The 101,276-nt window shown below is 40.2% G+C and overlaps 6 protein-coding genes and 1 long non-coding RNA gene across 8 annotated transcripts; 4 read left to right on the forward strand and 3 right to left on the reverse strand.

Moving 5' to 3' along the window:
- Nucleotides 1-16,957: 16,957 nt before the first annotated feature.
- On the reverse strand, nucleotides 16,958-31,121 carry LOC124255521 (titin homolog). The gene is made up of 13 exons (XM_046689458.1): nucleotides 31,117-31,121; nucleotides 30,772-30,875; nucleotides 29,316-29,372; nucleotides 28,592-28,696; nucleotides 27,514-27,726; nucleotides 26,501-26,577; nucleotides 25,518-25,574; nucleotides 23,540-24,419; nucleotides 21,339-21,464; nucleotides 19,624-19,692; nucleotides 18,264-18,316; nucleotides 18,092-18,223; nucleotides 16,958-17,127 (listed from the first exon to the last, which is right to left on the reverse strand). The coding sequence occupies exons 3-12, from the start codon at nucleotides 29,340-29,342 to the stop codon at nucleotides 18,121-18,123; spliced, it is 1,710 nt and encodes a 569-aa protein (XP_046545414.1). The 5' UTR covers nucleotides 29,343-29,372; nucleotides 30,772-30,875; nucleotides 31,117-31,121; the 3' UTR covers nucleotides 16,958-17,127; nucleotides 18,092-18,120.
- Nucleotides 31,122-39,422: 8,301 nt separating this feature from the next.
- LOC124255525 lies at nucleotides 39,423-43,334 on the forward strand. Its single transcript, XR_006892700.1, has 3 exons — nucleotides 39,423-39,522; nucleotides 42,165-42,263; nucleotides 43,024-43,334. It is a non-coding gene; the product is annotated as an uncharacterized LOC124255525 (long non-coding RNA).
- Nucleotides 43,335-46,981: 3,647 nt separating this feature from the next.
- On the forward strand, nucleotides 46,982-47,722 carry LOC124255518. The gene is made up of 2 exons (XM_046689454.1): nucleotides 46,982-47,379; nucleotides 47,473-47,722. Exons 1-2 carry the CDS (start codon nucleotides 47,048-47,050, stop codon nucleotides 47,720-47,722), a joined length of 582 nt encoding a protein of 193 aa, XP_046545410.1. The 5' UTR covers nucleotides 46,982-47,047.
- A 3,339-nt stretch (nucleotides 47,723-51,061) lies between these two features.
- On the reverse strand, nucleotides 51,062-54,829 carry LOC124255511. The gene is made up of 3 exons (XM_046689446.1): nucleotides 53,504-54,829; nucleotides 52,628-52,782; nucleotides 51,062-51,379 (listed from the first exon to the last, which is right to left on the reverse strand). The coding sequence occupies exons 1-3, from the start codon at nucleotides 54,699-54,701 to the stop codon at nucleotides 51,197-51,199; spliced, it is 1,536 nt and encodes a 511-aa protein (XP_046545402.1). The 5' UTR covers nucleotides 54,702-54,829; the 3' UTR covers nucleotides 51,062-51,196.
- Nucleotides 54,830-61,327: 6,498 nt separating this feature from the next.
- Nucleotides 61,328-75,243, forward strand: LOC124255512 (carbohydrate sulfotransferase 15-like). Its single transcript, XM_046689448.1, has 9 exons — nucleotides 61,328-61,660; nucleotides 66,215-66,391; nucleotides 69,426-69,645; nucleotides 70,817-70,855; nucleotides 71,390-71,497; nucleotides 72,121-72,277; nucleotides 72,630-72,783; nucleotides 73,646-73,793; nucleotides 74,862-75,243. Exons 1-9 carry the CDS (start codon nucleotides 61,655-61,657, stop codon nucleotides 75,038-75,040), a joined length of 1,188 nt encoding a protein of 395 aa, XP_046545404.1. The 5' UTR covers nucleotides 61,328-61,654; the 3' UTR covers nucleotides 75,041-75,243.
- Nucleotides 75,244-84,259: 9,016 nt separating this feature from the next.
- LOC124255519 (arylsulfatase B-like) lies at nucleotides 84,260-85,729 on the reverse strand. Its single transcript, XM_046689455.1, has one exon. It carries the CDS (start codon nucleotides 85,727-85,729, stop codon nucleotides 84,260-84,262), a length of 1,470 nt encoding a protein of 489 aa, XP_046545411.1.
- A 710-nt stretch (nucleotides 85,730-86,439) lies between these two features.
- On the forward strand, nucleotides 86,440-97,745 carry LOC124255513 (2'-5'-oligoadenylate synthase 3-like). 2 transcript variants are annotated; one of them, XM_046689449.1, is made up of 6 exons: nucleotides 86,440-86,538; nucleotides 91,744-92,143; nucleotides 92,869-93,145; nucleotides 93,819-93,970; nucleotides 94,742-94,932; nucleotides 95,366-97,745. In XM_046689449.1, exons 2-6 carry the CDS (start codon nucleotides 91,745-91,747, stop codon nucleotides 95,484-95,486), a joined length of 1,140 nt encoding a protein of 379 aa, XP_046545405.1. In that variant the 5' UTR covers nucleotides 86,440-86,538; nucleotide 91,744; the 3' UTR covers nucleotides 95,487-97,745. The 2 variants fall into 2 exon arrangements, with proteins under 2 accessions (XP_046545405.1, XP_046545406.1); XM_046689450.1 differs by lacking the exon at nucleotides 86,440-86,538 and adding an exon at nucleotides 88,925-89,021.
- The last annotated feature ends 3,531 nt before the right edge of the window (nucleotides 97,746-101,276 follow it).

The raw sequence follows: 101,276 nt of genomic DNA on the forward strand, positions 1-101,276 counted from the left end.
TCTCAACTTCTATTCTCGAACATGTTTCTTGAGGTTTATGGTTGGCAATTGCAAATTATTGCGTTCTTGGACACACTATGTTGCCTGGGTTAAGTTCATTGGAACCGATAACAGTCAAACTGCCCTGTGTGCAGCGGAATCCAGCCAGTCCAAACTGGGCGAGTGAGTGAGTGAGTGAGTGTGTGAGTGAGTGAGTGAGTGAGTACAAATAATGAATAATCACTCAGTTTACAGAGTTAGTACAGCAAATGTGAGCTGTGGTCGTTTAACGTCCCTGCAATTCAGCATACACCAGTCACACGACCTGCAGTAAGACATACACTGTCACGCATGATAATCAAAGGAGCACATATATCCCATTGTCTGCCGCGAGGTTTGATGTGGAGATATCAGTAATTCCAGCGTTACGTTTTAAGACTGACAAAGGTAAACTATTCACAAATGGTCTGCCTTTGCACTGCTTCATTCGACTTCTGAGAAAATGTTGCATCCCAGTCAGGAAGGCATTTGCAGACAGTGATTCATCGTAACTTGGATGCCTTGCTAACATACGCTTTGCTTGTCCAAATTGATAATGATATGACTGACTGACTGAGTTTAGTTTTACGCCGCTTTTAGCAATATTCCAGCAATATCACGGCGGGGGACACAAGAAATAGGCTTCACACATTGTGCCCATGTGGGGAATCGAACCCGGGTCTTCGGCGTGACGAGCCAACGCTTTAACCACTAGGCTTCCCCTGCGCCCGATAATGCTATGAGATGGGGTAACAGAGCATTATAGATTATAATAGATAATGTAGAAAGACAAGGAACAGAGAACAGTCAAGCTGCACTATGTACAGTCTAAGCTGAGTCCGTTGGTATGGAGTAATGTAGTTTGAATGAATGAATGTCTCTATTCCCTCCAGATAAGTCCTAAGATTCTCAACACAACACAGTTAAAAAATCATATTAAGTAATGTTGTATCTCTTTGTTGTTGACATCAGCAGTTCACTGTAACTAGGCTGTCGTTATGATAATAACAGAGTGACGTAGATGCACGGTAAACAGTTTTACAGATTGAGACACATGAGTTGTTACAGATCAGCAATGGTCGCATAAGTGGGAATGTTATCAGGAATCAGGTTTTATCAAACCTTGTACAATCCTGGCAAAGTAGCGCTGGATGCTTACAGGTAGTTCTAGATCTTTACCATACAGATCATTCTTTTCCCAACAAATATTCCCAACACAATCTTCTCAGCATTTTGCAGTGCTTATACTGAAGAACGTTTGTCCGATGCAATACATTATATTACACGTACAATATGCTATAGTAATGTATCAGTTGAAGAAGTAGCTTGACCTTGTACCATCACTATTTGACAGCGCGTCGTGAATTCATGCGTAAAATGTATAAAATGGTATCTTTTGACTTTTGTTTGGCCATTCCCAGTCCCCCCAACCAAACACGCACACGAACGCCCGCCCGCACGCCCGCACGCACGCACGCACGCACGCACGCACGCACACAAATCACAATCTTGCTTAAAGTGCACAATAACTGTGGCTGAAAACAAATTACTCAAAACAGGTTTTAGAGACTCACTTCAAATCATTAAGGGGCGATGGGGTAACCTAGTGGTTAAGGCGTTCGCTCGTCACGCTGAAGACCTGGGTTCGATTTCCCATATGGGTACAATATATGAAGCCCATTTCTGGTGTCCCCAGCCGTGATATTGCTGGAATATTGCTAAAAGCGGCATAAAACCAACTCACTCACTCACTTAACTGGGTTAAAAGGCATACATATAAAAAAGCTATGTGCTGACAAACTAAATGTCTGTCAACTGACCTGAGGTAATAAATAAAACTGACAATTGAAAACAAACTTTTCTTCAAGAAACTCCAAAGTCCATTTATTCCTTTTGCTTTAACTTTAAAACCCCAAGATCAATCAATAAATAAGACCGAAATAATGTCTCACTCACAGAACAGGTTAAAAGCTGTAATACATCACAGCTTAGAATCAAATTCATTCATCAGATAGCGAATGTTGTGAGCTTACATTCCAATCCCTTCATTTCAGTCTACACAGACTTAAAACTTGGTTAAACAAACCGATTCATCTCTGAGCTTAGCTGGTCTTTCAAAAGTGAGAGACGTACGGCTTTGTACAGTCATCGCGTTCAGAATCTAAATGAAAATTCTCCTCGAAAAGCCATGTTGAAAGCTGCCAAAGACGCGAAAAGGCTCAAATCTAAACCGATCTGCTGTGAAACACAATGACCATTTTAAAACTACTATGCGCTACCACAGGGTATATCAAGATCATTTTCAGGCTGAATGTTCTCTCCACAACAACTTGTATCCATTTCAAAATAAATGTCAGGGAACGTTGGAGATTTCAAGTCAAACAACCCTGACAACAGACGAACAATATTTAATTCGGAGGAATAACAGGGGGGATTTTGAAATATGCAGAATGGTAAAAGGCTGTCACAAATCACCTTAACATGACAGATAAAGAGTTTATTAAAGAAATACAAACATCGAACTAAAGTCTGTGAGTGAGTGAGTGTAGTTTTACGCCGCAATATTCCAGCTATATGGCGGCGGTCTGTAAATAATCGAGTCTGGACCAAACAATCCAGTGAGCAACAGTATGAGCATCGATGTGCGCAATTGGGAACCGATGACATGTGTCAACCAAGCCAGCGAGCCTGACCACCCGATCACAGGCCCTTATGTCTTTGCGAGGATTAAAGATTTTATAAAATATATACAAAAATTTGAGATGACTCCCGACTCGAAATGCTTCTCAGTACAATACATTATGACCTTGTCATGATGTATTGTTCTGTGAAGCATTTCGAGTCGGGGGTCATCTCAAAAACAATATTTTTTTAATCAATAATCCTCGCAAAGACACGAGGGCCTGTGATTGTAACCCGGGCCTACACGGGTTTTTGTGAGACATTATTATGCTAGGGAGTCAGGCAATCAGAAGTGAAACCCAATCCAACATGGAAAATCCATGATTACATCAGTGCTGCCATAAACCTTTACTTGTGAGCTTCTGTGGGTCATATCACCACACACAATATAAGCACTAAGTGCACCAAAAAGTTCTGCGGAAAAGTTCATCGGCATATGCAAGTCGAAAGAGACAAGCTTTAAACGAGAAGAGAAACACAGAAAAGCTGAAGAGATTCAGATTTGTGGTCGCGAGCACGAGCGCAGACCTCGATCAAGACCCTCAGATAGGGCAGTGTTCATGGAGTGACATGATCATATTTCTTGGAGAGAGACGATCCTGGCAGTGGAATTCTTGACTCGTTGCAACCTATTAACGATGTTGGGAAAAGCACCAGTAAGAAGACTATTGCAATAGATGTGGAAGGGTACCATTTCGAATACTTCCTCTATTACAATGCTTACAGATATTTCTCAGTGTGCATTTCCATATGTCAGCCTCCTTTATGAATAAGCAGGATAATACATCGTTTCTATTTGAGAATCCAGTCTCAATGACTGATGTACATGCAGCAGAGATGATACATCAAAGTTTGGTCCACACATTTCAGGTGTTCGTGTTCCTGTTTATCCACACCATAAGCCTAATAGAGTCGCTCGACTACCTACATGGTTATACAAGAATTTAAAACTTACGCAACATCAGAACGTAGCCTAATCACATTGATCTCTTTCTCAACTTCAAACCTCTTTGCTTCACCAAACTAAGCCAGACTGGTTGCACGGACCATACTATCAAAAATGTGTTTCCTTGACATCATTGGTGTGTGGCTCCATCTACTTCTGGGGCGGTGAAGCAGTCTAGTGGTTAAAGCGTTCGCTCGTCACGCCGAAGAATCGGGTTAGACTCCCCACATAGTTACAATGCGTGCAGCCCATTTCTGATGTCCCCCGTCGAGACATTGCTGGATTATTGCTAGGATAGGCGTAAAACTACACTCACTCCATCTGCTTCTAACGAAGTAATATTCCTCTGAAAGCATTGATTTCGTTTGCCAGACCAGAAGGCTCTTTGAACCAGTTCAGTAGTTTGTTCAAATCTACAAACCACTTATCCTCTAAACTATTTGCAGCGTGCCTCATTTACCTCCTGAAGAAATCTTTACTGGACTAATATTCCCTCAATGATTGGTAATCCATGCACGTACGTTTGTCCATACATATCCAACTCTGTCGTGACTCAAGAATGCCTGGATGGGAGGCCAAGACACACAGAAACCAGTACGGTACCATGTTAGTCTTTAATGTATATATCTTTCATCAAAAAGCTACGAAAAATGGGACAGCCGAAAAAATCGTGTCTGTGTGTGTGTGTGTGTGTGTGTGTGTGTGTGTGTGTGTGTGTGTGTGTGTGTGTGTGTGTGTGTGTGTGTGTGTGTGTGTGTGTGTGTGTGTGTGACAGGCAGATCTAGACACCTATGATCGTGAGAGTTCGAATCCCTCTGCTGACCACCCATGTAGCAACTGGAAGACATTTCAAAACGGTTGGTTGTTGTTTAACACCTCGCTCAGCAGTATTCAAGCTATATGGCGGCGATCTGTATATACTCGAGTCTGGACCAGACAATCCAGTTATCAGCATCATGAGCATTGATCTAAGAAATTGTGATACGGTGACATGTGTCAACCATGTCAGAGAGCCTGACCACCCGATCCCGTTAGTCGCCTCTTACTATAAGCATGGGTTAATGAAGATCGGGTCTTCAAAACAGCGTTGAACCCAATTCACTCAATCTCGCATAAACACAACTACAAGCATCTCATGTCAGGAAGTCCGTGTTTCCTTTGCATCTTTATCACCATCCTTGATTTCTCGTGGAAAGTAAATGGTGGCAGTGATATGAACACCATGAACAACCCGGAAGTGAGGGCCATTTCTGTTTATCCATCGAAAATGAAATCACGTTCAGCTCTGGGTGGATAAAAATGATATATGAATTTGGAATCTCAGTTGCATAGTGTCACCTATTTTGACACATGAAATGTTGGTCACATTGCTTATGTCAAATTATTTTACTATCAACTAAAACAACGGACATAGGTCCGTGACACATCGACAAACATCTACATCAGGCGGCTGTTAAAACGGGGCATATATCATAAATCAGTTAAACCTGAAATCACCAACCAAAATCAAGAAAATATTGTTGTTCGACAAAGGAGTTTGACATTTTCCAGATCAGATCAAGGACAATAACATATTTCTCTTCAAAGTTGATCAAACATATTAGTTTTATTTATGGCAAACATTATCTTAGACCCAGTTCGTTGACCGTAAATTCACATGTACAGAACATACATCATTTGCTGCAGTTTCTTCCTTACAAGTGTACACCGTGAATTGTGTAAGGCAGGATCTATTGATTTATGATGTGTACTGATTGGCCGGGTGGAAGCTCTGACTGTGGTACACTACAGTCAGAAAACAGAAAACGTGTGCTAGGAATGACGTCCAGTCACGCAATCTCAGTATTAAACTCCGTGGTGTAATCGAAATCAAGCAAATGATGGCAGTGGCAAATGACTCATTATGATGTCTTTTCTCATCTTACTGACTGACTGAGTTTGGTTTTACGCCGCTTTTAGCAATATTCCAGCAACATCACAGCGGGGGACACCAGAAATGGGCTTCACACATTGTACCCATGTGGGGATTCGAACCCGGGTCTTCGGCGTGACGAGCCAACGCTTTAACCACTAGGCTACCCCACCGCTCCTTTCCTCATCTTAAGTCACTTAAGCATCATAACGAATACTCGTCATAACGATGAAAGAAATAAATAATCGTGTCTGGACCAGACAATGAATGATCAACAGCATGAGCATTGATCTGTGCAATTGGGACACGATGGCATGTGTCAGCCAAATGACCTGATCACGTTAGTCGCCTCTTACGACAAGCATGGGTTACTGAAAATCAATTCTAACCCGGGTTAACATCGAGATGAGGTGGTGGTAGTTCAAGCCGCCATGGTTCTACACACATGGACAGTGAAATCGTTCACACATAAGAATGCATAGGCATACTAACGGAAAAAAGTAACTGTGCATAACATAAAATTGCATAAAATAAAGGTTATTTGAAAAGTTACCCTAAATAAACATGTAGCAAAGCACTTTGTACGGAATTTGATGTCACGTATCGCGCGTGGCACGTGCACTTTGTGCACAATGAACTTACTCACTTTTTGCATGCTTTTTGACGCCTGAAGATCACACACCTGAAATTGAAAATTGAAGAACGATTGATTATTCTCTTACCTTCGAATTTTGTGGAAAACACATTTATTTCAACCTAAACTGCCTGTACGTCATGCCACGGCTTACAGAAAATCAGCGTCTCCGCGCCGTGGGTATGCTGGAGACTGGAATGACCCAAAATGAAGTGGTCAGAGATTTTGGTGTCCATTGAAACGCGATCTCATCTCTATGGAGACGTTTTCAACAGTATGGCAACAAGAGAGAGCAAGACAACCAAATTCGGCTGACCCATCTAAGGAATCGATTCCAGACTGCCAGTTTGACTGCTCAGTTCCAGGACTGTACGGAAGCGATTGAGGGAGCACAACATCCGGCCCCGACGGCCTGCAATACGTCCAATTTTGTTCCAACGTCACCGACAGGCACGTCTTGCCTGGTGCAGACAGCATCTATGGCACATGAGACAGGATTGGGATGGTGTTTTGTTCACTGACGAGTCGAGATTTCTTCTGGACAGCTCTGATGGCAGGGCAAAGGTGTATCGACGGCGATGCTGAATGGTATTCTGACGCGTGTGTTGTTCAACGTCGACAGTTTGGTAGCGAGGGCGTTATGGTATGGGGCGTCATCACAACTCATGGTCCGACACAACTTGTCATTGTTAGTGGCAATCTGACTGTGATACAGAGATGAGATTATTGGACCTCATGTGCAGCCGTTCATTGAAAGACAGAGATGTAACTTCACGCTTCAGCAAGATAATGCCCGTCCACATGTCGTTTGTGTTGTGACAGATTTCCGGAGGCAGAAGAACATTCCTGTACTCCCCTTGCCAGCTGTTTCTCCGGACCCGTTCCCTATTGAGCATGTTTGGGATGAACTGGAGCGCCGTTTACGTAAAGTCAAACCCAGAATCAGCCACTGACTAAGCTGAATTGGAAGAAGCGTTTGTTCCGACATGGAACATCATTCCCAAAGCTTTCTTCAATCGCTTAGTGGAGTCTATGCGTAGTGCAGGGCTCCAGATAAGGGCCGTATCGGCGTATGTACGGATAAAAAATTGGCACGATACGGTAGGAAATAATTTATAAAACGTAGCAGATACGCACCACGGCAATGGTCTTAGAATCATTTACAGACGTATTTATCTGAAAAGTATTGTTTTATTGTTCATTGGCCTGTTTACACAAGAGTAGCAATGTTGTGGTGCATATATGAAACGAAACACAAGATTACTGATACTCCATTAAATTCCATTCAGTACTCTAAATGTAGGCTTAAGGTTTTCGAGTACTCCTATATTGAAAAAATAAGGAGTACGTTCTCTTGGTGTTCAAAAATTATCTGGCGCCCTGGTAGTGGTTGTCAAACCTGCATCAACACCAATGGTGGACACACACGATGCTGAATTTGTGAACTGACCTTTAACACCACATCTCTTCAAGGGCGTGTCACGATACATAGTGTCAAATCATACAGATTTCGATCTTATCCTGTCAACAGTTAAACAGTGATTAAGGAAAACACCACAAATCATGTTATTATCTTTTTGCATTAAAATATGGCATAACATCAAATAATGCAGTTACTTTATTCCGCTAGTATATATGGAGAAATTGGGTTAAATCTTTTAACGAGGTTAACCACATACATACATATGATAAGTCAGAATTGTACAATCGAGTCTGCTTTTAGCAAAGATTACGTATGGATGTGGAATGGGATATGTAAAAACAATTGCATACACATGTTGACATACAAAAATTTAAACCTATTATATAAATAGTTAACTGTTCCAAAACCTATTGGACTACCTATAAGGAAAACTGATAATCCATACGAATTGAGATTTACGTTCCTTTGAATGATATTTCTTATTGCTGCCTGTCCTGCACCACAAATATAATGAAAACCACTGTCAAAGGGGCTATATGGTATGAGAGGCCAGAAAACTCCAATTTCTGAAATGAAAACGCCAGCAGCTCCAGACATCTATAGATGTCTTCATTTCACATCTTCTGGTATATTATCTGGCATAATAGAGGTTACCAAGTGGTTAAGATGTTCGCTCGTCACGCCGAAGACCAGGGTTCGATTCCCCATATGGGTACAAAGTGTGAAGCCATTTTCTGGTGTCCCCGCCGTGATGCTGGAATATGGCTAAAAGCGGCGTAAAACTAAACTCACTCACTAACTTGGTGAAAAATGTTATGCTTACAATTCCAAAGGTCACAATTTGACGCAGCGTTTGTTTCATATTTAGATCTTTGCATAAAGAGGCCTAAAGTTCTTAAGTCATTCACATTGTGGCGAACTGATACCTGGGATGAAGGAAAAAAGGTGTTTTTGACTCATGCATCCCATGCTGATTATCCTTTGTTTCTGTAACGCGACATCTGTGTTAATCATGTAAAGACAAAGTAGAAAAACGGTTACTTCCTCTTTGAGTCAACTTACGTAGGCTGTTAACCTACTTTTGTATCACGTCAAACTGGGAGCACGGCCTTGTCTCTTAAGGGCAAGAACACCTTCCTTGATGTATGAAATACATTCATTTCTGTCTAGCTGAAAAGCACAGTAGAAAGAAACATTATCACTCTTATATCGATACGTGTTCCAAAAGAAACTCAATCACCATGTTATTATGTAGGAACATGTGTGGTTGTGTGTGCGTGCGTGCATGTGCACACAGTTCAGACTATACACATGGTCATTAAATAAGCACCACCTGGATTCAAGAGCAAGCACATTAGGGTATGACCTTCATTATAACAGTACGTGCACTACAGTTTGCTTAACTGTTAAAAGACGAATTAACTGTTCTTGACATGGCAAGACGTAGACGCTGAGAAAATACAATATGGCATGTTTTAGGCATGCATGGCGCAGATATGTCCTGTTGCAACTCGAACCATAACAACAAGGTTACTATTTATTACCCGACTTGTGGAAGTACGTGGCCACGGGGAAAGAAGGAAAGTCCGAGTGAGTGAGTGAGTTTAGTTTTACGCCGCACTCAGGAAAGTCCAAGACCAGGAAGACCACTATCCGTGATGAGCGAGTCCTAATTCATCTGGCAAGACACAGTCCTATGACCAGTGCGGATGGAGAGTTCCAGCGGGAGGCGGTTGTGCTCTTCTGGTCTGAGGGCACCATCACACGTCCCTTCCTAACAGACAGGCATAGACAGGAACATTCGGCTTGTTGCACATGACAACAACCGCATTGGCGGATCCAGAGGAGGGCTTCAAGGGGGGTTGGAACGAGTTGACAGGCAATGACATAACTGCTAGGCTGTTGTGTAACACCGCCCTGTTTCAGCTGTGTGGTATAAGCTTGTAGATAACCGTGTCTGAATCAGACAATCCAGTGATTCGTAGGTACGGCGACCATTCGTAACTACTCGTTTTCATTCCGGCAAGCCGGATGACGACTCTTCTTGTTGGTTACGGAAAGAGTCATGAATGGTACGATAACCTGACAGCCAAAGCCACTCTAATATGTCAGCGGTGGAGTGAGGCGCACCAAAAATGGACTTCATACCACTGAATCCAAAAGCAAGTCTTGATTGCCAGACAGTAAGCATTATTCTGACATTCAATTGGGTTTTACCGTTCATCTTATCTTCAATATTTCAATGAAAAGATAGCAATTTTCCCGGCATTAAAGGTCAGTATATTGATACTCCTGGTCAGGTGTAATTCGCCTCATTAATGTTCAGGGTTTAGATCTGTTGATACCAATTATTTCTGGTCCAATTAAAATTGCTCTCCCTCTTTGCGAGTCTTACCCAAGCCCTTCAATGTGCAATGCTTCATTTCAACGTTTCAAAGTCTTCAGAAATCAATTATTCTTGAATTCCTTGCTTCGTCTATTACCTACGCAATATTTCTATAAAAAACCCAACTCCAAATGAAGATTTACTCCGCTCAACTTCGATTAACCAGATGAACAGTTTTGCTCCCCAGACAAACCGACGACAATGATAATGAACCATCTCACCATTCAACAAGCCACACTGGTTGAAACGTCCAATGTGGTTGCTGTCAAATATTAGATTTTTGCTTGGCAACCTGTTTGAAGTTTCTCTAATACATTTAATACCAACGATAACATGCATCCATTTCAATCATTTAATTCATCAGTGGGTTGATCTGGAATTAAAAGTTGAAACGTGCAATGCGGTTGCTGTCAAATATCAGATTTTTCTTTGAGACCTGCTTGAAGTTTCTATAATACATTCAATACAAACGATAAGATGTAATTCATCATTCAATCCATCACACGTCTGTAGTATGACCTTGGTCAGAAATGTAATGCTGAAAAACATTTTGTGGAATTGAAAAATGTCCACCGATAACATTCGACCCAGGACTATATTTCTCAATGATATGGAGCTTAATTTATCAACAGGACGAACAGTTCTGACACATAAAATGAAGAAATATATATCATAATGGAATGCCCCCAGCTCCGTCTTTTCTTTTAATTCACCGGACGTCAGTATCATAGATACAAGGCTGATATTGGTGTCTGATGATTGCTTTTCCGGAAGTGAAACTTTGTTTTCTGCTCGCTGAGCATATGATAATGTTCAGCCCCAGGTAATTAAAGAGACAAAACCATTTCCATCAACATAAGAAATAGCTATTATTTCACCACATCAAATCTCAAGCAAATTACCACCAATAGGATTGCAGGTTTGAATGTCCTTACAGAAAATTACATTGATCTCTAAAAATGATCAAGTCTCAATAACCAACTGGGAAGTTGCCAAATGTATTAGACAATAACAATAAGCATCCATCTAATGAGAAACAAAATGACACAGAACGACAATAAATCATCATGACTTTACATGTTTATTTCCATGGAAACATATTTGAAGCAGCTCTGAGCAATATCTCAGCTTTTGATGTTTTTGTGTGGGTGGATCACCCGATCCTGGATATGGTGCCGGCAAACCAACATAAGACAAGATGGGATTTGAACCCATGATACAGGTTTCTGGCACACCTAAGGGTCACTGCAGGCCACAATCGGGTCTCTGAAGAGGATTGGGCCACCTCAACCAACTAGTGGTGGTCTGATTAATTGAAATAATTGAAGATTGGTCGCAATGACAAAACGACCAAGCAATCGATCATGTTTTCTCATAATCGAACATAACAATTTGGAACACTTGTTTGCAATAACAATATTTTTCACAAGGTTCGTTTTGTCTGTTACAATCATTAACACTACAAGCTCTTCCAATTCATGATTGAATTTATTTTAAAGACTCCATGAAATTCACGTTCCTAACATACTAGTCATCCTTTAAAGATGTGAAATTTGCAAATGCATTTTGTGCAATTTGCAAAAAACGAAAGAACTACGTTTTTTCTTTATTTTTTGTGTGCATTAACAAACATAACCAGGAAATTTAAATAAATGACGCTAACCACTTATTTTCGATGATTGATCTGTTGTAATGAACCAATCATCAATTATGAGATTTAAACCAATTCTCAACACTACAACCAACTTGGCAGTAACTTTGTCCACTGTACATCAGTCAACATCTGTCAGGCTAAATGATGGTCTTTGCTGGCATTCAGCAGTCACCATCACTTCAAATTTCACAGGACTCCATGATCAATCCATGAGAAAGTCAGTTACACCTTTACAATTATGTACATTGCAGTGTAGATTTCATGTTTATTTACATGATAAAACCATGTGGACACACACAATTCATGCTATTTCAGCTTGACATCAGGAAAGCCCTGAGACTCGACATACTCCAACGCCTTCTGTTTCACTTTCTCCACAGACTTGGTATCACCATTTTTCTTCTCAAAGTCCATATATTTCTTGAAGAAAAACTGCATCTTCTTTGATGACATTTTCATGTGGATCACCCGCTCAAAGAGATTCCTGCAAACAGTATGTTTAATACAAAATGTACTTTACCCAGATCTAGCCAGACATGAATGGCTATAATATTGCTGACATGGCGTATTTATTCTTCTACCCAATAGAACTACATTTCTTCCACACACGTCTCTTAAGGTATTTGTGCATCAAAAAATTATTCACTAAATGCTAGATGTTCCATTGCATTATATTTGTTGATAAATGTCTCCGCATTTTTCAAGCTATATGAAAGGACCTGCAATTAATCAAGTCTGGACTAGACGATTCAGTGATTGACAACTAATGCACAGACCAACACAATTAGATATGATGATATGTATCAGACTGAAGCCGCTAGAGTACTTTACCATAAAGCATGGTTTGCTAAAGACCACTTCCAACCCTGACTTTCAAGGGGAGCATTGTCATCATCTATGAGTAGGCTAAGAGCAAGTAGTAAATGATCACTGCACAATAAAAGTAGCTTAAGTTGTGTGGCCAAATCAGGCTTATTTAAGATGGCATGGTAGTTGTGGTTGTGTCTTAGAAGAAGATTCTTCAACATTTTTCATAACATGTTTTTGTGTTAAATTCTCAAAAATATATAAATTTTATTTCTATGAATAAATCCAAGGCTTATTGCCAGTACTAGTATTGTATTGTTATACTACATGTTTCATGCAAATCCTCAAATGACAATGTTTCCAAATAAACAGCTCCATCACTTAGGTCCACTCAGCATATTCCTGGCTACATGTGCATAGCAGCAGTGGGAAAGTGATATTGCCTGAGCATCTCTATATCCAGATGCATAATGTACTTTTAACACAAACGTCATTTTAGAAGACTGGTCATTCAATGAGGACAAAAGCCAAGGAAAACAACTACATCAGCCATATATACGGTCCATGAGAAGCCACATGTTTTTGCGTCATATGACAGTCATACGCATGAAACCAGTTCCTATATGGATTCACGCCTGTGTTAGCCAAAGTAGAGGGCATTTCGAAGCCTTACCTGACATCCTCCAGGTTGCCTGTCCTGATGACCATGTCCAGATAAACTGACCAGAGGTCAGTACGCTTGGGGTAGTTGGTGAGAACGTTTTCAAACATGGTGCAGCCACGCTGGGGTTCGCCCTGCTTGTACTCCATCTGGGCAAACTTAGAGATCATCTCCACATCTGGGGAAACATTAATATATCAAGCTCATTGTATGGTTGGTTGGTAGGTTAGTTGTTTAATGCCACATTCAACAATATTCCAGCTATATGGCAGCGGTCTGTAAATAATCAAGTCTGGACCAGACTATCCAGTGATAAACAGCATGAGCATCGATCTACACAATTGGGATGCGATGAGGTGCCAACCAAGTCAGTGAACCTGACCACCTGATCCTATAAGTCGCCTCTTACGACCAATTCTAACCTGGATCTTCACAGGTTGCTGAAGACCCAATTCTAACCCAATTCTAACCCGGATCTTCACAGGTTGCTGAAGACCAATTCTAACCCAGATCTTCATGGGTCTCATTGTATGGACAAGACTATTGCATAGTTTAATTCTTGTCACCCAGCCAACTCATATGCGAGAATAGAATGAGACATCATTTACAGTATTTTATTCAAAATTAACTGTCTGGGAAATAGTGTTCACGTCAAAACCGTCTTCAAGTATATTTATGTATGGCACAGTACAATACACATCATGTTAGTCTGGCTCGCAGGATTGACTGAAAATCATGTGTTTCTTTTGCACATTTCTTGTAGGAAACTGCTGCCACAGAAGACTTTGGAACATCTCTAGCATCGATGAGTGAGTGATTTTACGCGACTTTTAGCAATAATCCAGCAATATCATTGTGCTGGATACAGGAAATGGGTTTCCTACTTTGTAGTGAGTGAGCGTAGCAATTGGGTAACGATGACATGTGTCAACCCAGTCAGCGAGCCTAACCACCCGATCCCGTTAGTCACCTCTTACGACAAGCATGGGTTACTGAAGTTCAATTCTAACCCGGATCTTCACAGGTCTTCCCACATTGTACCCATGTGGGGAATTGAACCCAGGTCTTTGACGAGATGAGCAAACACTTTAACCAGTAGGCTACCCCACCACCCCTGGCATCACTGAAGCAGCATATTGTTGATAAAATTCACTATGGTGGACAGATAATACATCATGAAATATTGATGTATCTGAGTGACTTACGGTCCTTCTTGTCCAAACTTTTCAGACATCTTTGCAGAAGTTTTCTTGCAGCTTCAGGACGATCATTTTTGAAGAGGAACAAGCCAAACCCTGTCCAAACTGTTTTGTCCTGGGTGAACTTCTTTGTCATTGTGTTGTACATTTTCTCTGCTTCCTGAAAACAGATGTCAAGCTTCAATGCTATGGGTCAATACTCAAAGAGATAATATTTTGAAGTGCAGTGGTGCTGAAGGATATGAGACTCATGAATGATTGGACAGTGGTTGAATTGTTTAAGCTTGGAAGGTGGTGGTGGAATTTGGTTTAACGTCGTGCTTGAGAATATTTCGCTCATATGACGACGTGCATGCATGTGTGTGTATGTGTATGTGCGGCTGCTTGTACTAGCCCAGACTGAAGCTGGTTTTATAGTGCTAGCCCACTGAGATACCATGCCGCAGTGAAGCATGAATACCCCACTCAGACACATTATACTGACTCCGAGCCGACCAGTCCTTGTTGTACCCATTAATGCCGAGCGCCAGGCAGGGACCAACAAGTACCATATTTTAACGTCTTTTGGTATGACGCGGTCGGGGATCGAACCCGCGACCTTCCGCACTCCGGGCAGACGTTCTAACCACTAACCCGGAGGCGGTCCTAATAAGTGCATTTGGAAGGTAGGTTGAGTGGTGTTTTAAATAATGTTGAATGGTTGGTTGTTGGGTGTCTGATATGATGTTTTGTGGAAGGATAGTTAGTGGAAGGATGGGTGGACACATGGATGTTTGGAGGGTTGGTGGGGCTTGACTGGATGGTGGACGTTTGGTTGGTGGATGCTTGGATGATAGTCTATCGTGCTTGATTTCATTGTGTGCGAGTGGATTGAGTGTTGGTGGATAGGTGAGTGGAGGGTATTTGACTGAATGGTGGGCAGGTGGATTGTGGAAGGGCAATAGTGATTGGGTGGGCATGGGAAAGCGGTAAACAATGAAATGGATGTGTGGGTGGTTCATGATGGGTAGGAGGTTGGTCTGGGAATGGTGCATTATGGGTGGATCATGCATGATGGGCAGGAAGTTGGTCTGGGAATGGTGCATTATGGGTGGGTCATGCATGATGGGCAGCAGGTTGGTCTGGGAATGGTGCATTATGGGTGGGTCATGCATGATGGGTAGGAGGTTGGTCTGGGAATGGTGCATTATGGGTGGGTCATGCATGATGGGTAGGAGGTTGGTCTGGGAATGGTGCATTATGGGTGGGTCATGCATGATGGGCAGGAGGTTGGTCTGGGAATGGTGCATTATGGGTGGGTCATGCATGATGGGTAGGAGGTTGGTCTGGGAATGGTGCATTATGGGTGGGTCATGCATGATGGGCAGGAGGTTGGTCTGGGAATGGTGCATTATGGGTGGGTCATGCATGATGGGTAGGAGGTTGGTCTGGGAATGGTGCATTATGGGTGGGTCATGCATGATGGGTAGGAAGTTGGTCTGGGAATAGTGTATTATGGGTGGGTCATGCATGATGGGCAGGAAGTTGGTCTGGGAATGGTGCATTATGGGTGGGTCATGCATGATGGGTAGGAGGTTGGTCTGGGAATGGTGCATTATGGGTGGGTCATGCATGATGGGTAGGAGGTTGGTCTGGGAATGGTGCATTATGGGTGGGTCATGCATGATGGGCAGGAGGTTGGTCTGGGAATGGTGTATTATGGGTGGGTCATGCATGATGGGTAGGAAGTTGGTCTGGGAATGGTGCATTATGGGTGGGTCATGCATGATGGGTAGGGAGGTTGGTCTGGGAATGGTGTATTATGGGTGGGTCATGCATGATGGGCAGGAGGTTGGTCTGGGAATGGTCTGGGTATGGTCATGCATGATGGTAGGAGGTTGGTCTGGGAATGTTGCATTATGGGTGGGTCATGCATGATGGTAGGAGGTTGGTCTGGGAATGGTGCATTATGGGTGGGTCATGCATGATGGGTAGGAGGTTGGTCTGGGAATGGTGCATTATGGGTGGGTCATGCATGATGGGCAGGAGGTTGGTCTGGGAATGGTGCATTTGGGGGTGGGTCATGCATGATGGGTAGGAGGTTGGTCTGGGAATGGTGCATTATGGGTGGGTCATGCATGATGGTAGGAGGTTGGTCTGGGAATGGTGCATTATGGGTGGGCCATGCATGATGGGTAGGAGGTTGGTCTGGGAATGGTGCATTATGGGTGGGTCATGCATGATGGGCAGGAGGTTGGTCTGGGAATGGTGTATTATGGGTGGGTCATGCATGATGGTAGGAGGTTGGTCTGGGAATGGTGCATTATGGGTGGGTCATGCATGATGGGTACTATGTGCATGATGCATGATTAGAGTGCGTGCATGCGTGAGTGACACATTTGGTGGCTGTTTGGTGAGTGTATAGGTGGCAAATGATTGGATGATAAGTGATGGATGACTGAATGATGAGTTATTGAAGTTTGTATGATGAGTGGGTATGTAATACCTTTACCCTGATGATTAAATGATGGATGATTTTATGAAGATTATGAATAAGGGGAAGTTAAAAAAATGAGTTTGTTTGGGCCAAATAAGTGTTGAGAAAGTGAATGGTGACAACTGTTCTGATAACAGATGTGTCTTGTACACCCTCTCACCTCCATCTTGCCACTACCGGAGTACACCTGTACCATCTGCTTGTACACCTTGATGGGGTCATTCTGCTGCAGGGCCCGGTCGAACACGGCAGTGAGCTGGGCCTCTCCCCCGTACATGTTCTCAAGGTTCATGAAGGCCAGCCACACATTCAGCTTCTCCTGCTCTTCCCTGACACAAACATACACTCATCACACGACAACAACAGCAACAGCAACAACAGAAGCAACAGCAACAGACTAAATGAGTTGGTGAGTATACAAAAAAGTACATCCCACACACTCACAAGGAAAACACCCTGATCACAATTTACTGGCACTTAATAATTCAATTTTAATCTGCTGATCAACTCATTTATTCTATTGTATCAACACGTTACCTTGTACCTATTCTTCACAACTGTCATGTTCATCAATCCTTTCTAATTGCCTAACACTACTCTGTCATAACTCAGACACCACTCAATCCCCACCACGCCAAACCAAAAGACGTAAAATATGGTACTTGTTGGTCCCTGCCTGGCATTAATGGGTACAACAAGGAGTCGCAGTCAGTATAATGTGTGAGTGGGGTATTCATGCTTCACTGCGGCATGGTATCTCAGTGGGCTAGCACTATAAAACCAGCTTATTACAAGCAGCAATACACATCAACGTCGCATATGAGGACTCACCTTGGTGAGTGATGGTTTTCACGGCAATATTCCAGCAATATCAAGGCTTAGGACTCAAGGAATGGGCTCCACACATGTTGGGAATTGGACCTGGATCTTCAGCATGACAAGCGAACAACGCCTTAACCACTAAGCTACCCCATCGCCCCTCCACAGCTGGAGTCATGTATCTAATTATAACTGGCTTCATTAGTATGTTTGTATATCATGGCAGGTCGGATTAACTTATTGAGAATATCAGGTGGTCCTTAACTTCTGTTCAGCAATATATGTCATGTCAGCATGAAAACTATCATGTGTAGACCAAGCAAACCAGTGATTGATATCATAAGCATGACCCATGCCTAGAAAATAGCCTATTTTAACTAGGATGTTGACCACTTGACCCTTTAAGCAAGGAAGCTTTGGACCTATTCTGACTTAGGATACCTTTGTGATGACAGCGATAAGAGATAGAAGTACCTGAAAGATATTGTCTTGAGCTCTCTCGCCTACAGTCCTTGCCTTCTCGATCTCGGCTGTCTCCAGATGGAAGGCCATGTACCTCGTCCACAGCAGGGAGCTGTTGGGGGACTGCAAGACCAGGCGTCATCACTGCTCACTGGGACCTGCGGTCGTAACATTATAATAAAACAAGTCATCGCTGCTCACTGGGACCTGATCCCCTTCTAGCTGCTGACGTTCATACTGTAACATTACAATAATAAAACATTTGGACTGTAATAATATGGAATGGTTTGTATTGTGACAATAAAGTGCCAAAATGACCATAATATCATAATAACATGGAGCCACTTGTATTATAATAACATGGAACTATTAGTACTGTAATAATTTAGATATCTTTGTATTGTAATAAAAAAAGAGCCACTGGAACAGAAATAATATGGAACCATTTGTGTTGTGTCTTGTAACTTAGGACCACTTGGTCTCTAATACTGGAGATTGATAATAACATACAGCCATTTGTACTTTGGCGAAACGCCAGTATGTGCGCATTTCGAGGCCTTAATAAAAAGGAGTCATTTCTACTGTAGGATAGCAGAGGCCCAGATAAGCTCCTCCATGATGTTCATAATCTGCGCATCATGTCTTCTGGGTATCCGGGTAAAATCGTAATAGAAAATTTCAAATAACACGATTGAAAAATAATTGTTGATTTTTGATACCAATTAGGCGGCTCTCACATCCTGCTCACTGGGCGAAGAAGGAGAGTGGAGCACGATTGAAAAATACTTGTTTGCATGAGTCAGGATAAGGAAAAATTTTCAAATACATTGAAAAATAATTGTTGTTAATTGCATTGAAAAATACTTGTTGCGTATCAATTACACATTTAAAATGTTGGATACGCAAAAAGTTTAAAACAAATGCGTACAGATTATATTTATAAAAAATTGCTTGCGTAATGAAAAAGACATCGATTGCTATCAAGTTATACTGTTAGTATAGGACAAGTGTTGTACTGTCAGTATAGGATGAGTGATTTTTTTATAAAATCATTTCCATTATATTTAAGTTGGTTTTGATTAGGTATGACATAAGGCAGAACATACCTGCTTAGTAAACTTACTCAATGACATAATACTTAGGTGAGTAAAATGACTGAAACACGGACATATTTGAAAGCAGTGGGTAACGGAAAATGAAATACCCACTCAACATTCAAAATACCCACTCCAAAAAAATACAGTAGGTACAGTACCCACATGAGCTAAAACTTATCTGGAGCTCTGGGATAGGTAACTATTGGTATAGTGCTTGTAAAGAGCAGTTTGTACTGTAAAAACATGGATACACCTGAACTGTGAATGGAGGCACTTAGACCTTAATTACATGGAGCCATCTCCGCGGTAACAAGGAATCTTTTAGAGTTTAGAGTTGAGGTACTGTGACATGGAGAAAAACATGAGCCAAGGTTAATTGATTACATCACTTCTTCTCTATCTGATTGGTTATAATCATTTTGAGATGTAATCAAACATTCTTCTCACAGCATATATTTTCTTTTCTTCTTCGATCCTTTCTTGCTGGCGTTCATGAGCGGTCTTCTTCACAGGTTTCTGAGAAAAAAAAGCTTTAATCAAGCATACATCTTAGATTTGCAATTACACTTATGTATTGTATTAAGAAATATGCATGTGTTTCATGTTTGGCATTTTACTTTTATCTACAGATAGGTAAACTGGTGGTTGATAGCATGAACATCGATCCCCCCCTTTGGTCCTGAAGGTTTATTAAATGACCCGTGAAAACGGGTGAAAATGAAGTGTGCACCCCCCTTTCCCAAGAGTGTGCACAGCCCCCACCCCACCCCTTTTCGCAAAACCTGTATCGCCCTCGTTACAATGTTATACAGACCCGTGAAGATCTGGAGTAGAATAGGTCTTCAGCAACCCATGTGCTTGCCATAAAAGGCGACTATGCTTGTCATAAGAGGCGACTAACGGGATCGGGTGGTCAGTTTCGCTGACTTGGTTGACACATGTCATCGGTTCCCAATTGCGCAGATCGATGCTCATGCTGTTGATCACTGGATTGTCTGGTCCAGACTCGATTATTTACAGACCACCGCCATATAGCTGGGATATTGCTGAGTGCGGCGTGAAACTAAACTCACTCACTCACTCAATGTTATACATGTTTGGTGCCACGTGGCCCTGTCCATAGGTGAGGTGAGGTGAAATTGGGTTTAACGTCGTACTTGAGAATATTTCGCTCATATGACGACTTGCATGCATGTGTATGTGTATGTGCAGCTGCTTGTACTAGCCCAGACTGAAGCTGGTTTTATAGTGCTAGCCCACTGAGATACCATGCTGCAGTGAAGCATGAATACCTCACTCAGACACATTATACTGACTCCGAGCCGACCAGTCCTTGTTGTGCCCATTAATGCCGAGAGCCAGGAAGGAACCAACAAGTACCATATTTTAGCGTCTTTTGGTATGACGCGGTTGGGGATCGAACCCGCGACCTTCCGCTCTCCGGGCGGACGCTCTAACCACTACACCACGGAGGCAGTCCCCTGTACATAGAGCTCAGGTCACAAATCAGTTGAATTAAGCAACAGTGGACACGAGGAGTCCTCGGATCAGTGACCAAGTTTGGCAGCTGGGTTCCTAAGAGTTTCTAGGACTTTAGTCCTGCCCCACAACGAAGCACATGTGATACATGTGGTCTCATGTCATGTGACTATAACCTTCTAGCGCCTACCAGGCAGCTTGGGTTATCCGGGGTAATAATAATCAGATTGTGTGGGTGCGCCGAGCATGCATTGTGCATGGAGAAATGCGCATGATAAATGGACTATTATCATTTTTATTATTACCAAAAGGCTGTGACGTCACACAATGGCAAAATCATCACATCTGGTCACCTAGTTCATATAGTTGCTCTATCGACTAGATCTATACTAGACTTGGTTGCTGGTGACCTATATCAACCTGGAATCCCCACAGAGTTCCACAAGAGGTGCTGGGGTCCAGTATGGTGTCACAAACCCAATAGACAGCGGTAGGGTAGCCTAGAGTTGCTGTTGGTATGTCACACCAAAAACCTGGGTTCAATTCCAAAATGGTGTAATATGTGAAGCCTACTGCTGGTGTCATCTGTTGTGATATTGCTGGAATATTTCTAAAAGCAGTGTAAAACAATACACTCTCCCTCACTCACTCACTCACTCACTTTAAATAGACAATCAACTTACTGTTTCTTCAACCTCTTCATCACTGCTGTCATCATTGACACCAGTTGGAGCTACAGAAAAGTCTTCACTGAAGGAAAACCCTGCAGACAGCGATAGTCTTGGAGGATTGGAGCCAACTTTTGGTACCTGTGAGACAGAAGATATTACATGATGTTTGAATTATCTGTAATGTTGAAGTCATTTGGAGAGGTATCAACACCATAATATTATTCTGTTCCTTTCAGGCTTGAAAATATAAACATTACAAAACTAACAATGGCAGTTACCCTAATATTGAAACCATTCCCAGAGAGTGATGTACAGAATTAATCAGTATAGATTCAAAGATTCAATGCTGGATTTAATTGATAGCATCAGTTGCTGAGTACCAATCTTATCCGGAATTTACACCGGTCAGACAGTCACTTTTTACCTCGATATTTAATCATGTCATGTAAAAAATCTGTTTGTATTCTCAAAACAGTGTCGGCCCATAAGTTTTCACATGCAATACAGCAATTAATACTCCCTTGTTGTAACCTCGTGTTAGGTTGTATAAACCTACACATGTTATTTGTCATCATTCACTTGATGGTCAGTTAATGAATTTATAACAGGTATAATTAGTGGTAACACACTTAGATTACCCGACAAAGGTTCCCATTTGGCATTTCTTGTGTCTGGAGTAAATATTCAACATTATAGACATCGATCAAAGGATTAACCGATAACACGCTGATTGATTAATTACTTTTATCTTACACAGCGGAATTGTCAAAAAGGTAGTGTTTATGTATGTAGATTTACTAATCTATACTGAATACACTCTGTCGTGTCGGTAGGTGTCTCGCGTGAAAACAACGTCCTTCTTTCAAAGGATTAACCAGCTGACATTGATTGATTGCCCATTATTGGCTAACTAAATTACTGTTTTAAAGAAAGTGGACATTATGCAATTAGTTGCCAGGTGTGCTATCTTGGGTGACCAATGGAGACTATACACCAATACCTGAAAAAGATTTATCACTTTTTTCGTATATTAAACTGTTAAAAGACACATCATTTGGAACAGTTTTGTGGACATTGATGGATACATTCCTCGAACAAGGTAATGGCCTGATATTGTTCCTATAACTTTAATCTGTTTTAATTTTAATATTTGCATTTTGTTTTTATTCATTTGTCGTAGCATTCAACAGAATCATTGTTTTCGCCGTGAAGTGTAATGAGACAGACAACATGCACTAGGGTGTGTGCGAATTATGATTCACATTGGCAAACTATAAAATGTCTAGATATTACAGTTCTGTTATAAATTCACTATATGTATCAGCAGATCGCCTGCTTTTTATTTAGTTTCAAAATGCACACAAGTATGATAATAAACTAATTAGGATTATAAGACCAAATATACAGACGCATTACTGACTAGTATCTACATACTGGTGATGGACATTAACCATGGGAATGTAGAAGGAATTTGTCAGCGCAGTATTGTGACTTGACCCCCACCTCGCTTCCGTGGAAGAAATCGTTATGTTATAAGTTGTGTCATGCAAAATCCGTTTGGTTATGATTCCAATACATATTTAACCATTCTGAGTAGAAAGTAGTCTTGATTTTCTAACTTGATGAAAACAAACTATAATCTCATTAATTCTAACAGATTTTTTATTTTTAAAATGGCGAGAGCCCTGTCGTGAACATCCGCCAGCCTGAGGGATAAATGGTATTTAGGTTTGTTTTCACCGAAGTTACAAAAATCAAAACTTTCTACTGGTAATAAAATATGTATTTTATTGATGGCCAATAGGATTTTGCATGACATAGCGCATATAACATAACAATTTTCTCGTGGCAGCGAGGTGGGTGTAAACATAATATTACTTACAATATTATTGTTACTTCGATTACAAACTCACTTCGAGGAAGATTAACAAAAGTTCTTGCAAACACTGAGAGTCCTTAACGCCACACTCAGCAGTTTAACACCACACTGGACCAGACAATCCAGTGATCAACAGCATGAGCATTGATCTATACAATTGGGATACGATGACATGTGTCAACCAAGCCAGCAAGCCTGACCACCCGATCCCGTTAGTCGCCTCTTACGACAATCACAGGTTCCTGAAGACCAATTCTAACCCGGATCTTCAGCGGTTTGACAAGACCACTGCTGGTCATGCTGCTACAAACTATTTCAACATCACCAACATTACCTTCATGTCTTCATCATCATCATCAGAATCTGAAGCCTTGTTTACTTCAATCCCACTGTCACTTTCCTCTGTTGACTTTATCTTCCCTTTTTTTGATGGCGTTTCTTTCACCGACTTCTCTTTAATTCCTTTGTCTTTCTTTCCTGGTGTTTCTTTAGGCAATTTCTCTTTCAAAGACTTTTCTGTCTTTGGTGTTTCTTTCACCACCTTTCCTTTATCCGCTTTTGTTTTCTTAGCTGGTGTCTCTGGTTCCCCTTTAACAGCCTTTACTTTCTTCGAAGGTGTCTCTTTTACTAATTCCCCTTTAACAGCCTTTACTTTCTTCGAAGGTGTCTCTTTTACTAATTCCCCTTTAACAGCCTTTACTTTCTTCGAAGGTGTCTCTTTTACTAATTCCTCTTTAACACCCTTTACTTTCTTCGAAGGTGTTTCTTTTACTGATTCCTCTGCAATTGACCTGTCTCTCTTCTTTAGCTTAGTCTTCCTTTCTTGTATCTCTGAATGGTCAGTATTCACCTTTCTTTTGTTTGTACCTGTTACCTCATAATCATCACCATCATCACTTTCACTCTCAGAAATGTCCATTGCACTTTTCTTTTTCTCTTTTAATTTCTTTTTCTTTGCACTTTTCACACTCTCTGAATTGTCAGTTTCACATGTGATGTCACTTTCTGATTTAGATTTCTTCTTTTTCTTGTTTTCTCTCACATTATCAATATTTGAAGCGTCACTTACACTTTTCAAATTTCGCTCGTCTTTTAAAGATTTGTCACCTTTTTCTGATTTCTTCTTCTTTGATTTTGGTTCTGATTCGGCATCAGTTTTCCCACTTTCCAACATTTGCTTGTGCGACTCTTCGGTTTTGCTTGGTTCAGTCTTCCTGTGAGACATAGCCATGGAATTCATTTCAGATATAAATGCCAAAATAATTTCATACTAATTATGACAACATTCAACTGATTGATGTTTTCATGCTCATGATGATAACTTTGATGTTAATCAAACATGTTACGACCATGATAACAATAACAAGCAGAGTGGGTGAGTATGTTTTTATGCCACTTTTAGCAATATTCCAGCAACATCACGACAGATGAAATGGGCTTCACACATTGTACCCATGTGGGGAATCAAACCCTTTAGCATGACGAGTGACCGCTTTAACCCCCAGGCTACCCTGCTGCCCCAATAATTAGCAGAGGATTCTGGGCAGGTCACAAAGATATGGCAGTCTCCATGGGAGGGTCAATAACAATTTTACACATGCATTCAGGGAGGACTGCTTCATATAAAAAGTGGTTTTGCGTTTTGACTTTTCAGATTTGGTCATAAAAAAATGTTCAAGGATAAGAGGAGGGTCATACTAGAGATGACAAGCAATAGGGGAGAGTTCAGTATTTTCAGTACATCAGTGTAATAAAACCTACTGACTTGCTACCATTGTAATAAATGACTGGTCCCTAAACTAGTGAGTGAGTGTGTTTAGTTTTACGCCGCACTCAGCAATACGGTCCCTAAACCAATCTTGAGAAGTGGTGTTGGAGGCAATAATAATGACAATGATAATATTCATAAATTAACATGAAATGACCCTGATTAGGAATTTAATAATGACATTTACAAGTAGCTGGAAAGGTTTCAGTGTATCTTATATTCTTCAACTTTACTCACAGACCCTCTTCAGTGTTAAGGATCTGGGTCCCGTTTCACAAAGCTCTCGTAGCGCCACGACTATCGTAAGTCAATGTTACAGTATAGGAAGTACTAATCCTACGAGAAAAGTTACGAGATCTTAGGCTTACGAGAGCTTTGTGAAACGGGACCCTGTACTCTTTCCTGAGTGAGTTTTTGTGCCACTTTTAGGAATCACTGGATCATCTGGTCCAGAGTGCCGACATATAGCTGGAATATAGCTGACACTAAACAACAAACAAACAAGTCTACCCTGGTACTCCCAGAGGAGGCAAAACGTACTTACCCTGACAAGTGTATATGTACAACATTCTCCATCAGGTTGTAACCGGTAACTGTACACCTAGCAAAACAACAAGAAGAACATCACAAGCTTCTTGACTATCATTCATTCTGGTTATGGTAGCCAATGTGGAATCACAAGTTTCTGGTGCTCCCAAGGGATGTAACTCTGAATAGCAAATATGCACCAGCATCCCAGACTAGGCAGAAGTTTTGATTATATTTGAGACATCATACTAAAGTCGAGTCAAGTACGTTGTGATATTGCTGCATATTTTACGCTTGAACAAACGATGCTATTTTATTTGACATCTATTATTGGTGTCATTTGTAGAATAAGAATGAGAATAAAAACAAAGGTGGCTAATGTGTCCACGGTATGTATCATGAAGGATCCTGAGATAGTAAACAGTTTTAATGAATGAAAATGGGATTGAATTTAATCAATAAAATGTGTTTTCTGACATCATACATTCTCGGATGGCGGTGTTTACCCGCGCAATTACGCGGTGTGTTGCAGCATAGCAAACGTTGTAAGTACTCGGCTGATTTATGATAAAGTTATTACGATGTTTTGCTGTTCATCTATTATTATTGAAAAGAAACCTGCATGTTTTAAGCATCTGAAAAACCATGGATATGTACGATAAACACTGTTAATTGCAATCCGCACTAGTTTACAACATGATTAACCAGAGCTCAACAGCGGATTTGTTGATGTGCTATTTTCGATGACATGTATGTGTGATCACTGGGCAACTTTTTTATCGGAGCCACAGATTACCCCGCGGTTTAACCGAATCCGCGGTATCGCGAAGAGCGTTATTGCGAGGGATGACTGTAACTTGGTATTTTGACCCATTGGTGTTTCTACACATTGACAGTTCTACACCATGTCATTTCAACACCATGTCATTTCAACACATTCCCATTTCAACACATTTGTATTGCCACAAACTGACATTCCTACACAGTGATATATCTTACCTGTGCATGTCTCCGACCTGGAATGTTGTTTTCAATGGTACCGTCATGTCAGTCGCAACCGCCCTCAGATGTGGTCTCTGGTGAACAGAATACAGTACATGGATCTGAGATATGGATAGATGTACATGTGGAGCAACTGTATTGTATTACATTTCAATTTCAAACTGTACTTTTGATCCTAATTTTGGCACAATGGTACTCTGAGTAATTTTGATTCAAGTCACATTTCATCCACTTTGTCTACAAACTATTTGGTGTGTGATATAAATTGATCATCCTCATAATAACAAGACAATACCTCAGTTTGGCACATGGTAAAATATACACAACCTGGGATAGGAATGGGTACCAGATTCAACAGTCCCATTCTCATCCTCGATAACTCCAGGGTATACGTTCCAATAAACCTCCACTATACCCTGGATGCATCTACGGCTCGAGCAGATGATTTTATAACCTCCCTTTGCTGACTCCAAATTCTCTTAGCCAATCAGATAAGCCGCCGTTAGACTCAGATTTGGGGGGAAAACATACAGACAAATTGACAGGTCTGAAACCTAAAAAAAATATATGCAGGAACTTCTTCTACCTCTTTCAGAATAAATCTGCAACAATATATTATTGTGTTGCCAAATGTAATCGGCTGGATAATTTATAAAATGAAAGTGAGTTGTGATTGGTACGCTCAACTTCCCAGCGTAGACACCTGATTCGTTAAAAGGCCAAGCAAGGGAGGTAATAACATTATCGGGCCGAGCCGTAGATGCATCCAGGATGTAGTGGAGGTTTATTAGAAGATACCCTGGAGTTATCGAGGATGTCCCATTCTAAGCTTACACTTTCCTTAAACTGACCTTAATAAATGCTTGTTGCATTAAGAGAATTTAAAAAGGAATATTTTGAATAATATGTGATATTTTGCAGCCATGACATTTATTAACTTGCTAAAGTTCTCTGTTTCATACATTTTCTGGTATTTGAACTTTTATTATTCATGTTTGACTTCTACAAACCGTTGCTAACGCTCTGACTCCATTGTCCAAGGTGAACCAAACTTTCCACTCCATGACATCAAAGACTTGTGCGTTGTGTGGCATGGTCTTATCTTCTGCTAGTGTGGAGAACTGATCATTGAGGCTTCCACAGGTGGCGCCGGACAGGTGAGGGAGGAGGGACAGATGGATTGATTTATTCTTGGACAGAGTGTACAACACTGTTCCTCTCACCTGGGAAAATAACCATATACTGTGTCTGAGAGGGGTATCCATGTTTAACTGCTGCAACAGTCTCTCATGCATGCATGCACGCACGCACGCACGCACGCACGCACACACATATTGCTTATATAACTGCAATAAATAATCATGAACGTGACATGAAACTCCAAGAAACTCAGCCCTCAATGAAACAACGAAATACAGTTTATGAGTCAAAACAAAGAAAACCAAACATGATGAATGGAGGCTGAGCTTGATGGGTTCCCACTATTCATGATGGCTGCTGACTTTAAGCGCATCTGTTCCAGTTTCACCATTCCCCGTATGTTTTCACCCCAGGGTTTTACGCGACGCACAAATGTGTCCAGTAGGCACAAACTAGAGAATGGACGCAGAACACCCAAAATATTCCGTCCGGAGAGATGCACAAAAATCCCTAGAGCTTACCTACATCACATCAAGAGTAGTTATCTCTAGTATCTGTCAATAGTTCACCCATCAGTCATGACCCCTGTCCAGATGATCACTGATTTATTCCAAGTAATTATCTCAACATACAGTACACTACACCATTTCAATACGTTACGAGACCCACACATTACCAGCAAAGACCCATAAAACTCTTGATGGAGAATGAGTTGGGTTTTACGCCACTTTTAGCAATATTCCAGCAATATCACGACGGCTACACCAGAAATGGGCTTTGCATATTGTACCCACGTGGGGAATCGAACCTGGGCCTTCGACATGACGAAGTGATTGCTTTAACCACTAGGCTACACCACCGCCCCAAATCATTGATGGGTTTCCCATGGACCCCCACCATTGTAAGTCAAGGTAAAACCCTGGTTCACCCTCACCCCTTCTCACTTACCTCACTCCCCTCCTTATACTGCCCAAGGGTGTAGGCTGGAGTGTGTGTCTGATGTACCAAGCCAGTCTGTCCATCAAAGTTGATAACCAGCCCTTCTTTAAGTACCTGGCAATAGAATCCAATACTGTGGACTGTCTACATACTATTTACAAGCACGGCAAAAATACTGAAGATGGAAGGACCAAAACAGTTAGTGTTACAATGGTTTGACGATGACTGTTTGCAGTGTCACTGTGGCCATGGATATATATCATTCTTGACACGAATGTCAGATTCTGATTGGCTGAGACCTATTTTTACCTGGGGTGTACTATATTACCTTTTACTTATTTCATCATTTTCAGTGCAATGAGATATATTTCTGATATTACCTGCTTGAAATGCTGAACTGTTGACATCACATTTGCAGCTTACCAACTGCAATTTTGTGTGTAATGATGAACATGACACAGACCTAGGGGGGATAACTCTAAAGTTTGTTTTCTTATGGCTGCTGGTTTGATGAAGGTGAACATTATGTGCAGTAGATCAATGCCTAACTGTGGTATTTTGCACAAGAGTGAGTTATTTGTCTTAAATGCTTCTTTTAGCAGTATTCCTGCAAAATAACAGTGGGAGACAACAGAAATGAGCTTCACACATAGTACCCAAGTGGGGAATCGAACCCGGGTCTTCGGCGTGATGAACAAACGTTTTAACCAATAATGCCAGTCATACTACTAACCTGTTGAATGGTGCCTGATACCTTCATTCCTGGGACCACAGTCTCAATCTTCGCCACCTGCAATACAACAGTGTAATAAGCCATGAAGAGTTACTTCCCTTATTGTCCAATTTTTCTGTGAGGTCTGTACTGTCAATTTGTCTCCAAATGAGAACAATAAATTGCAAAATAACTCCAAATCAGAAACAGTCTACTAAATCTCAATGCAGTACACAGCAATTAATAACCAATACTTAACAATATTGTTTGTTGTTGTTTTTACCCATCACTGGAAATTGTTGTTTAAGAAACTTGTTATGTGTAAAAGTTGATGTCTTTAACGGAGGGTGGCACAAAGGTAGGAGGAACAGCACAAACATGCACTGAATGTGCGACACAGTATACATGATAAACTATTCCTGATTTTCAGTTATATATCAATTCATCATTCTCATTGAAACAAAATGTATAAGGTTATTCCCAATCCTGACTCGAATTTTACAACCTTGATGAAACAAGCCATATGTAACCACCCTCATTACACCTAGTCAGTGGTGAATTTTAACCATCATCTTGAGAACCAAAAGCATTGCCTTGTCCAGTGTAGCTCAAAACTGCAACTGGCCAGATAGAGTAGTAGAGAAGCAAAACATCACTGATCCAAAGTGGAGAGAGTTTCAAGTGTCCAAAATAGCTCGTTAACTTCGCCCCTCTTCGGCTAATTCTGTGAGCTTGCAACTTATAGATAATGAATTCCAATATTTTTTCGTAATTTTCCTCATATCTTTTATAGTTACTAAAATTTGGCTACAAATCAATTCCTCTTTCACTAAAATATTTTAAATTATAAACTATCTTGCGACAATCGTCACGACATGCGGAGAAGTAAGCACGCTCTTGCCGAGGCAGGTCGCAGAACTATCGCTCACGTGCATCCCTCTTTCAACCAGAGACCATATGGTCTCTGTTTCAACTATAATAATTCAACATAACTTGAATGCCAGTGGTGACTGATGTAACTCTGTGTTCGTCCTCGCTGTTGAGTAGGTCACCTGGGCTTTTTTCTTCATTGTCTCAAGTTGAGATTAAAAGATGCATTGACCACTCAACCTCCTTGTGTCATATTTTCCGCCCCACACAATTCCTCTTTCACTAAAATATTTGAGTAACTATAAAAGATATAAGGAAAATTACTAAAAAATTACTGGAATTCATTATCTATAAGTTGCAAGCTCACGGAATTTGCCTAAGATGGGCGAAGTTAACGAGCTATTTTTGACACTTGAAATTCTCTTCACACAAGAATTAATGACAGATACTTGGATACCACGGTCCCTTACACTCATTTAAGTAAAGCTTTCCTTCTTCATCTAACATGAAGACATCTTTGTGTGATATTACATGATAGTTAAGTTTTCTACTTAATATACTGCTTCCTTGAATAATGTTTGCGTGGCTACCTTAGCAGTCTCCCTACCTGGGCTTTGTCGACTTGTTTTGGGTTGATTGACACTTTGATGTTTTTGTTCTTGCTGGACACGATGGAGCACTTGACAACCTGGCCTAGTTTCAGTGATTCACCTGCAATAAACACAACAAATTATGCAGGTCTTTACAATAAACACAGACCAATTCTAGCCAGGATCTTCCTGAGGCTCAAATGTGCACAGTGTTCTACTCTACACAGCCTCAGTGATACAAGGTGAGGTGAAATTGGGTTTAACGTTGTACTGACAAGAATATTTCAGTCCAGTGATACAAGACATTAACAATACCTACATCAAGATGAAATGGTGGGATATTATTGTCAAAGGCTTTCTACCTTCATTCACAGTGGAAATGGTGTATTATTGTCAAAGGCTTTCTACCTTCATTCCCGATTGTTGGCCAGAAATGCAGTCACACCGTCCACTCCAACGTCTAAAACATAGCCATGATCTTCACACGACTTCACACTGCCAAGCAGTACCTGCAACAAACATTTTGGGATCACATCAGATGAACATGTTGACAAAACACTTTTATGTATAGGATAATGAATAACTCTTTAAAAAACAGTCACACTATTTTGTCAATTGAATTGTAGCCTATATGACTGTTTGTTTGACATTTAACACTGCAGTCAACGGGTTAATATACACCCACATTTGGAAGGATGTGTTTTGTCTTATTCACAAGCCATGTCAGATTACCTGTTATTACAGGATATTTATACATTATTATAGGATACTTATATATTATTACAGGATATTTATTATAGGATACTTATATATTATTATAGGATACTTATATATTATTATAGGATACTTATATAGCGCACATATCCACGCAAATAATACATGCTCAAGGCGCTGGTATGTTTTCCCTCCATCATTGGAGTGAGTGAGTGAGTTTAGTTTTACGCCGCACTCAGCAATATTCCAGCTATATGGTGGCGGTCTGTAAATAATCGAGTCTGGACCAGACAATCCAGTGATCAACAGCATGAGCATCGATGTGCGCAATTGACTTGGTTGTCGCATGTCATCGTATTCCAAGTGCGTAGATTGATGCTCATGTTGTTGATCACTGGATTGTCTGGTCCATACTCAATTACTTATAAGCCATATAGCTGGAATATTGCTGAGAGCAGCGTTAAAGAACAACCAAACCAAATGAAAGGGCAAGACAGCCAAGGGGGACAACTCTGTCACTCAGGTAAGCATCAGCAGACCACTGACTGTAACAGTACCAGCAGAAGGAAGACAAATTACCTAATTCCAACATATTTTATTCAACACCACATGTGATTCTTGACTTTATAATTATAACTTTTAAAATTTTATTTGAGGAAAATACTTTGGCAAGGGCCTGCATCAACTGAGGATCGCCAATTATTTCATGCAGGAGAGATGAAACATTATTCTGAGCTGCAAGTACAGAGTAAGATACCACTGTTCATATCAAACTAGTCCATTACTCATTGTTGACTTGGGGTTATGTAAATCACCTAAAATCACCTAAAATCATACAACATCATGCCCCCTCTAAATTTTCACCTAACTGAGACTGATGATCATGTGGCTGTGTCTACCCCTTCGGTTGGCTATCATCTATTTCACCAAGTCATTTTTCTATGAAAATGTAATGTTGGTGAGAGAGTGAGTTTAGCTTTACACCGCACTCAGCAACATTCCAGCTATATGGCAGCAATCTGTCCAGACAATCCAGTGATCAACAGCATGAGCATCAATTCACGCAATTGGGATACAATGACCTGTCAACCAAGTCAGAGAGTATGACCACCCGATCCTGCTAGTTGCCTCTTGTGTACGACAAGCATGGGTTACTGAAGATCAATTCTAATCCAGATCTTCACGGATTTCTATTGTTGGAGTGATGCCACAAGAAAATCATCGTCAGGTACTTTTCACAGTGTGTATATAGCAAGTAGCAAGCGAGAGGGAGAGCGAGAGAGAGAGAGAGAGAGAGGAGAAATAGAGAGAGAGAGAGAGAGAGAGAGGTGGGTGTGTGCACAGACCCCCTCTCCCCCAATTTGTTTCCCTTAGGAGCATTTCCCCCTAACCTTTGGACCATGATTTATGTGCACCTTCCTTTCTCCTAAATCCTTGATCCGCCCCTGAAAACAATTGACAAGACCAATCCACTCGTCATGTGTCCCCTGTATGATGAGACACTGTTGAAGTAAAGGACTGACTGACTGACTGAGTTTAGTTTTATGCTGCTTTTAGCAATATTCCAGCAACATCACGGCGGGGGACACCAGAAATGGGCTTCACACATTGTACCCATGTGGGGAATCGAACCCAGGTCTTCGGCGTGACGAGCCAACGCTTTAACCACTAGGCTACCCCACCGCCCGGAAGTAAAGGACATCTTGATATCTTAACACACATTACCATGCCCTCCACAAGATGCTCCATCTCCAGCTGTCTGTTGACAAGCTTGGGGTTCATGCTGAGGAAGATCTTCTTCTTGGACCCGGAGCGTATCTTGAGAGCCGTCACCTCACATGGTAGGATAAGTCCTGGTCTGAACATGTCCTTGAGGAGGGCGACTTCCTGCAGGTACAGTGTCATATGTTCACAAAATACATAAACCAAAGTGGGCATTAAATAACATTTAACGAACAATCAGCTGAAAATGAACAGACAACCTGGTAGCATTAGTCCTCAATGTATGATTTCTTTTGCACTTAACACTTGCACAATAAAATATGTGAAATATATTCAACAACATAATGAAGAAACTCCCCAATTTATAATGTCACAATACAATTACAGACAATTAGTGAAGCTGATTTATTGGAATTATTAGAAGAGAGGCAATTATTACTATTTTATAACTTATTCATTTTTCTGGCTTCTTTAGCACAGTCAGCAATATTCCAGCTATATGATGTCGGTAAGTAAATAATGATTCCAGTAACTGAAATCATGAGCATCAATCTACACAACTGGGAAATGATGACACGTTCTAACCAAACCGGAGAACTTCATCATCAAATCCTGTTAATTGCTTCTTACAACAAGCATGGGCTGCTGAAGAATAATTCCAATAAAGATTTTAATGGGTTATCACAGATCCTTACAAGGGTCTCATCAGTGTCATAATGTGTTACTGACATTTAACTATTGCCATCATTACCTCTTCCTGTTCCTCTTCATAGTCATCACTGGTCAGTCTGCTGAGCTGGCCAGTGTAGGCGTCGGAGATGGCTGTGATGGCCACCTCTCCCTGCAGACCACCCGGTAGGTCCATGGTCAAGCTGTAGTTTCCAACTTTGGCCACGCAACACAAGACGTGCATCCCAACTTCAATGTGCTAGTGTAGAAAACAATATCCAATAATAGGCTAGACATGTAATTATAACAAGTGTTTAACACCATACCCAGCAAAACTCCTTCCACACGACTCTGTATATAATCAAATCTAATTGAAAGCCAGTGCTTGACATAATGAGCATTGATCTATGCAGTTGGGATTTGATGACATCATCAACAACATCAGCAAAGCTGACCACCCAATCCTGTTAGTAACCTCTTAAGTAAAATTGCATGCTGAAGACTGATTCCAACCATACTTTTCACTAAGTATAAAATAATAACACATTCTCATAAAGAATATTTGATTGAAAGGTAGCCTATTTTCAACATGCCCCCTTAATTACTGATCGACAGTTAGTTCTGAAGATAATTGGCATCAGGCTCCTGTAACATGAACTGAACAAAATCAACATGAGTGAGTGAGTGAGTATTGTTTTACGCCGCAGTCAGCTATATGGCGGATGTCTGTAAATTATCAGGTCTGGACCAGACAATCCAGTGATCAACAGCATGAACTACTCAAATGGGATACGATGATATGTGTCAACCAAGTCAGCAAGCCTGACCCCCCGATCCCGTTAGTCACTTCTTACGACAAACATGGGTTACTGAAGATCTATTTTAACCCGGATCTTTACAGGTTGTATGTCATGGCAATATGAAAGAGCAGTATAGTATTACAACAACAGATAGTAATGCTGTATTCCTGTCAATATTGTCCTGCTTACATTAAACCGGAGACTCTCAAACTTGGATGAACTCTTCTGGGGCTGAGGAGTGTGTCTGATTTGTTGTTGTTTCTGCTTTCCATGCTTGAACTTCTTTTTCTTTGGCCCGCTTTGATGCTGATCTGTCCTCTTCTCACTATCATTTGTCTGAAGAAATATTCCATAATCAAAACAAGTGAGTGAGTAAGTTTAGTTTTACGCCGGACTCAGCAATATTGCAGCTCTATGGCGGCGGTCTGTAAATAATCGAGTCTAGACCAGACATTCTGGTGATCAACAGCATGAGCATCGATCTGCGCAATTGGGAACCGGTGACATATGTCAACCACGTCAGTGAGCCTGACCACCTGATCCCGTTAGTCGCCTCTTACGACAAGCATGGGTTACTGAAGGCACATTCTAACCCGGACCTTCACGGGTTCAAAACAAGTTTGGGAGAAACATAAATGTGACTGCTGAGATGTGAATTTGTTGAGCTTGCTAACAATACAGATCATAGATCGATAACCATTAACTGAATACTGATCCATTATTAATAAATATCAGAGAAGTAACTTTGAGCAAAAATGTAGAAAAAGTCTGAAAGAAATCAAAATATTTCACGTTGGTGACACACTTAGCAAGGATTACTCAGCAAAACCGTCCTGAATATAATTTTGAAGTGGCCCATGAATAAAGACCTAACTTGCATATTAACTCAGCGAATGAAAAGTCTGTTTCAACGACAACATTTTCATATCAATAATCATTAATACTTTTTTCATCAACCACATTTCTGAATATCAATCTTTTTAGTTAACCCTAATAATTTGTGACCACATGTGAAAAGATTTTGTGTGAAAGTCTTCAAAATAATGTGAAGATGATAAAATCGGTTCAAGTGTGTGCAGGCCCACACAATTCTTTCATACAACCACAGTTATCATGCCATGAAAGATTAACAACAGTAATTTGTATTGATTGGGTGATCCTTAATCTTTCTTTAGCAGTAAACAAAATTGAAAAAATATAGATTGGGACTATTAAACAATGGTAAATCAATGTTCTCTCGCCTTTTGTTTCACAAAATAAAGATTGTTCTATTATCATTGGGCACATGTTCATTTTGGTAATTTCTGTGGGACTTTCTTAATGATTCTTAAAAATGAATTGCAATAACCGTTACATGGTGAACTAAATTTACCACAAAGCAAATTACCTTGAACAGTTCTTGAACTGGTCCATTTGATTTTCTCTTCTGAGGCATCTTCTTGATGCCTCCTCTTGGGAAGTCCTCAACGAGAGTCATCTTTTTCATGGATGGTTTCGACATTATCTGTATTACCTGTCAAATGCCAATGAAAATATATAATACATTTCTAGTATTAGGACAGTTTCCAAATCTCTATTGGCAAGGGGGCTGTGCAATAGCCTAGTGGTTAAACCCACATGGGCACAATGTGCGAAGCCCATTTCCAGTGTCACCATCGTGATATTGCTGGAATATTGCTAAAAGCAACATAAAACTAAATTCACTCACTCACTTATGGCATGGAACCTAAATATCTGCCATCTCAAGATTATATTTCTTAGTTTTATTTTGACATGTACTACTTATAAAAAATACTAAACAATCTGCAACCAGAAAGATTTAGCCAATGAAAATGGCTTCCTCAAACCTAAAATTGTCATCAGATTCATACAAGCTGTGGAACATTCGATCCTTTTTTGTTTGACCCATACCCATAGGTGATTCATACCCAAATTTGGATGACCCGTACCCATTTACTTCAAGGTCCAAAATGGATTGCACTAACCGATATAGACCATGTAGACTGTATTAACAAACAAGATATATTTTTCTTATAATTTAATCATCACTTATTCCTGCAGCTTAGATAACAATATTCCTTGGACAAATACTTTTCAAACAGTCATTCATTATACATTTCAAACATTCACTCCCTATTGTGTGTACATTTCAAATATATATTCATTATGTACTTCAAACATTCATACATTATACATGTCAAACATATATTCCTTTTACACTTCAATAAATAATCATCATACTTTGATTCATTGGTTGCTGTTGTTCAATATCTGGTTATGAGCATGATGAGTGGTTATGGGACGCAGCAACTGTCTACAGGTAAAAAACCCGCAACAAACTCAAAGACAACATTCCATTTCAGATAATACCTCATAAACATGATCAATTATGAGTGATCACAACCCCTATATTCATAATACTAATCATGAAATGGTAATCACATATCATCAGGTTGGGGAAACCTACCGATCGGCCTATAATAGGCCAAACAGGATATAATAGGCCGTTCTGCCTATTTTGCTATAGGCCGATCGGCCTATAATTATGATATTTATCAAATAAATTTGAAGTGGTGCTTTTCCGCATGATTATATTAATATCATTCAAGTTTTGATGTCTTAAAGGTCACATGCAACCCAAAAATCAAACATAATTAAAACACAATTATCACTTATTCTTGACATATAATATACATTGCTGGTTTGAAAAACATATAAACAAAATTATAATTTACAACTGAAAATCAAAAGTGCAATATTGTGTACTTGGGTTTACTTACCAAGAAACGGAACCGATACCAACCCTTTGTGGTGGACTCAAGTGTTCTTCATTTGCAGATGCCTCCTCACGGCTGATTGTGTGTGTATATATAGAGATGTTGGGTTTTGTAAATACATGCTCATTTTTTGTGACAGATATCATAACATGTCATGTGTTCAAGTATCACACCTGCCTGTCTGTGTAATTACATAATGTGACAGAGACCTAACTCGGGCCATAAATCAATGCATTTTGTTTATGGTGTATAGCCTGATTGGTGTTAAGTTCAAATTGCATGTGGTCAGTGATAGCAGCTGTGTATTGAATATTGTCATTAGCAGACAGGCAGGCAGACACACAGGTGTCAATAAAACAAGACATTGAGTTTAGTCTGTGACAAACGACATACTATAGCACAGTTGGAAATTCTGTCAACGCTAAATAATGGCATTGCTTTTAAGTATCGAACTGAAAGTGACTCGGTAAGAAGAACGATGGTGAAATAGACAAATGAAATTATATAAACAGTTAATTTACTGTCATAACATATAAAAGCTCACTACTGTGAGATATCAACAAAACATTAGAAAAATAGCTCACACCAAAGCCTTCACCGATTATTCACAGGACAACCGCCCAAGCTACCGAACCTACTTCACTGTGCACGGGCTATAAGCGCAGCCCAGCTGTTGAAACCTCGCTTTTCCCAGAAAAGTCTGGGGTAAATTAGTGAAACGCTTGAACTCCCATTTCGCGAGTGCGTTTTTTCATCGCGCTATTTTTTCAACTTTATAAGTTGAATTTGCATTTTTGACGATTTGTTTCGGTAAGTCCATACCGAAAGGTATCAGAATCTGCAAAGTTGTGTTTTACGTTGCATGGGACCTTTAAGCTTTTCATTCAAAGCCTTTTTGAGCATTTTCATCACATAATAAAGGAGTTTGGAAATTGCTAATTAAATTTAAGTCTACAATATTTTTGACAATTTTCACTGAAAATTAATGACATACATATTCAGTTTTATTTTTCAAAAGGAAAATCTATGCAAAATTGTGTTCTTAAATGAAACATCTTTTCCTGAACATGATATAAATTTCCATTTTGTCCAAAAACTTACTTTTTTTCAAGCTGAGGAGGTCCATTAACTATTCATCTCTATGATCATATAAAACCATTTTGTGCGGAAATTGATAGTTTGTGAAATAATAATAATAATGTTCAAATATAGCCCGATAGGCCAAACGGTAGGTTTACGCCCAACCTGATCATTCAGCAATACAAGTGTAAATGTTCTGATTGCCAAACAGTAGGTTTCCCCAACCTGATCATTGTCGTGTAAACTGATTGCAGATTACTTCAATTTTGGTGAGGTCCTGAAGACATAACCGAGGAGACACTGGATTTCTTATAAAAGACACATTTTATCGATATAGATCTAATGTCAGTACTTGGTCATTGTTTTCTAAATTTCACTGTTAAATGTAGCTGAACACCTAAATGTGAACTCACATGAGACAGGAAGGCGATAATCATGACAGATATATGGTTGTATCCCTAAAAGCACACTGTTTGCGACACTTACCTTGTCTTACCTGCAGGGTTCCTTGACTGTTATTTGGCCTGTCCGTGGTACGATTCTTCAAATCCACGTTTTCATGGGCGTCGCCATATTTGAAGTTCAGCAGTAAATAGTTTTACATCGTCCATGTATTTAACAGCTTAAAACCTGGCAAATTGGAGTGCCTAGTGTTTAGACTGTGTCGTACCTACACTTATAGAACTAAAACCTAAAATATATTTACTTAAAAAAATAATACGACATCAAGAACTGCGTTTTCCACTTTAGCACGTTATAAGATTACATGTAGACAGAGCCCAGTCAAACATTGACGATAAATAATGAAATATCCGCATAAGTCTTTATAGTAGATTACCCGATTCCACTGATTGCCATGCGACAATCCTTTGTTTAATGTCACGTAATCATTTTCTATCCATCCAAATGTTATCTGAAATAGCATGAAACAAATTCGCCCCGAACCTACTTTCCTTGCCCACCACAGTTTCCGGAGACACTGTGACATTGAAAACCTAACCAGAAGGTATTTTTGAACAAACGAATGCTTTCAGTAGATATTTAGGAATATATGAATCGGTGTTTTTACTTAATATGCCACACATTCAGTAAGTTGTTTGAATCAACGCCTTTTTGTGTGTTGGACAAATCCAAAATTCAAGACACAATGCGTAGGGCGATTGGAGGTCTGAAAATCTACTTTTGCAAAAGCCTAAAGTCCTTGACGTTTGAGTTGTAATGACATCGTGATGCATCATCATGGTGGAAACAAAGATTCATATCATTACGATGCTGTCATTTAATTAGTTGACAATCTGTATCTTCTTACATGTGCATCACAACCCTCTGTCAGATTTTAAATTTCCGAGATCGAAATTTGGGGTTACACAGAAATGTATATAACAAACCGTAAACTAACACGATCTGTTAGGTGGTTGAACAGTTTCTGTCATTGTGTTCGCGTGTTTACGTCAATAACATTTCAGAACGCAGGGGTTGTAAATCACTGGTATATTATCATTGATTATTTATAATTTACCACATATTGCAATATCTGAGATATTTCTGATTGATTGCTTCATGGATTTTTAATGCAACAGATGAATGAAAACTGGGTTGTAGTCAAGTGTAGTCTGACACCACTCAGATTACCTGGAAAGCTTCCCATTTGGCATTCTCGTGTCTGGAGTAAATACTCAACATTATAAATTAAGGTCTGATGTGGCAAATGTATTACATGTTATGTAATATGCACATGGAAGTGCAGCAGGAGGAATTATCAACTGAGTTACAAAAACAAACATTGATCAAAGGATTATCCGATAACACGCTGATTGACTAATTACCTTTATCTTGCGCAGCGGATTTGTCAAAAGGTAGTGTTTATGTATGTGGATTTACTCATCTATACTGCTTGGCAATTACCATTTTATTATTGTTATGATATTATGTTTTAATGCAATATATGTCAATGAAAAATGAAAAACATTTGTAAACTTTTCGGCCCATAGGACTAAGAATAAGGCCCTTTTGATTTTTTCCATCGCCCCATTTGACTTGGCACTTCTCAGCCCTTTTGTCTTTCGGACCATTTGACTAGATCCCGTGAAAACTAAATGTTCAAATCGTAAATTACAAGCTACAAAAGTTTAATAAATACTATCAGCCAGTTACCTTGTTCGAGGAGCATGTCCCTCAATATCCAGATAAAGGAACAATATCCCATACATATGCAGCTGTCAAAGAAGCATGTTCCATGTCACATGTCTATTAACAATCTAATATTGTAAGATATATATAACATTTGGGGATATTGTAACTTAATATCAGTTTCCCAACTGAACTTTATTTTATCACTTAATCCTTTGATTGAATTTTTTGGAACACAACTGATAATTCCTTTCTTGCTGTCCTTCCATGTGCATGTTACATAACATGTAATACTTTTGCCATTTCAAAACAGAATTTATAAGGTTCAGTAATTACCCCAGACATGCAAAATGTGAGATGGTAGTCTGAGTGGTATACTACTAATTACGCCTCTTATAAATTCATTAACTGACCAGGGGCGTTGGGGTAGCCCAGCGGTTAATGCGTTCACTCGTATTGCCGAAGACCCGAGTTCGATTCCCCACATGGGTACACTATGTGAATCCCATTACTGGTGTTCTCCTGCTGTGATATTGCTGGAATATTGCTGAATGTGGTGTAAAACCCAACTCACTCACCTTAGTTGTGTCTGCCAGCAAATTGGTTAACATCACCTGATGAGACCAAGGTGACTGTGTTCAGGGGTTGAAATTTTTATAAAACTCCACTGGACACAGGTCCAGTAAACTTTCAAAATCCACTGAACCAAATATTATTTTTCACTTGACCACAATTAACAATTTAGTAGCAATTACATTTTTATTTCATCATCAAAATACTTATATCAAAACATTTCAGTAGTTTGGCACTACTGTACCACGGTAAAGTTTAATGTGGATATTTACTTGACCGACCGGAAAATTCCACTCAACCTGGGTATCAGGCAATGGTATTTTTCAACCTGTGTTAGTTGAAATCATGTATCAGTGCCAATTAAATATGACACATTGCTGTGCTTACTCTGTGGCCATTTGTGATATGTGTTGTATTCACCTCATAATGGATTTGTTGTAGCCCTAATGTTGACTTATTTGGAATGTAAATGTGCATTACTTCACTTTGAATTTTATGGTGTGCACCTACACAGGGTTGGCAATGACATGAAAAAGCCTGAAATTTGAATGTTTTGCTCTGAAGCTATGAAAAGGTTCTAATAACCAGGGATTTGCCTTGAAAAAACCCCCTAAATTACGAAAAGTGTGTGAACAAGTTAGGATTTTAGAGGAAACTAATGCATAGAAAGTACCTTGCAATGCCAACATGTTTATTAATTGCCATCATGAAGCAAAACATTCCCAGCATAGGTAGGTAGCTAAGAGTTACTTCCCTTTAATGGTCAGTCCCCACAGTCTATAAACCTTGTACTTATCTGACTACTTATGTTTAACGTTTCTGTAAGGCCTTAAAATATTTGATTTTGTCTTTTCAAGGACTACAAGGTTTTAAAATTCGTGGCTGATATCTGTACAAAGCCTGTTACAGCTTGTGGCTGTAAGATTTGTCCTATTTTGTTTTCAGGCTGCAGTCATGTCAGGAGACTTTGTTGATGAGAGAGTAGCCAACTACAAGGGCTTGCAGTTCTACTTCAACTCCTACACAAAGAGAGGCAGGCTAAACGTGAGACAGTTCATAAACTTGAAAATTGTTAATTGAAAATAGACTTGAATAAGGGACTGTTCATAATTTATGACTAGGGGGCTGATGATGTTTTAAAGTGGGGGTCACCCATTTTGTTTGGGGAGGTAGGGGGGGATCATCAGTTTTGTACACATGTGCTAGAGGCGGTGTCATTGATTTTGTACATGACATGCTGGGGGGTCACAATTTGTACATATTGATATTTTTTTATTATTATTATTTTTTATTTTTTTATTTTTTTTGGGGGGGTGGGTGGTGGGGTTGGTTCCAATTCACATTGTACATGCTTCTTCATAAAAATCATCATCACCCACCTAGCTATAAATTATGAATGGCCCCTTAGCTACAAAAGGCAATAAACAGCAATTTGGCTGTTAACATGGAGTCAGTTCCTTATTTCAGTCATTTTGATCGCCAAATTTGGCATTGGTATAACTTTCAACAGAAGTTGTCACATTGAATGCTATTATTTAAGCTTTATTGTGTTTATAGGCCCAGCAAAACCTGGGACTCTTGATTTTTCAGTTTTCTACATCTCAGATTGCATGTATGAAAAAAGGCTCATTCAAAGATAATTTTGTCTTCAGAGGCAATAGTTTTGTTTTAATGAGTTTTTGTTTATTTGGTTATTTTTTTTAATTTTCAAGAATGTTCATGTGAATGAGGATGAGGATGGAGGAATCGTGTCAATATCTGTTAGTAAAGATAATCATTACAAAGATGTTGTTTTTTATTTCAGTGGGTCATGGCTACATACGGAACCCTCTTCGGCTATTACTTGTTCAGCAAATTACGGAAACCCAAGGCACCAGTTGCAGCCAAGAAATAACTAGGCAGCCATTTAGGATGAATATTTGTGTACATGAATTGTGCAGTGATATGTAGACAGGCTGGTGAAGTGACCCCCATTTGTCATCAAGCATTTGTGAACATGGCTGTAGTATATTGTGTCTCACATTTTGAAAATTGGAGGTAAAACCATCTTGTTTATCAGCTTTGTTGCATTATAAAAAGTTGTATGAATAAAATATTATCAATTTGATTGGTTAATATTGTGTTGTGTTCTTGAATTGTTTTATATACTACCCATCAAAAGTTTAGACTCACTTAAAGCATTCACTATATGTTATGTATATATATGTGGTTACATCGAAGATGAATTACTCCACTAACTTCGGGGAACCAACTGCAAACCTTATGCAGATGAAATGCACAAGGATCATGCATCAAATTGCTGAAAAGCATGTGCAAATATTGTGCATGTGAACAGCTGCGCTTTTGGTGTAAAGTTTTGTGAAGAATTCGCCAATTTTCACAGAGTTTCATCATTTATTGAACTCATGACAATAATTTCAACGTTGCAAATTTGTTTTACAATGCATCAGTTCATGTGTAAACAGTACCTTTAAGCAGTATGGAATATTTTGCAAAACAGGTTTGGAACAGTTGACTGAAAAAAGTGGCTATATTTACTTTAGTGAGTCTAAAATTTTGATGGGTAGTATAGTAAGGCAGCGATGGGGTAGCCTAGTTAAACATTATCAATGCAGGTAAAGTCATCATTGTAATACACCAAGGAAAACTGTTATGCAATGTTAGAAGGGTGTGTTTATGTAAATCTGTAGCCTGTATCATCTGCTCCATTCCGATGCGTTCAAGATGTGTGTGTGCGCTAGACAGGCCATTTCCTGACAGTTTCAATAAACAGCATCGATGATACACAGTACACACAGTCAGCTGGAAGAAACATTTTAACCATGGGATCATTATGCACTTGACTCAAAACAGGACCACGTGTAGAGAGCTCATTGTTCTTTTGCATAGACCGAGGTATAAGCTGAGTGTGCCCTGTCGACAGAAGGATGTCTGACTCCGTTTAATGCAAGACACGACTGGGTTTGAACTGGGTTGGAGCCTGTGAATCCTGTGTGATTTGAGTATAAATGTTTTCAGGAACAGACAATTTGAAAAACACAATTTCTCTTCCAGTTTACACACACATACACACACAAATTTTCCTTTGCTGTCCTAAATATATTTTCAAATATGATTGTCTCAGTCATAGTTTATTTAAACACCTGCTGATGCCGCGAAAAGCAATGATTATTCGTTCATTCATTAAATGAAGCTGTGACAAAGATATGCTGTTTCTAACATAATTAAGTCACTTGAAATTTCAACGATCTGTGTGATCACAAATATATATTTGTGTTTACAAACACATAGATCAACGCACACGCACATAAGTAGCGGCTAATGGCTGTCCAAAGATGTGAGTTCAATTAAGATTGTTTAACTCGGGGTTTGGCGCGTGTTCCATTTATAATGTATACTACCCATAAGTTTAGACTCACTTAAGTTAAAGCACTCACTATATGTTATGTATATGTACTCTTCAAAAAAGAAAGTTGACATGTTGTTTTGGAGTTTACTTACTGAGTGCATATAACTGATTCTAACACGACATCATTGCTCAGTTACAGTAAAATCATCACTTTACAAATTTACAAAACATGATTATCCAGAAAGTGGTAAAACCACAGAGGGCTATTAAAGCCACTTGGTCAGAGTAAAATGTTAGTATCTGGTGTGACCACCATGAGCATCGATAACAGCTTGGCACCGCTGACCCACAGAAGAAAGGAGATGCCGAATGCTGTCTTGAGAAATGTTTTGATACAGTCCAGTGTATGAAATAAGCCCAAAATCCAGTCAGACATCATGTAACTTCACCATATTTGGTCTGGTTAAATCCATTTAGGGCTGGTAACATTTTGAAGTTACCAGACCAAATATGGTGAAGTTACACAAATGGATTTAACCAGACCAAATATGGTGAAGTTACACAGATATATGGAACATTTAAGTTTTTTACCAGACCATCGGGCTGGCGGATGTTCAATGGGGTAAATCTAGGAGGTAACCACCGTCTCGGCGGTCCTTATTTCATACACTGGATACACTTGCTGAAGTGTGTGCAGTTCTTGTAGTGTCTGAGGTGGCGGATTACGCTGGCGCAAGCGTCGATCAAGATTATCCCATAGATGTTCAATGGGGACAAATCCGGTGATCGAGAAGGCCAAGGTAACCACTGAACGTTGTTTTGCTTGAGGAAGACCTGTCAAACACGCGCAACGTGAGGTCAGCATTGTCATGCTCCAATGATCACGTTGATGTAGGGAACGACGTGACGTTGAACTGGTCTTCTGGCAAAAACTCTGGCTTTCGCACTGTCTGATCAGAGATTCGGAGCTGTCCAGGGATTTGGATTGTTGTGGATGATGCGGCCGCGGTGTTTGAACGAAAATGTCTCAACCGGATGTAGCGATCCTGGGCGGCGGTGGCGGCGTTGTATCGGGTCCATAGGTTTGAGATGGTCTGTCTGGACACGCTGAAGTGCCTTGCCACATCATGCTGCGATGTCCGTCCTTGTAAACGGCCGATGGCGTTGTGTCGTTGAGCTTCTGTCAGTCTTTTCATTCTCTTGTCGTCTATAGTGGCTTCAAGCAATGCATGTGGAGTAACATTGATGTGTTTTTTTAGGCCTACAGTTATAGGCTTCAGCTCAGGGTGATACACAATTCCATGATGCTGTGCATTTCATGTAGGGTGCGTTTTAGCGATTCACTACAGACGTGAGTGTAACGTTACGTTTTTGTTAAACGTTTCTTTCAAACGTTTTGTCGTCGGCAACCATTCCCTCACATGCTGGGATTCAGCATGGTTTGGTTTGTGTCAAATATTTTCCTAAAATTCAAATTCAAATTTGTCCTATGTCAAGTTTCATTTTTCGAAGAGTATATATGTGGTTACAACGAAGATGAATTTCTCCCCTAACTTGGGGGAACCAACTGCAAACCTTATGCAGATGAATTGCATGAGGATCATACATCAAACTGCTGAAACGCATGTGCAAATATCGTGCATGTGAACAGCTGCGTTTTGCAGATGCGTGGTGTGAAGTTTTGTTAAGAAATCACCAATTTTCACTGAGTTTCATCATGTATTGAACTCATGACAATAATCTTTTCAACGTTACGAATTTGTTTTACAATACATCGGTTCATGTGTAAACAGTACCTTTAAACAGTATGGAACATTTTGCAAAATCTATTTTAGAACAGTTGACTAAAGTAAGTGGCTACATTTACACTATATAGTGAGTCTAAACTGTTGATGGGTAGTATATACGTGGCTGAGCTCTTGAACATAATGGTAGATATGTGTGTATTCGGATCTCTAAACCTTTGGGTTTGTATGGCATGACATTGCAGAAACCTTAACCTAACTGGTAAACGTTTATTTGTACTTGCTGCTTTTCTAATAATTCAACAATTCTAGAATTATTGGGAAGACACATCCTCAGATATAACACCCAACCGTCTTCAGGTGTAGGTCGCACGTCGCTTTCTCAAATCGCTGTGTATGGTGTCCCAGACGGTGGAATCAGACACGTATGCTGGCTCCCAACACGCGCGTCAACTTGCGATATGAGAGACGGGACCCAGCTGATGTTAAGGTGGCGCTAATACGCAAAGCGGAGTCGGGAACCAGCGCTGACTGGGCGTAAGCTGGTTCCCGGTTCCCTTTGCGCGCGTTAACGTTTGCGATATGCGAGACGGGGCCCAGCTTATGACTGGGTGTTGCATTCTGTGACGTCATAATAAGGTGACGTCACATTTAAGTTTCGTCTCAGCATTGTCCCGCTGCCATTTGTCTAGGTCAGCCGTGCTTGTAGAAGCTCTGTCACATTCAGCAGCACAATGGGATGCAAGCAGACAAAGACGCGGTCTCAAAACCAGACGTCGGCAAAGGAAGCTTTAGAGGGCAAGATCAACTGTCCACATGAGCTGTACTTCGCCAGAAGTCAGCCCACACCCCGGCTATCCGGGGAGGAGATACTGAATCAGCTGCGAGAAGAAGGTATCGTCCCTGACCGCCACCGCTCAGGTGGAGTTTCTTTCTCGGTTGCTGTCAAGGATGGCGTAGCCAGCCGTCGTGGGAAACCACCCAGACGTCTGGAGCGCATGCCTGTCAAAGGCCAGTACACCCCAGAAGAGCGCCAGATAATTGCCGATGCCACTCGTTTTGACAGGTATGCGCCTATTCTTATTCAAAACTAATATCTGCTTTTACCCTTTAAAACAATGATTTACCAGTCTCAAGTGCGTGCCACTGTCCACTGCAGGTTTGTGGAGCAGGTTCAGAAGCGGGCCCTCGATCGAGACATCAAAAGAAAGACGGTGCTTGTTGAGAAGGAGAGACAAAACCTCATGAAGAAGATGAGAGCGCACCAGAAGCTGTGCGAGCGGGAAGAACGTCTAAAGAAATTTCAGGAAGAGAAAGCTTCAAAGGAGAAAGAGAAGGAGGCCAAGGAGAAGGCAAAGGGTGCTAGGAAGAATAAGGCCGTAATAAAGAATTCTCCTCTCAAGAAGTAAAAGCAGAATGAGGGAGAAGTAGTGGTGGGGCAGGCGCTTCGGTCGTGAGCAGAGCCCGTTTATAAACACTTTTCACCTTTGACCATGTAGTCGTTATGAGTTGTTATGATATTAGAACCTGAGTAAATATAGGTTTTAACTTTAATTTTAAAACTATAAAAATAACATAAAAATACTACAAAATACTCAAAATATTTATTCTAAATTCTAATCGCAGTGTAATACCTGTGGCTGCGGGAGGAGCCACTGTGGAGAGATGCTGTTGTTGTTTCTTCTGGTGATATTGTATCTCTTTATGTCATAGTTATTGTTTGAACGTTAGAACATATTAGACAAAATATATATAAAAAAAATAATAAATTCCAAACACAAAATATTTTAAAGTTAACTTCTTTAGTTACGATCAAGTGTCATTTATGAATCTTGGCATAAAATATGATTAACAAAAAGAATTAAGGGCCTTTGAAAAGTTATATTTCAATCAAGTGGATGTACTTTTAAATATTAAAGTGCTTCATATCAGTTACCTGTATGTATTGACTTTGTCATATCAATGAACGTTTTGATGAAATTAAGAATTTGAGTCTTGAGGTTTACGCTATAGTTTCATTCTGTTCTCTGCTCCTGCCTGTTGTCTATACATCCAATACTCAGAACTCCCTTGATGTGAGTGAGTAAATGAGTAGGTCTATGTATATTTCTATTTCAGCAAAGGCCATATAGGTTCCCCATTATGATGAAACCCACACAAACACCTGATGCTGATAGACCAAGATTCATAACCAGGGCGAATCTGTTCAGACTGCTTTCCCATTGCCCGTAGTTGTCATTAATCAATTTAAAAAGCCAAGGAACATTGTTTTATCTTGTCTTTCAATTCCGATTTCATGGTGTTATCCAATACTAAAACGGCTATCTTTACCTTAGCATATGGCTGGAAAAATGCCGATGTGACGTAAAACCCAACTCAACTTAACTTAGTATCCATAAGGTAACGCTGCATCCGTTACCCAGGACTTTCCTGTTTGTGTACACATCAAAGCTACACAAAGTATGTGAATGAGTGAGTGAGTTGGGTTTTACGCCGCTCTTAGCAATATTCCAGCAATATCACGGCGGGGGAACACCAGAAATGGTCAAAGTATGTGAAAGTAACGTTTGAACGTAACAGTCAGATATTGGAGTGAATGAATTTGCGTTTTACAGTAGTCCGCAGTAGTCTTGCTATTTCACGAATTATGATATACTAAAATGACACTGAAGCTATTTCACGGAGGTCAGGCAAATTGGTGGATGATAGTATGAACAACAATCAACAAGTCAGTAGGATTTTGTTGATTGTATTTCGCATGGCCATTTCATAAGAGCTTTGTTGTGGTCGTACAAACGAAAGGAATTCTTGTGATGGTTTGAGATAGATTTGTTTCCAGTAAAGCGGGCCACAACTGTTAAATATACCGAGTCGTGGCAACCGGAATTTGGAACTGAAGCTCCTTACGACGAAATGACTTAGTGTAATCTGTACTAACATTGCAGGGCGCACATAGCCCTAACAACATTTCGGTTAGGAGAATGGCGTCAAACCTACGGGTCTAATCTCAATTTCCGTTTGTTTCCGGTAATTCATACACATATCGTGACATAAATTAGGGGTAAAGTACTGTCGGAAATAGAAACTGTTTTTAGGCTGTTACTCAGTATCCTTAAAATTTACACAATTGCAAAAAGCATATGTCGAAATAACCCACATCGGCCTAACTGGGCGTTCAATGGGATGCGTAATAGGATATACAGAAAAGCATGTTTACTCGAAAATCATAGGAACTTAGAAAAAATAGGAACAGCTGCTGAAAACAATAAAGTGGAAAAAGTACCAATGAACCCAGAATGTTGACGATCGACTTCGTGGATTTATTCAAACCAAGGCTCAGCGAATGGAGCTCAAACCGTGTTTCAAACTGCAGCAAATGTGTCTGCTTGAAAGGGGGTTGGATGTTGGAGGCCTCACAGTTGTACTGGCAAACAAGGATAAGTAGGACCGGCGAAGAGAACGCGTTTACGAGAAATAGGCGGTGCACGGCAATGAGCAAACCCATTTGGTTTGTGAAAGGTAGAGCAGATGTAGGCTAGTGCACGTGCATTACATGACGATGAAATTGATTCCGCGTGTAGCTGCACACGCCTTGCTCATAAGACTCTCACGTCGGTGTAGCAAGCCACACTACACTTGATCGCGGACAACCTGGGGCCCCTTCGCTAACAATGGCAAGCGCCAGTGGGCGGCACCCATACATGCTAATACGGGTGAATTGTCAGGTCGGTGCTCAACTTATCCTTGTTTGCCAGTACATTATCAGCACACGTATGGTACTGACAAACCTAGTGACACTAACCAAAGGAGTTCTTTACATTCGAACCCAAGACCGTCTGTGTTTCAGCAAAATAAATATGGCCTGTTCGCCCGTGTCCCGAATCCCTTGAACAATCATGAAAGTGCTTAATCAGAAATGTGAGGTGCGTGCGTCCGTGCAAGCGTGCATACGCGTGGTGTGGGGTTGGGGAGAGAAAGGATGCGTCGACCGGCACACCCGTGATTTATAACATGGACGCTGAATCGTCACAATTTATGTATCTTTGATGTTGATCATTCCATGAATTTTTACACCATGTATATATATTCTATTAAAATCATCAGCTAGTGTTCCACTTCGCACAGTACGATAATCTACAAGAGAACTCCAAGCTACATGTGTGGTCGCACGGTAACCACTCCATTCAGTACCTAAGAAAATCGACCGCCTCCGTGGTGTAGTGGTTAGAGCGTCCGCCCGGAGAGCGGAAGGTCGCGGGTTCGATCCACGGTCGCGTCATACCAAAAGATGTTAAAATGTGGTACTTGTTGGTCTCTGTCTGGCGCTCGGCATTAATGGGTACAACAAGGACTGGTCGGCTCGGAATCAGTATAATGTGTCTGAGCGGGGTATTCATGCTTCACTGCGGTATGGTATCTCAGTGAGCTAGCACTATAAAACCAGCTTCAGTCTGGGCTAGTACAAGCAGCCGCACATACACACGCATGCACGTCGTCATATGAGCGAAATATTCTCAAGTGCGACGTAAAACCCAATTTCACCTCACCTCACCTAAGAAAATCGAAACAGAGAGGGGGATATAAATCCAAATGATCACATACACGAGTTTATCCACCTATATATTTTATACGTGCTGGAAGGCGAAATAGACTTTGCTCAGATTCACAGTTAATCGTTCAAACTGTGCGCAACTGTTGTCTTAATTACTTGTTCACGTCACCTATTAAGAAAAGACAGAACCATTTGCTTACAGAATCATTCTTTAATAAGTTATTCTGGGACCCTGTCCACAAAGCGTTCGTCATTCGTAAGCAAATGATATAATATAGACTTACGAGAGCTCGTAACGTTACGAATGCTTTGTGGATCGGGACCCTGCGCTCTAAACACATGTTTGTTTATTGTCTCTGACTTGTGTCCGCCATTTTGGTGACTTTGATTTGATTCCGTGTGCTCCCCACTGATGGCGAGCGAGTGCGTCTGATCGCGTGTACCTCTGTTCACATCCGGGCACGTTACACATATGCACCTTCTTCTCCGCCGTCTTCAGATGCGTCTTCTGGTGCTGCAAATAACAACATCATCAGCCCGTGAGATGACACAAGTATCGATAGGCCCAATACAATACATCTAGAAAAGGCTAGGTGAGGTGAAATGGGGATTAACGCCGTACTATTTCGCTCATATGACGACGTGCATCCGTGTGTATGTGTGACTGCTTGCACTAGCCCAGACTTAAGCTGGTTTTATAGTGCTAGCTCACTGAGATACCATGCGGCAGTTGAGCATGAATGCCCCACTCAGACAACATTATACTCCAAGGGTTCGTTGTTGGAATAGTAAGAACGGTATAAAACCATAATCTCTCACACTCACTGGTCCCACCACAATATGCTCAACACGTATAGAGTCAATAACGCAGATGAGACCTGAATATATGAAGGAGAAACTAAATCCCGCTGCCAATCAAAGCTTAAGTGAAAAGGGGAGGTTATTGAAACTCATAATCTGCAGTTGCAACCACTGTCACGTACATAAATGTATTGTCCTTAAGTATAGTAGCACACCTGAATGGAGATTTCCTCGATATTTATATTTAAACAACCGTCTTCATCCAAATATTGTTCACTGGCACAGTCAAAACCTGTTGGAGACCCGTGAAGATCCGGGTCAGAATTGGTCTTCAGCAACCCATGCTTGTGGTAAGAGGAGACTAACGAGATCGGGTGCTCAGGCTCACTGACTTGGTTGACACATGTCATCGTATCTCATTTGCGTGGATCGATGCTCTTGCTGTTTGATCACTGGATTGTCTGGCCCAGACTCGATTATTTACAGACCGCCGCCATTTAGCTGGAATATTGCGTTAAACAATCGAACCAAAAACTATTCCCACAATATCGAGCAATGATCTTCAAAGTGGAGTAAAACCTAATACACTGACTCATCTTGATGCTCATTTGCATGTTGAAATAGATACCCATTTCGTTTACATACTAATTTTCTGAAGGATTTCACCACAGTAAAGTATTTCATGGTGACATCCATCCAACTACCGAGAGCATAAACAATTAATTATATATTACAGCTGTATTTGTGCTGCGTTCTATTTTTATACAACTCTCATATCTGAGTGCCATCTTCGAATGAACAGATAAAACATCTGTAGCCCTGGGGTTAAGTTAAAACAGCATGACAAGCTGCAACTTCAAATATGCCCACTGTTTAGAAACATCAAATGGCATTCTAAACAATACTAAGTCTACAAGTATAGCTGAAAACAACATGTGTTTATTTCTAAATTATCCTTTACCTTATTTAGATGATCCTTTCTTCCAAACTTTTTGCCGCACGTGCTGCACGTGTGAGGACGGAGTCCGGAGTGGATTCGGCGGTGACGGGTCAGTTCTTCGTTCCTGGCGAATGCTCGGCCACAGTCCACGAAGTCACAGTGAAATGGCTTCTCACCTGAACCGAATAAAAAACGGGATGTACATTGTGACACGTGCTAAAAAAACACGTGACGGGGTATACAGACACGCGACGTAATAACTGCCGAAGGATTTTACTTTCAAAGTATTTCATGTAATAGGCATGGCTAGAGAACCACGACTCTTATTACCACTACAACGTGGACCGCCACATCTACAGCCACGGGGGCAGTGGAGTAGCCTAGTGGGTAAAGCCTTCGTTCGTCACGCCGCAGACGATGGGAACAATATGTGAAGTCTATTTCTGGTGTACTCCGCTGTGATAATGCTGAAATACTACTGAAATAAGCAGCGTTAAAAGCAACGTGAAAACATACTCACTCACTACTACTACTACTGCTACTACTACTACTACTACTACTACTACTACTACTATTACTACTACTACTACTATTACTACTGGTGCCATGGTCAAATTAATTCATGAGTTGAATAATGACACCATAAATACATTGTCATGAACAGCTTGGCCTTCCGACTTGGCATTGTTTGTGGTATAGTGAGCGTGAGTGAGTGTAGTTTTACGCAACTTTAAGCAATATTCCAGCAATATCATGCGGGGGACACAAGAAATGGGCTTCACTCATTGTACCCACGTGGGGAATCGAACCCGGGTCTTCTACGTGATGAGCAAACCACTTTACCCAGTAGGCTACCCCACCGCCCCGTTTAAGGTATGAACATCGCTGTTGTCCTACCTGTGTGAACCCGTAGATGGCCCTTCAGCTGACCGTTGTTGGCGCAGGACACGCTGCAGTAGGGGCACTTATACTTTCTACCCCTCCGATCTTCGCCCTCCTCCGAAGACGGGGTCAGCAGGGGGTCATTGAGCATCTCCAGGAAGGGGTCAGAAAATGGTGTCTCGAACGGATAATCCGATGGGAATCCTGATGAAAACTCCGGTTTTAGTCCCATTTCCGGGTCCATTGCTACAGGGAACTCGGAACCGTCAGTAAGTCCGTATTTCGTGTCCAGAAAGAATTTCAACTTTGCACTATCAGTGTTCGGAGCTTGTTGGCAGCTCGGCTTATACTCTGGAATATAAGGAAAACTGGAATTCCTCTTCGGCTCATGTGGTCTCCATGCTTGAAATGCGCTCGTTGTACTATTATCCCCGTAAGGTAATTTAAAAACTTCACTTTCTGTCCCATCTCTTGCCCGAGGAAGCCATTGGTTTTGAACAGCGGGCTGATACGGGGCAACGAGCCCAGATCTCTTGAATTCGGGGCTAAGAGAGTTTTGGTACCCATCCGAAGTCAATCCGAAACAGTTTCTTGTACAATCATTTGCCTTAACGTTTTCACACCTACCTCGTTTGCATTCAAGTCCCTGTAATCCAAACCTAAACCGGTCTCTTTCAAAGGCGGAATTTGGGGTCTCCTTAACTTCGGCATCTTTGAATCTTACGTCCAGTGGCAAAGAAGGCCGCTGGTAGATAAGGACCGGAGAAAATGTTTTGGGGGTCACTTGTCCGCAAGGGTATGCACACTGATTGTAGTTAGGAATTCGCATATGCGGAAGCGGAAGTGAAAGAGGGTGGGACAGTGGGCTTGACAGTGGGCCTGACATCGTTGTTGACAATGGGCTTGACATTTGGCTCGACGCAGCTTGACATGGGTAGGCTTGACTGTTATGGCAGAGCGGCTGGTTGTGAAGGTGGCTGAAAGAATCCCTTGAAGGAGTATGACGCTGAGATGAAATATATCTCGGTTCCGGGTGGGATGAAATTGACATGTTTTGGTCCTTGTCGTTTTCTTTGAAATCCGTTACACTCCATGTAAATCGACATGAAAAATCTACAAGTGTCGTCGACGTCACGCCCTTCATCTGCGCGAAACTGTACACTACCGGAGACAGATTCCCTTCTTTGAAAATACGATCCGATGTTTGATCCATTTCAGATTGAAATTGACACTTGTCAATTTCTATATGTCAATTTCACCAAGCTACGATTTTGTGTACATTTCACAAAAACGTGTACATCATCGAGAGGAATTGAACGTCCTCACTGCTACGCACGCCCATCAACAGTACAATCAGATTGATAATATACTATCTATGTGCAACGACTTCTAATCAAAGTTCATGTCAACAATTACGCCCCCTGCTCTTTGATCGGTCATCATTGTCTATTGTGGTACACAGCTGATTACACTGCTCTTAACAGCACCATGTACTTTACATACATCGCAGGTATCTATTACACTTTTTGACAGGAGCAGTCACATATTGCTTGCTTTGGTATTCGTGTTAGATTTCATTTTCAGTTTTGAAGAATTGTAATGAGTATATATATATATATATATATATACACAAAAGGCCTCATTAATTATGTTGTCGAGCAATACTGATATGGGTAATTGATTGTGATGTTGCTTTATTCTATAAACACTTGAATAGATATTTCAAAATATTAAACGTATTCTCATTTCACAATATAGCAGATAATTCACGTGATAACAATACTGATGTTCACGATAACGTCCGCATCACCAATACGAAACACGTCTACAACCGATGACACCCGAGTCATTATATTTCACAACATCGAGTCACTATATTTCACAACAGTTCGATTATAAACCGTATTGAGAAAACTGGACACTCTCATGAGAAGTTGATATTTTAATAGTAAAATTTCACCGATGAAATTCTAAATATTACATAAGACTTTTTTATCCACTTGGCCATGTTTCTTTCCACACGGCTTCCGAGCGCTTATTATCCATCCAGCCATATACAAGGCGGGGGTTTGTAGGGGTTTAGCATTGGGCGTGACTGGGCAGGCAGCGTCGTGGTATCAGCACTTATACAAAGTCCACCGAGACGATTAAGTCAGGGAGAGAATACAAAGCGTGTAGATATGAACGTTGCAGTAAGGCTCTCGTGCAGTAGATGTCAGCCCGGTGGTTTAGCCCATATCAGTGTTGATTTGTTGTCTCGTCTAGTGTGATGGGTTGAGACAAGGGAATGGTGTAAGGGGATCAAGTTTGGAGGATTCGATCGAGACATGTTCAATTGTTTTGTGACGTTAAGATAAAACATGTCTCAACCAGCCGCGTATTAAGTTTAAACATGGGACTTTCGTGTAAGTTTATGTTACAAGAAATTATGTCTTTGTGAACCTGTGTGGACATATGGAAGACAAAAAATTATAATTATTATTTTTTTTTGCTTTTTTGAAAACATGAAAACTGAACTTATTTTCTTTTTGGATGTCTGATCAGGAGGTTGTATCATATTTTGTTCCTGTGAATACACAATCCATTTAGAAAGTGGTCAAATGAAACATATGTCATATTTGGGATTACACTTTCATTTAGAAAGTGGTCAAAGTGTCATATTTGTCAGTGGTGGGCTGGCGATTAGTTGATTCACTCTGAGAGCGAGTGTTCGAATACTGGATGGGACTCAACCTATCAAAGTTCTGGAATCTGTACTTTAGTCAGAAAGTTTAATCCTAAATATAACAAATGGTACTTCGTTCCTGTGCCTTCTAGACAGAACTTTTCGGCAACATGTATGTGAGGTGAGGTGAAATTTGGTTTTACGTCGTGCTTGAGAATATTTCGCTCATATGACGACGTGCATGCGTGTGTATGTGCATGTATGGCTGCTTGTACTAGCCCAGACTTAAGCTGGTTTTATAGTGCTAGCTTACTGAGATACCATGCCGCAGTGAAGCATGAATACCCCGCTCAGACACATTATACTGACTCCGAGCCGACTAGTCCTTGTTGTACCCATTAATGCCGAGCGCCAGGCAGGGACCAACAAGTACCATATTTTAACATCTTTTGGTATGACGCGGTCGGGGATCGAACCCGCGACCTTCCGCTCTCCGGGCGGACGCTCTAACCACTACACCACGGAGGCGGTCGCAACATGTAGGCATCAAAAAGTACCTAATTTAATAATAATAATATTCCAATATCAGTTACCTTTACTCCAATTCCCATAGAAATGTTTTTACATATTGTCTAGTTGTACAAAGGCTTATGAGAGTCACTATTAGCTAGGTCTACTGTAGCGATATGGGGGTTCAAACCCGGGCTTTCGGCGAGTCCAGTTAACGCTTTGTCCACTAAGCCACCCAGGAACCACACCTTCTGGTGGCCTATTTGATCTGCGGGATTTATCAAGGATTGTTTGTGATAGCAGGACAATCCCCATAACACATCGCTATCTGTAATGTCCTACACATGAGATTAGAAAACTGAGAATGTGTTCGCATTAGGTAAGTGAGGTCATATGGCTTAAATCCGCTTTGAATAGTGTTTAAGTCATATGACGATCTGGGAAGACGGTGATGTAAGCCTTTAAAGTTCATCACCTCAGTCAAACCAACGAGCATGGATAATACACCTGACAAATCTAGAAACACGATGAAGATAAATCGGTAATCTGAACCATCAATAATATTCTTTTGGCACGTCCAAGGGAGATAAGTTAACAGGTAATGCTCCATACAAAATAGATAAAAATGCCTAAAATGAAAGAGTGAAAAACTACCTTAGATATTTTCTAAATTGTGGTATTTTAAATACAAGTTTTTTGCTTATTCCGCTAATGATTCGTCCAAATAGTATCGTTTGACTTTAAACGTTTGACAAAGTCATCTATAAATATTTCGTTAAACTATCCCATTGTTCATTATATTTTCGCATTAATGGGTACAACAAGGACTGGTCGGCTCGGAGTCAGTATAATGTGTCTGAGTGGGGTATTCATGCTTCACTGCGGCATGGTATCTCAGTGGGCTAGCACTATAAAACCAGCTTCAGTCTGGGCTAGTACAAGCAGCCGCACATACACACGCATGCACGTCGTCATATGAGCGAAATATTCTCAAGCACGACGTTAAACCAATTTCACCTCACCTCACCTCATTATATTTTCGATCTCAACGTTTATACCGAATGCTTCGTTTATTCGTCATTAGTCCAAATGATATCTCAAGACATTTATTCCGAAACACTATGTTTAAAATCCTCTGAGATTGTACGAAAGTTCTATAGTGACCCACTCGGACAGACCTTTTATTTACTTTTTGTCAATATTAACGTGCGTGCATGCGGCGTGGTTATTTCTGAATGTATCGTTGTATCGAGGTGGCCGCGTATGTACGTGAGTGCGGGCCTGTGTGCGTGAGTGCGTGCGCGTGCGTGCGCGCGCGTGCGCGTGGAGAGCTGCTGTACCAGTCCTGTTTTACAGTGCGGACCAATTGAGATACGATGCAGCTGTTTTGGACATCACAGACATAATATGCTGAATAGGCCCGATTTTATCCTGATAATAAAGCACGCAGAGGGACAACAATCATTTAACACATTTTGGTTTGACGCCGTCGGGGATCGAACCTCCAAACATCCACCCTCGGTACAGACACTGTATCTTTTAGACCACCGATGAGTTGTGATTCAGATTAAGAAGCGTACCACATGATGTAGGAACCGGTGTTTGAGCAAATATATCTCCCAATGTGTTTACACTTGGACTCCGTAAATATTGATTGGTTTGTGGTGCGACCAATTCTGTGGTTTCATGTGACACATGACGTCACACTACGTGACATTAAGCTCATTGGTGCCCTTACAAACAGATCGTAATCAATAAAATGTTGTTTGAGTCTCTTTACAGGTTAAACTAATATCGCCTATTGATAGTGTTGACACACGTAGTGGTATTTTTTATCAAGTACAATATCATTTCTTCGTTCAGAGTTTCCATTTCTGGTGTCCCCCGCCGTGATGTTGCTGGAATATTGCTAAAAGCGGCGTAAAACCAAACTCAGTCAGTCAGTCGTTCAGAGTTTAGAAAAGTTGCAAATTTTGAAGGGAATCTTTATTTGAATGTTGGTATTATGTTAGATGAAACATGCACAGAGGGCAATAAATGGTGCAGTTGTGCCCAATATTAATGATGTTACTGGCATATTCGGTGAATAGAACCGCATCCCTTCGTGAATTTAATTCGTTTTCGCGATCAATAGAATTGAAATTTATCAGTTTTATAAAAAAAAGTATTTTTCTTGAATTTGAATGTTATTTATCAAAATGGGATATGCTATATAGACTGTATCCACACCAGACAGGATGAAAGTCAACACTGTTTATATCTAATTTGACAGTGGTCGTTGGCAATTGGTCATTGGTCTTTGTCATGACAAATTAACGCTGAAATTCTTCAAAGGCATTTAGAAGTTGCTGTAGTTAATACAAAACAAATCTTATGGATAACAACTTCTTGATTTATTTTTCACAACGTTTCTGGGTGAGTTCTTGCCCCTTCGTCAGGTGGATAATGATCATAGTGACCAATACAGTATATATTGATGTACAGGAAGCCAGATATGTAAATTAAGTATATACAAGCGCAAGGGGAGAAGGAGATGTAATTAAGCATGTCAACTAACGTATGAAGTATGCCAACCAACTAACTAAATTAACGCTGCTAACTTGGTTTAACATGTCAAACAGCACTAATTAACTAGCGTTGGCGTCCATTCAGTGCTAAATAACTGTTAAGTGCTGGCTTCCATTTGTCCCTTGATTATCACACATCAACGCCAGTTAACTGTTGGCTTCCATTGTTTAGCCTACATCATTGTTGTCTTATTACTTTTGTTGTTCTTACATGTACATATATATACTATCTGTCTCATACCATTCATTCACCTGATGGAGGAGTAAGGAGATACTCCGAAACGTTGTGTAATAAAGAAGTTGATATCCATGTGTCTTCCTTAATTGTCAAACAATGTATTTTGCTATTGTTTAGCTGAATGTTACATCAACCGCTGACTTTTTATTGTACGATATTCATTACCCGGTATTCACCCATGCCACCCGAATATATTTGATTTCATTCAGCTCATCAAGAGGGAAGAGTCTACAACTGTGGTGAAACTTGCACAGCAGGGAGGAAACAGACGTGGATCATCAAGAGGGAACAGTCTACAACTGTGGTGAAACTTGCACAGCAGAGAGGAAACAGACGTGGACCATCAAGAGGGAAGAGTCTACAACTGTGGTGAAACTTGCAAAGCAGAGAGGAAACAGACGTGGACCATCAAGAGGGAAGAGTCTACAACTGTGGTGAAACTTGCACAGCAGAGAGGAAACAGACGTGGACCATCAACAGGGAAGAGTCTACAACTGTGGTGAAACTTGCACAGCAGAGAGGAAACAGACGTGGACCATCAAGAGGGAACAGTCTACAACTGTGGTTTAACTTGCACAGCAGAGAGGAAACAGACGTGGACCATCAAGAGGGAAAAGTCTACAACTGTGGTGAAACTTGTACAGCAGAGAGGAAACAGACGTGGACCATCAAGAGGGAAAAGTCTACAACTGTGGTGAAACTTGCACAGCAGAGAGGAAACAGACGTGGACCATCAAGAGGGAAGAGTCTACAACTGTGGTGAAACTTGCACAGCAGAGAGGAAACAGACGTGGACCATCAAGAGAGGGAAAAATCTACAACTGTGGTGAAAGTCTACAACTGTGGTGAAACTTGCACAGCAGAGAGGAAACAGACATGGACCATTAAGAGGGAAGAGTCTACAACTGTGGTGAAACTTGCACAGCAGAGAGGAAACAGACGTGGACCATCAAGAGGGAAGAGTCTACAACTGTGGTGAAACTTGCACAGCAGAGAGGAAACAGACGTGGACCATCAAGACGCCGACAGTATGTGGCAGTTGACCAAGGTCCTCGTCGTGCAAAAGACGAACATTTAAGCAAAGAAGTCTCAATGTGTAAGATATATATGCAAATAAGTACAGTAAAATAATAAATAATAAAAATATACTATGAAATATATATATGTTGTCTTTGTTTTTATTTTGTGGTAACACCCCTGTTAAGTTTGAAATGGATTGGTCCACATGCCTACTTCGTCTAACGAGCAAAGTCACTCAATCCTGACTATGCCTGGGTCGTCTAATTGCTACTGTTTACCTGTTTTAAACATTAGACGAAACAGGTTGATACCATTCGTGATCTGTATCCGTTGCAGCCCTACCCGATATGTTGCCTTTGTGAACGATAAAACAATATGGAACATGAAATATATTGAGAAAAAGAACCACGAGTTATGTACAATGCATATCGATTTATTTAACTATACTATTCACACTTTGCTAAGGATCAAATCATTGATTCAACAGAACTATGATGTGGGGTCTAATTTGGTTTAAATATCTAAGCTTATTGTAAGCATGGATCCTAGGTTTCAGTATGTCACTGCATCTTGTGGATCCCATACCAGTTATCGACAGGTGTTGTGTACTTGTCAATGACTCGTTCCAAGATTTGCAAAATGGTTGATTGGTGCCATGAAAACCATTGTTATGGTTACTCATGTAACAAGTGTATAAGGTTAGATTAAAGTGGCTGTTTGCCTACAGAAGGATTACCATATTACTATTTATCCAGTTTTGAATGGATACAATTTCAAATTATTAATCTATGTTTAAGTATAGTTGGGACTTTTTGTGATCCTTAGCAAAGTGTGAGTAGTATAATTATGCATGTATTGCCTCTCCATATATTAGAGATGCAATGCGCTGAGACAGTCCGCTTCTAATAAATGCTACATTCAGTAACAGTTCGCATTGAAAATCGATCCAGTCACCATTTTCATCAGACACGTGGTTCTGTTGATTGCCATGGCGACAGATGCAGCGGGACACCCTTCGACCTGATAGGTGTATAAAGCAGCATATAAACACAATACAACTTCACGGAAGCTGGGAATGAAGACGTGGACCCTCCATCAATGGACAGCCTTCACGGGATGAGGAACTGACCTGCATCAGCCATTTGTGCTACCGAGCTTGATATCAAATGAAGGTGAGTAGTAATCATTGGCCATTGTGGTTAATTAGCATGTTGTAAACGTCCGCCTGACCAAAGGTAATTAAGTGCATGTAGATTCGCTTTCTAATGGTATATGTCCATATTACTACATTCAGACTGTGTTGTAGATGGTTGTCGATGCGCGTTACCGTTCTTGTTTGTAAACAGCTGTTGGTGTCCATTGTCATCTATACTGCAACACGAATTGATTTCCTATGCGAAGGTATGTGTAGTGTGTGTAGTCTTCTACATGACAGGGTAACCATCATCAGGGCCCATTTGATTCATAGACTGATGGGGGGCGGTGGGGTAGCCTAGTGGTTAAAGCGTTCGCTCGTCACGCTGAAAACCCGGGTTCGATTCCCCACATGGGTACTATGTATGAAGCCAATTTCTGATGTCAACCGCCGTGATATTACTCGAATATTGCTAAAAGCGGCGTAAAACAAACTCACTCACACACTCACTCATAGACTGACGGAACTAGTTCAACAAGGAACTAGTTCACATGTTTTATAAACGTGGGTCACATTGCTCCAGTTTTAGAGCTACTTTGCTAGTTCTAGATCTACTGCTACTACTACTGCTGTTATTGTCGCTGCCACTACTACTGCCTCTACTACCACTACCAATACAGATACTTGTACTAGTACCAATTAAATAATTAAATAGTTAAATAATTTCATGGGTCGAAGAACGACAACCCCTGTGTGTTCTTGCGCTGTCACCCTGAACTATACAATGACGTCTACGTCGGCGCTCAAATGGCAGGCATGCGCCTTCAGGATGTCGTCACGGTTGTACCGCCCAGTGACACTTCCGTGAAGACCGTTTAAAAGATGTTGTAGCATACTTTGACGTCGGTGCCTTTGATCCCAAGTGTGGTGTAACCTATAGTTACACCACGCTTTTGTAAGCCCCTACCCTTGCTGCTCAGTCATTAGCTGACACAGGTCACGCCCACAAACGGCAATGAATGACTCGCAACATTTTTTTACATGTTATTCCAACAGTAATAATCGAAAAGAAACAGACACAAATAACTGGAAATTAAACATTCATTTGCTTGGTGGAAAACCAATTGTTTGTCATCAACAGTGAAATCTTTGATATCAGGTATGCAGTCCATTTTTCTATTATCACGCCACTGAAAACACCTAATGCCAACCTCGTGTTCTTTCTTGTGTTCACACTTTCCGTTTCTGATAGAAGATATTTCACATCGTCGTCATTGACAGGTTCGGGAAATCTGATATTTGCTTCATCCGATGGACGGGCAGGCGTTGTTTCCACATCATTTGTTTCCATTTTGGAGACAGGCAAATTTTCTTTCATGCACAAACTATCATCTATTTCCTCCAAAACAGCGTTTGTGTCAATTTCAAAGATTCCAAAATCCATGCTTTCCAAATGGATGTCATAGTTTTCTACGACTTGAGATAAGGACAGTTCTGACAGACCTTTGAAAACTTCACACTCACTTTCCATGGCCGAGGCAATCTGACTTAATGTAATGTCGTCAATATCAGTATCCTAACAATCAGTCGTGTTCGAACTCGCCATTTTCGTTATTTGCTGTTTTATCGCCAGGACAAACTGAAAAGTGGTGGGAAATTCAAAATTTACCTCACATCCAGTTTGTGACGTCAAAGTATGCTACAAGTGAGTTACATCACTCCACACTCGTGATTGGCTTGGTTACCTTACAGTTTTGTGTGGCTTTGATTGACAGGAGAATTTGACAACTCCGCCCCTCGTGTCAATTCTCAAAGCCACACAAAACTGTGAGGTAACCAAGCCAATCACTCGTGTTGAGGTGATGTAACTACTACTTCTGTCACAGTGATTACCGAGGAACGTTTTATATTTCTAGATTTATTAATCATGCATACTTCTCCCTCAAAGTGGTAAGCCTGATGGTTAAAGCGTCCGCTTGCCAAGCTGAAGATCCGGGTTCGATTCCCCACATGGGTACAATGTGTGGTGTGAGAAGCCAATTTCTGGTGTCCCCGCCTTGATATTGCTGGAATATTGCTAAAAGCGGCGTACAATCATCCTCACTCACTACTCACTCTCCCACAGTAGATATTATATAATAATGCATCAATGATTTGAACAAGTTATGTAACTATGACACGGCCTATGGTATTAATGGTAAACATATCTTATTCATTGTTTCATCTACAATTTTTAAACTGGTATCGCTGTTGTAATGCGCAATCGATTGAGAAGACAGCTGGAGAACACTGGAGATAGAAAGAGTTGCCCAGAAGACAGTATCCTAGCATTTGAAGGACTGAATACTGGAAATGGTTCATGTGACTTCACGTGACATAGTATAGTCTGTCCGCAGATGTAAATGCTTCAAGTGTTTTTGTCATGAAAGATCATAGATATAAATAAAATTTTAAGCCAAGCGCTTATTAAACTGTTTCCATGAAGGGGAGGGAACTGGCGTATATCCGTAGGCCAGTATCGTAGGCTGTTTGAGTTTTATGAAAGCGTTGTAGACAACAGATGTGGACACATGGATTTCTGTGTAGGGACAACATATGACCTGGGAGCCTAGTGAACCACGAAATATTATGCAGATGCAATGTATTGGAATAAGATGAGATTACATCCCCAAACAGACCATTCATCCGGTGACCGTGTGCCTAAGAATAGTTTCCTTCTCTTAAACATCCAAAGATACAATAGACCTGCTGTATGTATTCTATGTGTAACCTTCACAGACGGAAACATAACACGCACGGTAACATAACACGCACGGTAACATCTGTTTACGAATACAATCGACTTTTGTACTCGGCACACTCTTCAAATTTCATGCTCTCTTGAACCGCGGGGTCGATGGGATTCTATTGTGCGGTATCGATGCATTTAGAAAATCGTATTTTCCTCGATCCAGTTGGACGAATCATCGACAGTTGCTTACAGTAAAATTTTTATGATTTGTCCCTTCTGTTTTAACGTAAACAATATGCCTGTAGATTGTTTGATGCTGATCCAACTTCAACAAAACTTTTTTAATACTTTCGACATCTGTCAAAAGTGTTCCCGCAAACTATGCATTGATCTACGACACACATTAGAAGTTAACAATGATCTTTCTACGGACCAGTGTGACGTCGTCTTTTGCTTTTGTTAATTACTATGTCATGTAGGGCGGTGATGCAGTACAAACATCCTTAAACAAACCGTTAACAGTACCGTTATCACGTACATTGCCTTGTAGTGAGGGCGGTGGGATGCATGGTTAAAGCGTTGGCTCGTCAAACATCCGGGTTCGAAACAAAATGTTGAAGCCCACTGGTGTCCCCGTTGATGTTGCTGGAATATTGCTAAAAGCGGCGAGAAACCAAACTCAGTCAGTCAGACAGTCTTACAAGTGATATACTCGGGTTCTTATGCAGAAACGATGGGACACCAAGGAAGAAGTATACTTCATGAATTTAAACCAGCAATCGGTCAAACCTACTTGTGGTGTCAGCCAAGGCATAATGAGGTCATTTTACGATGATGACCAGACTTACAAATACACACCCTTCTGTATCCCTTGTGATTTTTTTATATTATTTTTATTAATATTATGATTATAGGATATGGTATTTTTCCCCTCGATCATTGGATGTCAATCTCAACGGCACATCGTATTATCAATCTCAACTCCCTGGGGAGTATACAACTCTTGCTGCCACTAGGCGCACCGAGTTATTGTGGCTTTCTCATCCTAACTAGATACCCATTCACAGCTGGGTGGACTGGGACATATAGTCACAGTACTTTGTCCAAGTTCACTGCACGTTGCTGTACCCGCAACTAGGTGTTTGCACGTATTCATGTGGCCACCATCTGGCCATATACCAACGGATTCGTGGGTTCATTTAAGTGGACAGGTTCACCATTAAACATATTATACTCGTACTTGACTGTGTGGACTTTACAAGGTATTCACATGATCATGCAATAAATCTGAAAGGTTTGTCACCTCATCATCGCGGGGTGTGCGGACGCGGGGTGTGTGTGGTGGTGGTGTGGTTTCCGTTGATGACATCGAAATGATGTCAAACAAACTTGCCACATATTCAACTCATGATCACAAATACGCCGCTCTCTTAAACAAAACAAAACCGTATCCCCACTGTTCTAAAATGCAGGGGGGGGGCGGTGGGGTAGCCTAGTGGTTAAGGCGTTCGCTCGTCACGCCGAAGACCCGGGTTCGATTCCCCACATGGGTACAATGTGGTAAGCTCATTTCTGGTGTCCCCTGTCGTGATATTGCTGGAATATTGCTAAAGGCGACGTAAAACTAAATTCACTCACTCACTCTAAAATGCAGGGGCTATTTTGCACGGGGCTTCTTTGCTTGTTTTTCAACGCTGCATTCACAAATATTACAGCTACATATGGATTCGGTCTGTATATAATCGAGTCTGGACCAGGCAATCCAGTGATGAACAGTATCAGCATCGATCTACGCAATTTGGATACGATGACTTGGTTAGTTATCTGCAAACCCTAAAGTGTGTTGTTTCTATGTTGCAGTGGCATATCAGGATCTTTATTCTTACATTGTGCCTATTATCGACGCTCGTGGTATGGAAGTCCACTACTATGTCCAATAAGAAGGCTGGAAGGATGACCCCAACAGTCAGACCAATATGTCCTGGACCAGAGAGACCCGGGGAGAAGACTAAACCGGGATTTGATATTCTCAGTTTTGTAAGTACCAGGTGGACTGTGTATGCTGGTGAGTGAGTGAATGAGTTAGTGAGAATGAGTGAGTGAGTGAGAATGACAAAACGCGCACTTTCCGTTATCCCATGCGTTGACTTATATGCCTGTACTGTACACATTTGAGGTAAACATCGTGGTCGCAACATGTCGATGATTCCAGCAAAATAATCAGTACCAAATGATATTACACATATATATATACCGGTAATATTGCACAGCCCTATATATATATAAACTAGGGCTGTGCAATATTACCGGTATATACCGGTACAGTATCGCGATATGGTTCAGATTCTGCAACAGTGGGTAATCCAGAGTTAGCCCCCTTTGAATTATCTGCCCTTGACTTCCATAGCAACAAATTGTGCCCTAAAAGTGCCAAATATACTTTTATTTCTGTTGGTTTCGTGTAACATTTTACAGGTGGAAGTATCTTTATGAGAGACTCTAAAAGTACCAGATATGGGTTTGAATGGTTTCACATGTGACATTTTGGAGGAATGAAGTGGCATCAAATGGACCAATTTGTTACTGGACTTACTAGTGGACTTCTGGCTCTGAGTGACCATTTCACAGTTAACCTTATTTTGTATTTTTGCTTGTTTCACAATGAGACATATGTTATCTATTTATCATAAAGGCCTAAGCCTTATAAATTTTGTAGGACTGTATAATGACATTCTAGTCAAGGATCTTAGTTACAGTAGATCACCTAAATCATGTGTTTGTTTCATTTTGCAATAGTTCAATATAGAGCTGTGACGATATATCGTAGTATCGATAATCGTGATACTTTATCTGACGATAAATATATCGATACTTTTTTTCGTATCGTGATATATATCGTTGACCTTACAATTATTAATTTTCACCAGAAATTGTCGGTTATGTCAAAATTTACACTGTTACTTGCTATCAAAATATACATTTTGAAAGAAAATAACTAAAGATAGCATATCGTGATATGCATCGAATCGAATCGTATCGTTCCAAGATATCGCAATACGTATCGTATCATGACATTTCTGTATCGTCACACCTCTAGTTCAATAACACATGGATGAATCACTGACATACATTACATTGTGCATTCTATTGAAGCAAACAACACTGACCATGAGAACCATGTTATACTATTACCTTTATCATTATGTTCGCAAAACTTTATTGCAATACTTTAATTAAACATTCTACATTAAGGCTCTATATCATTTTGTTTATCTGTACACCACTGGCATACAGCCATACACAATGGGGACGGGAAGCCTGAAAGTATGGTGCAACAGTAACTTAGACGATAGCACACAGAGAGCTATTATGAATTTATGATGTACGCACTTGGGCAGAAACCTTCCAGTCAATATATCACAATATGTATTTCAGTATCTCTTAAATTATTGCAATATAACGCAATATGAGAATTAGGGCAATATCCAGTCCAAATATCAATAAGCCTTTTGAGAAGTATTATATCACATCACTTGGTGGTAAGATACTTCAGGTTAAAATGTTTAGACGAGAATTAAGGCATGGCCATGGGCACCAGTTGTGCTCCTCGTCTTGCGGGTGTGTTTACAAATGCATCTGAATAAGAATTTCTGTTCGGGTTGGCAAAGTAAAAACACAGTAATTTGGCCAAGACGTTTAGCTTCAGCGAAAGTGGAAATAGCATGGTTCAGGACTGCCAGTTCTCTTGTAGACCTACAGTGAATGAATGGGGATTTAGGGTTAACGTCTCTTGAACAGTACTCCAGTTATATACCAATGCTGACGCATAACCCTATATGTCATCGATCACAGTTCGATCACGTGTAATTCCGTCATAATGAGGTCCCTAGATGGTGGCCTTCCTGTGGATGTTAGCGTTCTCTAGCACTCCTATATATTGTGTTGTTTATTGACAGTGTGTTACATATACTCTCAAATGGTTTTAAATATGATATGTGATATCAAATTAATATATTGTCCTTCGACGACAGGATTTTATACAATTCAAATATGTTTGTTCTTAGTGTATGGCTGAGATATTACCGATGTGACGTTAAATTGTAACTCACTCACTGTGAGATACGTAGTAACCTTTTGGAGTGACTTGCCAATCTCAAATATATATCCTCCCTCAAAGCAAGATTCTTAACCTAGCTGGTGTTCCCTGTTAATGTGTGGAGTTGTGCGCGTCATAGCTAAATTAATCATTATTGTTCTAAAATATCCTTCTTCTTCCCATCATCATCATCATCATCATCATCATCATCATCATCATCATCATCATCATCATCAGGTTTGGAGGGTGGTGGGATAGCTTAGTGGTTAAAGCGTTCGCTCGTCACGCCGAAGACCCGGGTTCGATTCCCCACATGGGCACAATGCGTGAATCCCATTTCTAGTGTCCCCCGTCGTGATATTGCTGGAATATTGTTAAAAGCGGCGTAAAACCATACCCACTCACTCATAGGTTTGGTGGCTGACGTCAGCATGATACTGTCTCTACCCTTAACCTCATCATAGCTTTTGATCGTAACTTTAATTCAAAATAATATAAATATCTTTCTCCTAGGAATCAGAAAGGGCAGGGTAATTCATAATCTAAAAGGGCATGTTGGTGAGGATTATCGACAAAATAACAAAACTGATATGAAGTCAAACACAGTCTTGAATTTTAATTCACATGTTCATTTATTACTCTGTTCCCATTTTGATTTAGGATAATTTGAGAAAAGTATTTGAAGACATAGATCTGTTATCACAGTCATGTAATTATATGAACTTCGTGTATGTTAATTAACAATTCTTCAACATGGTAAACAAGGCAATCAGTAGAAAATCCACGGCACAGAGACACATTGATCCTTTGAACGAAGCCTAGTGGTTAAAGCGTCCACTCGTCACGCTGAAAACCCGGGTTCGATTCCCCACATGGGTACAATGTGTGAATTTCTGGTGTTCTCCGCCGTGATATTGCTGGAATATTGCTAAAAGCGGCGTAAAACCATACTCACTCACTCATAATCTATTACAGCCGCGACCTGAGTACATCGGCAACTTCCGCAACCCGTGTTGGTATGGGCACAGGTACTCGGACGACATCTATTCATCAATCCGCTGTATCCCAGTGTTCTATATCGTTGGACAACCAAAGTGCGGAACCACTGACCTCTTCTGCAAACTGTCCACCCATCCCGACATCGCCGATAAAACTGCCTACTCGGCAATTCACTGGTTGTCAAGGGGGCGGTATAGTAAGTATGGCCATGAACGAACGGATGGCTTTAACGCCACGGTTTATGGTACACCAGGATCCGCTCGCTGGGGGTACGAATGTGAGGTTTGCTCTGACATTGATCTTTTCATTATGGACACCCTACTCGTGCATTAACGTGGTTGACGCCTGGTACTTGCTTTACTTCGGGCTTTTCTCCCTTATAAAATTTGGAGGTCGTTATGTGAAGAAGATATAGCTCAAAGCGGCGTAAAAAGCACCCAGTCAGTCGCTCTTGTCGGTTGATCTTCCATGGGCGGTGGGGTAGCCTAATGGTTAAAGCGTTGGCTTGTCACGCCGAAGACCCGGGTTCGAATCCCCACATGGGCACAATGTGTGAAGCCCATTTCTGGTGTCCCCCGCCGTGATGTTGCTGGAATATTGCTAAAAGCGGCGTAAAACCAAACTCAGTCAGTCAGTCAGTTGATCTTCCACTGAAATGTTCATATCAGCTACAGTCATCAGCTGCCCTATCAATCCCCGTGCCAGAATACCCGTACCACAGACATATTTTACCCGTGAAGATCCAGGTTAAAATTGCTCTTCAGCAATCCGTGTTTGCCGTAGGATGCGACTAACGGGATCGGATGGTCAGGCTCGCTGAGTTAGTTGACACATGTCATCGTATCCCAACTGCGTAGACCGATGCTTATGTTGTTGATCACTTGGTTATCTGGTCTAGACTCGTCTTCTGATATATTTAGTTACAGACTTTCTCAATGCTGCTTACAAACCATATTACGCAGACTGATTAGGGCCAGCCATCGTGTATAATAAAGGGATAAAACATTCCAATAATCATATGAAATGTCCTTTGTCGATACCGACTATATCATAAGCATGTGTTTATGAACCATTTTGAAAAAGTAATCACAACAGGTGCTAGCGAAGAGGTGAGCACATCTTGTCCGTCACAAACACATGCAAAGGTAAGGCAATTATTCAGTTTTAAACACACGTTACGATATGGTAAACTAGGAAGTTGCAAGTGATATCAGTATGCTTTCCCATGCGTCAAACGTGGTTTTCTTCCATACACTTCAATTAGGGTAAAAATCGGCATATCCACTAAATTCGCGTCAACTATAGATATTAAATATGCTCTGAAGTATAGCCACATTAATTAAACTGTGTAACGTTCTTCTTTTCAGAGCAGAGGCTTCTAGACGCTCCGCCTAAATATAGACCTCGTAAGTGTTTATTCAATGTAACTTGAGTTTATGGTCATGAGAGTGTGTGAGCTGACGCTGTTGTTTTTCTCCTTCATTTACTGTGCTACCAAAGCGGTCGTATTCCGACATATAATGTAGTTTAGTTCTGTTCATCGACGGAATATGTAGCAAAGAATCATAGACCTTAGGCGAATTGTCAGATATGCAGCGCTATATCCATACAAGATGAAACTACGATTTAACCTTTGGTTGTCATCAGCGTTGACTGTCACAGAGACTCTGGTTGTCATTAGAATTGACTAGAGACCCAGGTTGTCATCAGAATTGACTGTCACAGAGACCCAGGTTGTCATCAGAATTGACTGTCACAGAGACCCAGGTTGTCATCAGAATTGACTGTCACAGAGACCCAAGTTGTCATCAGAATTGACTGTCACAGAGACCCAGGTTGGCATCAGAACTGACTGTCACAGAGACTCTGGTTGTCATCATCGGACGTACTTCCGTATTCTTTCAAACCATAATGTCATAGTTTTCCATTTCCTTTCACAGGTTTAACGTTTGATCATTACGCTTTGAGATTCCGCAACAGCACCATTCAAGTGGAGCGGACGGTGAACCTTACCTCCAAGATAATAGATTACCATCCTATGATTATAGGTAGGTCACAAGTGGTAAGTTAGATGCTCGTGCGTGTATACATAGGTGCCAGTGCTGGACACAAATGTCTCACTGTCGCAGATGTTATTGCATGATGAACTTGTTGGACTCAACATAGGTTTGACTGTCATATATCAGTACTTTTACTTTTATACAGACTCCGGTTGTCATAAGCGTGGACTTTTATAGTGACTCTGGTTGTCATCAGCGTTGACTTTCACAGAGAGTCTGGTTTTATAGTGACTCTGGACTCTGGTTGTCATCAGCGTTGACTTTCACAGAGACTCTGGTTGTCATCAGTGTTGACTGTCACACAGACTCTGGTTGTCATAAGCGTTGACTGTCACAGAGACTCTGGTTGTCATATTCGTTCACTGTCACAGAGACTCTGGTCGTCATAAACGGTGACTGTGACACAGAGACTCTGGCTGTCATCAACAGTGACTGCCGTAAATATTCGTTTTGATTTGGGCGTTGACTGCCATGGCGAGGAAGGTTTATATACACGTTGATTGTCACATATAACTACACTGACAGTACCAAAGTCCAGGAACTATCATTTAAATCTAAATTTAAAGAGTTCCAAAATAACTACGATAACATATGGTCTATATTCGTTTTAGGTGATCACTCACCATCTACCTTTTCGGACAACGGACACTGGCAGGAATATGTTGGTAATGAGAACTGCCAGGAACCAAGGATCCTGAATGCCCATTACCTAAGATATATGATTCCAGATGCCAAAATAATATTGACGCTAAGGGACCCAGCGTCCAGGTGAGTACCGGCCTACTGTGCGTGCCCCCCTACGTTACCCTTGGCCTCCAGGGGATTGGATGGCTAGATCATGTGTCATGGGGGGATCTTGTGTCAGCGTGGCTCGGAGGCATTATGCAGCAACCATGCAAATAGAAAATGCCCTGCATATCACTGAATGACTTGTTAGCATGTGTGAAAATCTGTCTCTCATTCTTTTTTTTCAACTGACTGTCACAGACACAGGTTGTCATCGGAGACAATTAGTTGAAATATGCGTTGTTGCAGATATTCTGGTAGATATAAGCACGCAGATTAATATTATTTCCTCACAAGTGATGCAACTGTTGTATTTCCTCATCCTCTGTTACAGACTATATTCCAGTTACTGTTATTTTCTTGGCGATGGAACACCGGAGGCGTTTCATGAACATGTTGTCAACGAAACCAAGATGTACACTGACTGTTTTAAGAAGCACGGGGTACGGCAATGTGCTTACGATAATACTTTGTCGGAAATGAGTTCTGTAAGTACCATTAAGAACTCAATGACACTATGAGTGAGTGAGTTAAAATTTATAGTCACATTGGCAATATTTCAGACATATCGTGACTTTCAAGTTTATAAATTCATAATAAACACAATTAAATTATATAAACCTGTCGACGAAGGACAGTAAAACCAACTAGAATATCGCAGTATCAAGAATTAAAACTAGCATCTCTCTTTAAATTTAGATTTCAAATTAGGACAATACAGTATAAAATGGGCTATAGATCGCCAACAACCACAATTGATGAACTGTATTTGCTTAGTGTCAAAATAATCGACGACAACCTTTTCAGTCATACTATTAATAGTTTACGATACGTATCGCGATGTCCATATTCACGTCAAATCATGAGGAAACGTCTTGACTGAATATTTCAGAGCCGGTTCCAAAGAAACAGGTAGCTGTAGACACGTTTCTCGCTGCTATTTTAGTAGCAAACATAACACGCTTATTACGGATCACTTGGCTGACAAAATATGGAATGGGATTGTCAAGGAATAAATAGTAATTATTTCAGCAAAATATCGTTGTGTATCAATACAAAACCGATATCGAATAGGTGTCGTTGCATGAACAATCACGACGTACCGGTATACCGTTTCATCCCGACTGACAACAGTGTGTGAGTGAATGAGTGAGTGAGTATGGTCTTACGCCATTTTAAACAATATTACAGCAATATCACGTCGGGGGAACGCAACGAATGGGCTTCACGCTTTCCACCCATGTGAGGACTCGAACTTCGGCATGAGAAGCGAACGATTTAACCGCTAAGCTACTCTTCCGCTCTTACATGTATCATTGAGCTTTAGTAATTGTTTCTCCATCTTCTTAGATGAGAGTCGGAATGGGGTTGTATTCCGTGTACCTTGAAGACTGGTTCCAGACGTTTCCACGGAAACAGATCTTTGTCTCATTTCTGGAAAACTTCTCGAAGGAACCAGAAGCGACGCTTGAAAAAATGTTTTCATTTTTGGAAGTCTGTAAGTAAACATTTTAATGATTTGAATCCCGTACATGTAAAATGTGTTACCATTTATATCTCATTTGTAGATGACACATTATTATGTAAATGTCATATATTCATAGTTATTAATATTACCGTACAGACTGTAATATGTCCCTGCAAATGTAAGTTATGGAACTTGAGAAATGTACAACGACTGAAGAAAGGATAAAGTGTTGATTTCATTAGATTTTCCAAGGAGTAAGCTGCCATATACTCTACTTCTTTTAAATAAATTGTTTTAGAAACAGTATTGCGATACAGTATCAAAGGTCTTTAAATGACATTTAGAGTGAGAGAGTGAGTTTAGTTTTACGCCCTCAGCAATATTCCAGCTATATGGCGGCGGTCTGTAAATAATCGAGTCTGGGCCAGACAATCCAGTGATCAACAGCATGAGCATCCATCTGCGCAATTGGGAACCGATGACATGTGAGAACCAAGTCAGCGAGCCTGACTACCCGATCCCGTTAGTTGTCTCTTATGACAAGCATGGGTTGCTGAAGATCAATTCCAACCCGGACCTTCACGGGTCAAATGACATTTAGAAGTGATACAGATAAGGAAGAGAGTTGTTGGATGTCAACTTCTTTATAATGCTTAACACGTGGTAACGTGTGAGTGTCTTTGTGGAAAATATCAGTTGTTCTTCTTGCAAATATATATCTCCGTTAAACAAATATTACTTGAAGACATTTATACATTTAGTAAGAGCGTCAGTGCTGGTTCCAAACTTTACAACCTCGCCACAGTTCATAACAGGACTTGATGGGGCAGTGCCCGTTCATGATTCCTGCACATGGATCGTTGATTCAAATTCAAGAAGCGCATTGTCGTTTGTCACTGCTATGACCATATGATGAGCTTACCAAAGTGATGAACGCCCATGATCTGATTCAATTTGCAGTAGCATAACTGAAATTGTTGTGAACCAGACACTCCCATTTTTAAATTTTCGAATTATGTTCTCAAGGCAAAAGCAAAACACAAACACACCACAGCTACAACACCTTGATTTAAAAGATTGTTGTGTTCTGTTTTTCAGCACCGTTGAGCCGATCGGAAATTAAGAAGATAGCAAACGCAAGCATCATTAACAAGGGCAAAGTTCGAACAAAGTCACAACCAATGTTAGCAAAGACGAAGGCCCTACTGGACACGTTTTATGAACCTTTTAATACAAAGCTGAAAGCTATGTTGAAAGAAGAACCTAATCCATTTTAACGAACACTCGGTTTCCGGACTGACCAGTGTTCATACAAATAGTCTTTATAGTAATTGGAAAGAAAGGAAGACGTCCGTGATCCAGGGTGTCTGGATTAATGAGGTTACAGGTCTGTATGTCGTCCACAATTAGCATGATCACAATGTAAAACTAAACCGACAATCAATGTACAATTCATCAATCAAACTGTGTATTTTGTAAATGCTTGTTACTTCTGAGAAACATACCACTGTCTCCCAGTTATTCACACAGTTCGCGATACGGCAATACCACTGAAGAGACGTAAATATTGACGCAATTGTCAGAGAGCTGTGATAGTTTACAGGTGTTAATCGTTTATGAGTTTGGCAGGCGGAATGAGTTGAACTTTTTCGTCCCTGAATTGGGCTTCACCTATTTTATCCATGTGGGCAATCGAACCTTATGTCCGGCGTGACAAGCGAAAGCTTCAACCACTGGGCTAACCCCTCCGCCCCGGGTGTTAAGATCAGAACGGGATCGACATCTGTTAGGAATTGGTTGTACTAAACATTTGAAATGATGCCAACAACGAGAGTCTAGAATGCTCCGGATTCAGTTATAGCTGTGAGTTTGCACGACATCTAACAACATTCCTACAACATACCGGCGGACTACAACACAGCACAGGAGTCACCCTTTCCACTAATGTTGTCCAATCACTCGCCGAACTGTCACGCCAACATACTGACCTCAGTGTCTTGAGGACACTGACCTCATATTCCAAAACACGTGAAAAGAGAACGAATTCAGCACGTGGACTGCTTTTGATGTACGTTGATGAACACAGAATCAGAAAATAGATTGTCTTTAGTAACGAATAATGATGAAAAGTACACATTCACAATACCTGTGAAGATCCGGGTTAGAATTGATCTCTGGAACCCATGCTTGTCATAAGAGGCGACCAACGGATCGGATGGTCAGGCTCGCTGATTTGGTAGACACATGTCATCGTATTCCAGTTGCGTAGAACGATGCTCATGCTGTCGAGCACTGGATTGTCTGGTCCATACTCGATTACTTACAGACCGCCACCATAAAGCTGTGATATGGCTGACCGGCGTTAAAAATCCAACCAACCAACATATTTGTAATATCGGGTGTGTTGTACTGTTGAATCAGATTTGTTGTGTTATGTTCAATAATATTTTGCGTGTACAAATCAATATCATTCGAATTCCAATTTGAAATCAACCTTGTAGATAGCAATGCTGACGTATATCGTTGCTTACTGCGAAAGAGAGTTACCGAAATGATACGTATAAAATCTTCTTCTGTATGTACATACATTGATACTGTTTAATTTTAGAATTGGTCTCGTCAAAATACTCGTCAGGGATCATCATTAGATACCTAAACGTAATTATATATTGTGTTCAGTAACAAACATTGTATATAATATGAAGATGCATATAACCTTCTGGTGAAATATAAATCATAAGGCTTCTGGAATAAAAGCATAATGCATGCATGTGTGTGCGTGCGTGCGCGCGCGTGAATGTCATCATTCAGAGTGTAAACAATGTACATATGAATGAACGTAAATATCGTGCAGTGACGTGAGAACATGTCTACTTACAAGATCGCTCCATACTGCACCACTCGTGAAGTTCCGGGTAAGCATTAGGGGTGGGTATTGCAGAGAATTGTCATATTGCGATATATTGCAAGGATTAGTTTTTAACAAAAACTACTTATAATCGAGTTAATGCTTGATTATAAAGCAAAAACACAACAACATCACTATGATTGATTACCTTTTATAAAAACTTTTAATCATGACAAAATAAAAATGTAAGTAACATTTGGCACTAATGAAACAGGGAAAAGAACAATTAAAAAAACGGAAATATCCGAAGATTTCCGAGCGTTACGAAGTGTTTCGAATGCATGTCAAAATACCGGTTTTCGATCAGCGTATCGCAATACGTATCGTTTTCATGTCTGTACCGGTAAATACCGGTAAACCGGTTACATTGCGCAGCCCTAGTAAGCATGGGTCTTCAGCAAACCCATTGAGTCGGCTCATCTCTGTATTTACTCTACCGGTTTCCCCATTGTAATTTTCATGGTATATATATGCCGGTAACTTGACTTCAACGTGTACGCTAACACAGTTTACAACATAGATTCAAGTGAGATTGTAAAGATGAAAAGCTATGAACGTAAAGCACATTGCAATACAGTCGTCAAACACCCTTGTGTCGAAGTTGAAGGGGCCTACGTTATTACTTCGAGTTAACCGAGGTTAGACACAACCGTAAAAAGTATGACTAAGTATGTAATACGCGGGGACCAACTTTTACTTCGGGATAACGGGAAGTTCGACACAACCGTGTTAACTGCATTGTCACACCACTGGAGTGAGTGAGTTGTTTTTTACGCCGTTTTTAGCAATATTCCAGCAACATCACGGCTGGGGACACCAGAAATGGGCTTCACACATTGTACCCATGTGGGGAATCGAACCCGGGTCTTCGGCGTGACGAGCGAACGCTTTAACCACTAGGCTACCCCACCGTCCCCATACCATTAGACAAATTCAATATCATGTCGTTGCCTTTTGTAATATATGTCACATTTAGATTGGAACATACAGTGGGAATGCCCCGCACTAATTATTATGATCTTGCTCTCAACATGTTTGTGTTTCGTCACGAAAAAATCCAACTATTTTCACACAAAACAATGCACCGCAGACTGCAAAGAGTGTCGCATATATGTATTTTCTCTCTATGTTTGTATATTTCTGACCCAGGTCGTCGGCTACAGGCACACGATCACCGTCATTTTCATATGGGTTTTTCCGGGTAATATGTCACCACATGCTAACACTTGCATGTAAATACATGTAAACAGTTTCACAATATATTAATACCCTTATCACGTACAATCATGTAATGTTTCCCTGCCTTTACGACGCTCATTGCCCTCGGTTTGCACGCATGACGTGTTGTCTATTGAGGAAGAGGGATGGGGTCAAAATGCTTTGTGACGTAAGTTTGCACACGTCCCCTAATCCGTCTTGTCCCACACACAACAACGGTTATACACCAGAGCACACGGCACACTATGACTGACCTTACAATCAATCCACTGTAACACGTTCATATCATATCTATGGAATACTGTAAGGGACAAACTCTCGATATCGACCTTTGAAAACGAGCTAAATGAGCCAAATGTTGACGCAAGAAAATCAAATATCGCTTTCTCGCGATTTCGTGGTGATTTGACGAGCGATTGCAAACTTTAGAGATTTACATCAAATCTTGTATTCTCGTGTCGTCGACTCTTAGCAAAACGTCCTATTTTATTAAAAAATGCGTTTTGCTCAAATCTCGCGTTCTCACACTGTTGACATTTTTAGCTTGTTTACAAAGCAGGATCGAGAATGAAAGGTCGCGAGAATCTCCCTTACATTATTTCATACATCTAGGCTTATGACATACTTAGATAAAATATGGTCCTCATTTTATCTACGTTCACCATAAACGGTGTGGCATATTGACCTTGAACATTATGTAATCGGGAAATCAAGATATTCTAAACATGCATGACATGTCTGATATTTAACACTGCACAAGGAAATTGACAGGAGTAATCAAAAGAGAGAATATGTAAACACAATTGACCAGATGAACAACATTCTTTTAAAATATGCATTGGAGATTGTTTTTTCTCATTATCAAACACTGTTCGGAAAAAAACTAGCCAGAAACTAAATTGTATTGGCAACGTACATACGACAATGCTGCAATGTTGGGATTAACATTTTTTCACTGTTGCGGGTGTTATGGAAGATTTGATACCTGGACTTTGCCATTTATGATAACAGGATAAAGTCTAGAGGGAATCGTCTTTGGGGTTTTTATCTTTTGTTTTTCGAATTTCTCTAATTTACACTGGGAATGTCACTGGAATATTCGATTTATGTATACAAATAAGCAGAGCGCAAAGAAGGTTACAGTTCAAAGAGGGAACGGAACCTGGTTTGTCAGATACGCCTGAATCTTCAAGTTCTAACATCATCAAAATTTTACAGCATGAAAATGATACATTCTTGACCCCGTTGTATCAAACAGTAAAAATGCATTAATGTGTCATTAAATGTTCATTTAAGTATCTGCGGAAGAAAGGGGGTGGTTGGGGTGGGGTGGGAGTGTTATTGTCTGTTCTTAGTCTTTAAGAAAGCGTTTGATTCCGTTAATAGATCCTAACTGTTATATGTACTACTACAGTCAGGTATACATGGCAAATTCAAACGGCTTTTACATAATGTGTACACTGATTTGAGAGCATCTGTTAAAAGTAGTAGGTTCCAAATGAGTGATATATTTGATACATATGCTGGAGTGAGGCAAGGTTGCAATCTATACCCTGTACCTTTCTTGTTATGTGTTGAAGAACTTGTTATGGAAATGTCATCAAATGACTCGAGAGGTATATTTACAAACAAAAATATCAGATCTTTCATTATTGTTATTTGAGAATGATGTTGTGATTTTGTGACGATTCTGTTGTAATATTTTCTAAAAGAATATTATATGAAATGGGGTCTGCAGATAAATATCAGTAAAACCAAAGTAATGTTTTTTTAAAAATGGGGGTGAAATTTCTTATCGTAAAAAATGGTTCCTTAACGGCCAAACATTAGAGGCTGTATCATATTACAAATATCTAGGCATTATATTTTCTAGCAGAAATATATTTTCCAGAGCCTGTGAAACATTATCTATGCAAGATGAGTGAGTGCGTTAAAATGTTACATCACATCGGCAATATTTAAGCCATATCTTGACGAAAGAGAGATAATTAAAAAAAAATCATGTTATGCTTTATGAAAAGCTATCATCGAAGGGCAGTATAACAACTAAATTATTACATAATTATAAAACTAGTTTGTTAGCATATACAAATTTAAAATTATCCATTGACGAACACAATATACGTGTATAAAGTGGCTAGAGACCGCTAGCAGCCAAAGTTAGGCCACCATACTAGGGACCGTGGGGACTTACAATACTTCTTCTTCCTGCACGGTTTCCTAGCAGGATTTATACCATCCCTTCAGCTGCTAGATAATGTAGGCAATGTAAGCCATATATCTAAAATATACAAATATACTGCGATTAAAACAGGTGATAGAATAGAATATTCTTTGAATGCTATACAAGCCGGTAGAGCTCTACATGTCCTAAAGCAATTCATAAGTAAGTATAAAGCATTACCGCTCTATGCATCATTTAAGCTGCTTCACGAAAAAAATCAACCAATTTTGTTGTACAGGTCTGAAATATGGGGCATTACCATAAACAATAACATTGAGAAAGTACATTTAATGTTCTGTAAGTGTTTGTTACGTATTAGCTACAGAACTGCGAACAAGGTTGTTTCATCTGAATGTGGACGTTTTCCACTATGTCAAGCCCGCTGTCGGGTTATTTCGTACGGGCTTAGATTGATGACACCGCCAATTTCACGATATTCAAGAAGTAGTTATGAAATGCTTAAAACATTAGATGTTACTTGAGATACTAATTCGGTTTCCTTCGTCACAACTTTTCTTTTTTTAATGATGTCTTTGGACATCAGCACAGATGCAAAGACATTTGTCAACAAGACTGGTATAATGAAATAACGTCATCAACTTGTGTCAATTTCTATTCAGAATATATATATTGCTTTAATATAGAAGTTTATCTTTCTCAATAAACAAATCAGCTGATGTCAATGAAATCAGACATTGAACTGTTTTCCCGATTGTACATTGGATGCCAAACACGTGATGGAAATCTAGATGAATTCTTTTGCCATGAAAACCAGCCTTGTCTTCCCTCTCTGTCAGCATCAGGCCTTCTGAGACTTGGTAAGAAGGGTGACCTATTGAAATGTCTTGATGATGGTACTCAACCCACCTGTGAAGCTCCTGCAGCCACCTGTGTGATTCTGGACGGTGCTGTAATTGTCCAAATGTTAGGAACCACAAGGACTTTCAATGAATATGCAAACAAGGTATTTGTTCCTCATGTCCTGTCAAAAACTTCACAACGCTTCCCGTCTAGATCTTGTTTGGAACAGGTACATTCCAAACAGTCTGAAGGACATTGCAAAATCCAAACGAGGAGAGGGTGTTCAGAGAAGAGTTGTAGGAACAGCATCACTTCCAGCTAATTGACAGTCATTCTTACATGTTGACAGCAACAAAGAAGAACTGTTCAGGTTCCTGTCACATGCAGTCATGCAGGAATGTGTAGAAGATGGGAAAGAATTGTATGTGACTGATAATCAACTTGTTCTCAGCATTCCAGAAAAAGAGGACATGTCAGGTATTTCCCCCTGCAGCCATGAAGAAGCTGACACGCGTATCCTTCTACATGGCCATGAAAAAATCATGATCAGGACTGTAGACACTGATGTTGTGGTGCTTTCAGTGATGGTTTGCAATGCTGTCCTTGAACCCAACACTGAACTCTGGATTGCCTTTGGAACAGGAAAGCATTTTCGTTACTTGGCAGTACACGAAATGTCTTTCTCCCTGGGACCAGAGAAATCCAGAGCCCTGTCAATGTTTCATGTTTCAGTGTCATCTTTTGCCAGACATGGGAAGAAATCTGCTTGGACAGCCTGGAATCTGGTGCCTGAGCTGACTGAAGCCCTGTTGACAATAGCATCTGCTCCAACCTGCATACCAAACCCTCACTACAATTGAAAGGTTTGGCATCAAGATGTATGACAAAGCAAGCAAGGCTACTCATATGAAAACTGCCAGAAAATCTGTGTTCGTGAGGAATAATTCTTTACCAGGCATCCGTCCAACGCGTGGACGCGTCCAAGAAGGACATGTGTGGGGGCAGACCCTTATAGCCCAGCCAGAACTTCCATCTCCAACTGACTGGGGTTGGATCAGGAACGACGAGGGACTCTACAAACCGTTTTGGACAACACTTCCGGAAGCAGCAAAATCATGCTCAGAACTGGTTTCACGCAAATGCAAAAAAGCCTCCCTGAAGTGTTCATCATTGTGTTTGTGCCAAGGAATATGCAAGAAAGGGTCAGCATTGATGTGATTGTAAGTCAAAGACTTTTCAAAAACATATAAAAAGTGTTTGCGCAGAAGAATGATTATTTTCTAATGCCTCCTTATCTTAAAATATTCACTACATATTAGTGAACATTTGAGCAAACTGTGGTGCTCTTATCACATTCTGCACAATTATTTTGCTAAGCAGCCTCACTATAAGAATAAATCATCACAACTTAAGCATACGCTTACTAAATTTAGATGTAACGCTAACAACTTCAAAGTTCAAGCGGCTCGATTTACCAAAACTGTAAATGTAATTGCTATCCAATGTCTATTTTGTAATCTATCTAAAGAAGATGTGTACCATGTATTACTTATATGCCCTAAATATTTAGAAATAAGAGAAAAATATCTGCCTTATTTTTTATACAACCAACTGTCAAGACATAAATCACTGAAAATGTTGAATTACTGTGTAAGGCAGCCATTGTTTTGTGCCACATATTTAGGTTGAGAAAAGAAATGTAAATTGTTAATGGGTATTTATTGATTCATTGCTGTACTTTTAATTCGCTAATTTATGCAAAAAAATCACTGTTAAAATTTTACACATGTACTATTGGCCACAATCAGTCTGTCTGTCACTTAGGAATGTGTCATTAAACGTTCATTTAGGAAAGTGTCATTAAATCCAGTTGTACTAAGGTATTGACAACGGTAACATCAATAGTGGCATTTCTACCTGTTAATATATATCCTGGTGCCAGAACAATATGGTTACGTAAATAGTCATTTGTCGTCTGTGATCATTGTTCATAACAACTGACAGCGTCTGTCCGAGACACTCGCACTTGGTCGATTATTCAGTCATCTGTCCAATCACTGATACTGAACTATGAGCATCACTAATAACCACTGTGTTAATGCGTCGTTCTGATGTTCAAATTATGATGCTTTAAATACCTCACATATGGGGGTTGCCAAAGGGAGACACACTCAGTTTTCTCAGTGTAACCTTGACACAGTGTTCTGAAGAATCAATGCTTAAGTCCAGTATTTAAGTAGGACGAACACTGATAATTAGTTTCGAAACATTGTTTCATTTATTGTTTGTTGTTTAACGCCGCACTCAGCAATAGTCTAGCCACATGACAAGGGTCTGTAAATAAGCAAGTCTGGACCAGACAATCCAGTGATCAACATCATGAAAATCGATCTACATAACTGAAATACCATGACATGTTTCAACCAAGTCAGCGAGCCTGACCGCCCGATCCCATTAGTCGCCCCTTACGACAAGCATGGTTTGCTGAAGACCAATTCTAATCCGCACTTTCGTGGGTTTTTAAACAAATATGGCCCAGTGTATGATATGTAATACGTAATACTCAACTCGCATATGTGACCAAAGTATTTAGCATAGCTATCTTGTCCAGGGTGTAAGCGCAAACAAGGAAAGCATCTTCGCATCGTTTTAATCCACATCGAAAGTCAATATCGACGTCATCGGACGATACAATGCCACTGTCGGGTTATAGAAAAGTGCACAAAATTTTACCCAGATGTCCCCCAAACTTGAAAACTCCCATATAACGTAGCTATTGTAGCTGTTGATCGTGAAATCTGTTATTCCTCATATCTGCATATGTTCAAAAGTCCCTCATCCTTGATAAAGAAACAAAGTTTTAATCACTGTCCATTTCCAAACATTGTAGCATCAGTCGTGATGTGACGCTTAAACCAGAATCAGCTCCTTCAGGCAGAGGTGGTTGTTGTTATTTAAAATGTCTAACTGACGAATCAGAATCAAGTGTTTTCCCAGGTCCTTTGTAGAGCTTGTTTTGAAGCAGTCCCACGTCATCAAATTATCAAATGCGTCTTTAAGATGAAACCAATGTAATTGTAAAGGGTCAGGTGTGAGGCCATGATATCCCAAAACCTGAAATCTACACTCATACATAATTACAGGTGATCAGTAACTGTTTTAATTTCAGTACGTTTGTATACATATTAGCACCAGGGGTGATGTGGCCGTCTAGTCATTATCGGCTATTTTAATCAGACGCGATTGATGATTGGAAATATCTATCTGACAATTCAATATCAAACATTTTCATGATTCATGGTGGAACACATGAACACTATGAACCAGGCAACCATACTCGTCTCACTAACACCAACCAGGACTCCATACTCCACCAAAGTTGGCTGGGTTTGACTTAGGATCTTTTGGTGGATCCTGAGCTGGTACTCCTCGTTTTTTCCATTCTTCCAATTTAACCTTCAACTCTGCCACAAGTTCAGGGTATTTGGCCGACAGATCAAAGTGCTCTGTAGGATCAGAGGAGATATTGAAGAGCATATATGGAGGGAAATCCTCATCCTGTTCCATTACGCTTGGTTCTTGTCCTGTCTTCGGCAGAGGTGTCCAGTCGTTGTATTTTCCAGGGGATCCTTCAATCAACTTTAGGTGACCATACCGAATCGCGGAAGCATTCCGATCCTTTTGACCACTGTAAAAGTTATACACAAAACCGTCTCTTTTGCTAGGACCTCCATTCAATAGCATGTCTTCCTGGCCAACTCCATCTCTGTCAATAATCTTACTCAGATCTCCTCCAGCAATCTGAATCAAAGTAGGGTACCAGTCCACCGCGTGCATCATCTCGGTGTTCAAATAGCCTTTCTTCTTTAGGAGGTTCTTGCTGTAAATGAACGCCGTACCCTTTGTACCACCTTCCCACAGTGTGGTCTTGGCTCCGCGAAGTGGGAGATTATTCGCTGCAATGTAGGTAGGACCACCATTATCTGTAGTAAACACCATGAGCAGGTTCTCCATCAAGCCAGTCTCAACCAAAGCATCAGTGATGTTGCCAACCGCTTCATCTAAAGCATTTACCATTCCACAATATATTCTCCTGTGAAGATCTTGTATGTGGCCACATCTCGCCTCATACTCCCCTGGCACCTGCAGAGGCTGGTGCACAGACTGGAATGGTAGATAGAGGAATAGAGACTGATTTTGTTTATGTGAACGGATGATGTCGATTGCTCTTTCAGCGAAAACATGAGCTGAATATTGCCCTCTATATGTCTTTAGGGGTGCCTTATCCATTCTGAAATCCAGTCCATTGTACTGAAACGAGTCTGCACGATAGTGGGTGTAATAATCTTCTTCTCCTGAATAGTACCCGAGGAATGACCCAAAACCTCTGTAAGTTGGTGTATAGTTCCAGTTACAATATCCCAAGTGCCACTTGCCAACCATATGACTCACATATCCAAGTTGGTTTAGCTCTTCTGGAAGTGTAGTGAAGTTAAGTGGCAAGAACTTCGGCTGTTCAACATTAATCACGCCATCTTGGAGTCCAGTCCTGTAGGGAAAGTAACCGGACATGAAACAATTCCTGGAGGGAGAACAGACAGGCTGGACGTAGGAGGAGTTCAGGATGACACCTTCATGGGCAAGACGATCCAGGTTCGGAGTTCTCATCTCTGGGTTCCTGAACCCAACATCATTCCATCCCAAGTCATCAGCCACTATGAAAATGTAATTTGGAGGAGCTGCTCCTTTGGGGCTACCGTTGATGGTGACAATGAATGCACAGTGAAGGAGCAAGAAGAAGAAGCCCTCTGCCATGATGGATCTCATACCACTGATGAGTCTCACTGGACTTAGATCAGTTTGTGCTGTAAATACTACCGTATCAGTAGAGCAAGGTCAGAAGTATTGTTATCAGTATTGTGTGACGGACAAAGCTGGTGTAAGTAGATAGCAGATCGTAAATTAGGACAGTTGACGATTTTTTTTATGCTTTGTCTTTAGAAGTCCAACTGATCAAAGCATTAGTGTCGCACCTCTCGAAGATTGCATTAAAGCCACGTGACGCCTCTTAAAACAAAGAACCAGAAGATTTTTAACATTAATCTGTAGATTAATGTTTGTTGCCTTTTCTCAATCAGGCCATACCATGTAGCTAGATTATTACGTGAAAATGAGACATTGTTTACTTGTGGGTGGTGACTGTTCGGATATCTGCACATTGAAATGTCGACCGTTGAACACTGGTGAGGCAGTTACATGAAATGTGACGTCACATTTCATTTGAAAAGCTACGTGCATGTGTGCTTGCCGATCTTGTACAAGTGAAAACTTAGAAGACCCGTTTTATTGCGTCAGTTCACTGAGATACAGCCAGTGTGTAACAATGTAGCTCATTGTACATGTTTATTATATACGTAGTTTCGTACACCGAGCTGTAGAGTTAGAGCTATAAAATAGCATATCAAATTTGCTGTTATGCATGGACCCTTATCTGATTGGTCACAAATGCAACAGGGAAAACCCAGTGTTGCTAAATATACACCTTACAGCGCTGCATCTTGCTTTCATTATCGACTCGGTCCCGTTACCCTGTAGGAGTGAATACCTATAGCAGAAGACACAGGGTAAGTCTATTATATTTCTATATTATGTTTTAATTCATTTAGGGGAAACCTATTTTGATATTTTGTTATACATTTTGATTAAACATCGCTAAATGTAACAGGACAGGTTTATCTCCATTTTACCATCACGGAATACGTTGATACAAACAGTTTCGTTTCGTTGTGGAATAAAGAGATCGGACAGTTTCTAGCTCTCCAGTTTCTAGGAAATCGCATTAGCCCAGCTCTGGGAGGTGATACGATAGCTGAACATTATATATATTTTATCTGCAGGGCTTTATTGTTGTCCTTGTTGTATAATAAAAAGAGAAAAAACATGATATTTAAATGATGAATGGATCTACGTTCCCATGGCGAGATCAGCAATAACATGACAACCGTACGTTCAAATAAAATCGACTCTGACTAAACAGGTCACGTGATACTAACAGTAATGGCGGCTGGGTGGCAGTCGTGGGTGAAGATCGTTAGTGTCAGATATCTTTATTGAGCGTGGGGGCGGTGGGGTAGCCTAGTGGTTAAAGCGTTGGTTCGTCACGCCGAAGACCCGGGTTCGAATCCCAACATGGGTACAATGTGTGAAGCCCATTTCTGGTGTCCCCCGCCGTGATGTTGCTGGAATATTGCTAAAAGCGGCGTAAAACCAAACTCAGTAAGTCAGTCTATTGAGCGTGTGTGTGTGTGTGTGTGTGTGTGTGTTATTGATTCCTTACAGAGAGTGACGTAATGATATCGACATCTGTAAAGGAAGTCATACTTTTGATAATAAAAAAAGCCGTGCGTGCACATTGAGAGAAGTTGTCGTTTTTTGTTTTGAGAAAGACTACCTGAATGTCTACAAATTATTTCCGTCAAATTAGAACATCATTCAAAGTCATGGTAGTATAGTTAATAAATATGTCTATTTCAAATATTAACAGCAACCTTTGGACAATGGTTTGTAGTAAGGCGACACGGATGACCTTTTGCTATGGTTGAAGCTATTAAGTGGCTCCGACAGACTACAAAGTACAGATTATTACATAATATTTACATTACTAATATCCTGTGTCATGTACAAGCCTTGTTTTAGTGACTGACATTTTGTGGAAGTGTCTTTGTCTTATGGGTATCCTATGACCAGTGTCCATCTGTAAAGAACATGAGTCGTTCACATGCATTGGAACTTTCAGTTAAATTTCGAACATTTACGAACTGTTAACTTCTCAGCGGTTTATGGGTCTGGGTGCCCATGTGTGCTTGTGGGGTAAGGTGGGATGAGTGAGTGAGTTTAGTTTTACACCGCACTCAGCAATATTCCAGCTATATGACGACGCGCTGTAACTAATCGAGTCTGGACCAGACAATCCAGTGATTAATAGCATGAACATCGTTCTACGCAGTTGGGATACGATGACACGTGTCAACCAAGTCAGTGAGCCTGACCACCCGATCCTGTTAGTCGCCTCTTACGACAAGATGGGTTACTGCAGATCTTCACGGGTATGTGGTGGGATGAATGTGCCTTTTGAAAACGAAACGGAACACGGAAACAACTCAGACTGGTATTGTCAGACAGACAGACAGTTTATTCAGTATTATCATACATATAGGTATCTAGGTAAATGTTACTGAGTATTATATGCTGTTTTCAATGGGGTAGAAGGGGTGAAACCGATGACCCCCTTACTCCATGTGGACTAAACCCAAAGCACCCACCCACCCCACACACTCATACACATCCGTTCGAGCAGAGGCTGATCAGGCGTATGAATAGTAGGGGAGGTTGATCAGAAATATGTACCTGAACAATCACGGCTCTATCCCGTTTTATCTGGATGTGGTATTAGCGCATGTTGAAAACGACGGAGATATTGAGATAAAATGTAATACCTATTTAACTTTCACTGAACGGCTTGAGCACGGATATTGCGCTGACATAACAAGGACAACAGTCACGGTCAGCAGATCCTGGCATAGCTAATGGACGGTACTCTGCTCATTGCCTCCCCTACACCCCGGTGGCTACCCGTCGTCCAGTGGTATCAGCATCACAATCGAAAGACCATACACCATTACAAGATCTATTACCTATCTTGCCTCCAAACGTCTGTTGTTCTTTGCAGCCATTCTAGTGAGACGGAATTGTCATTTAAATACACACTTGTATGAGCGAGCGATGCATATTCTGCGCGTGTGCATATACAGAATGAAAATGTGTCTCTGCGCGACCGACGCCGTATTGTAAATGCTTACTTCACATGGACTCGCTCAGCAAGCTATTGAAGTAGTTCCACCGCATGAACTATCCTTTATCTATACATGGAGGATCGCAATTGCAGCGTTGATAAAACAGAAATACCGCCATGGGGAAAACCGGTGATGGTAAAAACAGAAATGACGTCAAAGGAAAACCAGTTCAGGTCACAAATAGAAATGACAGCTTACACTTTACACTACCATGCTAATAGTAACCGATGAAGAAGCGTTGTAGTAGCAGCTAGGTAAGAATTCCTTCTGCCCTATATCGCGGTAAAGCTATTTCTACATTCCAAGGACACACTGCATATGACTCATATCACCATATGTGTACAATGAATGCTATCTGTATCAATCTTGCGTGTGACGCCATTGCACAACATAGGGGAAATTTCAACGCTATACGCCCCTCTCTCTCTCATATGAAAACGTGCTCTCCCCTTTCCGTGTTTCTCTCTCTCTCCTCTGTTTTTCCTACGCACGCAATAGCTCTCCCTCTCTCTCCCCTGTGTGTGTGCCTCTCTCCCTGTTTTTCCCTCTCTCTCTATCTCTCTCTGTGTGTCTCCCCTCTCTGTTTCTCTCATATGAAAAACATATGTGACTTGTCTGTGTGTCTTGATCGTTGCTTATGCACTAAAATATGTCTCACTGTTTCTCACGCCCTCTGAGTTTCTCTTTCTGTCCCTTCGAGTCTCTCCCTCTCTGTTTTTTCACACCCTTTGTGTTTCTCTGCCTTCGCCGATCCGCCCCCTCCACACACACACAACCCTCCCACTCTGTGTCTCTCTCTCATGCAGTAGTGTGACCAAATGTATGCTAGTTGATAGGGCTGCGCAATATAACCGGTTTACCTGTATTTACCGGTACAGACATGAAAACGATACGTATTGCGATACGCTGATCGAAAACCGGTATTTTGACATGCATTCGGAAAACTTCGTAACACTGGGAAATCTTCGGATATTTCTGTTTTTTGAATTGTTCTTTTCCCTGTTTCATTAGTGCCAAATGTTAATTACATTTTTATTTTGTCATGATTAAAACCTTTTATGAAAGGTTAATCAATCATAGTGATTTTGTTGTGTTTTTGCTTTATAATCAAGCATTAACTCGATTATAAGTAGTTTTTGTTAAAAAGATAATCCTTGCAATATATTGCAATACATATCGCAATATATGCTTCCGCATAGCAATATATCGCAATATGAGAATTCTCTGCAATGCCCACCCCTACTAGCTGAATACAAACAAAACACATTTCGCTGACAAAGGATCCAAATCACACGACAGAATGAACCCTTGACCCTTATGAATATGTTGCAGCGGAACAGTCCAATCTTTCGGTAGATATGCCACCTACACAGTTGGTCGTGTGCTGGTTGTATGCTGGTGGTATGCTGGTTGTATTCTACTCACTAATTACATATTCGACGTGCAGTAGTCAGCATTCGGGTATTACTTGTCTCGTACGCTGATGGGCTAACTGGCTGTGATCATAGATCAAGAAGTCACAAGGCTGTATCTTGGTGACATTTAGTTTGTGTTCTTATTCATATTCAAACCTTCTCCGTATTTCTCGGCAGTCTTATGAGAAACTCGACTCGACACGGAGACCAGTGAAGATCCGGGTTTGAATTCGTCTTCAGTAACCCATGCTTGTAAGAGGCGACTAACGGGATCGGGTGGTCAGGCTCGCTGACTTGGTACACATGTCACCGTATCCCAATTGCGTAGATGGATACACATGTTGTTGATCACTGGATTGTCTGGCCCAACCTCGATTATTTACAGACCGCCGCCATATAGCTGGAATATTTCTGAGTGTGGCATTAAACAACAACCGAACCGGATCCTCCCAACAGATCCTGTGTTTTGATGACCTGGTATTCTCTAGCATGGCGTTATATATTATATGTTGGTTCTCATGTCTCTATGAACACCATTTTAGCTTGTTCGTGCCTTGTACTCTTCAATAGGGGCGGTGGGGTAGCCTAATGGTTAAAGCGTTGGCTTGTCACGCCGAAGAGCCGGGTTTCGACCTCACATGGTCACAATGTGTGAAGCCCATTTCTGGTGTCCCCCGCCGTGATGTTGCTGGAATATTGCTAAAAGCGGCGTAAAACCAAACTCAGTCAGTCAGTCAGTGTACTCTTCAATAAGCAGCAAATAGGACGAAATCCCGCTGAACATTTGCATGATTTCTGTCAGGGAAGAATGATACAATATCATTTTTCGATTAATTCGATTAATTGAGTGTGCTGTTTTACATACTTATTGATACAAATTATTTAAGACAGACACATGTTTTGGTAAAGTTTAGTTCCAAATTTGGCAAGATGACGCGTTACATTTCCTTCCTACAACTGTTGACTGCATCCCCACTGAGGAATCGCTGAACATATTTGGAATTTTCTCCTTGTTAAAACGAACTATAGAGATTTGAAGACACAACATCTATGACATAGGGTTACAGTCCTTGTTTAATCCCGTTAATATCGAGGGTTCGACAGGGTGTCAAAGATACCATCTGTTAATGTCTGTTGGTATGCCACGGTCTGACAGCTATTTTAGCGTCATATTTTATTTTATTCTTTTCTCCAGTTCAACAATGTTCAAACAGTAAAATCAAGGAAGGCTCTATGTTTTGATTTCAACGTAACCTCTTGTTCATTGAATTTAAATAAATACCAACTCCTGTTATCATGTATTGATACTCTTTTTCTCCGTCACTGAGACTCCGTCCTTGTTACTATATAATATTTATTATCAGTCTAAACTTCTCATACATCTATTTACGGCAATCTTGAGGACATTCGCATTTTAAAGCACAAGCCGTGTGTCATCAGCTTACCATGCCAATTTAGGAACCGATGTATTAATTTTTTGTGGAAATAGTTTAGCTAGTGCCTAAATTTGTTACGCCATGTTTGATATACAGATTATATGCATCTTCTGTTGTTTTCACAGGATGAGTTTGACGTGTCGAGTTTGCAGTCGAACGTTTCACAACGACCTTGCCATATTTAACCACGTGCGCCACAAATGCAAGACATGCTTCTGCTGTAACTACACTTTCTCTGGCTTTAAACAAATAAGGTCTCATATGCGAGAAAAGCATTTGAATTATGAGTGCACAATATGCAAGCGGGCGTTTTTTCTCGCCACCAGCTGTGAAGACCATACTAGAATGCGTCACAGAAATAGGAAATCATTTGATTCCGAATTGCAGCGTTGTGGCGACTTCAGTGGCTTGGTAAATGATATCCAACCCAACCAAGAAAAGATGGAAAGATGCAGAGAGGCTGTAGAGAAGCTCAAGCTGTTCATGCAGCACAACACTAAATACAGCATTGAGGAATTTGTGAAAGTGAGTGAATACCTTAATACATTGTTATAGTTTAACGCCAATCCCTGCATTGCTAACTACTGACCGAATATACTGTAAACCTCATTTCAGTACGCTTGCAGCGCATAGAATCACGTGTCATATCTAAGTATAAAATCCAGGGAAAAATAAGTCAATTTCTGCGAATGTTTCCGCATCACAAGTGCATCCCAGTACCCCATACTTGTCAAAAGAGTCGAATTTGTAGGAGGATCGTTTGTTTAAACACAGTTCCTGTCTGTGTGTGATCGTGCGCAAAAGGCTTCGAGCGTATCAAGAAATGGTTTGTCTTATACCGATATAGGACCCGTGAAGATCCATGTTAGAATTGGTCTTCAGCAACCCATGCTTGTCGTAAGAGGCGACTAACGGGATCGGGTGGCCAGGCTCGCTGACTTGGTTGAGACATATCATCGTATACCAATTGCGTAGAGCGATGCTCATGCTGTTGATCACTGGATTGTCTGATCCAGACTTGATTATTTACAGACCGCCGCCATATAGCTGGAATATTGCTGTGTGCGGCGTTAAACAACAATCAATCGACCATACTGATATAGCTGGGATATTATATTGAAATGTAACGATTGATATATGTTTTAGTATTTACAGGGGACCATCTAAAAATTAAATACAGTCATATATCTGGATCGCTTAAATCCGTCCGTCTATGAGGTAACACAATGATCTATGTTCAATATTTCAAGGGCGGCTCTTTTAAAAAAGGCACAAGTGTCAAAGATACGTTTGACCTCGATCTGGTTGTCTTCATCAACGACTACACATCCGTGGCACAGTGGAAGAAAAACATGACAGAAATACTCTCTACTTTAAAACACCATATAGTTCAGGGTGACATAACGTGGGCAAAAGGCATTAGCTTCAAAAAGAAGACACATCGTTCACTTCAGTTCTCGATAACCGGCCATAAAGGCGAAAAATTGCTTGAGGTTGACCTCCTCCCCGCAGTGGACCTTGGAAAAGGTAATTCCCTGCCTTGATCTTTTCATACACACCATTATATCGTAAGCTATCAAATTACCCAATAGGTCACGTTGTTATTGTATGCTGCTTTAGTGTTGGAAGGGTTTTCATCAGGATATATTTTAGACATGAAAGTGGTGTGAAACAAAAAAGGTAAATTGCTGGATATCGTGAAGAAATGATGACTTCAGTGAGGCCGCGGGTTAGATATGTCCTAGTTGGTAGGGTAGCCGAAGACCCAGGCTATTCCCCACATGGGTACAATGTGTGAAGCCCATTACTGGTGTCCGCCGCAGTGATATTGCTGGAATATTGCTAAACACGGCGTAATACTAAATTCGGTACTCGCGAGATACGTCCTTGGTACTTCAAAATTGCGTTTGCCAGACTCAGTAAACTCAGAGTGCATATGCCACAGGTGCACTGATGTGCCACGTCTTAACTCTATCATTCACATGACTCTGTGAAGCTGCAAATTATCTTACTGAGAAACAGCATTCACATATTCCATATCAAACCAAGGGTATTACAACAATAAGCTACAATACGTTTCATGAATCGTAGCAACCCCGATAACCTGTCAGTCATCAGGATTCTCACTATATATCCCCACCAAATAAACGGTAGTATATTTCAATGATAACGATGAGTCTTACTGTTTCCACTTTTCTAGGACCAAGGGAAGACATTTTTAAGGAAATGAAAAAATCACCAAAAACTCGGCATCTCTATTCTGCATGCCTCACAAAAGACCAGATCGGTTTCGTGGAATCCATACCACTACAAGTAAAGAATTTGATTCGTCTTGTCAAATACTGGAAAGAGGTGAGATATAGGTTTCTCCGCATTGAGGTAACGGAAGGCTTTGATATTTAACAGCGATGTCTAGCTCCAGTAAGTCAAAATATAAGAACATAATGAAATCAAACTGTCAAACCACCTATCCTCGAGTGATTTCTTTTCGTCTCATTAACTTCAAATGTTTATTGTTACATAATGGTATCGATTGAAAAACACCACATGGTGATAATGCTGTCCTATGATATAACGTTCCACGTTACACTGACAAGTGGGGCGGTGGGGTAGCCTAGTGGTTAAAACGTCCGCTCGTCACGCCGAAGACAGGGTCCAATTCCACACATGGGTACAATGTGTGAAACCCATTTCTGGTGTACCCCGCAGTGATATTGCTATTTATGGATAATCTGGTAAACAACAGAGTCTTGGTTATTATCTCCCGCCATGAAGTGGGCGGGGGATATTGGTTTGATCTCCGTCCGTCCGAGATGATGTTGACAGATTTTCTCAACAACCGTTATAAATAGGGAAACCAAATTTGGTATGTGTTTTCAAGACACAAATGCCTTGATGGAGTTTGAAAACGGAAACCGTGTAACAATTTCTCACAGAGTTATGGCTCTTGTCATGCGTTTCTTGACTTAGTGCGCGGTATTTCCAATGGGGACAGATTTTCTCAGAAACCGTGATAGATGTGTTTTCAGGACATTAATGTCGTAGCGGAGTTACAAAACAGGAACCAAATAGGAACAGAACACTGTGGCGGGGGGTATTGATTTCCATGTCTTCTTGTTTTAGATTGAAGCTGTTAAAATTCGATCATACTGCGTCGAGCTTATTGTCATTGGATTGTGGATACAATGGGGAGATTCTAAAACATTTGACATGAGGGAAGGATTCAGGAGAGTCATGGAAAAACTCAGCTGTCTGCGGTCGTTGCAGATGGATTCACTTGGAAAACACCGTGCATCTGATTACACGACTCTTCCGTAAGTATGCTAAGTCTCGCAATTCAGCGTATGGTCAGTCTTGCACTTCAGAGTGACTGATACAACTCTTTAATATGCTTTTAATGCTGCTTAGAATGACTAAGCTTTGCATATTGAAAGCAACACATATGTAAGAAAATGACCATTGGTGTGTCTAACAACTGTATTTACTAGGGTGTAAAGCCGACCTTGTTTCAGAAAGAACAGTTTTATTCCGGTGCCACAATCTATTGTTTGTAGTTAGTTAGCTATTTCCACCTAGACCAAATTGATGCAATACGAATTTGTATTTCTGTGAAAAGTAGTTTCCTGGCATTATCGATTGTGATTGTTTCATTGTCCTGAAAACGAATCGGAATAACATTAAATCAGTTTATATTCACTAGCATCGAACTATTGAAATGCCCTCCAACCTGCCACCGTTTGATTGTAGTGCTCCGCCTGCAGTGATTGACCCCGCCAACCCATTCGTGAACGTTGCCGATAACATCAAGCCCGGTGACTTTGACTACATTGAGAGAAAGGCGAACGCAGCTCTGGCGAATGCGTCATAGACTGACATAAATGCAAAGGAAATATTCCTGTGTTCGAAATATAGACTATTTTGCGGATACATTGTATTCTTTGCCCACTCATCATACGTAAATGTCACTTTTGATCATGTTACTGTCATCGTTGGCTTAACATAACTCGAATGAATATCAAGGAATATACTGATCTATGTATATTCAACGTAATATCTAACACTCGCATGGCTGATGTATGGTCATCATGATGGCTCCTTGTTAAGTTATTGTTATTTCATCTGATTTTTTCGCTGATAGATTTCTTAATGTACATTTGGGGCGATGGGATAGCCTAATGGTTAAAGCGTCCGCTCGTAACGATGAAGACCCGGGTTCGATTCCCCACATAGGTACAATACTTGAATCCCCTTTCTGGTGTCCCAGGCCGTTATATTGCTAAAAGTCAATCAATTTAGTATCTGTTGTACATCTTCTATATTTTTTGAAATTATGTTGCCATGGAATTGCAATATCAAAGATACTTTGCCATTTTTAACATGTCGAGGGTAGGTTTTCAGCACTTACCACTGCATCATATACATATCTGGATCTCTTTGGTGCTGAAAGTAAACCTATCAATGATGTTAAGATATTGATTATGAACAATCAATAAATTATTTCTAATAGTATCTTTCCATTTTTTGGGTATATTTGAAAGAACCTGATAATAATCAAGAATTGTGCCTTTAATTTTGTAAGTTTTCTTAAGTTCACTAAATGACAAAATACCTTGATCATTACACGTCTCTTATAGAGTGAATACCTTTGAGATGTCAATGTCTTATAATAAAATTACTATTTTGGAATTGATGATTGAACCAAAGGGGTTCGGATAAGATTTGATCAATATCTGTAAAATCCGTTTTATGTGTTTATAAAATATTCCCCATGCAGCCAATGCATCTTTCTAATAGGGATTTATAATATTGACATAATTTTCAATATTGGCTCCAAGCAGAAATATATCTTTGAATGGAAAGATACTAGGGCTAGTACTGTTTTTATTTTGAAGATATTTATGTAAAACTGACAGTTTTAAAGAGTTTATGAATACTTCTACATTAACCATTCTGAGTCCCCCTTCGTCATATTTTCTAATAGGCGTCGTTCGCTTTATCTTATCCCGCTTACCATTCCAGATGAATTCATAAAATATATTGTTTAGTTTGTCAACGAATTCCTTTGGAGGATTTGGGAGTGAAGTGAATATATGCACCAATGATGAAAGTGCTAAAGTTTTAAGAACAGTTATTTTCCCTATTAATGTCAATTTTCTTTTCCTCCAATTTCCTAGAGTTCTAATAATAATTTCTAGTCTTTTTCTTGTATTAATTACCCAAAGGTTATTTAAATTTGGATTAAGCCTTATTCCTAGAATATCAAAATCCCCACTATGCCAATCAAGCTAAGATCCTGGCATAAAATCATGCTATTACCTGCCATTGAGCCTATCCACACTGCTTTCGTTTTATCTATATTTATTCTTAAACAAGACATTTTTGAGAGTGTCAATTGCTGCCCTTAAACCTTCTTCACGCCCATCAAGAAATAATTCAGTGTCATCTGCATACTGTCCAATTTTATGTTCAGTATTATTCAATGTAATTCCTTTTATTGCACTGTTGTAACGGATCATTATTCCTAAAATTCCATCCACTAAGAGGAATATATAGGGAGAGGCTGGGTCCCCTTGTCTACATCCCCTTTCATTGTCAAAAAATTGTGATAAATGACCATTCTGTATAACACATGATGTAGCATTATTGATTAATATTTTGATCCATTTTTCCATATTTGGTCCAAAGCTAAACTTTCCAATTGTTAGAATTATAAATTCTTTAGAGACAGTGTCAAAAGCTTTTTCAAAGTCAACAAGTAACAAGAGTCCCTCTTTACCTTCTAATTTTGCTTCAAACATAATATCGTATTATAATCTAATGTTCTCACCGATACACCTTCCAGGTATAAAACCTGTCTGAGTTTCATGAATAAGTGTATTCAATGTGTTTTTAATTCTATTGGTTATACATGTGCTGAGTATTTTATACATAGAATTCAGTAGGGAAATTGGGCGCCAGTTTTTTAACAACTGTCTATTTCTGTTAGCTTTTGGAATACATGTGATGACGCCTCTGTTTATTGTTGAACTTAACATATTTTGCCTGAATGTTTCTGATATATATCTACAGACCCAAATATGAAGATCTTTCCAGAAAAATTTAAAAAATTCTATTGGGAAACCATCTACTCAAAGGCTTTTGTTATTTTTCATTGATTTAACAGCTTGTGTTATTTCATCTATAGTAATATTACCCTCAAGATTTTCAGCCTGTACAGTGTTCAATTTTGGTGTAACAATATCATCAAATATATTAATATAATTATCTGTTATTTTACCACCTGATGAGTATAGATTTTCATAAAATTGTCTTTGTTCATTTAAAATAGCCTGACCATCTGAAATTACTTCCCCTTTGTCATTGATGACACTATTCATAAGCTTACTGGTATAATTTCTATTTTCGAGATGACAAAAATAGTTGGTTGGTTTTTGTCCTTCCTCATACCACTGAATTCTATTTCTTATCTGTATACCTCTTATTTCATCTTCTCATTTTAATTTTTCAAATTCTAATTTACATTTGGATAGTTCAGAAAGTTTAGGTACACATATGATTTGGAAATTTTCTCTGACTTCTTCTTCCATTGCCAAAATTTTTTCTTCTAAATTTTTGCTTTTTCAGTCTTGATTTTTTTTGAGTAGGAAGAGAATGATATTGTTTCCCCCCTTACTTTCATTAAAAATGTTTCTAAACACAAAGTGTCACTTATATTAAGTTGTAGTTTAGAATCTTCAATATCACCTAGTTCATCCTCAGTGCAGTTACAGTATTCAAATTTTGTTTAAAAAAGCATATCCTTGACTATATTTACATATTCTTGGTTATAAAGTAATGATGTATTACGCTCCTTATTAAGCTCATTAGAAAAAGACATGATAACTTCTGAATGATCAGATTTATATCCTGGAAGTATTGAACAGTCAGTTGTCATGTTTGTTAAATCTTGAGAAACTAAAAAGAAATCAAGTCTGGACTGTTGTTTAGGGTTTCTTTTCCACCATGTGTATTTCTTTACATCATAGTTTCTCTCCCTCCAAATGTCTGCCAAATCATACCTTTCTATATTATCTAACACTACTTGTCTTGCTTTTGGATTATTGATATTTTTATAATTTTCTAAGTCTATGAAAGGATTAAGAACTAAGTTCCAGTCTCCACATATTATAAGAGATTCATTTCCAAATTCATCAATATTATGAAAGAATGCATGATAAAATTCAGGTTCATCTTGATTAGGACCATATATATTAGTCAATGTGATTCTTATTCCTTCTATAGTTACATCTGCTATTATATAGTTTCCACTGTTGTCAGTCATGAATTTGTGGATATTTACTTCCAAATTATTGTTAAATAGAATAGCAACCCCTCTTGCGTTCGATTTATATAGTGCTATAATGCTTTGAAGACCCCATTCATTTCTCATAATAGTTTCATCTTCCTTGGAAATATGAATATCTTGCAGGCATATAATTGAAAACTTTCTTTTGCCAAAGGTTCATTATTTCTTTACGTTTTCTCTTTTCTGCCAGGCCTCTACAATTGGCTGAAGCTATTCTTATCTTATCACCGATATTGATTCATATTGTGTGTACTGGTATTATATCTCAAATGCCTACTGATATGAATGTTTTTATATATTTTTTGGGAAAACAAGATAATAAAAGAAATCTGAAAACAAAAACTGAAAAAAGGCGTTGCCACATGTCAAATCCATCCTCTAGTAAATAAGTATTGAGGAAATGGCCGCTGTATCATTATCTTCATAACAACTGGTATAAATTCTATAGAGAAATATATGCAAGAGAGCTATATACAAGAGGTGTCTTAAAATTAAGTTAAACAAGTGAGGTAACTCCGGTTCTGGTCTGGTTCCGGTTCAAGAATTATTGTCAGCAGGAATGTTTTGTACATATATGCATATATATATATGTACTACAAACTCACGTTTTGGGGTCTGAAGAGCATACTGCAGACAGGCAATCCTGTGAACAAGTAACAAACTTGCTTGTCTCTCGACAATTCAGTACAAATCACGTGATCAGTGACCGTATTACTCATGCGGTTATAAAGCATATCATTCACATCCTCAAATGTTAATCATATATAAATACAACAGTCAGAAAAGGTCTTAAAATTGATAGAGATATTTATGTGTTATAAATGTTGTTTCATTAAACGGAGACATCAAATGCATTGTCACTATCAGTGAGGTAGCGAATGTCAACAATAGTCACATGATCACGGACCCACGTGGGTCTAAAAATAGACTTGTAAACAAACTGCTCATGACAATTGTGAAGACTGTTGATAAATATCGATAGCAATAATCTTCCGATTACTAATCTTCGACCCACGTGGGTCTAAAAATAGACTTGTAAACAAACTGCTCATGACAATTGTGAAGACTGTTGATAAATATCGATAGCAATAATCTTCCGATTACTAATCTTCGATAGGGAATATTGTTATACAGTCGTTACCCAGTTGTACTCCAGGAAGTTCAGTCTTATGAGTTCTTGTAAAGGTATAAACAGAGAGAAGAGAGAACACAGTGCACGTTTTTCACAAACAGTTGAGAGTTAGTATCACACACTGCGACAAGCTCTTACAATGATGCTTGATCAATGACATCCTCAAGTTTCACTCTTTTTCAAGGTCGATCTGAGTTTTTTCTACTCTGTGGGATAATTTCAGTTCCCTTTTCCCGAATACGCGTATGAACCGTGTATTTCTGCCTCAATTCGTATGCTTTGTTGGCTAGTTTTCCACGAATCTTCTTCAAGGGAACTGGGAGGTCAGTGTGGATAGACACATGTCTCTCTCGCAGTATGGCATACGAAAACTGGCTTCAATAATAGCTTGCCTGTCACACATGTTGACAAATTTGACCAGTATAGGTTTTGGTGATGCAGCTATACGAGGATTTTGTACTCTGACGCGGCAGCCTATGAATATTCGCAATGTTTATGTCGTGAGCATGCGATATTCCCAGATCCTTGAAAAGATCTCTACAAGCTGATTCTGGGTCTCGTTCGTCGGGTATACCATAGATCAGCAGGTTATTCCTGCGAAAATATAGTTCTTGTGTCAATAGTTTAGTTTCAGTGTCTTTTCGTAACTGGTCCATGTCTCTGAGCATTTGAATCTCGGCTTTGTTTACATCTAACTGATCGGAGAAGATCATCCGTTTTGGATTGCAATTTTGCTACTTCGACGTTCACTTAATCAATTTTCGAAGTGATTTCATTTGTTTGTTTTTGCAATGAGTCTCTAATGAAATATTTAATTTCATCGATCATGCTCACCGACATGGCGGTCGATACATTTCCCTGTGTCGAGGTTGCTCAGAGACATGCTGAGGTTTTTGCTTAGCCGCTGGCTGGGCGTCCAAATTTATTTGCTGATCTTGATTTAAGGGTTCTGCATCTGCTTTTCCTCTGTGACTTTTTCTTGGATTGGCCATGATGTTACAGATATGGATGGATTGGTTTGGGAGATGTTATGTGCGACCTGTCGCCATGAGCGCCACCGGAAACTGAATGTCCTCATATTAAGTCATGAATTATTCCAAAAGAGTGTGTGCTTCCTTTTTCTTGGAAACTTAGATGAGGCGTGTTTGTTGCTTAACGGCGCACTCAGCAATATTCCAGCT

The sequence above is a fragment of the Haliotis rubra genome, unplaced genomic scaffold (assembly GCF_003918875.1).
Source record: "Haliotis rubra isolate DU_JTF1 unplaced genomic scaffold, ASM391887v1 Scf601, whole genome shotgun sequence".
In the NCBI taxonomy this organism is placed as follows: Eukaryota; Metazoa; Mollusca; class Gastropoda; order Lepetellida; family Haliotidae; genus Haliotis; species Haliotis rubra.

Coding starts and splice junctions, on each gene's coding strand:
- LOC124255521 (XM_046689458.1), bottom strand. CDS start 29,342: ATGAAGGTATCAGGCACCATTCAACAG. Junction 28,697..29,315: donor TATCAGGCACCATTCAACAG/GTTAGTAGTATG, acceptor TTCTATTGCCAG/GTACTTAAAGAAGGGCTGGT. Junction 26,578..27,513: donor GAGTCAGAGCGTTAGCAACG/GTTTGTAGAAGT, acceptor TCTGTTCACCAG/AGACCACATCTGAGGGCGGT.
- LOC124255512 (XM_046689448.1), top strand. Junction 70,856..71,389: donor TCCGCCTAAATATAGACCTC/GTAAGTGTTTAT, acceptor TTCCTTTCACAG/GTTTAACGTTTGATCATTAC. Junction 71,498..72,120: donor TTACCATCCTATGATTATAG/GTAGGTCACAAG, acceptor TATTCGTTTTAG/GTGATCACTCACCATCTACC.
- LOC124255518 (XM_046689454.1), top strand. CDS start 47,048: ATGGGATGCAAGCAGACAAAGACGCGGTCTCAAAACCAGACGTCGGCA. Junction 47,380..47,472: donor GATGCCACTCGTTTTGACAG/GTATGCGCCTAT, acceptor TGTCCACTGCAG/GTTTGTGGAGCAGGTTCAGA.
- LOC124255511 (XM_046689446.1), bottom strand. CDS start 54,701: ATGGATCAAACATCGGATCGTATTTTCAAAGAAGGGAATCTGTCTCCG. Junction 52,783..53,503: donor CCATCTACGGGTTCACACAG/GTAGGACAACAG, acceptor TATTCGGTTCAG/GTGAGAAGCCATTTCACTGT. Junction 51,380..52,627: donor GAAAGGATCATCTAAATAAG/GTAAAGGATAAT, acceptor TGTTATTTGCAG/CACCAGAAGACGCATCTGAA.
- LOC124255513 (XM_046689449.1), top strand. CDS start 91,745: ATGAGTTTGACGTGTCGAGTTTGCAGTCGAACGTTTCACAACGACCTT. Junction 93,146..93,818: donor CGCAGTGGACCTTGGAAAAG/GTAATTCCCTGC, acceptor CCACTTTTCTAG/GACCAAGGGAAGACATTTTT. Junction 93,971..94,741: donor TTGTCAAATACTGGAAAGAG/GTGAGATATAGG, acceptor TTCTTGTTTTAG/ATTGAAGCTGTTAAAATTCG.
- LOC124255519 (XM_046689455.1), bottom strand. CDS start 85,729: ATGGCAGAGGGCTTCTTCTTCTTGCTCCTTCACTGTGCATTCATTGTC.